This window comes from Hemicordylus capensis, chromosome 1, assembly GCF_027244095.1.
Source record: "Hemicordylus capensis ecotype Gifberg chromosome 1, rHemCap1.1.pri, whole genome shotgun sequence".
Lineage (NCBI taxonomy): Eukaryota > Metazoa > Chordata > Lepidosauria > Squamata > Cordylidae > Hemicordylus > Hemicordylus capensis.
The window spans coordinates 112,398,946-112,543,124 of record NC_069657.1 but is presented as its reverse complement, the minus strand read 5'-3'; the positions used below and the strand labels follow the sequence as shown (position 1 = coordinate 112,543,124).

The 144,179-nt window shown below is 44.8% G+C and overlaps 1 pseudogene; it reads right to left on the bottom strand.

Moving 5' to 3' along the window:
- Positions 1-141,061: 141,061 nt before the first annotated feature.
- Positions 141,062-141,406, bottom strand: LOC128335858 (60S ribosomal protein L30-like; annotated as a pseudogene).
- Between the last annotated feature and the right edge of the window lie 2,773 nt (positions 141,407-144,179).

Sequence of the window (144,179 nt, the reverse complement as noted above, 5' to 3'; positions counted from 1 at the left end):
AAGTTCCAGGATGCCCCAAGCAAGCACGCAGGGCATCCTGAAGAGACCCCTGAGCCCAGGAGACTGCTTGCAGCCTCTCAGCTGGGGGTCTCCTTGTGTGTTGCCACGCTGCGGAGCCATGCCACAGCAACACATGATCAGGAAACCCGGGTTAGCGGAGCACTCATTCTGCTAACCTGGGCTAAGGGGAGGACTACTTTGGCCAGGGAACCACCAGGGAACCAGGGAGGACTTTGGCCAGGGAACCAGCGGACTTGCCTGCGAGCCCACTGGTTCTCACGATGACTGGAAAGTGGCTAAGTTCCCTTAGCCTGCTTTCCAGTGATCATGAGAATATCCTCATTATTTCACTCATCAGTTGAATGCTCAGGCTTTGAGGTTTACCCATAATTATTTACTCTTCATTATGGCAGAAAAGCAACTTGGTTATGTAGTGCAATTTCTGCTATTTTGGGACAACAGCAACTTTCTGGAAAAAAATACAATAGCAAATAACCCTGAAATGTTTATGAAAAATTTCAGTTCAGGCACAAACACCCCTGCTCTTCAAATCAATGTGATAACTTGTATCTATTTCTCAGGTGCTTGTATGAACAAAATCTGATGTGTAAATGGTGAATAATTAATAGGTGTAAAGATGGCTGAACTTGGGAGCTATTCAGGATCGAATATTGTTTTCTAGCCATTTCCAGTTTGCTAATTGGTTTACAGAAAGATCAACACATTGAGCCCCTCACAAGCATATGTTGTTTTGTAGCATTCAGATTGTTAATTAAGCTACATATTCTGTTTTTGTTTGAAACCTTATGCAAAAGAGAGAAATAAAGTAAATGCTGCCAGGTTTTTGAATACTTTACACTTCAATCCCTAGCACTCATATAAGTCCCTTTTGCAAAACTATATTTAGCTAGGATGCTGTCTCTGTTTCTTAAGAGCCTGTAGCAGACAGCACTATAGATACAAGGGCAAGGTTCCTTAATAAGTGCAACATATCCCGCATCAGCTACAGAGCAGTATTAACAAAACAGCTACACAATAGTATTAACCAAGTCTTCTTGCAATATTGACTGGGAGTGGATGGGGGAGGGAAGTATTGAAGATATGACTTTGTTAGCACCCTATCTCATGACTCTGATCCCCCTACTCAATCTTCACTTACCTTGTGGGGATTATTTTATCCTTGGCACTCTTCTGTTCCCAGCATCCTTTTTTACCATTTCAGGAGGAAAGCAAAACCATTCATGATGGACTGTGGATTCAGAAGTGGCTCTTACCTGTGATTATCTATAGGTAACTCCTCAAACCAATCAAACAGCAAACAGAGGGAGAAAACAGAAAGACCTTCAATGGCTAGTCTCACAGAGCTATCTGCACAGGAAGAAACACATTCCCTGTGAGTGGGCCAATACTGATGAAAAGACAAACACCACATTTGCATGGTACAGAAAGGCAGAAGCCTATGAAGTGAACTTCCAAACAAACAGATGACTCCAAGTGATGATTCGTGGCTCATAAAAATTCTAAAGCAATTTCATTCACAAACATTGTTCTTATTAGCCTACTTTCCAGTAGGCTTAAGAGATAATCCAGCATTCTGTCTGTGTGTGTGCCCCCAACATCAACTTCGCAATGCCTGGACCAATATGAACCAAATTGTGTACAGTTGTAGGGGCACATAGGGCCACCTCAATGGCTTAGTTTTGATGATGTCATCCACCCCAATTCAAGATGGCGGCACACAAACCTGTGAAGTGCAAGTGGGCTAACTTGTGGACTGTCTAACCGATTTGAACCAAATTTGGTTCAGTTGCAGGGAGTGACACATAGGGATACCTCAGTGGTGTAGTCTGTGATTATGTCATCCACCCCAATTAGAGATGGCAGATGTGTAGACGTTTGAGGTACAAGTGGTCTATCTTGTGGACCATCTAACCAATTTGAACCAAATTTAGTCCAGTTATAGAGATAGTGAAAGGAAAATAGGCAGCTTAGTTCTTACTAAGACAACTTGTTTTTCAGATAACTGGATCTGAATTGGCTAGATTATTTTCAAGGAGAATTCAAGCACAGTTTGCAGACACAGTTAGAACAGTAGCCATCATGATCCACAGGGCAACGCTGGCATTTCCGATAGGCCAGTGCTCCTGTGTATGTGAAAGGCAGTCCTAGTGGTGCTGCAACTATTTAAATCAGTTACACTTGCACAGCATAACTTACATTGTTTCCAATGGAAGTTTTGCTGTGCAAGAGCACAACAGCTGTTTTAAGAAGTTGTGCAACTGTGCTCTTCTGCAGCACTGCCAAGTTGGCTTTCACATGTGCAGCAGTTCCAGCATTGCCTTGTACATCCTGTGGGCCACTGGAATTATTTTTTGAACACAGTTTAAAGATATACAGCACTTTTTAATACAAAAGAAAAAGTATGCAGCTGCATGTCAGTATATATTCCTAATCCTGTGCATTCTGTGCTTCCCTTATGTTTTCTACTACGCATCTTTGAATCCACAGCCTTATAGTTTATCTGAGCAGAAAAGGGATCATAGCCAGATTTGACATTATCTAAAAGCTTTCAGATATCTGTGGTCAGATACTTCCCAGGTACTAAATTGTATAAGCATTCAGTGCATGTCATATATAAGTGCACTTAAAATGCTACCGTAGCCAACTCATTCTAGTAGAGCTCTCACATGTACACTCAGCACACTAGCGGTATATCTGCCCAGGCCACTAACCACTAGCACACTAACTCTCCATGTGAATAGGCTGACACTCGTGATAACTGCATGTACTATATATGTGATGAGGAATACCTGGATTGCTTAGGTAGGCAAGTGCTTTACCCATAGTTTCCGTCATATCTGATTTATCCCCCCATCAGCTGCTCAGATGCAATATAGTAAGGTGCTTCACATGAGCAGTGTGAAGCACCATGAAGGCTTGTGCAGGGAGTTCACTCTGGGCGGCCAGATCAGCTGTCCACACGATTACTGGCTCCATCACAGAGCTGGTTGTGGTGGGGATCAGGGGCTGCCCAGTACGCGGAAGTCCCAGAATGCTCTGTGCAAGTGCACAGGGCATTCTGGGGAACTGCCCGATGCCGGGAGGCTTGTTGTAGCCTCCCATTCGGGGGTCTCCTTATGAGTCACCGTTGCAAGGAGCCTTGCTGTGGCAACTCACAATCACAAAAACATGGTTAGCGGAGTGCTCGCTCCACTAACCTCATTGGGGGGGGCATTTTAGATGGTTGGCCACTGGGAGCCACATGGCTCTGCACAAGTCCTCATGATGCTTCACACTGCCCATGTGAACCGCCTCACCATATTGCATCTGAGCAGCTTTTGGAGTTGATCACCAATGCGAGTAATGCTTCCTGCTAGGCTGTAAAACATGTCTCAAAGTCACTAGCTATCTGTTCAATAAGATGCTTTGCCCGTGGTAGTTTTCATTTATCAGAGATATGAATCTTATGGATGAATGAACTGTTTTTAATAAAGGTCTCTGAATCTGTGTGAAGCAGGTGATGGGGGGATAAATCAGATATGGCAGCAACTATGGGTAAAGCAGTTGCCTACCTAAGCAATCCAGGTATTCCTCATCACATATGCAGTACATGCACTTATCATGAATGTCCTCACATAGCAGAGTATGCTCTGGTGGTAAAGAGGTTTAGCCTAAGAGATTATCTGGAGTCAGTAGGTAGAGTTCAGAAAACAAAAAGATTTATTAAAAAACTGCAACACCATATACTGAGAGAGACATAGAACATACGCAAACAGGCTCTAGCCTTCAACAACTGACAGATTCTAATTGACTAACTGACCAAGAGACACCTATTATCATAACTCCTCATGCCTCTAGAAGTCAAAAGTAGTTACTGCAGTGCTAAGAGTCAATGCTGTAGAATTCTCACTTCTAATCAAAACCTCCCTCTCTTGTCCCCTGCCCAAATACACTACTGGCTTGCTAAGTAATAGTGTACACTTTAATAGTGTAAAGTCACTAAGCAGAATGATATATTGGGTTTGTGCTACTTCTTCAGATTCCTAGGAGACAGAGTATTTGGGCATAGGTCCTTATTGTAGTATCAGCACAAAATGGCTTCTATCTACAAGGAAAAAGAAGAGGGATCAGGAAACATATGGCAGAAGTAATTTTATGTCCACAGTAACAGAGATTTGTGATCTAAGCACCTGTACTCCTAAACATATTTGAAGATGTGTCACACTACTTGCAGTTCATAGATTTCTCTTTCTACCTCTCACAAGGGGAAAGACAATAACAGGGTCATTTATTTACTGAAGGTATACCTCACTTTACATGAGAATGCTCAAGGCAGCTTACAAAGTCGACATTGCATGGAACAGTTACACTAATTATCAATACAAAGACATAACAAAAATAAGAGTCTTTTGAGGACATGTCACAATAATCTAACAGAAAATTAAAGTCTGCCCCTCCATCTACTGCTGGCAATTGGTGACTTTACATGGTTATAGCAGTGACAGCAAATGGAGAATTGGCCTTGAATCCCCTCCTGTGCTGATGAAGCCCCACTCCTGCCAATGTGCACTAAAACCCTGCTTCTGCTCTCCATACATACAGAGCCCATGGGCTCTCCATAAATAAATTCTCCATAAATAGAACTCATGGGAAGAATCTCTCCATAAATAAAATATTGGTCTCTTCAGACAAACATTGTATATGCAGAGAATGAGAAGAGAGCTGGTCTTGTGGTAGCAAGCATGAATTGTCCTCTTTGCTAAGCAGGGCCCACCATGGTTTGCATTTGAATGGGAGATTGCATGTGTGAGCACTGTAAGATATTCCCCTTAGGGGATGGGGTCACTCTGCGAAGAGCACCTGCATGCTTGCATGCAGAATGTTCCAAGTTCCCTCCCTGGCATTTCCAAAATAGGGCTGAGAGAGACTCCTGCCAGTAATCTTGGAGAAACATCCAAGTCAGAACGGATACTTGCCTTTCATGGTGGGTGAAGGCTTCTAGCGAGGGACTGGGTCTAAGGGTGGCAGGGGTGGTGAATGCCTCTCTAAAGCAGCGGGTGTGCCCCCTTGCCTGAAGGAGGCAGGCATTAGGCCCCTCCTAAAAAAAGCTCTCATTGGACCCAAATGACTTAAATAACTTTCGACCAGTTTCAAACCTCTCCTTCTTGGGCAAGGTGTTGGAGCGTTGTGGTATCTCAGCTCTAGGCAGCCCTGGAAGAACCTGATTACTTAGATCCTTTCCAGTCCGGCTTCCAACCTGGGTATGGGACAGAAACTGCTTTGGTCGCCCTGGTGGATGACCTTTGCTGAGAGACAGACAAAGGGAGAATGACTCTCTTGATTCTCCTGGACCTCTCAGTAGCTTTCGATACTATCAACCATGATATCCTTCTGGGACATCTCTCCGGGTTGAGACTTGGATGCACGGTTGTATGGTGACTCCACTCCTACATGAAGGGTTGTACTCACAATATGGTGCTGGGGGGATGCCTGCTCCGCCCCTTGGCCTTTTGCCTATAGGGTGCCAAAGGGATCTCTTCTGTGCCCCATGCTGTTTAACGCCTACATGAAACCTCTGGGAGAGGTCATCTGTAGGCGTGGGCTGCGATGCCATCAATATGCTGATGACAACCAGCTCTATCTATCTTTTAAGTCAGCAGACACCAGGGAGGCAATGGATGCTCTGAACCAGGGCTTGGAGGCTGTTCAAGACTGGATGGGGGCAAACAAGCTGGAACCTAATCTAGCTAAGACAGAAGTGCTCTGGGTTGGTAGAAATGATCATCCAAGTAATAAGGTAAATCTGGTCTTGGACGGGGTCACCCTCTCACTGAAAGACAACATCCACAGTATGGGAGTGTTTCTGGACTCAACGCTGTCCTTGGAAGCACAGGTGGCAGTGGTATGCAGAAGTGCCTTTTACCAGCTACAGAGGGTACGCCAGCTTGATCCTACTTAGAGAAGTTGGATCTGACTTGTGGGGCTTCCCTAGAAGATGGTTTGGAACCTTCAGCTAGTCAAGAATGCTGCTGCAAGGATGCTCATGGGCACAAGTCGCTTCATTCACCCATCCTGCGGCAGCTTCATTGGTTACCTGTCTGCTTCCAGGATAGATTCAAGGTGCTGGTCTTGACTTTTAAAGCTCTACACAGCTTGGAACCGGGGTACCTGTCAGACCGCATGCACCCATATGAACCTGCCAAGGCCCTCTGCTCATCATCTCAGGCCCTGATCATGGCCCTGCTACTATCAGAGATCTGTTTGGTGGGAACTAGAGACAGGGCCTTTTTGGTTGTTGCTCCTCAGCTCTGGAACACCCTCCCTGAAGAGCTTCGCCATGCTCCCTCCCTCAGTGTTTTAAAAAAACAAGAAAAACACATCTTTTTAAAGAGGCTTTTAAATGTTTAATATTTGCTTATATCTGGTAGGTTCTTTAATTTTTAGTTTTTACAATTTGCAATTCTTAGCTTTTAAACTAACTTTTAATTTGAAACTTAATTCTGATTGTGGTTTTAGCCAGGACTTTAAACGTCTTTATTTAATTTGGTTAATTTTATCTATATTATTAATTCTCCAAGATGGACCATGCGTGGTGATGTGGTAGAAAGGAGGTGATTGGCTGACAGAGCAAGCAGAAGCACCTGATTGGGCAGTGGGGATTCCACATGCAGATAGGGAGAAGGAGCTTGTGATAACAGAAGCACCATAGTGATTGGGCAGTGGAGATTCCACATGCAGATCAGGAGGAGGAGCCTGTGATGGTTAAGGTCAGTTGGAATGCAACTGTTACTGGTTGGAAGATGTTCTTGATTGTAGAGGAGAGGAATCTCTCTATATATAAGGATAGCAGGCAGGCGTCTGCAGAAAGACAGGTCATGAGGGAGGGAGGAGCCCCTTCAGGAGAAGGAGGCTGCTGTTATGTGAATTAGATGAGGAAACAAGATGAACAAAATCTGTTGATTCAGGGAGGGAGGGAGGGAGAGAAAAAACATGAAAGGAGGGGAAAGAAAGAGTGGGGAAGAGCGAGTGGAGGAGAGAGAAAGAGAAAAAGAAGGTAGGGGAAGAGAGACAGAAGGAAGGGCAAGGGACGGGCCTGAGCCAGTCAGCAGCCTGAGGGGGATGAGTGGCTGTGGCAGCACTAGCAGCAAGGAAGGGCCCAGTCAATCACTGCTGCTGTTTGGGGCTACCGAGGCCATTGTCAGAGGGAGACAGGCAGGCACGGGATGGGGACGGGCCTGTCAGCGACCTGAGGGGAACAAGTGGCCATGTTGGTGGCAGCAGCGAGGAACGGCCCAGTCAACGACTGCTGTTTCTCCTGGCGGGAGTAGCAGGAGCGGGGTTCAGGTGAGGGTGGGGAGATCTCTGAAGATAGAGGGCTGCAGCTTGGCCAACAGGCGGCAGCAATGCTGCAGCCACGACCAAGAAGAGTGAGGGGGATGGAAGCAACGGGATGGAGGATGCACAGGAGTGCAGCTCAGGTGAGGGTGGGGAGATCTCTGAGGTGAGGGGAGCAATCAAGTACTAATGCACAGATGTCCTAGAGCGTGCAAGAGTTCCATCATTGAAGCAGAGAGAAATAATGGCAGTGGTCAGGATGCAGAGGTGGAGGGCTGGCAGGCGAAGCCCCTCCAGCCAGAAGAGGTGGGTGGATGGCGGGCGAAGCCCCACTGGCCAGGAAGAGGAGGTGGTGGGGCAAAATAATGGTGGCAGTGAGGAGGTGGGCAGACGGCAGGCAAAGCCCTACAAGCCGGGAGGGGGAGGTAGGAGGCGGTGGTGAGATGGCCTGGCCCTGGCCCACCTAATGAGGAGAGCTGCGGGGGGAGAGCACTTCGGGGGGGGGAATAGAGAGCGAGTGAGCTGCAGGGGGAGCGGGCGAGCCGTGGGGGGAGCAAGTGAGTGAGCTGCGGGGGGGAGAGAGTGAGCAAGCTGCGGGGGGATGCCACAGGCTCAGTGCACAACTGCACAGATGCTCTGTGCGGGGTCAGCTAGTTAGTTTTATTTTACATGGTATATATTTTATTGTTGTGAGCTGTCCTGAGCAGTAGAGTACTGGAGGGATGGAAGCAACGGGATGGAGGAGGTGCAGGAGTGCAGCTCAGGTGAGGGTGGGGAGATCTCTGAGGTGAGGGGAGAAATATCAAAGGAGGGGTATGAATATCAAATAAATACATACATACATACATACATACATACATACATACATACATACATACATAAGAGGCTGCTGCCAATCTGTGTAGATAATACTGAGCTAGATGGACCAATGTTCTGACTCTGCATAAGGCAGCTTCCTATGTTCCTAAATGGAGGCAGAGTTTAGTGCACATCAAGGTGGGTGTGTGACTTCCAAGTGTGCTCTTGGAGACACTATATGCTAGTACAATGTTCTCAGTTTATCTAATCCCTGAACAGAGCTACTGTGCTCCAGCCATTCTTGCTCCTGCTTGTGAAAAAAGCTGCCAGAACATGAAGGTTTCTTCTCTAGTCTGATGTAGGGGTGTGCACAGAACTAGCTCGTCCAGTTTGGTTTGAGTCCAAACGGGACCTGAACCAGACTGGGCCAGTTCGGTCTGGCAACTCCTGAACCCCCCCTCCCAGTTTGTTTCAGTCCATGGAGGGGGGGGACATGTTCATGAGCTTTTTTTCCCCTTTAATTTTTTTTTTAATGTTTAAACTCATCCCATCCTGGGGAGTGATCCAAGGCAGCAGGGGGTGGGTGTCCATGCAGGTTCCTCCGCGGACACCTCACCACCACCGCTACCTGGGACAACTCCCCTGGAGGGGATAAGTTTTTTTTAAAATTGTAAACCTCGCGAACCCCCAGTGCGGTTGGGTCTGGCATCAGACCGAACAGGGGGTTGTTCAGTTCCACCCCAAACAGTCAAACTAAATCAGTTTGACGACAAAGGCATTTGACGTCGAACCTGTTTGCACATCCCTATTCTGATGAAATTTGTGCATCAGTGAAATATGTGTTGTTGTTGTTGTTTTGTCACATGTTGCTACAGAAGCCAGAGTTACATTTTTGGAAAGCAACCATACAAGCAAAAGCCCAGACTGCACAATTCAATTCCCTCTTTAATCAGTCGGAAGGCTCCAGTTGATTCCAATGAGAGCTAGATCACTCCCTTGGTCTATTAAAGGAGGAAAAGAGAAGAGAATCTGTATCTCTGATGAGAACTGGTTATTCTAGTTACATCTCAAGCCCTGACTGTTCTCCTTAGCCTGATTGCCTTGGCTGCTTTCTCTGATTGAATATCATGAATCATTTATAATACATGCCGTTTTAGCAGAAGCTGTTTATGGCAAGTTTACAAGGGATAATGCAGTTCTCCCTTCATAGGCTGACATACAGATATATCTAGGCATATATTTAAACAATATTTATTACAAGTGGAAAATGTAGCAAATTTTAAATTTGTGATAGTGCATCTCCCTTCCAAATTTATAGTTAGGATTGATTTAAACTGGTTCAGCACTGACTTGTACACTTCATTTATTCATTCATGATAACATTCAGTTGCAGCTGGATAGGAAAGCAGAAACAACCTTATCTACTGAGGATATCAGCATGAGCATTACCCTTGAGTGACAGCGGTGAACTGTGCTTACTACCGGTCTCCCTAAAAAGAAGCAACTGGAATATTCAAAGCTTTCCAGAGATAAGAAGGTACCTAATGAAATAATATTGTTGTAGGTGATTGTGCTAACTGCGCCGTACCAGGAGAAAAAAAGATTCCCAAGAAAGATGGTAAGAAACGCATTCGTTTAGAGGAAAGGCACTTCTGAACAGAAACTTCTTCTGCTCTCATTCTGGTGAATTAGCCAGGAATGAAATTATTTCCTCTTCCTTTATTGTTCCTCTGGTTCACTCCAGCTGGCATTCCTCTCCACCTGAATTGTGTTTTAAGTAGAGGCTGGTTCAGACAGAGGTGCACTTTGCCACAGACCTTGGGGATCTGGTCCATGGCCTCCTGTCTCCCGGGGGACCTCCAAATGTTTGGTGGGGGGCTCCCAAGAGCCTCACTGCTGCCTGCAGGAGGGGGATCAGGGCAAGTTAAATCTTTTATACAATATATTTTCAACCACTGCTGCGTGGCAGAGATGATAGCAGAGACAGGGGGTGGCTGGTGTGGTGCACAACGAGGCAGGGGAGGCAGAGGAGGTGGCAAGCTCCTTCCCTGAGCCCACCTGCCACCAAAACGACAGGTCAGACCATTTTGGGGGCATTTAGGGGCTCTCTGCGCACATGCACAGAGGCCCAAAATGGCCCGACCTGTCATTTGGTTGGCAGGTGGGCTCAGGGAAGGAGATCTTGCCACCTCCTCTGCCTCCCCTGCCTCACTGTGCGCCCCACTAGCCACCCCCGGTTTCCACATCCCTGCCGCACAGTGGCAGCTGAAAAAAGTTTTTTAAAAAAGATTTAATTTGCTCCCGTCTCCCTCAAGCTGGTGGGGGATGGGGGGCTCCGAATCCCTTCAGGTCCAGGCTCAAAAATTACCTAGGTATGCCACTGGAATCAGATGATACATTCATTGGCCTATGCTAATTGTGCGGGGGAGAAGCATAGTCATGCATGCCTCCAAACCATCTAATTGTGTGGTCTACTTTAAAGTAGTATTTCATCCCTGCGTTGAACAGTGGTTCAGACAAATTACTCCCCCATGTGATGAGGTGGCAGTGGAATGGTACACCAGATGTGGGAAAGAAGTACCTGCCCATGCTCTTCCCACATGCTTTGCTCATGACTACATCACACTGGAAACAATAAGTCTTAAGTCCTCTGGTGTCAATGGGACTTGGGCCTGGTCTTTCCATGTAGAAGAATGTGGTAAGACAGCAGAATAGACTGGCCTAGTTCAGACTGCAAGCAAAAGATCAGCATGTTTGAATGCTTCCCTGTGTCAGTTAATAGAAACCTGAAAAACAGCAGAACACTCAGAGAGATGGACTACAATCTACCCGCTTGATGTGTTACTTTTCTGTTTTGGGTGTGTGTTTTTACATGGAGAACAGTAGTATAGAGACATACCTGCTGTCAAAAGCCATGTGCTTTTGTTTACAAACAAATGTACGTGGCTGGAGGATGACATCATAGTGACATCACAGGGGCGGGACGTGCAGCTGTCAAAATGCTCTGACATCACCGGAAATACGTCACCGGATATGCATCAGTGGAAATACGTCAGTGGAAATGGTCAGAGGAGACCCCCACGTGGCTGGAAAGGGTCATAAGTAGGGGTACGCCCTCACCCCGGAAGTTTGGCCCCCACCTCCCACTCCTACCACCAGAATATGTCCAGACATGTCCCGAAGGTGGGCATGTGACCCCTCTACGAACACGCCTAGCCACCCTGGACCAATGGGAACAGGTTTCAGACCCCGGAAAGGTCCGTGTGCGCAGGCGTGATAATGACCAGGCAGCCATTTTGTGTAACTTTATTGGCTGAAATGGGGTCAAGTGATCCCTCTACGAACAGGACTAGGGGGCAGTGTGTTTAGAGGGAAACTATTTTACAGCTGTACAGAGATTATGGCTGATGCTAGGACTCCACCGCACCCTACTGACCCATCATTGCCACAGGCACCCACGAAGATTAAGCCTATGCAACCGCGGAGTCTGTCCTTCCCTCCTACTGGTATGAAAACCCACCAGATGGATGCCCTTATTGCTGGTGAGGTTCCAGAAACTAACTTTGCAGCAGAGCCAATGGATGAGGATGGTAGACTAGAATGTGATTGCGGACGCTGTAACACCAGCCTTGTAACCCCCATGGAAACTGAAGATGGAGAGCCTCCAGCTACTACCTCCAAAGTGGGAAACGTGTGTTCATCAGATTCTGAAACAGAAGGGCCTGTGAAACAAAAGCGGCATAGGAAGAAGAAAAAATGGGTGAAGAGCAGACCGCAATTTGCATGGTGCGACGAGCGTTGTTGTGATAGCTCATGTGGAGAGTATACTTATTCAGATGAGTGTGGGTGCGAATCTTACTTGTCACCCAGGCCAAGGGTATCCTATTGTGAGCGTAAGTGCTGCAGGTGGAGCGAAGACTGGTCATCTTGTGTTTGCCCGGCCCCAAGCCCCACCAAACCATGGGCCGCTTACTGTAGGGCTGTATGCTTTACTTCATCATCTGAAAGCGGTGAGGAGGAGGAAACCATGGACGGCCTTGTGCTTACAAAGCCTGAAGAACCAGACCCCGTTGCGGAAACTGACAAGCTGGTGAGTTGGAGGGGATTTAATCTGCCTTGCTTTGTTTGCCTGTGTTTTTACCTGTTGGTATTAAAATATTCCCCTCTTTTGTGCAGGTACAGGGGATTGAGAACATGCACCTCAGGGATGTCAACGTGTCCTGCATTTCCTGTGTGTGTACTAATGGGGACCAATAAAAGAAATTTGTTTTAAATATGTGTGTTCATACCTGTGTTAAACAGAACCATGGCAGGGCCCAAAGAAATTCTAAAGAAAATATATTACACTCCTGGGAGAGTGGGGAGTTTTGGAGTTGTAAACCCGCTATTTCAAGAGGCCAGACAGCATAGTAAAAAGCTGCGTAAAAGGCATGTTGAGGCATGGCTCTCAGAGCAGGATGCTTACTCTCTACACAGACCTGCAAGGATTCATTTTAAAAGAAACAAGACTGTTGTTTCAGGGGTGGATGCACAATGGCAGGCCGATTTAGTGGACATGCAACAGTATTGTAAATACAACAATGGCGACAAGTACATTTTGACTGTAGTGGATATTCTATCTAGATATGCCTGGGCTGTACCTCTAAAAGATAAAACAGGGAGGGAAGTGGCCAGTGGTTTTAAAGCTATTTTCAGAGAAGGCCGAGAGCCTGGCAAGCTCCAGACAGATAGAGGGAGGGAATTTTTAAATAAGCCTGTAGGGGCCCTGCTAAAGGAGCAAGGTATTCACTACTTTGTCACCAACAATGATGTCAAAGCTGCTCTTGTAGAAAGACTGAACCGAACCTTGAAAATGTTCGAACCTTGAAAAAAAAGTATGTGGAGGTATTTTACTGCTCACAACACATGCCTATATTGATGTCCTGCCTCAGCTCCTAAAGAGCTATAACCACAGCTTTCACAGAACCATACAATGCAGACCGGTAGATGTCACAACCAGCAACGACCTGTCTGTTTGGAGAAGAGTCTATGGCCGCAGTAGCCATAAAAAAGCAAAGTCTCCAGTGTTAAGAAAAGGAGATAATGTCAGGATTTCTAAAATTAAAGGGGTTTTTGAGAAAGGTTATGAACAGAACTACACCACAGAATTGTTTATAGTGGACCAAGTCATCAGAAAAGCTGAACGGCTGGTCTATCTGCTAAAAGGCTACATGGGTGAGCCAGTTCTCGGGAGCTTCTATCATGAAGAATTACAGAAAGTTAAAGCAGGAGAGGACAAACTGTACAGGGTTTTTAAAATTCTAGCTACAAAAGGGCGTGGTAAAGTAAAACGACATTTAGTGAAGTGGGTAGGGTGGCCTGACAAGTTCAATAGTTGGGTGCCTGCTTCAGACCTCTGCAATGGGTGATAGGGGTTTTTACATTACGCTCCCTAGTAACACCAGCAAGAAGGCATTTCCACAGAACACTAGCTCAGACTTCACCATCCAACTATCCAGGCCGCTGGATCTTCCTGGGGAGTGGGAAGTGGGGCTCTCGGAGATGCAGTACCCGTGCACATGGGACACCATCACGACAGGCACCCTCTTTCAATATAGCAAGGGGTTAAAGAAATAGACCTTCTACTTACGAAAGGGGTATTTCTCCTGCATTGCCTATTTGCTGCACGATATGAATGAAATCACCAGCACCCAGAAGGCTCTGGAGGGGGCATCCCTGCTTTATGACTCTGTTACAAGAAATATTCAGTTTATGAGTCCTAACAATGCATTCACCTTTTCTGCTGGGGCAGAATTAGCACACGTATTAGGGATCCTTCCTGACACACACCCAAAAGCATTGTCTTACCCATCAAGCATAGCTGGTGGGGTCAAAACTCTGTTTGTTCATGATACACCCAGCAAAGGATTCCCTTTCCCTGCTGACATAACAGGGGGGGCTCAACACTCTGTTTGTTTATACAGACATTGTAGAGTATCAGATTGTGGGAGATCACCATGTCCCCCTTTTGTGAAGTATTACTGTGAAGGGGCTGAACGGTGAATGTGTTAACATTGTTTATGACAAGCCACATTACATCTCTGTGAGCAATCACCACATTGACACAATCACGGTCCAGATAAAGACGGACCAGGACAAATGTGTGCCATTCCGTTTTGGCAAGGTTATTGTGAAGCTACACTTCACAATCCACAAGTGTGTGGATCTTGTACTGATTTTCACAGAACAATAAAGTAAGCCTTGAGGCTTTTAAAAAGAGAGAGCGAGTGTGTGTGTGTGTGTGTGTGTGTGTGTGTGTGTGTGCTTGTGTCTTCCTTACCCGCAAAGCAGCTACTACCAGCCTGTAAAATATATTTCAGAGAAAATTTTTATTTGACACTTTTGTTTGTTTTTAATATATATATGTAACAGGTTACAACTGGAGCCAGTGAGTTCTCATGGGTATTTTAGAAGTCCTTGGTGTAGGAGTTAAGGGCAGAGGGCTAGCTATAGGGGTAGGATTCTTCACATGCTCCAAAAACTCCCTGCTGGTATGGTTTCCTGCAACAGAGGTAGGGACATTTAACTCTGCCAAACCTCTCATGAACAAATCTCAGCCTTTAGGGAAGCATTTGGAACGCAGTGCATGAACTTGGGTGAATGCTTCGATCAGTTCCACCATGTTGGAACCCTCAACAGCAGCCCCCCTATAGACGAAACGACCTCTCTCATCCCATGCTGTAACTGCAGCATTCTGCCTCAACTTGTTTAACAAAATCTTTGCCGAGTTCCTAGAGCGCACAGGCAAAGTGTCCAAGATCTCCTGAAAGGAGGGGTCAGAGCTATGTGGAACTTCAGCAGCAGGCATCTCGGGTTGTGGTAGGAACAGGTTTAGTTTTCCCTTTTCAGTATCACCCAGCCTCACATGTGTTAAATATTTTTGAAGTAGACCCTCATAAAGTTTAGCCTTTTCATATTCTGTTAAGTCAGACCTCTGAAGAACACCTTGCATTTCAGTGTCTAAAGCATAGATTGTAGCAGCTCTGATGTTTTCCTCCTTAGGAGGAGGGTTCCCTTTTAGCAGATCTAGCTGGTGTTTGGGGACCAAGTACATCTTTTCCGCATACTCCATTATTGTTTGGTTAAAAGGCTTGTTATCAAAGGAATTGCAGTGCTTAACAGCGGTGCAAGAAAACCTCCAGACTGCTTGACCAAAAGCTTCTTCTTTCTCAGAGATACGTGCTTGTTACTCAGCTTTTTAATTAATCCACATTTTTTTCTTAGCACACGCACTTGGTGTGGAGACAATGGAATATTTCCTTTTAAGGTGTTCAGGGCAATCTTGGATATGGCTGATATTAAATGATCAGAAGCTGCACATAGTATGGCCTTCCTCTGACATGGTGAGGCCTTAATAAGGAGTTTTAAGAGGGCGAGGTTTCTCTTCACGCAGGTAGACATGTCTCAGTGCAGTGGGTTAACAGGAATACCTGTGAAAGCATCAGTGTGTCCCCCTTTTGTATCCCTCTCTCTGTCCACCCTGCTAACATACTCTGCAGGGTAGCCAAAAGATTCCTGCTTCAGCCGGAGAAATGTTTTGACGTACTCTGAAAAGAGTCTGTCAGACCTCTTTTCAAAATGCCAAACCTCATAGATCTGTGCCACCCTGTACCCTTTAGCCACAGAAACTTCCAATTCTACTGTGCACCATGTACCCACCAGCGCCCTTTCCTCATCATTGTGGCTACATTGCTCCAGCTGTTGTGAGCCTGCACAGAGCCTGCACAGGGGAAACATGAGCTTCCCGTTCACCTTGACAGGTAGGATGGGGAAAAAGAGACTGCGTGGTGGGAAAACCTTCACCTTGGCAAGTCAGCGCAGATAGTAGTATAGAGACATACCTGCTGTCAAAAGCCATGTGCTTTTTTTTACAAGTGATCCCTCTACGAACACACCTGGCCATCCTGATTATGCGAACATGGGTTCCCCAGAGAGATCCTTGGAGACTATTGTACAAGAAACAGATGTAAAGCTTAGCCCGAGAAAGTGGTATATTAGCACAAGTTCTGATGATGAGAAACTTCCGCCTGCCAAGCATCCTGAAGAAGAAGAAGCCCAAGAAGTTTATGAAATCTGGCAGGGAATCTTGGAGGATGCAGCGGTAGAATCTTTTGGAACCCAGGTAAATAAGGAGTGTTGGTGTTATAGGACTGGGAGCATGAGAGAGTTCCTCAGGGGTGCAAATTAAAAAACTGTGTTCTTTTTTTTTTCCAGGAGGGTGAGGACCGATGTCTTGACACACACCCTCTAGCAATGTGGAACTATACAGAGCCTGGGAACATGCATATCAGGGTGCATATGGAGAATTTGGGGTAGGAATATATCTTTTAAAAAGAAAGATAGAAAGAAAAGGTAATAACAGCATACCTTCCCCTCCTACAGAACCCTCCTGCAAGAACGCATCAACCCAGTCATGTTACTATGCAGAATTTCCTAGGACTACAAGTGAATGAATCAGATTACATACCAGCAAGGAAAAGGAAGTCTGCTCTGAAGGGACTTGTCAGAGCGGGGGTATATGGAATTTTAAAATACTGTCTGAAGAATTACATGCACAATTCATGCTATGGGTGTATGGTTCAAGCAGGGGGGCAAGACTCACATGAACGTGTTACCTGGACTCAAAGAAATATTTCCAGATTTATTAGAATATTGTCTTCAACAATGTGTGTGAAACAGTGCTCCACATAATCATTATAATTGGTTATAGTCTGAAAATGCTAATACTGACTAGTGAAACACTGGATCAGACTCTAAATCTCATCACCAGAGTCAAGGATTCTGATGACCCGAAGGTGGTGTTAGAAGCTATCCCGCACCAGAAAGATTCCAGATGCTCTCTTTTGTAAACTGTGTCCTTGAAAAAAGAGAGTACAAACAATTTCTTGTTCCAGAGGTAGCTGTATAAATTCCCTTGCAAAAGTCTAAATGTAGTATTATACACTGCTGCATTCCTGTGGTGTGGTTTTGTTTGTTTTTTTGTCAGCACATCCTTAACATGATCTCTATCAACTGCATCTGTCTTTCTATTAAATGCTATTTTATTATGTATCATTTCATAAAAATAAAAACGGGGGTAACTCTAAATAAATGTCTGATTATACCTCTGGCACAGGCAGCCCAGTCATCAGAAAAATGACACCTTCAACAGTAGCCCGGTTCATGTAGCCTATCTGGGACTATGAACAAATGGATGAAGGAGGGAAGTCAGTTCTGAACAGAACCCACATGCATTCACCAATGTGCAATTCAGATCTCTACTCAGTCATGAAACTCACTGGGCAACCTTGGACCAGTCACTCTCTCTTAACCTGCTTCACATGGTTGTTGTGACGATAAAATGTGTGACGGACTTTGTATCCTACCATGGGCAGGGCCAACGGATGAAATCCTGCTTCGTTCAGTCCATGTGTTCAGTTATTCTCAGATATGCCACATGAACTGCTTTTGAGGGTCAGTGAGTAGTGATGAGTGCTCTTTCGTGTGCCAACAACTTGATGATATTATTATTATTATTATTATTATTAATAATAATAATAATTTGATTTCTATACCGCCCTTCCAAAAATGGCTCAGGGCGGTTTACACAGAGAAATAATAAATAAATAAGATGGCTCCCTGTCCCCAAAGGGCTCACATTCTAAAAACAAGATAGGCACCAGCAACAGTCACTGGAAGTACTGTGCTGGGGGTGGATAGGGCCAGTTACTCTCCCCCTGCTAAATAAAGATAATCACCACGGTAAAAGGTGCCTCTTTGCCCAGTTAGCAGGGGCACAGATATCTGTGTTTGTTGCAGGAACCCATGCTGATGCAAAGTCCCACATTGGGCAGGTGGCTGCGATTGTAATACAGGCAGGAGTAATAGAGAAGAAGCCATCAGTGTATTGGATCTTCTTGCCATTTTTCTTTTTCAAGAAAGCACAGTGCTTTGAATATACTTCAGCGCACTGAAAATCCAGAGAACACATAGGCTAGAGGATCCATCATATCTTCATCAGAACCTATGCAGTGCTTAGTGCAGGAAGACCTTTGTCACTAGAGAATACTGGGCTGTGACATACTGTCATCTAAGAAAGGAGTGAATATTTGCATTGGCCTTCTAACGTGATGAGCCCTGCATCCATGAATTCACACACACTCAGTTGCCAAAGATGTGAAGTTTTCATTCAGTATCCATGTTTATCATTCAAAGTCGATAGTAGCATTAAGTATTTTAGTACTTCTTCACTGATAAAGCAGTATTTCACATTCATGAGTTCAGGCTTACGGCTGTTTGACTGTGATGTCACATATTCTACAATTTTTGGCTGAAGTTCTTGATGCAAGTTACACATTGTTCAAGGATTTTAAAAGTCTGAATTAAAGTAGTCATGAAAGCAACAAATTCTGAGATCTGATTTTTAAAGAAATGTTTGCTCCAGCTGCATTTTTTAAACTCAGAACAGAAGCACCTTAAACACAACATATGCAAACATGCACATTTTCACCAGTAGACACAAAAAAGTGTTTGATCAGAAGCTCATAATATAATAATAGCATTTATGACAGCAATTCCAAAGATATTTTTTTAAGCTTTAACACACTAAGGATTAATATTTAGTTTTTAAATGTGCTTCATGTTGCTTCAACCCATCAGATATTTCTTTGAAATTTGTTGTTTTCTGACGTGGTCTCAGCAATGCAAGTGCAACTTTTGGCAACCAATCGTTATCATCTGCCTTTCAGCAAGGATCAGTCTGCTTCATAATATCTCAGATTATGTACGTTGCCTATGTAGCACCATATGTCAAAGTAGTGCAATAGCAGAAGGACTGTTTAACCTTCAAAGGATATAAATAGCTTGGCTGTCTGTTCATTCCTTTTATTTTCTTTCATTTACCTTGTTTATATTTTTCTCCCCCCAAAACACATTTTTGAGTATCACACAACTAACTATAAAAACTTCTCCTCTGGAACCAGAGACAGTAAGGAAGTGGCAAGAAGGCATTTTAACGAGGAAAATGGTGAACACAGCATAAATCTCAAGTGCCATTAACGAGCAACTATACATCAACCTATAATCAAAAAAGAAAAAGAAAAGGAGGGAAAGATGCATTTTAACAGCCTCCAGATCCTTTCCTGATCTCTGACTTGCATGGTATTGCATTTTAAAAAGTCAGTGCAGATCTGACGAACCACCAGCATCCTGATGTACTAACTAAGTAAATTCATTAGCTAAACTCCTATTCCAGCATGTTGACTGGTACAACTGCAAAGCGGAGGGTGGGTGGGTGTCAGAATGTACCAAGTCATATAAGTAAAGAACTTTGGTGGTTTTATTTTCGTTCCCCTTCTATAGGCAGCATAAACAATGTAAGTGTCCCCCAGTTAATGTGATGCCAAGTAATGTCTGCATTCGAACATCTTGGGATCATTCACATGACCAAATAGAGGGGACTCAGGGTGGGGAGGCATGGACCTTCCTATCTTCTCCCATACAACCAGAGGCTCATTTTGGCTCTGCAAATTGCACACCCAAACAACCAGCACGGTGGTGATTGGCAGAGCTGGGATCATGAGGAGGGAGACCTCCATTATCCCAGAATGCAATGCACAGGAAGCAGAAAGGTAGCCCGCACCAATGCGAGGCAAGGAGGAGGAGCCCTCACACAAGCCACAGCACTCTATGGTTCCCAGCCCTGGGAGCTGCAAAAAGCACTGTGGGCACTCACATAATTAAAAACAAAAAGGTGGATGTTTCTTTCCTACCTAAGTTAAGGGCAGGGTAGAAAAGCTGGGTAGCCCAGCTTGACAGACAATGGGGAGGAGAGGGTTCCAAGGCTTCAGACAAGTCTCTGTACCTGGTTAACCTTCTCCTACTTAGAAAAGGCTGGCCGTGTGCATGAACTCCCTGTCTGTTTCAAGAGACTGAGGGAAAGCATTAGATGCCATTTCATCCTATGCAAACTTCAGGAAAAACCTCAATCATGCCAATGGAATGTTAACATCTAAAACTCTTCACGCATGTACAGTATACCACAGATTCAGCACATCAGCATCACCATTACCAGGCAAACATTATATATAGCAGGCAGCAGGGAGAAGAGTTAGCAGGGTTTACACATATGGTAAGAAATTTAACTGTTACATTATCTTGTGCTACAAGGTGGGAATAATATCTAAACTGGCTTAAGATGTGCACACCAACAGATAAAATTAAATGTGGATACTTCCAAAAACAAATGCTCTCTTAAGACACAAAGCAAGAGCCAGGTGGCAGACCTTCTTGCCATGTAAAACATGAATTAGGCAGAGGGCCAAATCAGACAATAGAGCTCCATATTTCAAGTCCCTGCTCCCAAAAAGCAGCTATGAGGAGGGCCTGAATTTGGATGGCAGCTGTGGCATGGAGAAAATGGGATTTAATCTTCAACCTCCATGCCAGTTTACCCAACTTCAGTTGTTTCCCTCTGCAACACACACCATAGGCAATTTGACTTCACATTGAGTGTGACATGTGAAAAGGGCTAGACTCCTCTGCTACAGTGCCAATCCAGAGTAGGGCCCCTTGCAGTTTCTTTTTTGGGGAAGACCCAGGGTTCAATCCCTGGCATCTCCAGGTAGAAATGGGAAGGACTCCTGCCTGAAACCTTGGAGAGCTGCTGCCAGTCAGTGTAGACAATGCTGAGCTAGATGGAGCAATGGTCTGACTTGGAATAAGGAAGCTTCCTGTGTGCAGTTGAGGACTAAGTGAGTCCTGGATTGGTATCCACCCTGTTCACTAAGAGGGTGAAGCCTGAAGGCTGGCAGCAATTGCAATAAACTGGCACTGTATCATTCATTCATTCGATTTATATACCGCCCCTCCAAAATTGGCTCAGGGCAGTTTACATCAAAATTAAAAAAAAATAAAATAAAACTAAATCAATTAAACAATTCAAATTATGCCAGGTACGTTTTTCTTTTCCTGTAACGTTAACTTGCATTTTGAGATTTTAGGTCAGCCTTCCCTTTACATTCCTTTTCACACGTTAAAAAAAGAACAGCCTGGTTACTGTGTACCCCACCATTCCACTGTACCAGTAAGTAGGGCAGAGGAAGCTAATAGGTGGATACTGGTGACAAAATACAAGCAGCAGTGGGACATAACTTTGAAATGGGGAAGCTCAAAATGCAAACTCCCCCTCCACACTTGAACAGCCTAGCTCTGTAACAAGACTGGTTCTCCCAGGAACCACAGTACAACCAACCTGAGTCCCATTACTCTTTTCCACATTGCAACAGATTTGTAAATACAGTGGCTGACATGCAGATTAATGCTGCAGTGTTGCATGAAGGGCAAAGGGCTATTTTGATGGTCTCCCCTTCCCTCTGAAGCCCACTGTGCCTTCTGAAAACATGTCCCTGAGGGCTGCACAACCCTCAGGGACATATTTTCAGGAGTCACAGTGGAATTCAAGGGAAATTCTGCATGTCAGGCTCTATTGCACCAGCTATTGCCTGCTTAGCAATTGTAAATTATGATGAAGAAATCCAAAGGATAGTTAGGTGTGTGTGTGTGGGGGGGGGATGCACGCTTCCAAACCACAATTATGACAAGTTACCCAATTGCTTGACATGTCATTGTTTGTTTTTAGGGTGTAATCATGTCCTTAACATGCATCTGATGAGTGCTTAGCAAATCACATTGCATGGAATCAGTTTAAGTTGCAGCCAATAGTGATCTGTCAGGGATCTAGTTCATTTAAGAGCATTGTTTGTTGTTGCACACATTATTTTAGATTTGTTGGCGGATGGGTTGTTTCATTTTTGAAGCTATTGTTCCTTTTGACAAGAAAATGAAAAGAGAAAATTTATAACTGGCACAGTGTGGAAAGTAGAGTGATTCAACTTCTGCCCTGAAAGATAACAAGTTGCCAGATCATAAATTGAAAACCATCTCATGTTTCAAGTTCTTGATAAGTTAAGGAAGTGTGGTATGCAACTCCTTACGTAAGAGAACTTTGTCAGGCAAAACCCATCTATTCTTAACAAAATGTGCAAAAGTTGCCTGAATCAAGACCAACAATTTGCCGAAAGCCCAGATATCCAGGCCCAATTTAACTATTTCAGCAATGAAGTTTACTTGTTTGAATCAGAAGCTTGACCACACAGTACACAAAACCAGCTTTCTTGAGAAACGGGAATAAGGTTCTGGGAAGAGAGCTGGTCTTGTGGCAGCAAGCATGACTTGTCCCTTTAAGCTAAGCAGGATCTGCCCTGGTTGCATACAAAAGGGAGACTAGAAGTGTGAGCACTGTAAGATATTCCCCTTAGGGGGTGGAGCCGCTCTGGGAAGAGCATCTAGGCTCCAAGTTCCTTACCTGCCATCTCCAAGATAGGGCTGAGAGAAATTCCTGCCTGCAACCTTGGAGAAGCCGCTGCCAGTCTGTGTAGACAATATTGAGCGAGATGGACCTATGGTCTGACTCAGTATATGGGAGCTTCCTATGTTCCTATGTTCCTAAGGTTATGAACAAGTTAAAGATGAAAAGTTAAATATAAAGGGGAGTTACTAACCCTTTCATGCACTATGGAGTCAGACTTACAAATATAAATGTTCAAGGAAGGCATAGAAAAATCACTATGCTGATATTTAGGATGTAAAAATGCAGAAGAATAATGATGATGTCTCATTTCTGGGGTTGTGCATTTTGTTGTTTTTTTCTGTTTTGTTTTTGGTCCAAATCTGAAACGCCTTCATTTTGTTCTTTGAAATCAGCCAATCCGAAACACCCCAATTTTGTTCTTTGTTCGAAATTGCAAAATCTGAATCTGAAATGTTTTGGATTTTAAAAAATGGTCACAGGGCAAAACTAGTGGGTGAGGGTGGTAGTGCCCAATGGGTGGAAAGTACCACCCAAATTTCAGAGGAATTGGGCAAAGGGCTGATTTTTGGTGAATTTTTGAAGTTTAAGATTTTTCCCATAGGGAAGAATGAAGGTTTCAGCAAAGGTATAGCTTCATGTCGGAGGGAAAGGGGTGGCCCAGAGCAGAGTAGGGTGGGTGGTAGTGTCCAATTCGGGAAAGGAAGCTGCCAGAGGACTGATCAATCCCCAAAGCCCCCTTTCTGCCCCAAATCCACCGCAAATAAAATCAACATCACACATCAACAACAGCAGATCTTTGCAAAGAACCAGGCAGATTTCAAAAGGTCATGCACATCCACATCCCCACCCCCACCCCACAGATGTCAAAACTCAAAATGGAGATTGAAGGTGAGAGACTTTTCGCAATTGCAAAATGGAGTTCCAAAACAGCCGAAACAACAAAACGTTTTGTATCCGGAACAGGGACATTTTGATTCGACTACAACATTTTCTGTTTTGAGCATTGGGTGTTTTGTTTTGACTACAAAACAGCCGAAATGGCCTGTTTGGGCACAAAACATTTTGTATCTGAAATGAAATGCACATCCCTACTCATTTCCCCTCTGCCATCAATGTGCATGGCCAGGTAAAAAGGTAGGTTACTGCACTCAATAGGTATAGACTCAGGGTCAAAGATGTAGTTTGGCCTTGGGTGTTTGTTTTTAATATGGAAAATAGCTCAATGAGGATTGGGACCATGGGATGGAGGAAGGAGGTATCTTTACTACCCCACACACACTGTGGCACCAGTCCAAATTACTCCCCCCCCCCTCAGCTATTTCCTCTAAGGAAGAAGCTCTCAAGGGTTTAAGTTGCTCTCCTCCCCATCTGCTCTCAGTCCTGATAATCCCATACAGCTTACTTACCTTAGAAAGAGCAAACAAGTAGAGCCAAACTATGTTTGCTGTTTACTCTCAGTATGCAGTTAGATGGCAGCAGGGCCAATCCAAATCCTGCCAACTTCCTGTATAGGTAGAGGGAGGATATATTTGAGGGGAGCAGAAGGAGGTGTCATGGCAGAGCCAATCTCTCTTCTCACCCACTTATCTTCACCCAAAGCTTTGTTACTAGCTATTTCTAATTCTTCAGGGGGGAAATGCACTATTAGATGCTATCCTTAATCACAGGTATCTCACATCACTTCTGCCTTGATTCTAAGAAAACCAGCTTGCACTGGATTCTGAAGGAGAAGAAATGCCAGAGACAGAAGGATCCCACAACTTACATGTCAAAGAAGCACACACACAAAAAGGTATAACAGGTGAAGTCGAACATATCTCAGAGCATTGAGGTGAAACTCATATAGTCCCAGGGATCCTCAGCGTTGGGTCCCCAAATGTTATTGGCCTTCAACTCCCATAATCCCCAACCAAAGGCCACTGGGGCTGGGGATTATGGGAGTTGAAGTCTAATAACATCTGGGGACCCAACGTTGAGAATCCCTGGTCTAGACTGAAGCAGTCAAGGTAAGAGGTGATGGTGTTATCAGTAGAATTGGTTTTATCAGTAGAATTGTAAAGAAAGAGATGTTTGCAAAGTTCTAGAAATTTTTGAATAGTAAAACTTGACAGGAGAAAGAATCAAACAGAGAGGAAGTATTAAAGGTATATGGTGAAAATTCAGATTGCCACATGCATAAGGTGCAAAATAAAAGCAACAATAGCAACCTTCTGTCTATGTTTAGCTCCCATAAACGCAGCACACATGCGGGGGGGGGCGTTTGAAATTCACCGTCAATAAACCTAGAAGAGCTATTAGCTCTTCCTTAATTCCTCAGGCTTATTGCATTAAACAAACAATTTTGCTACACATGTATAACCACAGTTTGAATATGCGTGGTGCCTCTTCAGGGCCTCAAATATATAAAAATGGAGACTGTCATAACAAACACAATCATTCATGTATGTCAAGGTATCAGAGACTTTGTTTTATAGCTGGCTGAATAATTTAATGCTGAACCTTAATCCATGTGTGTGTAACAAACATTCACCAACCTAAGAATTGGTTTTAAACAGGAGTCTAAAATTCTAGCAATCTCTACATTTAACAAGGGATGTACACAAATCAAATTCTGCAATTCAATTAGAGGAAAAATCAAATCGTAGAACCATCTAATTAATCCATTGAACAGCCAGCTTGGCCAGCTGTCTCAATGAATCACCTTCTAATCTACCTCTACCCAGGCAGACCAGTCCTCCGAGGTTGGCATATGTGCTAAATCCAGAGCAGAGAGCTGGTCTACCCACTGATCCCAATTGGTAGACCAGCTCTCCCCAGAGAAAAGTACAATTGTATGACCTGTTCCAGCAAAACTGGTCTCAAAATGGCACTCAAATCACCCAAATCAATTTGGGATGAATTGGGGGCGAGTTGCTTCATCCCTGAATCAGGCCCTCTATTTTGAGGGCAATCCAAGGCAGTCAAGACACATTTGTTCACCCAGGCTTTTAATTAGATACTATTTTAATTGTTTGGTTTTTAATAGTTAACCTTTTAAATTTTAAATTGTAGTGTCTTAACCATTTTTATTTGTTGTTTTTATTGTTTTGTTGTAAACCACCCAGAGACTTGTGTTTTGGGCGGTAAATAAATATGTTGAATAAATAATAATATATTCAATTTGAGGGCAAGTCTGCAAATTCAGCCTGAATCTATTGCTCCTCTAATCAAATTGCACATCCCTATACTTAACTGAATGACAGAAGCACAAAGAACATGTGTTTTTAACATGGGGGAGGGGGGAGAACTGTGTGTGTCATATGAGGAAATTTGGATTTTGTCTTCAATAAGATCTTACTCTACAGGCAGTGCTCAGTTGAAATTGATTTAAGCATCAACTGACCTGAAGCCTTTATACTGAAAACATCTGGGAATCAGTGTCTGTGCCAACCAATGTTGTGTTCATAGGATTCAAGCTGTGCTGCTTTGTAAAGAGCAACTGTTCCTGCTAAAACCTAACAAGATTCAAGAATGTGCTGAGATTTTTCTTGAGTTAACTTTGAACTATATCAACCTGGTTGCCACATGATGTTTTGCTCTTCCTTGATTCTTCCTCTGCTACTGCTGTCCATTATGCTTGGCACAATCTATCAATCACATATTAGGCTATGCATACATAAATTTTGCCTGGGTTAAAAAAAATGCACTGCATTGTTCACTAAATAAAAGTTTGTGATTGTGACAAATGAACACCAGCAGCAATAGAAACAAAGAAGAGAAGTCCTACCAAGGGCATAGCTAGGGGAGAGGGGGCCCGTGTTCACCCCTCTCCCTGATGGCCCCTTAGAGTGAGGGAAATAATGAAGAAAATAGGAAGGGGTGGAGCTAGGGTCCCTAGGTTCTTTGAATCCATCCGCTCAATGATAGCTACACCCCTGAGTTCTACCACAGCCAGATTATTTCTTTGGCGTGGGACAGTCCTACATTCTCACTTTTTAAACCAGATGACAACCTAGCTAATAAAGCACTGGTGCAACACAAGAATGCTGTAAACAAGTTCCAGAATAACAAAGCACTGACTCTCACCTGGGGGCAGGATTTAAGAGACCTCCCCTCCCCATCAAATCCTTCTGTGTTACCTAAAAATATGTCCCCGAGGGTAACAGAGTCTCCAAGGGTATATTTTCAGAAGACACAGAGGACTTCCAGAGGAAGGGGGGAGTTTTGAAATCCAGCCCCCGATAAATGCCAGTGTTGCATTAACCTGGAACTTATCTGCAGCCCCATGCATGCATCTCATAGGAACCTATGAACCTAGGAAACTGCCATATACTGAGTCAGACCATAGGTCTATCTAGCTCAGTATTGTCTTCACAGACTGACAGTGGCTTCTCCAGGGTTGCAGGCAGGAATCTCTCTCAGCCCTATCTTGGAGAAGCCGGGGAGGGAACTTGAAACCTTCTGCTCTTCCAAGAGCAGCTTCATCCCCTGAGGGGAATATCTTGCAGTGCTCACACATCAAGTCTCCCATTCAGATGCAACCAGGGCAGACCCTGCTTAGCTAAGGGGACAAGTCATGCTTGCTACCACAAGACCAGCTCTCCTCTCCCAATGAAGAATCTGCCATACTGAGTCAGACCATTGGTCCGACTATCTCAGTACTGTCTACACTGATTGGCAGCAGCTCTCCAAGGTTTCAGGCAAGAGTCCTTCCCAGCCCTACCTGGAGATGCCAGGGATTGAACCTGGGACCTTCTGCATTCAAAGCAGATACTCTACTCCTGAGCTATGGCCCCATCTCATATTGTACCTGTGCTTCATTAGTTAGGATGTCCGGCATTGTCTCTCCTCTTGTGACTTTAACAGCAGTTTGACACACCAAAATGGAGCTGATGAAACTTCTATGTCAGGAAAAGCCTCACCTGCTCAGCATCTGTATTAAAAGCTGCATAGAAGCTGTTCCAGTCATGCAGTGTGGAATTAGTAAAAATCCCCTGCTAACTAGACAAAGAGGCACCTTTTGAAAGTGGCAGTTCTCTTTATTTAGAAGGGGGAGAGCAACAGGTCCTACTATTGTCATGCACCAAACCCAGCAACACTTACCCTTCTGTGGTTGGAGATTCCATTGGCACTGGGAGAGGCAACAGCCCCCCAGGAGCAAGAGGTTCAAGTCAAGTCTCATAGACAAAAAAAGACCCAATTCAGAGGTCACTGGAATGTGGTCTTAGAATAGGATCAGATGGTCAGGTTCTGGTAGAAACAAGGAATGCGGGCATTTGAGATACCAGCTGGCATAACTGCTCAACAGACTCAGACCTGCTTGAGCAGTTGTTACAGCAAGTGGCCCAGGCAAGGAGGTGGCCTAAATACACTTAGAAAAGAGCCATACTTTTTCCCTGGAGACTGAGACAAAACAAAGTTTACTCACGAGGAGTCTGGCTGTTGGTCCTTCTTTCAAGAAGCCCCCTTGGCTGCTCTTTGGCTGTGAGGCAGGCACTTCGGCGGCATTGTTTAAGTTCCTTGAGGGCATGACTATGCTGCTGCATCAGGGGAAACAGCCAGGGATCCAAGTGGGTCCAGGGGACTATGGCCACCCCCTTTGTCTGGGCTGAACTTGGGGAGGTAGGAGTGGCTGTAGAGTAAGGGGTTTCTTTTGAGGGGCTGTCTGGAGGAAGCAGCTACCCGGTGCCTTGGAGGACAGTTGGGGGATTCGGCATCTCTGTGATTGGGGAGTGGGCTGATGAGCCCTGGGGTGTCCCTAGAAGAGGGTCTTACCCTGGAGACTGTTCCAAGAGGGGTTCCTGACCCTCTGAAGGTGCAGGTGTCTCCCACCCTCAACCCCTGAGTCTGCTGCAGGTTCTTGGAACACCACCCCAGTCCAGTCATCCAGCTCGGAGAATGCCTTGAGGGGGCTCTGGCACCAACCCACCCTCAGCACAGTATTTCTTCAGTGTCTATCTTACGTTTCTTTTTAGATTGTGATCCCTTTAGGGACAGGGATCCATCTCATTTATTTATTATTTCTCTATGTAAACCACTTTGGAAACCTTTGTTGAAAAGTGGTATATAAATATTTGTTGTAGTAGTAGTAGTCCACCACTGCCTAAATATGGAGTTTAGATACAATAATAGGGCAAGCCCTACTTGTCTCAACCAACATAACCTCAGATTCTTTTGTAGACAAGCCTTTGATGGAAGATTCACATAATAAAGGAGTCACAGCATCTAGAGAGGATGCCACATAGTATCAAAACTGTTTTTAAATAAATAAATAAACAAACAAACAAACAAATAAAAGCCAGAAGAGCAAGCAAGTCCTTTCTAAGATGATCTGAGTCAGGAGGATAGGATTTTGCTAGGAAACAAAAACACAAAAAAATGTTTCCTCCAAAGCTTTGCCTGAACGTCAAAGCAAATGTTTACATTTTGCTTGGTTTCTTTCATGTGCTTTTTAAAATAAGGTTACGCTATTTTTTTCCAACCAGACATTTTCTGATCAGAAAGTATTTTCTGATCTCTCTGTACTTTGCACATTGAAATTCTAGCCATACAGAATTTATTTACATCTCATAGAATCAGAGATTGCCTTCTCCAGATCAGTAATGTAGAGCATGTTCCTCCCTATAATATCTCATATAATGAATTAACTGCTCTACATCATACCCATATAATTTAGACAGGGTAATAGTGTTCTAATACAAGCAAGGAACCAAAGCAAACAAGTTACTCAAGACTAGAGATACCCACCTCAGAGATAAGAAGAAGAAAGTATTTAGTTAAACAAGCCAGATGGGCCAAGTGAAGCAAGTCACACTTTATTTATTTGTTTATTTATTCATTCATCTAATTTATATACAGCCCTTCCAAAAATGGCTTTACAGGGGAAAGAAAAAAAGAGAAAGGCGAATATACAATTGGCTAATATAACCAATTTTCCGGGAGAAAATCCTTTCCCACTGTGTCTACAAGCTTGTACAAAAACCATCCACTAAGAGTATCTTTTTGGCTTGTAGCTGAAATGTTCCACCCACTTTGTCTCCAGTTGCAGCTATCCCTGGTGCCTCAAATACTTAAAAAAAAAAAATAAAGATCAGAGTAGGTGATTTGATCTTTTGACATTGACATGATTATGGTTTTGCTGCCACACTGTTTTTAGACTACCTCCATTAAAAAAAAACCCAAAGGAAACCAGTTCACAAAGCCCTACAAAAGGTAAAGGGGCTAAACCAGATTCTCTCTCTCTCTCTCTCTCTCTCTCTCTCTCTCTCAAAATTCATGTGCAAATTCCCCATTGCTCTCCAATGCATCCAACCGAGTAAGAGTAATGCCCTCTCTGTCTCTCACCCTCTTCCTCGCTCTGCTTCCCTGGCAGGAAAGTGGAATGTAACTGTCCCTCTTGGGATGGCCAAAACCAGAATACTTTTGTTCTACCAAGATTAACATCAGGTAAGTATCCCCTGTGCAAACAGCTGTAGCTGACAGCCTCCCTTGAGCACATTTGCTGGATGGATAGGCAGTTAGGGCAAGGTATTCAAAGATGTGGAAAGGACAAGGAGCAGTGTGACCTTGCTGGCAACAAATGCACCATTCTGACAGGCAGTTCAAAGGTTCCTTATTAGAGACAAAAAAGCTGCATGGAATGTACTGTTCTGGTTGTAATTACTTTCAAACTTTTTATTACTTGGGGCAGTTCATGCATGTAAACCACCAGGAATCCTTGGCCCAACATCAGGAACATGAAACTGCAGAAATAATATTTAAAGAGCCCCCGGGAAGCTCTATCCAGCCCTGATAGAACTGGACTGAGTGAATACCCACTGGAAAGTCTGCAGGGAAAACCATCTATGTGAATAGCAGATGCTATTGTGGCTCATATTTCTGCTCAAATTCTATATTTATAGTGAACATGACAGAAGAACAGCCCTGCTGGATCAGGCCCAAGGCCTATCTAGTCCAGCATCTTGTTTCACACAGAGGCCCACCAGATGCCTCTGAGAAGCCCACAGGCAAGAGAGAAGGGCATGCCCTCTCTCCTGCTGTTGCTCCCGGGCAACTGGCATTTAGAGCCATCTTCCCTCTGAGGCTGGAGGTGGCCTAAAGCCACCAGACTAGTAGCCATTGATCAGCCTGTCCTCCATGAATTTATCTAAGCCCCTTTTAAAGTCATCCAAACTAGTGCCATCACCACATCCCATGGCGGGCATCTATTACTGACTAAATTACTCAATTCTATTACTCAGGAGTTACTCTAAAGGACTAGTACAATTTAATAGGACTCCCTCTTATATGTTTCGTCAGGACATCAGCCAATATCTTTTAAAAACACACACACACACACACACCCCTATTATCTCTTTCTCTTTAATACTATAACAAGCCAATGCCATTTTCTTCCTAAGGCTGAATCCAGAATTATCCATAGTTTTTCGATTGAATACAGCAGATTTTGGATTTCATCCAAAATATATGGTCCATCTCCAGAAAAAGTCCACTATGTGCCCCTGAAAGCAAGACACTCGAATTAGTCGCTACTAAATTGTTCCATTAGTTTCAAACATGACTTACAACTTCAGAAATAACTTTAGCTTGATTGGGGCCTATAAATTTTTAATGACACAGGATTTATATAGCCATTGAATTTGGAGGGCATGGGTACAATCCAGCCAGTTCTGCTGCTGTACCAGTATCAATTCATTTCATCAGGGCTCTCACAATCCCTTAGCTTTAACTGCCTTATACACATTCTGATCATGATAAAAACATTTTGGATGTAATCCTGTAAATGTTATTTGCAATAACCATCTGGCTCCATCTTGTGCAATAAACTGGATCACTTCTTAGAGAATACTTCTGACATAATCATTATATACTATGATGTACAGTGCTACTGCTGTAGTATAAACTAAAATCAGGAACTGTGCAAGAAAAAGCATGCCTATCACCTTTCCATCTGGATACTTCATTTCGCCTTCCTGCCAATTTTACAGCAAAAAACAAACAAGCAAAACCATAATCCATCCAGTTGCTGAATACATAATTTTTAACAAGTATTCTTCTCACAAAAAGTAACATTTCTGTATAAAGCATAATGATAGGAAGAGATGATTTATTAAGCATTTCAAGAAAATGTATTTTTGCAAGCTGAATTGTGCTTCCAAAAGGCTTATTCAGCAGTGTAACAAAAATTTATATGGCACTTTATTGTATGTAAACATGTTGTGGTAATTAACTCATCCATATAAGAACAGGTCCACAATATCCTTCTTAAGATACGGTGACCAAAACTGTACGCAGTACTCCAGATATGGTTGCACTATAGATTTGTATAAGGGCATTGTAATATTAGCACTTTTTAATATTATATTAATATTTAATATAATATTAGTCCCCTTCCTAACGATCCCTAGCATGGAATTGGCATTTTTCACAGCTGCTGCACACTGAGTCGACACTTTCAATGAACTGTCCACCACGACCCCAAGATCTTTCTCCTGATCACTCATCGACAGTTCAGATCCCATCAGCGTATACGTGAAGTTGGGGATTTCTCCCCCAACATGCATCACTTTACACTTGCTTACATTGAACTACATTTGCAAATTGCCGCATCGCCATTTGCCACTGAATCACATTTGCCACTGAATCGCATTTGCCATTCCCACAGCAATGTTGTGAACAGGTAATTGATTTTCCAATTTTACAATGGGGAGCGGAGATGCTGAGAGCATGACATGTCCAAGGCCACCCAGAGAGTTTATGGTAAAAAAGAGATGTTGATCTAAATAACCCTGATCACTTTGATTTTTTCCATGTAAGCCATCAGATATTTATCTGATACTAGATGCATATACCACCCCCAAGAAAACACTCAAAAGTCCTGGCCCTGCCATGTTGCGTGCAAAAACCTCACTGTCCATGCCTACAGCATTTTTCTGCAGAGACAAATACTGTTCTCACTGAGAGATCCTCCACTTGATGCTGCGTGTCATGACTCCTACCAGAGCTAGAGGAGGAGGGGAAAGTTCACTGGCGTGAATCCTTGACTGCAAGCCATTCACTGTAGGCTGCCATCACCCACTCTATTGTAATGTGGGACAAACCACTCTTTCTACATAAGATTGCTGGGGGAGGTTAAAGTGGCAAACCCCTCCCTAGAAGGGCTGAGCAGTCCTAGGCCTCCAAAGGCATGTGACTAAGGCAGACCCAAAATGAAGAGTAGCACACTTCACCAACAAGGGTTTATTATTAGATTAAAACAACAGTATACAACAATTGTTTCTTCACAGGGTAGATTGTAAGAGAGAGTGTGGGGTTAATCCTACGATCAGGAGAAATCGGGCTAGGGGAGTTAGTGGTTAACCAGGCAGTTAACCCACCAAAGTAACCCTCCCCTTAAAGTAACCCTCCCCTTAAACTGGGTTTGCGGAACGAGCACTCCACAAACTCGGTTTTAAAAATTGTGAGTAGCCATGGCACAGCTCTGCGCCATGGCTACTCATGAGTAGACCCCCAGCAGGAGGCTGAAAAGCAGCCTCCTAGCACAGGGGTCTCCCCAGTATGCCCTGTGCCCTTGTGCAGGGCATACTGGAGCTTCTGGGGGCTGTGCAGTCCCCGAACTCCCCAGCCCCCACCGGCTCTGTCACAGAGCTGGCAGTCGTGTGGGCGGCCGATCCGGCTACCCAGGGCTCCCGCCCTGCTCGTCTGCGGGAGAGCGGGCTTAGTCCACTCTCCCCGCTTACCTTTCCAAACCGGGTCTCACTGATCGTGAGACCAGGCTCTGTGTGTGTGTTTCCATTAACCAGGCAACTCAGATTTTACACAATACAGTAAAGGAAAATAAGTTCCCTCATGCACCTAACTGAACTGGTCCTAACTTGTTACTCACAGACTGCGGCCTTCCCATTTCTCCAGCAGCCCTCAGCCAGCTGCTTCCTGAAGTTAGTTCCTGAAGTTAGCAGAACTAACCACAGAGCAAAGCTTTCTCCTCTCCAGGAAGTGGCTGTGTCTGTAGTTCTCTGGACCTCGTCCTCTGGATTGGTCCTTCTGTTTTGAATTTCCCAGGCTTTTCCCCTTATTAGGAAAGGCCCACCCTCCCAGCAGTTGCTCTACATGAGGCCTAGTCCTCCCAGAAATCCTTCCCATCACTACACTGGGGCACCCCATTCTTGGAGAGATCCTAACTGTGATGTGGACTGCTGGGGTGCTCCAACTCTCTGCAGATAAATGCTGTAAACATAGAGAATGGGGATGGGTTTTGCAAACATCGTGGCAAGCTCAGGGCTTTCGAGCATGTTCTGCAGGATGCTAAATTCGAGTACAACATCGCCAGTTTGCATAACTCCTGAACAGTGTTCTGCCATCATTAGTTTAACTACTTTGTTCATTTGATATATTATTGCTGGTCAAATATCATTTCATGTTTCTTGCCATTCCAAGAGCATAGAAAACTCTTCAAATGGCCATCACCAGGGTGTCAGATGAAACAGTCCCATGGACTTGCTCTGCTTTGGCTCCTTTCCTTCTACTCAAATTGCACTCTTTGCAACCTCTCCTAACCCCTTTACATCTTAGCATTTTCAGGGTGGATTCAGAAAGCCACATGTGCCATGGTAACTACATAGTAACTCATTAAGGTCACCTGCATGTGCTCAGCCACACAGCTTGGGAGGACGGGGGAGGGGGAGACAGGAGCTTGCCTGCTTTCCCCCCAGTCAAGCGACGGCCATCTCAGGCTCTGCTGTTAAGCACACCCACATGAGCAGCACCATTGTGGAGTCCCAAGCTGGGATCAGGAGGAAGAAGTCCTCCTGCATCCCAGTGTGCTCAGTGCAAGCAGTGGAGCAGCAGCTGCTCCACTCTGTGAGGCCAGACCTTCCCCCCAACTCACCGCCCAAAATGGCAGTGGGCTGGTGTGGGGCGAGGAGCCCAGCTACCCGGTGATGATCACACACACACACAATTGCCTGCCAAAGTTGAATGAGCCATAGGTTCGTTCTACCTTGGTAAAACACCAGGAAGAAAAGGCAGGCTACTTGCAACTGGAGTAGAAGGGAGTGGTAGGCTCCTGGGGCACCAGATGACATGAGCCGCCTGAGGTAACCAGGCAGACACGTGTTGTGAGAATTGCCTCATTGTGTGGTGTCTGCAACTGTATGGATATATAATCAAACAGCATTACATTGAGCCAAATACTGAGATACATCACACAACACGTGTGAGGCACCTGACGGGGTTCTGCATGCTCTCCCCATGGACGAGCCACCACTCATAGCTGGATCCATCACAGAGCCAGCAAAGGCTGCTGGGATCGGGGGCTGCGTGGCCCCCAAAAGTTTCAGGATGCCTCGCGCAAGTGCACGGGGCATCCTGGAGAGACCCCCAAGTCCAGGAGGTGCTGCAGCCTCCCAGCCAGAGGTCTACTTGTGTGTTGCCATGCACCGCAGCGACACACAAGCACAAAACCAAGGTTAACTGAGTGATTGCTCCATTAACCTCGTTTAAGGGGAGAGAGATTTAACATGGTTAGCTGACGAGAGCCTCACAGCTCCCCTTGCAGACAATCGCCCCGAAGTGGGCTGTGCTCCCTTAGTCCGCTTTTGGGAGATTGTGGGAATAGCCTTGTTGTCTGGCAATTCCACATTTGGAATCATTTACAGAGATGGGGTATAATTTGCCTCCACCATGTAATTGGATGATTGAATCTTCAAAGATCAGGAGCCACTATGTGGCAGATAGTTTAACTTTGGAATTGGGTGAATGTCCCCCTTCTTCATAGTACTCATCACTCCCTTACCACAGTTAATGTGGCAACAGATTAAGGCTATTTACAGGAGCTTAGCCCAGGGCAGTCCAGCATGGGCTAGGCTGCTCATGTGTAGCACCAGGGTCACTCCCAATCCTTTTGATCCCACCTCCCACCCATTTAACCCTGGCCTTTAGGCAGGTTCATGTGTATGCTCAGGCTGCACACAACCTGAGCAGACACAGAGCCAGGCACCTAGAGAGCCCGACTGCTGGGGAAATTCCCCAATGCAACACGTTTATCGTGCGGTGCATTGTGGGATTCTACTCAATTTGAGTAGAGGGAATCCTGGAGGCCATGACTCATTTTCCCAGCCTCCAGGCAGCCATGTGGCTCATGGCAGTGCCCATCATGTGGGTGTGTGAGTAGCATGGCTTGGAATGGCACTGGATCATCTAGATGGAAGAAAGGTGCTTTGCTGCCTCCCCATCCTCCCACCCTTCCAGCAGCCATTGAAGGTCATGTACACAACCTTGTTGCCTTCTCATGCTTAAAAGGGGATTGTGTACCCAGTAATATGAATACCGTGTTGCAGCTTGTTCCTGGCATTGCGGATGCAGGATTAAAACACAGAACCTTTTTTATTTCATCTTTCTAAATATAGCTGTTCTTTTCCCATCTCCATTTCCCCCCTTGCTTTTATGTTGCCCTTTCTCTGCCCAGTTATCAATTGAGAATTATCCTTTCTTGGTTCCCCCCAGTGAACTCTCATATGGGGTGAGCAGGGAGGGAAAAGTCCAACCTTAATTTCCTCCTGCACCCCTTCTCTTTCTCTCATAGCAGCACCATAAGCCAGTTTACTTCAAGAAAGTGCCTCAGAGGAGCACATTTCCTCTTCCATTCTGGCAGCAAACAACCTCCCCCAGTTATGTTGACTTGCCCTCACTCCTTAGTTTAAAGCAGTACATTATCTTATCTTCTCTGCTCTCTTTGGGGAAAACTGAGCCTTTTTCATTCCACTTTCATAGCAGTTCTACAGGACGGCAGCAGTCCATAATCCACCTAGAAAAGTTTGACACTCTATTTTTTTGACATATTTATATCTCACCCAAAACTTGCATCTCTGGGCGGCTCACAATAAAATATAAATTACAACAAAATAAAAAATTTAAAAGCACAATAATTTAAAATTTAAACAATTTTAAAAACTATCAAAACAGTATCTAATAAAAATAATATTAAAATCTGAATCTAAGACTCAATTGTTAGAGCTAGATTTCAATCTCTTTCTTCAAGACAGAGATGTTCCAGAAGTGAAGCCCTGCTCTTTGTTTTTTCTGCACACCTTTATTCAGAAGATGGGAGCACACTATGCTGATCAGAAGCTGATCTTACTAGTCAGTGCTCCTCCCCAGCATTACCTAACAGCCTATCTAGATGCTGAGTGATGTCTGCCACCTTCACACCAGGCAGGCAAGTCACCAGGCAGTCTACACCGAGGGTCACAGACCCATCTCTCTATACCTCTAATGACTGAATCGCCCACTACAAAGAGGCCCCCACCCCTTGGAGGAGTATCCCCTGAGTAAAAGGATATAGGCTCATCATCCACTGAAGGAGTCCTTTCTAAGGGAGCATTTCCCTCTTCCTCATACTGATGTCCTTCTCCAAGACCTTCATTCTCCCTGACAGCAGAGGAGCTATCAGCCTGGGAGTGGGATGCTTCTATCATTTCCCTGAAGGTCTTGTCCACACACCTCTCTGTCTCTCTGAGCTTCTACAGATCCGCCACTTTGATCTTGAGGGAATGAACTTGTTCCCTGAGAGCCAAATATGACCCATTTGGTTCATTTAAACTCCGTATTATTTCATAAAGAAAGGGAGAGTTATAACTTGTAGCACAGCAGAACATGGTTTAGTTTCTTTTTAAAGAACTTCTCCAACATCTTAATGCTGCACGTGTGTAGCCAAAAGACATATGCTTGGGTCCCAATTCTGAAGCACGGGTGTTTATGCATAGGTGGTTTTTTGTTTTGGTTTTTTGCTGCTTTCCCCTCCCCCAGGAAGCGTTCTGTGCAATGTGCAAACATGTCCTCAAGGGCTGTCCTCAGGAACATACAGTATCTATGCCTTGCACAGAGTGCTTATGGGGAAGGGGAGTGTTGTATTCTAACTAGTAATCTTTTATGTTTTGTTGTTGAGAAGTTTGTCCCAGTTGGAATCCTGTAGAGAGTGCAAGGTAGTGGAGTCAGAAAGGAAAAGGGAGGGGAAGGAGAAAGAGAAAATGGAATTGCATATGAATAAACTCTTAGTTAAATCTGCATAAGATTACTTTGTGTTTACGAGGGAAGCAGCTATAAAACAGGGAGATGGTAAAAATGCACGCACACCCGTGTGCATGCACACTTCAGAAGTCAGAGTGTATCATTGCATGTATCCTTCCTTTCACCGTATGTGCACAGCATTCATTAGGATGTTGCCCCCTGTTTTTAAGGCGTGTCAGAGTTCCTCTGACACTTGCCCTCCTAGCAGCTGCCATGTTTTCTCCCATAATAACCTGAACGTTTCCTTGAAAGGACAGAACATGCTGGCCATTTGGAGGCAACTACTATGAGCAACTTTTTTATATATTCAAAGTATTATAGAAAAGTGGGGGCAGGAAGCCCAACACTTTGGTGTGTTACAAGATAAAGCTTTCCCCCTTCTCTACAAATATGAACAAGGAATGAAAGGGAAGGTGAAATTCATCCAAAACAAATGGGATTTTTATGCATGGATGACAAAATAAGGAAACCAAATGGAATAACAAACAAAAGCAAATGGGAAAACAAACAAAAACCTTGCACAGTCCTACTAGGAACTACTACCATGCCCCCCAATCTGCTACTCCACCACACTAGTGGACAAAGTTAGGGCTGCACTGACCAAGTCTCTGAAGTCTTCTATATGGGTGTGCTGAAAACCAGTTTGTTCGGTTTGAGTCCAAACCAGACTCGAACTGAACCAGGCATTTTAGTTTTTTGCCCCCTGAACAACACCCCACCCCCAACCTGGCTTGAATTCAAGACGGTTGAGGGGGGGTTCTAAAGTTTTTAAAAAGATATTTTTTAAAAAAATATCTCTGCCAGGTCCAGTGGCCTTGGGGGGTTCTGCTGCAGCCATGGTGGGTTTGCACCATTTCCTCCTTCTCCCCACCCCCATGCCAGCCTCTCCCTGGTCTTCCAAGGGCATTTTGGCTCATTTTGGGGCCATTCTGGCCCTTTTTTCTGGTGGCGGCAGCCATTTTGGAGGCCGCTGTGCATGTGCCTTGGCCATTTGATCCAAGGACTGGTTTGATGGCGAATTGGCTCACCCTCGAGCCAGTTCGCACATCCCTAATATCTTATGTATGGAAGTGAGGGGGGGAAATATTGTAGCTTACATAGAGGGAACATGGTCTTTCTCTCCTGGGAATCATAAGGCTCAGCCTAAAAGCCCTAAAGGGACAAAATTCTAAGCAAAAACAAGGGCAGAGTTGCTCACAGGATTTGACCTCTAGGTAATAAACAAGAGAAAACCTGTTTCACCCCTTGAAACTGAATAAACTGAGGACTATTCTGCATGTCTTTATAATGGAAGCAAACATCTGCTTCAGAGAAGCAAACCAAGCTTTCTTCAAACTCAGTTTTACCCTACTTAACTTTGCAAATTGTATAAGAATTGGACAGACACCACAGCAATTTCCCCCTCAAATCACACAAGAGCTTTTATTTGGCACAGCAGCAAAATGCAAACAATAGAAAAATATAACTGGCATCCGTTTGATGTTTTGTTGCTTGTATCAAAGAGGGAAGATTTATTTTTCTGTCTGAAGACCAAAATATGAGGGGGGAAACACTGAGGATAATTGAAGAAAACAAGTTCCGATGGTATCTAGCTAGCAGAGTTGTCATCCTGGGAATTGACAAATCTTCTTCCATACCTGACAGCTTTCATCACATGAGGGAACAAAGCTTCTCAGCCAGCTTGCAACACTTGGACCAAGATTCTGATCTCTCACACACAGAAGGAAAGATGGAACTACTCCAGCAAAGCCTTTAAATCTGCCCGAATGCACTCATTGCCTGTAGTATTTCATTAATCTGCATGCATAAGGGCAGAAGCAATAAAGGCTAGGCTGTAACAATGGGAAGCTCTAAGTACTGAAACTGAATTTACAACACAACAACTACTACTAGCATGACGCCTCTCAATACCAGTTGCAGGGGAGCAACAACAGGACAGAGGGCATGCACATACCTCTTGCCTGTAGGCTTTTCAGAGGCATCTGGTGGGCCACTGTGTGAAACAGGATGCTGGTCTGGACTAGATGGGCCTTGTGCCTGATCCAGCAGGGCTGTTCTTACGTTCATATGTTATGTACTGTACTACTAGGGATGTGTGAACCAGCTTGCTTTGAGCTGGGCTCATCCTGGAGCTGGCCTTGTTCAGGCGGTCAGAGTTCGAACTGGACTGACCCCTAGTTCTAAGAACTGGCTTGCAGGCTAGCTCAGAGAATATACTTATACAGAGGAATCCAAAGAGGTTTCCTCTTTACAAGTAAAGGGGAATTTCCTAGATTAATGCGGGGGAAAGGGATAGTAGGGATGTGCAAACCAGCTCAACGTTGAATGGGTTCGACATCAAGCTGGGTTGGTTCAACAGTCCAGGGTCGAACCGAACCACCCTCTGTTTGGTCCGGCCCCGGACCGCCCCCAACTGCTTGGTTTTTACCTTCTCCCCTTCGGGGAAGGTCTCAAGGTGATGGGAGGGGGGCCACAGAGTTTTCCCCTCCTCCTCCAGCCTCCGTTGTCACCCCCTCCTGCCAGTTTGGCCAGTTCTTTGGCCCATTTGGGCCTCTATAGTTCGGCATGGTGCCATTTTGGATGCCGCTGTGCATGCGCAAATGGCCTCTGTGAGGCCCTGATGTCTCCGCCACTGCCTCCACTGTCCCCATTGCCCCCAGCACCTGAATTTAAATGTTTAAATGACCATTTCTCTCTTGCCCCTGCATTACTCTAGGGAAAACCCTTTACTTATAAAGGGGAATCCTCACTAGATTCCCCTTTACAAGTATATCCCCTGAGCCACTCCGCAAGTTGGTTTTCAATGGGTGAACCAGACTGGACCTGGTTGGGTTGGTTTGAATCCGGTCCATTTGCACATCCCTTACTACTACTACTACTACTACTATGGCTTTGCTGAATATTCAGCAATTTCATTTTCAGGTCAAAATTAGCAATTTTTGTGGGATGGAAATGTGTCTTCAAAAACACTGACAGTGCAATCCTATGAATGTTTACTCTGAAGTAAGTCCTATCAGGTCAATTGGGCTTACTCCCAAGTGTGTATAAGATTGTTTTAGCTGTTCACCTTTTTTCAGTCCTTCAGAAGGAAAACCTGAGGAGCAACTCCTCACAATTCCCCCCCCCCCCGTTTTGCTTTTTTTGAGGGGGGAAGACACCTTTGGGAAGGAGAAAAGAGAAAGATACAAGTTATTAGGTTTGGTGGAGGGAGTTCAGTAAAATGACGGGAGAACTCTTCAAATGGTTAGCAGGAGATCTTTCTGTACATCTATGTTATGCATCTTTGTTTCTGCTTCTTTGGCAACATTTTGCACTGTTCTGGGTTTAATCACATTGATGATCCCATCCAATCAGGAATCACATCATTAATAAGATACTATAATGGCAGCCAATAATGTTTGGCTGCATGGGTATATCGGTGAGGGCAAGTAAGAAATAAAGCAACTAAAAGCACTTAAATGAATAAGCGAATCTATTTGCAAAAGTGCTAAAATGTCTCCCGCAAAAAGAGACGCATTTTTTTCAGTGCTGCTGACAATGTTAACAAAAATAAGCATATAGTTTCAGCTTAGTCCTAACTAGTTTTACTACTGCTGTATTTTTTTTCATTTGGTTTGCATCAAGTATGTGTTGAGTGCTGCATAGAAGACAAAATTTATACCGGTCATTCCCAGGAATTTTTTAAAATCTGGATTTGCATATGGCTCAGGAAGAACTATATATATTTAGATGCTTACTGTTAAAAAGCGGGAGCGGGTGGCGATAGAGAAATATTTCTGTCCAAAGCCAGCACGCAGGGGCAGGGATCAGCTGTCTATGGTGGCAAATTTTGGCCACTATTAAGACTGGCAGAACTTCAGACAGGTTGAACCACATGGTTCAATCTACTTGGAAGTTCCACTTTACAAGCCCCACTGAAATAAATGAAAATGAACAAAATTTTGCTTCCAATTAGGTGTATGCAGGAAAATCTTCCACTGGATTGTGCCGTTTAATAGAAAGGGGTACCAAATTTAATGCAGTAAACACTGTGTGTAGTAAACAGTGACTTATATACCACACAGCCAGCCATGCAGCCAAGCTGAATGTGGGCTCACTGGTTGCCCCTTACTCACCCCACTCCATCCATGCTTGCTTCTAAGGAAGGTTTGAGAAGCTCCATGCCTACGACCATGCCTTGGCAATGATGCAGAGCATCATAGGCACAGAGCCCCTGCACCTGTTCTAGAAGCACAGGGAATAGTGAGTAACGTGTAGCCACCAGCGAACCTGCACCCCACTTGTATGTGCAGCTGGTTGCATGATATGTAAGCCACTGACTTATGTCTCAGGCACCACCAAACACCTTAGGTTAATCCTATGTCTGTCCCAGAGGATCATTTATGCTGTCAAAACCAAGAGCTCCTTCTTACATTTTAAAAAAGTTCTCTCTTTAATACAATTTAGTCGCATCTCAAGTATTTCGTGAGTGGGGATGAGAGGGAGAATGTAAAATAAATTGTAACAACAATGTATTTTGTTGGACTTTTTTTCTTTGCTTTGTAACAGTAGTTGTTTTATCCCCCATTTTGTCTACAAACACTGGAGAAAAAAGCCACTCTGACTGACCTTTGAACCACAGCAGCCACTTATTGATTACTTTGCTATGCATTCCTACATTTCAAAAGTGACATAGCATTAGTAAGAATGACAACACTGATTTGAATTGTGGACATGGTGGTATAAAAGTCATTCATTTTCTTTTTGTGTGTGTGAATAGTAAATAGTATTTTCTGTTCTTCATTTTTAAGGGGAAGGGATAGGAAGACAGGGCAAATGCAGGTTTCGTTAGCATAAAGTGTCATTAGCTGATTAGATCTTAGCTTTGGATTTATGGTTATCTGCTGAAACTTGTGTTGTGTATTTCATTTCATTTTTACAAGCCCCTTGTGTTCAATTTTTCTAACAATAGCCAGTGGCAATAACAGCTTTTGTTCAGATTTAATCTAAATCATCCATTAAGTTTTCCTCCCTTCCATTTTCTCCCTGAATAAACAACAGGAGCTCTAGGCTTCCATCACTTCTAAAATACCAAACATAATTCAGACTTGGTCCTTCTCAGTCTCTACCAGATGGAGTCTGAATAGTGTAGAGAGTTACCTCTGTTATATACAGTATGGTTGGCTGAGAGCATGACTGATTTTCAAATATAACCATCAAATGCTTTTCTTGATCAACATTTCACACCATTAATCAGAACAGTCCAGATCTCCTTTGGGGCTAATCCAAAGCATACTGCATAATAGTTCAGCCGTGCACTGGACAGATGGGAAAATGTTTTTCTTTAGGCCACAAGCTGCTAAAGGCATGATTTTATTTATCACATATATATCCCACCTTATTTCCAAGGAATTCTGGGTGGCAGAAATCGGATCATCCCATTTTATTGTAACAACAATCATATAAGATAAGCTACACTAAGACATTGTAACCTGTCAAAGGTCACCTGGTTCCCTTCATAGCTGAGCAGAAATTTGAATGCAGGTCACCCCATTCAAAATCCATCACATAAGCTCAGTCTACACTTCACAGGCTTTATTAACTAGGTAAATGTGCTCCATAACATCACATAATGGTCTATAGCCTGATTCAGACTTCATGCTGTACAAGTGTACGGATGCCTGTACACTTGTACACGTATTTGTGTGAATGACTGTACCAATGTTCATTTTAAAATGAGCCCGGGGATACAGGCCCTTCAAATGCATGGTACAAATAGGAGGTGTACTTCTGCAACATAGTTCAGCATAACATGTGAATGACTATACCTTTGTACAGATCTGTATCTGTGTACACTGCACACTTGTTGCACAAGTGTTGAACACAACATATGAATAGGCCTTATGAATCTCATTAACTTCCATGGAAGACAGTAAATAAGGACCATCATAATGTTTGGTTCTTGGCAAGACATATATGAAAGCTGAAGTTCCCTGTGGAGATAGACAATGAGGCCATTCACACAATGGAGAATCTAAGTGAGCCCAGCCCAGTTTTCCTCCATTGTGAGAACCACCGGGCTCGCGGACTGGCCTGGTGGTTCAATGCTGGCTAGCCCGCCAAAGTAGCCCGCTCCTTAAGTTGCCCTCCCCATTTCTTTGATAGTGAGTCACTGTGGCACAGCTCCGCGGTGTGGCGATTCACGAGGAGATCCCAACTGGGAGGCTACAACAAGATTCCTGGCATCTGGGGTCTCCCCAAAATGCCCTGCGTGGGGCATTCTGGAACTTCTGGGGGTCGGGTGGCCCCCGATCCCCATCGCCCCAACTGACTCCATGATGGAGATGGTAATCGTGTGAGCGGCTGATCAGGCTGCCCAGGGATGGCTTGGCAATCATCTGCAGGGAGGGGTAAGTTAACCTGCTCTCCCCGCACTGATTCTGAGAAGCGCTTCAATAAGTGGGAACCTACATATGATATAATGTGGTGTGGTAGAAGGAAGGAAAGCAAAATACAAACATAGTGAAAACCATTTGAGGTGGGTTGGGGGAATAAAGACCTCCTACCCTATTAGTCACAGATGAGCAAAACCTCTGTTTGGATCACCTGTTTGGGTCACCAAACGCAGCACACAGGGCAGTAGAGGATTCTATTGCTGAAATTGGGAGCTGGAAGAATAGAAGGTCCTCCAAGGATCAAGGCAGCCCTCCCAGCATGCCTTGTGCTGTCAGTACACTGTCAACCCTCATTATACCATCAGTTGTCCTCTGATTGGCCACAATGGGGCAGGAGGCAGGCCTACCCTTCTGAAGGTAAAGCAAGAATAGGATCATAGAGTGTGCTTTGCAGAGTGGCACATTCCTGGATGGCAGCCCTGTAGCTATAGCTCTCCATGGTTTACATGGCCACTAGTTCTCTGGAGCTGTTAGACAAGGTAAATGCACCCACAATATCCAAACACAAGATAGGAGAGCTCTCGTTTCCTCCTACCTGGGTAAAGAGCAGGATACCGAACTTGGGTTATCCTGTTTTGGACAACTCAGGTTGGAGGGATTCCTGTGAGTTCACATGACCATGAATTCCTGAGTATGTTGCCTCCTATGCACTTTTTGATAGTCCTGTGAAAGGGCTCAGTGTAAAGCCGTGTAGAAAGAAGAAATATTCAGAGAACCTATATTATGCAGAAACAAAACATATGACATTTGGATAGGCTTGCCAGCTGATCCCTATTTCAAGGGACTGTTCTTTATTTAGAATTAAAATATAGTGCTGCTTTTCAAGCTAAGAAGGAACTCAGTGAGGTCGTGCACATGAATTCATTTCTCAGGGCTGGAGGGGGCAGGCTAGGGGGAAGGCAGAATCGATCATACCTCCCCCCCCACATGACCTCCACTCCTGCCACCCTTGCCATGCATTGCTCACAGCTTAGTGTCGCTGTGGTGAGTAGCATGGCAACAGAGAGCCAGGGGAAGGACAACCAGCCTCCAGAAAGCTCACAGTGCACCATGCTGCTCATGCAGTGCAATGAAGTCATTCTAGAGCCCAGGGCACTCCTTCCCCTGGCCTCAGTGATAGCATAGGCTGCCGGCTACACAAATGGGGCTGCAGACAGTCTATTCTGCCGTGACCCAGTGGTGGGGCAGGAGAGCACGCTCATGCCCTCTTACCTCACTTTTAACCTGGGTAAGAAACCTGGGCTACCTGTCAGGGCAGCACCGGGATTGGGACCAATCCTGGTGTTCCACACAAGCAGCCCTACCCAGGAGGGCTGTAGAGCTGCTTGGGTGAACAGACTTAGTTTGCTCCTCTTTTTTTCTTTTTTCTTTTTGGCCTTGGAATGGGCCAGGACCACTGACTGCAGTGGACAGCACAATGGCAAGAAGGTGGCATCATATTGCAGGCCTCTAGAGATCAGCCCTTTTGGCCAGATAGTAGATTACATTGTGGTAGGAACTTCGGCTCCCATGAAGTTTTAGAGCCAAAACATTCTTCTTGCCCCTGTGGTCGGAGGGAGGTTAAACCTTCTGGAGCACAGTAGCCAGGCCTGTGAAGGTATGGTTCGTTTTAAGAATGTCTCTTGTTCTCTAAACTCAGCATGCTTTGGGCTGCATATTGTCATCATGACATCTTTCTCCACTCAGCCTCCAGTTGTTTTTTTTAAAAGGCCAATGCAGAAATAACAAAGAATGGAAAGAGGACTACTGTGGGTAGCATATTGCAGGGCATGTAACAGAGACTTCTCAATCTCACATGGTGGAGAGTGTGATGTGTGTGATTTTATTAAAGTCTTAAAATGTGTTCTATATTTTGGAGCTTTTCAGGTGGCCAGCCTATATTTGGATTACAGTTACACTGAGGATATGCAGTCTGGAAACACTCCATTCTGCTGGTTTAGTTTGCAAGCTGTGTGGTGGGCATCCAGAAATAATCCAGTGCATCTAGACAATTTCTGAATTCAGTTCTTCTTGCAAGGTGCTGGTTAAGGCCTAGTAGCCCAATACAAGGGAATGTATCAGTGCACCAGGCCTGAGTATTCACCACTAGGGATGTGCAAAAATCAGGTTTTTCTAATTTGACTTGTGCCCAAATCATATCACCCCTGATTTGTTTTGTGTCCAAATTTGTCCTCCTGAATCACCCCAGATTCGATTTGGATTTGATTTGATTCAATTTGGATTTGGATCAATTTGGAACACTTATAAAGGTCCTAGGGGCACCAAATTTGGGTGATGGGAAGGTCCCCATGGGTGACACGTACCACCCAAATTTCAAGGCAGTGGGGCACTTGGTTGATTTTTTTACTGATTTCATATATTTCTGTCATAAGAAATAATAGAGATTCAAAGTTGTCCTATCCTAACCCTAATATGGATCCCCAGCTTTCCTTAAAAAAAAAAAACACCTAAAAAAACACCCAACTAAGCTCTAGCCCTTGTAGAAGTGGAGTTATGGAGCAAAATGTCTGGTCACTATTTTTCAAGTGTTTGGATTCTTTAGTGTATAATAACTTTCCCTCAATGAATCCCTATGAGGATTCATTACACATTTTCATTTCTTCTATTCATTTTGACTGTCTTTGGACTGGGCCAACTGCCAACTGCCATGTGCCAACTACACACACCCCTCCTGCCAACAAGGAAGTGGAATACTACTCAGTTTATGTTCTAATATTTTTTTTAAGTGTTTAGACTCTTTGGTGTCTAATAACATTTCCTCATAATGAATGCCTATGTGGATTCATTATACCCCAAAGAGTCTAAACACCTCAAAAATTCCTAAAATATAAATTGAGTACCCAGTGGCTTGTGTTTTTTGGGGTAGTTGGCACATGGGATGCCATTAATTCCCCACCCCCACGCCCAACCAGTGGGGTCAAAATGAACAGAAGAAATGAAGGTGTGTAATGAAGACATCAAAGAATCTAAACTGTTCAAAAATGAGTACCCCAATGCATGTGTCAGGGGTGTGTGCATAGTTTGATTTGGACCCGAATATAGCCAATGGACCACAGGGGTGATTTTCTCTGTCTCCAAATCACCCAAGTCAGCTAGATTGAGATACAAAGTGATTTTTACCCAAATTGATTTCCACATCCCTGTTCACCACAGAAGAGCATGGTTGCAGCTTCACAAAGGAATGATAACAACAGAGCCTGATTAATGGTAGGAGACAAGAGTTGGAATGGAGCATGTACATTTCCAGGATGGAGGGCCTAAGGCTCCAAATTTTCTTACCTATGGGTTAATACAACCCTGGTGTTGCCAGCCAGCCATATTTGGGGGTAGCACAAAGACCACCCCTCTGCCCAAATGTCTCAGTCACACTGGATCATGGGCTCATGATCCTAGTACCCACTTTACTCAGCCTAGTCAACTTGACTCTTGGCTCAAAGCAGGTCGATGGCACCAATTATTCTGGTTATCAAGGGAGACCAAAACCAATACACACCTGCACCTCACTAATGAGGGACAACAGACTATTCAGACCCTACTTCAAAGGCAACTGACTGATGGGAGGGATTTCCTCATCTAGCAATAGCACTTACATTTATATACCGCTTTATAGCCGGAGCTCTCTAAGCGGTTTACAATGATTTAGCATATTGCCCCCAACATTCTGGGTACTCTAGAAGAGATAACAGTGAATAGGGAGTAATGCAGATAACGTTGGGAGTAACGCAGATAATGAGGCACATTTCCCAAAGTTGTCTTGAATTAACAAATTGGCTGGCAAGGATTCAGTGGAGGAGCTCATAAAAACTACAGATGTGTAATCTTTCCACACCTGGTCTTAAGATAGTCAATCAAGCACAGTCCTCTTCACCACATACATCACATTTATATAACTTCCTGCATCCTTTGTTGGGCAAGCTACCCACAGAGTCATTAAGTTCGAGGGACAATAGATTTCTTTGTCTTTCATGAAAGCTTCCACCCTCTGGGTAAGCAGAATGACTTGGAAACTGCCTCGGAGAATGTTTCGAGGTATATCTACCTCTAGCCAAAGCACATGGACTCAGAATCTGTTTGGATCACTATCCTATGGACTCTCATACATGTGAGTTGTAGCCCTTCACTCCTCGCTCCTCTTCTTCACTTTCTTGCCTATTCCCCAAGAGGAAGCCTCTCTGCCAACTTGCAACGAACGCACCAACTTACCTGGGAAGGATAGATTACTAACCTTTTGCCCTTTTGAGTCTCCTCACCACTTCTCTCCCTTCTCTGCATTCCTCCCCTCTCCCCAAGCACTTTTCATGGCAAGCCTTAAGCCGGACTCTGGTATAAGAGCCTTAGCCAACCTGATTTATTATTAATTAAGACTTTAGCTAAATTATTTCCAATATGACTCTGCCAAGATTGATTGCATTTCCTAAATAAATGTTCGCTTTCTGTACCCCCATTTTACCCTTAATAAACCCTTTGAATAATATTTCTGTCTCTTCATTCTTCCAGTACTCCAAAACTTGCTCAGATTGATACTGGAACTGAACTGTTCCCCAAGCCAAGCTAATTTCCTCAAGTCAAGCCAAAAATATAGTTGAGGTGTCTAGGAAGCACCTCGGGACAGTTCTGGTAACACTGGTAACAATAAAGGGCAATTTTGTCCCAATGCAATCAACATTTTCATTGACACACTAATAAACAAACTGAATACATTCACACAGTCAACAAATTCAGCAATAAGACCAAAGGATGAAAATCAAACCTCAATATACTCAATTGCAGCAGACTGGTTATGACAAAATCAGCAGATCCATGTGGACAATTGATGGAAATGCAGCACAAAAACATTGCAACGTACAGATGAACAGGTACAGAACTGCTACAGTCAGCATGGACTCTCAATATGCTTGCCACAGACAAGTAAGCATTACTGTAGAAATACCATAAGTTATGGGGTCCCAATGAAAATTTTGTCAGACATTTTCCAACTTATGTTAAGTTGTGCAGAAGGAAGAAATGGTCTAGGAGCTTCTAGCTTCAATGCTACAGAAATAGAAGTACTTGAGGGTATTTGAGGGCACTGTGGTAATAGTTTTACAAGACTAGGTGACAGTGTTTCCTTAGTGCCAGAAGATGTCATTTTGAATCATGCACACATTTGTAACTGTTTGGTTCATTTAAGTCTTCAGTAATATGAAGTAGAACAGCTTTCAAATGTGGCTAAAAGGAAAAAATGCAAATAACATCTTCAGTGGCTGACATCCAGATCAGCACTGTGCTGGCGCAATTGTGGTTGACACCCAAACTAACACTATGTGATTGTATGGTGAGGGAGAGGCAGTTTCCAACTATCTCCCTTTCCCTCTGAAGGCCCACTCTGTGTCCCCAAAAGATGTACCTGAAGGTTATGCGGCTTCAGAGGAAAGAGGAGATTGTCAAATATTGATGACAATGTGATAGCACAGCATTTGTATGAATGTCACCTACAGTTACACAAGTGCAGTGCTGCCGGCCTGTATTTTCTGGTCCTCAGTACTAATCTGTTCTACAGAGTATGTTAATATTTGGTATAGAGCAGGGTTTCTTAACTTTGGGCCCCAAGATGTTGTTGGACTACAACTCCCATCATCCCCTGATATGGCCTTTGTGGCTGAGGATGATGGGAGTTGTAGTACAATAACATCTGGGGGCCTAAAGTTAAGAAACCCTGGTACAGAGCCACTCCCCCCTCTTCCTTTAATAGGGGAACTGAGGAGGGCCTTTAACAGGCTTTTAGTGGGTTCTTTGCAGATACAATCTCCTGTATTGAGCCGACTTGGACTCCACTACTTTTGCAGGGTCTATGAAGGAGGTGTCCAGTGATCTTTTTTGCAGTATTAGAGTGGATCAGTTTCAATCTGTGACTCCTGATAACGTGGACAAGCTGCTTGGGGCAGTGCACTTGTTCTCTGGACCGCTGCCTGACCTGGCTGCTTCGATCTAGCAGGGAGATTGTTGGAGGTGTCCTGGTCAACATCATAAATGCATCGCTGAGAGAGGATGCCTCCATGTTTGAAGGGGGCAATAGTCAGACCTCTTCTTAAGAAGCCTTCCCTGGATCCCTCAGCAATGGATAGTTATAGGCCAATCTCCAATCTCCTTTGGTTGGGCAAAGTGATCGAGAGGCTGGTGGCCAACCAGCTCCTGGCGATTTTGGAGGAAACTGATTATCTCTACCCATTTCAAACTGGCTTTAGAACAGGCTTTGGGGTTGAGACAGCCTTGGTCGGCCTGATGGATGACCTTCACTGGGGAATCAACAGAGGGAGTGTTACTCTTTTGGTTCTCTTGGATCTCTCAGCGGCGTTCGATACCATCATCCATGGTATCCTTCTGGGTCACCTGGGGGAGTTGGGGATAGGAGGCACTGCTCTGCAGTAGTTCTGCTCCTATCTCTTGGGTAGATTCCAGATGGTGGAGCTTGGTGACAGTTGCTCCTCAATGCAGGAACTTTTATATGGAATCCCCCAGGGCTCCATTCTGTCACTAATGCTTGTTAATATCTATATGAAACCACTGGATGAGATCATCAGGAGATTTGGTGCTGGGTGTTATCAGTCTGCTGATGGCACCCAAATCTACTTCTCTTTCTCATCTGTATCATCAGGAAATGGTGTTCTGTCCCTAAATGCCTACGTACAGGCAGTAATGGGCTGGATGAGGGATAACAAATTGAAGCAGAATCCAAGCAAGATGGAGGTGCTCATTGTAGGAGCTCAGAATCTAAGGGATGAGTTAGATCTCCCTCTGCTGGATGGGGTACACTCCTCCAGAAGGAGCAAGTACACAGCTTGGGAGTACTTCTGGACCCAGGCCTCACCCTGGTATCTCAGGTGGAGGCTATGGCCAGGAGTGTGTTTTATCAGCTTTGGCTGATTTGACAGCTGCGTCCATTCCTTGAAGAGGACGATCTCAAAACAGTGGTGCACCAGCTGGTAACCTCCAGTGCTGGTTATTACCTTTAAAGCCCTGAACTGCTTAGGTCCGAGTTACCTTAGAGAACACCTTCTTTTGTATGATCCCCATTGCTCATTGAGGTCATCTGAGGAGGTCTGTCTCCAGTTACCATCGGTACGTCTGGTGGTGACTCAGAGGCGGGCCAGGCATCGCTCCTGGGCTGTGGAATGCGCTCCCTGCAGAAATCTGTAATTTGAACTCTTTATTGACCTTCAGGAGAGCCCTTAAGACTTATCTGTTTGGCCTGTCCTTCCAGGGTTTCTAAATTGTTGTAAGGGGTTTGTAATGTACTGGGGTTTTTTAGGGTTTTCAATTTTTTTAAAAAACTGATCTTTTTATGGTATTTTAAAATTTTTGTTTTTATTGTTGACTCATTTTAACTGTTTTTGTTTTGCTTGTAAACCAACCTGAGCCAAATTAGGAAGGGCGGTATAAAAATCAAATAAATAAATAAATAAATAAATAAATAAATAAATAAATAAAACACATAACTATTTAGCATTTTGTAACATAACACAAATGTTACAGATTATGGAACCACTTCGTAAACTAGCTAAAACTAGGGTATTATTCTGCCATCCTGCGACGAGGAAAATGTTACAACACTTGTATGTACCGGATCAGAAATCTGGGGCATCAGGGATGGGGAGTAGTCTCCTCACCACTTGGCAGGATGATGCAAATGACAGGCTTCCCTATGGGCACTGTGGTAGATTTCCACTTGGTAAATGATCATCTGTATTAGGGATATGCACAAGCTGATTCAGCGCATCCTCTGGGAAGTACTGAACCAGCTCCGGCGCTGGCAGTTGAACCAGCTCAATGGGGCAGAGAGCTGTCCCCTTAAGGAGCTGTTACCTCACCTGCACTTCCCTGCCCCACTACATTTCCACTGCCAGTGCTCACCCTAGCAACAGCTGTGCGGGACTGTGGTGCTGTTCTGCGTAGCATCAGCAAGCACCATGCTGGCCACACAAATGACCAGCAGGTGGGCATGAGGACGCCACAGGGAGGCTTCAGGGAACAGTGCCTCAGACCCGCATGGCTGTTGCTAGGGTGAGCGCTGCCAGTGGAAAAGCAGCAGGGCGGGGAAGAGCATGAAAGGAGCTCCCTAAGGGAACCGCTTCCTGCCCCACCAGCCCATGCACGAGCCATTGGTGCACATCTCTTATCTGTATTCCTCTCTGAAATCCTATGGAAACTTACTAAAGAGCAAGTCCCAATGAATTCAGTGTGACTTATTTCTAAGAAATGTACGTATGACCAGGCTGCAAGGGAGAAATAGATGGAATGTTATGCTGATAACAAAAGGGCCAGAATACAAATCTTGATGAGAAAAGGCTGCCTTCATGAAACAAAATCAAAATGAGGCAGAACTAAAAACCCAAACATAAATATCATTATTTCAGTGCTAATTCATCTATGCTGAGCTAAACTGAAGGGATTCTGAAGCAATAAGTGATCACCCTTACACATTTGTATATGAAGAATTGGCTCTCCTAATAAATCAAAATATCATACTAAGTTTTTTAAAAATGAAATGTATTAGACCTTCCCTTTCATTATATGTGAAGGTGACAATGGAAGGTGCTCCCCACCCCACAAAAAGAATTAGCAAATATATTTTGGTTTTACTCTTTTGCATTACAGTCTCTCTCCCCCCCCCCCCCGCCCAATTAGTTTGTGTTTGAAAAATATAGTATACCCCTTTGGCTACCAGGATACTGAACAAATTCTGCTGGGATGTAATTTAGTCCATGAAAAATATAACGAAGCATGGTTAAATCAACAAAACTGCTGGCTCCCAAATTCCATTATTATAAGGCAGACTCAGCAATATATGTGTGTGTGTGTGTGTGTATCTATATCTATATCTATCTATCTATATCTATCTATCTATATCTATCTATATCTATCTATCTATATCTATCTATCTATATCTATCTATCTATATCTATCTATCTATATATATCTGAAGCTCACAGGATTGAATCTCCAATTTGAAGTATGGGATAATTAACAGCTCCCACTGTACAACAGCAGGTCTCATAGGGAAAGAAGTGAGTTCTATGTTTGATACCAAGCAAGCTAAGAATTTTATTTTGCATTCAGTAGTATGAAACCACAGAAGTGGGCATTCAGACTACACAACGATTATTAAGCAATAGTGAATGTATACATTACTTTGAATAAAACTCACAAAGAATCCTCTCAACGTTATTTTCAAAATTGTGCAGCTCATTGTACTTACGAAGTACAGCCATTTTTAATTTTCTAAATGGTTACCTTATGCAAAGACATGAAAACATATATTAGGGATGTGCACAAATTGATTTTTTAATTCAATTTGTGCCCAAAACAAATCACCCCGATTTGTTTTGTATCCAAATCTACCCCCTCCAAATCACCCCAGATTCGATTTGTATTTGCTTTGATTTGATTTGGACCAATTTGGACCACTTAACAGGGTCCTAGGGGTACCAAATTTGGGTGGTGGGTAGGTCCCCATGGGTGCTACCTACCACCCATATTTCAAGGCAGTGGGGCACTTGATTGGGTTTTAATGAATTTTTTGTTTTTACTGATTTTGAACATTTCCACCATAGGAAACAATGGGGATTCGAAGTTGGCATATCCTAACCCTAAAACAGATCCCCAGCTTTCTTTTAAAAGAAAAATATGCTATATCTCTTGTAGAAGTGAAGTTATAGAGCAAAATGTGCAGTCATTTTTTGCAAGTGTTTAGATTCTTTGGTGTATAATAACTTTTCCTCATAATGAATTCCTAAGAGGATTCATTATACAACTTCATTTCTTCTGTTAATTTTGACTATCATTGGACAGTGCCAACTGTCAACTGCCTTGTATCAACTACACCCTACACACACACACACACACACACACACACACACACACACACTGGGGTACTCAGTTTATTTTTAGGTATTTTTGAAGTGTTTATATTCCTTGGTGTCTTCATTACACACCTTCATTTCTTCTGTTCATTTTGACCATTTTGACAATTAGTGGCATTCCATGTTCCAACTACCCCCCAACCCACAAACCACTGGGTACTCAGTTTATATTTTAGGAATTTTTGAGGTGTTTAGACTCTTTGGTGTGTAATGAATCCTCATAGGGATTCATTATGAGGAAAGGTTATTAGTCTGGAGGTTACCAATATATGTACTATTGTTCTGAGGACATTTTTCTCTAGAAATGGACGCAGCTAGTGTATCACCCGAAACTGATAGAAAGCACCTCTGTTGACCTCCCTGACATTTTTTTGTGGATTGTATTGGATCAGATTTGATCCAATATTTTTGGTGGTGCACAGGTCTAATTACTAGCACATATGTGGTGGCTACTCTGTCAGGGTCCCAGACAGAGAGTGCAGCCTAGCTTGGTCTAGACCAGGGGCTCCCAACCATGGTTCCTCCAGATGCTGATGAACTACAACTCCCATCATCCCTGCTACAATTTATTGTGGCTGGGGATAATGAGAGTTGTAGTTCAGCAACATCTGGAGGAACCCAGGTTGGGAACCAATGGTCTTGATCAGGCTTCCCCAACCTGCGGCCCTCCAGATGTTGCTGAACTACAACTCCCAGCATCAGATATTCTGGGAGTTGCAGTTCAGCAACATCTGGAGGGGCGCAGGTTGGGGAAGCCTGGTCTAGACCCTGAGAATCAGAGGTGTGAGTGAGCAGCCTCTCTAAATTCCAGGAAGCCTGAAGGAGCCCTTACTTAGCCCAGGTAATGCAGAACTAGAGTATGGTGTGTGTGTGAGAGAGAAATGTTTCTTCTCTAGTTTATTAAAGCAGTTGAAAAATATATAATCTTGACAAGTTAACAATCACAACGACAGCTCTGTGATTATTTATTTTACTTCATCCTCCTTTCTTTCCTCTTTAAATTGATTTGGTTGCTTCTTCACCTATTAAACATGTCTTGATTATACTATTAAAATTAAATGGAATAAATTAAATAAGCATGCATTTGTTAAGTAGTAACTTAGAATTTATTTTTTATTTCACACGCATGCTTCTTAGCATTTATTGCTGACACGCTACACTCTTTGAAATTAAAAAAAATTCTGGGAACATGCTGAGGCACTGAAAATTCCTAGTCCACTCCCACAGAACTACTGTTCTTGGAATCCTTTCAAGCTGGTTCAATTTCAAAAGAGAAACCACATTCAGACATAACTGTGGGTCGAACAGACCTGAAGTTTGCCTCCATTCCCCCAGTTTGCTCCCAGACAATTGGGATCTGCAGTCCGGGAGACTGCATGGAGATCGGAAATGCCCTCAACTCCTGCCTGTAGGCTTCCAGCAGCATCTGGTGGGCCACTGTGCGAAACAGGATGCTGGACTAGATGGGCCTTGGGCCTGATCCAACAGGGCTGTTCTTATGTTCTTATGAAATGGCTACACAGGATTCCTCTGATGTATGAAGGAAAGCTGCACCAGCCAATTGAGTAGAGGAGAGGGAGGAGCTTCCTACTCTTAACTCTTATTTGTGCAGTTTACAGTACACGGCAGCAGAATGGACAACATGATGCCGCCTTCAAACTTGAGGTTTTGGTGGCAGAACTCAATGCAAACCTAAGGGTCAAAATCAGCTTTGGGGTCAGAAACAAATCCCTGGTTCAGTGATGAAACCACGGTTTCACACATTCAGACTACCACAATCAAGAACCTCTGACACATTTGCCTCGTTTGCCACTAGGTCCAAAGGCAGCCATAGCGTGTAGTGTGGCTGCATCCTTGGTTATGACAATCTTAGACAAGTTTACACTTTACAAGGTTTGCAAAAGGTTTACACCCCGCTGTGCAAATGCTCATTATAAATAATGCACCTTGTTTAAATTTTCTTATTTGAACCAGAACTGCACCAGTTGTTTATTTGTGCCGAACTGGTCACTGAACCTTTATTTGCCTGAACTAAAACCAAACTGCAACTGCAGCTGCTACTACTACTACTACTACTACTACTACTACTACTATGGATATTTATATACCACTCTTCAACCAAAGTTCATAAAGTGGTTTATAGAGAAAAATAAATAATACATCAATAAGATAGCCTCCTGTCCCCAAAGGGTTCACCTCTGCTAATCTGGTAAAGAGGCAGCTTTAAATGTTGTGATTTTCTTTATTTAGCAGGGGAGAGTAACTGGCCCTATCCAACCCCAGCACAGTACCTCCAGTGACTGTTGCTGGTGTCTCTCTCATGTTTCTTTTTAGATTGTGAGCCCTTTGGGGACAGGGATCCATCTTATTTATTTATTATTTCTCTGTGTAAATTGTCCTGAGCCATTTTTGGAAGGGCAGTATTTTTATTTTTATTTATTTATTTCATTTCATTTCATTTCATTTCTAAATAGCCCCATCCAGAGTCTCTGGGCAGTGTACAACAACTTTTAAAAGACATAAAAACACACAATTGAAAACATAGTGTTAAAAAAAAAAACAATTCAAAAACAATTAAAACCATTTAAAACCTATTAAAATACTGTTAGAAAACAACAACACTCTACAAACCTTAGAAGGCCAGGCCAAACAAATAAGTTTTTAGGGCTCTCTTAAAGGCCAACAGCAAGTCTAAACTATGGATATCTGCCGGGAGTGCATTCCATAGTACAGGAATAGATACAGAAAATGTCCGGTTCTGAGTCGCCACCAGATGTACCGGTGGTAACTGGAGATGGACCTCTCCAGATGACCTCAATGAGCAATGGGGATCATACCGAAGAAGGTGCTCGCTAAGGTAACCTGGATCCAAGCCGTTCAGAGCTTTAAAGGTAATAACCACCACTTTGTATTTTGCCTGGAAACATATCGCCAGCCAGTGCAACTATTTCAGAACAGGGATAATATGGTCTCTCCGGACTACCCCTGAGACCAATCTGGCTGCCACATTTTGAACTAACTGAAGTTTCCAAACTACACACAAAGGCAGCCCCACGTAGAGAGCATTGCAGTAGTCGAGCCTGGAGGTTACCAACTGATGCATCACTGTTTTGAGATCGTTCTCTTCAAGGAATTGATGTAGCTGTCGAATCAGCTGAAGCTGATAGAAAGCGCTCCTGGCCATAGCCCCCACCTGAGATACCAGGGTGAGGCCTGGGTCTAGAAGTACTCCCACCTGAGATACCATGGTGAGGCCTGGATCCAAGAGCACTCCCAAGCTGCATACCTGTTCCTAAATTCTGATCCCCCACAATGTTATCCCTCATCCAGCCCATTACTGCCTGTATAGGTATAAACATTGAATAAATAGTAATAAATAAATAATAACAATCTAAAAAGAAACACAAGGCAAATTCCAGCAACAGCCACTGGAGGGATGCTGTGCTGGGATTGGATAGGGGCTGTTGCTCTCCCCTTGCTAAATATAAGAGAATTTAAAAGGTGTCTCTTTGTTCAGTTAGCAGGGGTAAGGGCTAACCTGAAGCAGAACTGAAAAGCTGAACCTGAACCAGAACTGAACTGCAGGGGTGGGTGCGGCAGGAGGACTGGTTTCCCACTTACTTCCTCTCAACTATGCATGGACCACTATAAGGTAGGAATGCTACCAAAATTTGTTATTCCCTGTTCCAGAAACAAATTCAGTAGCTTGTGATGCTCACCTGCATTATAGGCCAAAAGTCATGGCCTGTGGATTCTTCTCCTGCTCCGATCATAATCCAAACCAGAGAAGAACCTTACCCTTCCTCACTGGCTACTGGCTCACCACTTGTTCCCACTCATCTGACATTGTGGTGGCTGTACCAACTGTGGCAACAGCAGAAGGGAGAGAGCTCTGGAGGCCTGAGAGGTCTTCCTCACCCCTCTTTCTTCCATCCCCTGTAACATCTGAATCACATGTACCAAAGCTTTAGGAGATGTAGTTCTGCTAGGGTGCCTGAGTTCTACTCATGTTTGCACCGAGCGAATATCAGTGGAGTCCGTGAGCCAGACGTGCTGTTCTGGACTGTAGTCATTGCTGCAGACCACCCTGATCAGAAGGAAGAAAGAAGCTGGCCTGTTTGGTTGCACACGTTTGGGATGACCCTTGCACAGTTTTTGGATTACCCTCCTGTGCATAGTGTTTGGAATGTACACAATGCATTTACACACAATCTTTTTTTTTTTAGAAACTGAATCAATATATGGTGGAAGAAAAACTGGATAGCAGCAAGGAAAGTGATTTTCCATCCTCTGAATGTTTTCTAGCTCATTGGCAACCCTATATATATATAAAAGAGATAGGGTAGAGGTCTACTATTATCCTCTATGTGGCCAGTGACTCGGCTGTCTAATGAACCATCCTCTTCCACACAAATTAGCCACCAATTAAGAGATTCTGAGGTTGGGGTCTACCAGGGAGAGAGGGGCTTTTCTGTGGTAGTACTCAGCTTGTGGACCCCTCTCCCTAGACATATTCACCTAATGCCATCTTAGTTATGTTTTAGGCACCCGTCTATCCTATTTTCTCCATGCTTTTAATGGTAACAATAATCTGTTTAAAGGTTTTTAGTAGTATAGTATAAAAAATTAGTTTTAATATTTATTTTTAATGGTTTTATATGAAAAGTGAAAAGCAGTATATAAATTCCATTAACATATACACTTTTCCATCCATTTCATCTTTAATATCTGAATTCTAGTATATTATGGCAAATAACGTTTTTTAAAAAGCCTAACCAATATAGCTTGAGAGACTGTGCTTATCATGGAAATTAAGACATACTTTAATTGTCATTTACATTTTCTATCATTCAACATCTTCAAATTACTCAGTTTAATGCACATTCTTTTTCCCCTTCCCTGAATTTATGTTGATGATTAATTTTTAAAATTTGAAAAATTTAACATGAGCATTACTGCTCATGACATTGTATGGTTAGATGAAAATCTTTGTTCATTCTGTACCATAATTTAAAAATCTATCAGTTTTCAAGTGCTATACAATTATAAATAGTTGCAGAACTAGGCATTCACTGAACCATTTAATTTGTTATTTTTATCTCTTTCTTCAAGCAGGCATTGTCTTTGAATTTATTAAACTACCCTATTACATTACAGCTACTGTTATTAAAAGTGTAGGTATATCCAGATAAGTGAAGGACCAAATACTTAATTTTAATTTTAATTTTTAATAATCACCTACACCTCCGTGGTTTGCCAATGATTTGATTCTGAAACATTTTCCAGTGAGAGAAAATGAAATATTGATTGCTATTTAAAACATTAGTTTACACAATAATTATATTATTCTGAATCCTGTTAAGCAGTAGAATTAATACAATGGGCTGGATCTGAACTATTATTTCCACAAACTGAAGAAATTGCATTTATGCAAAATAGGAAAGATAATTTTTGCCCATTCTCTCTCCCTGTACACCCTGGAAATATGTCCCTGAGGGTTGGGGACTCTCAGCAGCAGATTTCAGGGTGTCAAGAGGGCAAGTGAGGAAAAGGAGGATCTGAAAAATCACCCCTCCCCCTTGTGTGAATGGAACCTCTGTTCATGGAAGTACTCAATGGCATGCAAGCTATTGGCTGGCATCCTGACTAACAAAATGCTTGCCTAACAAGCAAAGCAGTGCTGGAAGTGCTCGACCTCTTTGTAGTGGTTGGTTCCATCCAGTTGCCATTCTTTTCTGGAAACCAGATCTTTCCAGGGAGTGGGACATTTTGGGGATGAAGATGGTAACCAGATGTAGCCAGCCACCAGGACGAATGCTAATGCATTTAGTACTGTACTGTTTCTGCAACCACCTGCAAAGACTGTAAAATCAATGGAGAAGGGGGAGGAGGAGGAGGAGGAGAAGGAGACCCATTCCTGCTACCACCAAACTGCAGTAAGCTGTCCGAACTTTACAGGAATTTCTTGCCTACCTCTGAAATTTCTCCTGTTTTGTCCCCGCCCCAAGCCTAAAATGTTTGTTGAAACTGCTTTCAGGAAAATGTTCAGATTAACTCTACACCAAAATGAAGCATTTACCAAGAGCAAACAAAAATTCTCCAGTTTTCTTAAAGTGATTGAGGAAATATAAGGCAAACTTTCACTACACAGAGCTATGCAAATTAAGATGTACATTATGCATGACTTCCAACTTTGGTAATTTTACAGTTCAAGAGCCAAACCAATTGATCCATTCTGCTCTAAACAGATGTAGCACTCACTTTATTAGCACAGCTTTGAAACGATTGCAGTTTCTCTTCAAGCACCTGAAACAAGTGCTTCAGGACAAGATTGACGATGATTTACAAATGCAAAAAAAATCAGAGGAGTATTCAATAATCTGTCATGAGTAAAGCAGTTTAAAAAGCCATTTGCTTAATCATCAAGTCAGAATCATAGTGTGCACGGCCGAGTTTTTATATACTGTTACTTCTGAGAAGAAACAACAGTTTCAGCTGCAGTAAAACTTGAAGCAGCACTTTTCTTGCAAACCTAAACTATTGGCAAGACAACAGAAACTGTTAATTCACACAACTGCTTGCTGGGCTTAAATTTTAATCTTTACATTTTAATCTTAACCTTTTGACAGCCAAGTTTGAAGGAGCTCAGGTCAAATTTGGGTTCTAGGTCTGTGCGGTTCTTTGGCTCTGAATAGGCAAAGTTGAATAGTGGGCAGAGCCCTGTAGCCACTGCATGGAAGCAAGTATTCCCAACTCAGATCTCTGCACGGGACCTAGATTTTTAAGAGCCCTACAGGGAAAGTGTTACAAAGAGCTCCACTTCCCAGTGCTCCCTGCATGCCATCAAGACAGTGCTGGAATGCAGCAGGGCTCTGTGCTCTTTAATGGGACTTCAGAGCCAATAGGGAGTTGGTTAGAGAGGTGAGTCCCTCATGGAGGTGTGTGTTGGAAACACAGGAGCAGCAGGGGCACCACATTATTATTGGGTTTCAGCTAGTCAGAGCATGCACAGACCTAATGATTTCTGTTGCGTCATTTCACACAAGTTGACAAAATGCCATGCAGTAAATAGCTGCTTATGGTCTCACCATGTAGGGATGTGCAACTAGGTTCGACATCGAGCAGGGCCGGTTCAGCGGTTTGATACCAAACCACCCCCAAACCCAACTACCCCCTGTTCAGCCCAATTACAGACTGAACAACCCCCAGTTCAGGTTTGAGGGTTGGTTACTTTTTTAAAATTTTTTTTTACTTTAAACACACACACACACACACACACACACACACACACACACACACACACACATATATATATATATATATATATAACTCACTGCCACCACTCCAGAGGCTTGCCCATGGCTGCGTGGGGTGGAGGGGCCTCCAGAGATTCCTCCAACCCCTGCCGGCCTCCATTAAGTTCTGAAAAGCCCGGTTCGGGTGATCTTCAGCCCGTTCCAGGCCTCACCTCTGTGGCAGCAGCCATCCTGTGTAGCCTGATCCGGCCATGCAGAGGCCCATTGGGCATGTGCGGCAGCCTCCAAAATGGCCACCACCACAGAGATGAGGCCCGGAATGGGCCAGAGACCACCTGAACCCTGCTTTTCAGAACTTAATGGAGGCCGGCAGGTGGGGGACATCTGGACACACACACACACACATCCCACAGAAGTGGACAAGCCCCTGGAGTGGCAGCAGTGATTGATATTTCATTTTTAAAAGTATCTATATCTATATCTATATCTATATCTATATCTATATCTATACACACACACACAAATGGCAAACCCCCCAAACCGGACTGGGGGTATTCAGGGGGTATTTGGGGGTGCACAAGCATGCCTGGTCCAGTTCAAGTCCAGTCCAGACTCAAACCGAACCAGGCAGCCCAGTTTTCTGCACACCCCTATTGCCATGCAGTGGTGATGAGCTGGTTGGTAAAATGGGGAACATTTTACTCCCAGCTCATCACCACTGCATGGTAAGACCATAAGCAGCTACTTACTGTATGGCACTTTGTCAACGTGTCAACTTTCCTGCCACTATGAAAGTGTAGTGACAGCAGTTTCACCACATAGCTAGTCACCAGAACTACAGCATCAGGTCTTGAGAATACATTGGGTTCTAAAGAGAGGGCCTGGTGGTCAGGGATTCAGCCTCTGCACCACCACTGAGCTCTGGCCAAACAAAGGAGCTGCAAGTAAATCAAGAATAAATTCTTATATCAGCAATACATCAAAGTGAGTCAGGTGATACTCCCCAGGCATCTATAAAGACATCTTGTTCTGGCTTCTTCACTGTTCACAGCAACTTGGGGACTCTTCTCCTTTTGTGGGCTACAGGACTCCTGTTGTCTTTTTTGGCCTTTATTTCTGTGTCACTTCAACCCTGCTTGCCTTGGCGCCCACCACTTGACTGGTACTTAACTGAAGCTTTAACTGTTAACTGAAGCTTTCTTTAAGTGATGATCAGCCTCTAAAGATGGTTTCATGTGATCTACCAGCTAATTAATTATTATTAGTTACTCTGACAAACAGCTCTGCTTGGTACATGACTGGTTTCTTCCACTGGATTAATGTTTGCTTATTGCCATAATTCTTCGAAACTGAGGACACACATTATTTGCATGAATTTTAATGCATCATTGTGAACAGGTGGGTCATAAAGTTAGCCTATAATCTGTAAAACTGAAAAATTATATAAAATATTATGGTTTAATACTGTCACTAGAATCATTTCTGCTGAAGCCAAATAAAGTCTTCTCCAAAAGTTTGCTCCCCCACCTGGTTATCTTCATTTGCAATCAAACCTGGAAATATGTTGCCACTTGACAACTTAACACCTTCAAATGAGAGCAGATTTCCAATTAGTGTTCAGCAAACAGATCAGAATTGTGGCCTGCTCAGACCTTACCAGGAACAATGTCAGCAAAGTCCTTCCCCATCTGTCTATGTTAATACACACATTTCCTTCTGTTGATTAAGATCCTTGAATATTAAGATGAATCACTAGGTAGACTAGTTGATGTGCCCCATATCAGGTTGTAAATATGTATGCATTTTTATACTAGAATTATTTGGAGTTTAAAATTTCAGTTAAATTCCAAGCATGGATTAAGCATGGACACTCAATACACCAAAAGCTTCAGGCTGCCCACCTAATGTGCAGGTCCAGGTTCTAGGACCCTTTGGTCAATGCCTTTTCATCCCTGACCACAGGTCATCTTTGGCAGGGTGAAGACATTTCAGAGGAGAGGAGAGGACTGCTGGTCTTGTTGAAGCAAGCATGACTTGTCCCCTTAGCTAAGCAGGGTCTGCCCTGGTTGCATATGACTAGGAGACTTGGGGGCGCTTCTCACGATCAGCAAAAATCGGGCTAGCAGAAGCTAGCCCGATTTTTGGGGACCATAAGAACCACCGGGCTTGCAGCCGAGCCCGGTGGTTCTTGAGCGGGTAACCCGCTTGAGAACCCCTGCTAAAAAGCAGGTTTGCGGAGCAAGCGCTCCAGCAAACCTGCTTTTTACAATCATGAGTATCCCGCCGGCCGGGAGGCTTAAAAGCAGCCTCCCGGCTCGGGGGTCTCCCCAGTATGCCCTGCGCAGTCGCGCAGGGCATACTGGGGCTTTCGGGGGCCACGCGGCCCCTGCTCCCCCCACCCCCCGCCGGCTCCGTCTCAGGGCCGGCCATCGTGTGTGCGGCCAATCTGGCCGCCCAGGGCTCCCTGCCTGCTTGTGAGTGGGAAGAGCAGGCTTAGCTGCTGCTAAGGGAAGAGCAGAAGGTTCCAAGTTCCTTCCCTGGCATCTCCAAGATAGGGCTGAGAGAGATTCCTGCCTGCAACCTTGGAGAAGCTGCTGCCAGTCTGTGTAGATGATACTGAGCTAGATGAACCTATGGTCTGACTTAGTATATAGCAACTTCCTATGTTCCTATTTAACCTCTTCTTAAGTTCCTTGCTGGAACTTCGAAGACACACAGTCAGTGCAGCTCTTACCCCTGGACTTTGGGGCTGAAGTCCAGGGCCTCCACACCCTCTGGTGTAGGGATGTGCATAAAACCGGTTCTCCCGGTTCGGTTCGGATCCGAACCGGGTCCGAACCGGACCAGGGTGGTTCGGTTTTGGTTTTGCCGAACCACCCCCCCGGTTCGGTTCGGATCCAAACCGGTTCGGATCCGAACCGAACCGGTTCGGATCTCAAAAAATAGCTGGTTTGAAAGGGGACCTTGTGTTCTACCTGCCACCCAAATTTCAAGTCGATTGGACCTTCCTCTGATGTTTTACAATTTTTTTAAAAAATTTCAATTTTTGCCCATAACTCCCTATGTGGAGCACTTAGGGGCAAAAAGCTGGGGTGGGTGGTAGCCACCAATGGGTGTCCTCCACCCCAACAATCCCAAGGCAATTGGTTGCTCCTAGTATTATTGGTGAATTTTTGGAAAAAAAATTCCCATTGACTAGAATGGGGGTTTGGGGCTGCCCCAGACCCGGCTCTGTGGGGCAGCATCACCACCAAAGTGGGTCCGGGGCCATGGCAAAAATGGCCTCAGTCCTTCCCAGCAATCCCCGGAGAGATAGGAGTGATGGTTTTTTTAATTAAGATTTTCTAAGGCATTAAATAATATCTAATTGGAAAGAATAGAATGTGTGTCACTGGGTGAAAGGTGATAAAAAGCCACATAGAGAGACAGTTATTCATTTAATGCCTTAGGAAATCCTAATAAAAAAACCATCACTCCTATCTCTCCGGGGATTGCCGGGAGGGACTGAGGCCATTTTTGCCATGGCCCCAGAACCACTTTGGGGGTGCTGCCACCCCACAGAGGTGGGTCTGGGGCTGCCCCCCAAAAAACCCCCAATCTAGCCAATGGGATTTTTTCTCTTCTTTTCAAGAAATCCACCAACAATGCTAGGGGCACCCATCAATTGCCACCCCAGCCTTTTTGCCCCTCTCTCTGGGCGCCCTAACACTTAACACCTAGTACCTACCACCTACCCAAGCAAGATGACACTCAGAGAGACAACACACCAACTCTCTGATCTAACAAAAAGGCCACTGCTGCTGCTGCCTGCCAGCAGTGGAGCAGCACACTAAGCACACACACAGAGAAGAAGCAGGAGGCGGAGTGTGGATTCTATGATAGCATATTAGAGTGGATTGATGGTGTCTCATTGAAAATCTCATTTGCTATCATAGAATCCACACTCAATACTAGGGATGTGCAAAAAATTTCGGGCACAGAACGATCTGTGCTCGAAACGAACAATTTCGGGTGATTCGGGGCCGAACCGAATCACCCCCGATGTCCCCTGATATTTTTCAGGCACGAGCCGAATCACCCGAATTTCGGGCATGAAAAATTCGGGTGATTCGGTTCACGGTTGATTTTTGGTGAATTTTTAAAATTTTAGTGACTTTGGGGCAGTTCGGGGGAATAGCATGGGATCTGGGCAAAAGGAGTGGGGTGGGGTGGTAGTGCCTAATGGGTGCAGGCTACCACCCCAATTTCAGGGGGATTGGGCCAAGGGCTGATTTTTGGTAAATTTCTGAAAATTTCATGTCTTTGGGGCAGATTGGGGCATATTGGGGCAGAAAGTGGGGCCTGGGGCAGAATAGTGCAGTGGGGTGGTAGTGCCTAATGGGTGGAGGCTACCACCCCAATTTCAGGGGGTTTGGACAAAGGGCTGATTTTTTGAGAATTTTTGAAGTTTTAGTGACTTTGGGGCAGTTTGGGGGCAGAAAGTGGATCTGCCCCAAAATAGTGGGGTGGGTGGTAGTGCCTAATGGGTGGAGGCTACCACCCCAATTTCAGGGGGATTGGGCAGAGGGCTGATTTTTTGAGAATTTTTGAAGTTTGGGTGTCTTTGGGGCAGATTGGGGGCAGAAAGTGGATCTGCCCCAAAGGAGTGGGGTGGGCTGGTAGATAGTGCCTAATGGGTGGAGGCTACCACCCATCCCCAATTTAAGAGTGATTGGGCAGAGGGGTGAATTATGGTGAATTTATTTGTATGAGGTTTGTCTTCATAAGGTGAAGTGTGCTAAATTGATTACTTCCTCATATTATTCATAGTAAGTGTGAAAAAGTGAAAGTGGGGTCATGAGAGTTGTTTAATTGAAAAATATCTCATTTGCTATGATAGAATGAGAATTCACACCTCAGAAGTTTTTTCTGAGGTGTGAATTCTCATTCTATCATAGCAAATGAGATTTTTTTCAATTAAACAACTCTCATGACCCCACTTTCACTTTTTCACACTTTCCTTTACTATGAATAATATGAGGAAGTAATCAATTTAGCACACTTCACCTTATGAAGACAAACCTCATACAAATAAATTCACCATAATTCACCCCTCTGCCCAATCACTCTTAAATTGGGGATGGGTGGTAGCCTCCACCCATCAGGCACTATCTACCAGCCCACCCCACTCCTTTGGGGCAGATCCACTTTCTGCCCCCAATCTGCCCCAAAGACACCCAAACTTCAAAAATTTTCAAAAAATCAGCCCTCTGCCCAATCCCCCTGAAATGGGGGTGGTAGCCTCCACCCATGAGGCACTACCACCCCACCCCACTATTTTGGGGCAGATCCACTTTCTGCCCCCAAACTGCCCCAAAGTCACTAAAACTTCAAAAATTCTCAAAAAATCAGCCCTTTGTCCAAACCCCCTGAAATTGGGGTTGTAGCCTCCACCCATTAGGCACTACCACCCCACCCCACTATTCTGCCCCAGGCACCACTTTCTGCCCCAATCTGCCCCAAAGACATGAAATTTTCAGAAATTTACCAAAAATCAGCCCTTGGCCCAATCCCCCTGAAATTGGGGTGGTAGCCTGCACCCATTAGGCACTACCACCCCACCCCACTCCTTTTGCCCAGATCCCATGCTATTCCCCCGAACTGCCCCAAAGTCACTAAAACTTTAAAAATTCACCAAAAATCAGGATTTTGCCCAATCCCCCTGAAATTGGGGTGATAGACTCTACCCATTGGGCACTACCACCCCACCCCAAAATTTTGCCCCTGGACCCCTTTTTACCCCCCCAAATCGATTCAGATTCGGATTAAATCCGAATCCGAACCGAATCAAGGGTGATTCGGGTGACCCAGATTCGGGCACAAAACAGAACAGGGGTGATTCGGTTCGGGTCCGAGCCGAATCACCCGAAATCCCGAATTGCACACCCCTACTCAATACCTCAGAAACAAGAGAACCCTGTACCCATGGGGGTGCCCCTACCAGAGATCTCTGTACCCCATGGGTTAGAAACCCATGGGGGTGGTTGGCACCCTATGTGCACTACACCACCACTTGCTCTGGGCCACCCCAGCACCCCCATGTGCACTTATAGGGCTGCTGAAAGCTCCATTATAACTTATTATGAGGAAAAACCTTAAAGACGCGTAAACTTCAAAAATCACTTAAAAATCACCTCTTTGCCCAATTCCTTTCAAATAATTCTGATAGATTCCTTGCCCACCCTAGGAACTACCACCCACCACACTGCACTCTACGACACCCCTTTCCCCCCGACGTGAAGCTATACATTTGCTGCAATCCTAATTATTCTCTATGAGGAATTCAAAAATACTTAACAATTCACCAATAATCAGAGGAGTGTCCAATTGCCTTGAGATTTTTTTGGGTGGTAGGCACCCATGCCTGTCTACCACCCACCCTGCTTTTGTGCTCCTAAGTCCTCCACAACAGGGTATATGGACTGGTTCGGGTCCCATTATACTCAATGAGAAAAATAATTAAAAATATTTCAAATATTCATAAAAAAATCATAGGGGTGTCTGATTGCTTCAGGGTTTGCATGGTTGTTGGCACCCATGAGTGCTCCACAATAAGAAATAATGGCCTGGTTCAGGTCCCATTATATCCTATGAGAAAAAAATTAAAATATTTTTCAAAAATTCATAAAAAATCATACGAGTGTCCGATTGCTTTGGGGTTTGGGTGACAGGTACCCCTTGGTGCCAGCTACCATCTGACCAATTTTCAGCTTTCCTAACCGATCCGAACTGGTCCGAACCGGTTCGAAACGAACCACCCCCAGTTCGGTTCGGATTCGAACCGAACCGGGGGGTGGTTCGGTTCGATCCGAACCTCCGAACCGGAACCGGTTCGGACCCGAACTGGTTCGCACATCCCTACTCTGGTGGCCTCCAAATCCTCTTTGGTCTGTCCTGAGTGGTGTGGTCACCACTGGCCCTCACTGCACCAGATGGCTGAGTGTGATTGTGACCTGTGCCAGGTGCTTTAGAGACAGAGTGGGGAAAGAAATATGTTGGATAGGAATAGCCAGAAAAAATGTTATTGATTAATATTAGGAATCCTGCATTCCCCTTTGGTGGGCTCTTTTAAAATCTCCCTGGGGAAAGACAAATTATCTTCCCCAGCTGGGAAGGAAGGGATTTGCCCCACCCCCCACCCCAGAAGAGAGGATTAGGCGTCTCTCTTCCTACCTTTACTGTTCAAAGATAGACTGGATGCATGTTGCAGTCACATCCATGCCAGCTGGCACCTTTTCCACCCAACAAATAACCCATGGTGCTTAAGATTGACAAAGGAGACCTCTGCTGAGATCTGGATCTGGCTTCCTCCTTCATGCTGTGAAGCACCATCTCCATGGCACTGTACACAGCCATGCTGGGTGCTGTGCCCACCGCCACTGCAGAACTGTCCCTCAGTGCCTAGAAAGTAGCTGGGATTTGGCCACACACACTCTGGGGACTTTACAGTGCATGGGTCCTTGGATAGGCACCTCCCATTTAGTGGGGGTAGGCGGGAGTGTGTACTCCTAACCTACCACGAGCCTCATTTCCCCCAGGAATGAATCGGGAGGTTGCTTGCAATCACCAATGCTCTGATTCTTGATGACACCACCTTTTGAGTGCCCATCATCTCCAGCATCACCACTTTCCCCCTTTCCCTTAGGGCAACCCACTCTGGAGTGTACATGCAGACCCTTGCTTTTCACTGGGTCTTTTTCTGTGGGGATGTGCAGGTTGGGACTGAATGCATGGGTAGGCACATGCACACTCCTTTGGTCACAAGGCTGTGGGTTTGTGGTGGCATGCAGTGGAACACCCCTGCCCTTTGGGGGCACTTCTGCAGTGGCTGCACCAGGGTGGCCTCAGAGGACCCTTTTCCAGGCTGTCCCACAAGGGGTGCCTGCAGGGGCAGAGTTGCCTCCAAGGGCAGATGCAGATGCTCTACATGTGCACCCATGAAGGGTTGCTGGCTAGCAGCACTGACAGGGCTGGCTCTGGAAGGTCCTGACTGTATACCCATGAGTGGTCACCTCAGTGGTGGGTGTGGAGAGCCAACATCCACCATGGGTATGAAGGGTGGCTGTGGTGGTAGTGCTGGGGGCATAGTTGCTTGGGACAGCATAGCACCCATAAAGTGTGCCTGCAGGACTTGAGAGACTGGAGTGGCTTGGGAATGCCCTGGATGTACAGGCAGGTAGGCCACGAGCATCAACAACTATGGTTGGTACACTTGTGTCTTGAGGGTTCTCCCAGGGGGAAGAATGGTTGCCAGAAGCTTGGGCCCTGTGCTACTGTGGAGGAAGATAACCTGTTGCCTGGGTGGCAATTTCTAGAGATGGAATCAGCCATCCGCTCCAGGTAGGACCTGTAGTGCTCAAATCTCCTCTCAGCCACTGTATTTGAAAGCTCCGTGGCACCCATGACTTTCTGCACTGTGCATTCAGAGGACCTGACCACCTCCTGTACCATGTTCTTAAAGACTGCTTAGAAGACCCTCCTGTCTTCTGTGTGCCTTCCTGGAGCAGGGAGCAGGAGACATGGGAGTTCTCTGCATGCTATGAGACAAGGTCAACTTGCCTCCTGTTCCATAGCTACATGGTGCACTCCATATTGAATAGCAGCTTTCTGGGTGTGGGTTTGAGCTCCTCTTCCAGTGTTGCAGGGCAGGCTGATACTTCCCCCAGTGGACAGTGCTCCAGCTGTTCATGCACTGGCAGGTGAGCTAATGGGAAAGATTAGTATGGAAGACTGAACCACTGAAATGGAGTCATTGGCAAGTGGCAAAACACTTGTGTCTTGAGGGTTCTCCCAGGGGGAAGAATGGTTGCCAGAAGCTTGGGCCCTGAACTGGTAGGGCACAATTCCCATGCTCCAAAGTTTCACCTCTGCCCGGCTAGAGGTACAAAGGTGTGACAGTCTTTGTTGGCAGGTATATTTTTGTTGAGGTGTTGCTTTGGCAGGGATTTCCTGCCTTAAGAGCCATGGAACTCAGCCATGCAGGCCACTTGGATTATTTGTGGTGGGTGGGGGAAACAACCCAAAGTTTTCTCCATCAGCATGCCCTTGTCAGCTCAAGCAACCATGGGGATGTGGCCAAAGTGGTCCAGGCATTTGCTGATTGGGCAGGGAATGTGTCAACAGTGCCACACACAGCAGATGGGCAGGCAAGGGTTACATGGAGAGGAACACACTTTTAGTTCATGGTGTTGGAAGTTAAAGGACTTTGCGCTGTCTCTTGTCTCGGACAGTGGAGGACAGACTAGTAAGTCAGAGGGCTAGTGGGTCAAGACATTGGTCATCCCTTCTCTACTGCTCTGATACTATCCCTTTGAAATGTAGATTGCTAATCTCAGGGACTAACTTCCTCTCTCTCTCTCCCCTACCTGCCCTTCTACCTTGCAACATGGCAAGCCTCTCTCCCTGCACCATATGTGCAGAGAAGATGCAGAATCCATCTGCATCCAGCTAGATAGATAGATTAGAGATCCTAACTCCTCACTTTCCTATCTAGAATGGAGTTCCGTAATAAATGCCTTATATATTGATTTGAAACTATGAATTGGCTCCAAGTTACTTTACTCTCAGCATACACGCATGCCTAACTAAATCTGCTGCATCTGTGCACTCTGCTATAATGAGAAAGGGATTCTCTCACCACAGAGAATTTCCAACAGGTTATGGGAGCCCAGTATTTTGAGCTGCGCGTACTGCAACTAGAGAGTTAGGTTTGTTCCAGGAGATCCAGTAAGATCTAGTGTGGACACTTGGAATTGCTAATCTACAGCAACTGCCTTTTGGAGCCAGTGAGGATGGCTACTTACCTAGAGGGAAAACTCAGGCTGACTATCCTGAATACAGACAATTATTTGGAATGGAAAACCAGATTGAGGCTTGCACTGAAAGCAGAAGGACTCCAAAAAGTTACTGAGTAGGACCCCCCCCCCCGCAGATGGAACCACAGCTGCTGAGAAAACTTCCAAAGAAAAATGGTTGCACAGAGATGCTCAAGCTGGAGCCCTGATCGCAGCTTCTGTGAGTAAAAATTACCTTTACACCATATGTAATGTTGGAACCTCAAAGGAAATGCTAAGCAAGCTAGATTCCTTGCATATGAAAAAGGGGTGGGCATACACCTTTAACTTGAGAAAGAAAATGCAGGATCTTCAGAATAAAGATGGGGAATGTTTTGCTACATATGTGGGATTTCTGGAAGATTTCTTTTTTCAATTGAAAGAGGCAGGGGAACAATTTTCAGAGAGTCAGAAGCTGGAAGCTCTGTTCCTAAGCATGCCCGCTAGCTATAGCAGTATAATCAGCCAATTGGAAACCCACACCAATCTAAGCTTTGAGAAAGCAGTACAAACATTATCTTCTGAGGCAAATAGAAGAAAAGTTTTGAATTCTCGCTATGAAAGTGAATTGGCAAGTAACTTTGCTCTTAAAGCAACAATTGGTCATTCCAGAGGAAACCTGAGGTGGGGAGGGAATGCTGCAAGAGGAAATCACATGGGGCCCCCACATTTACATACAAAGAGATCTGGCTTCCTTGCTGCCAAAGAAACTCAGTCAAGAGAGAGAGGTCACATGACTGCCAGCAGAGAGACTGCTCCTGAAATGAGGCCAACTGGGACTAATGCCTTTAGATGTTTTCTGTGTAACCAATTTGGCCACAAAGTGGCGAACTGTCCCAAGAATCAGACAAAGGATTTTAAGCACACAGAAAAATATTCGAACAGGAACTTTAATATTAACTTGATGCAGAGCGATGAAAAGTTCATTTATTTGGATTCTGGTTCTTCTGTGCATATTTCAAATAATCTGGGTTTCTATACTGAATTGTTTGATATTCCTGAAGAGACTGTTTATTTGGGCAATAATACTACAATTAAAGCCAAGAAGAAAGGCGGAGGGATTTTGTATTGCAAATTGCTGGATGGATCTGTTAAACCATTTTTTCTTAAAGATGTTTTGTATATCCCTGACTTCTCAAGCTCCTTGATTTCAATAAACAATGCTGTGAACTGTATATTAAAAACGGACAATGTGTTGTTACCCAGAATGGAGAAGTTTGCCTTGTAGGCTCTAAATCCAAAGGTCTTTGGAGGAGCAATCTACAGACAGAGAAAGACCAACCCAGTCTAAACCTGAGGCATACCAGCCTAATGAAATGAACCTTGCTAAGTCATGCCTGCATGAAAACTGCTTGCAACTGTGGCATAGATGCCTAGGACACAGGAGCTATGAGTCAATCCAGAACATGAAGGAAAAGGGATTAGCTAATAGCATTGATTTTGTACCATGTGACATTGGAACTAACTGTGTTTGTTGTCTTGAGTCCAAAGCAGTTAACAAGCCATTTCCTAAGCAGAGTGAAAGGAAGACCGGAAGACCCCTAGAGCTGATCCACAGCGATATATCTGGACCACTACCAGCAACCATAGGTAATCAAAAATATTTTCTAACAATAACAGATGATTTCTCACGATACACGTGTGTATTTCTACTAAAGGAGAAATCACAGATGCTGGAGAAACTACAAGAATATGTGGTGATGGCAAGCAACAAATTTGGCTGGAAGCCAAAGATCCTATGCACAGACAATGGAGGAGAATATATGTCCAGCGCCACACAGCAGTTCCTGAGAGAACATGGAATCGTGCATCAAACCACAGTAGCTTACTGCCTGTCCCAAAAAGGAATCTCAGAAAGAAAGAACAGAACTCTACTGCATATGGTAAGATGCATGCTTGCTGACGCACACCTCTCACAGAAATTCTGGAGAGAAGGCATCATGACTGCTACATACATACAAACAGAATGCACACAAAGCCTATAGGAACAACACCATATGAACTTTGGCATGGTCATAAGCCGTCCATGATGCATCTGCGTGTCTTTGGAAGCACGGCTTACTCATACATCCCAAAGGAAAAAAGGACTAAGTTAGGGGCTAGGGCCACAAAAGGGATTTCTGTAGGCTACTCAGCACAGTCCAAAGGCTACAGAATTCTGGATCCTGACACCAACAAGATAACCATAAGCAGATCGGTGTATTTTGATGAGAATGAAAGAGCTACACCTTCAGAGGGGGCCTACACCGAAGCAAGCAACCAGACCAAGCACCCTGATGACTGGATTATGCTTCCTGATCTCAGAGGAATTGAGGAGGAGGAGACAGCAGATCCAGATCCAACCACACTCGACACAGAGACCCCCAGTGATCCACCAGACACACCTGAGATAATGGAAGAGACCACAGAGGGTGAGGTGAGGCGATCAACGCGCTCAAACAGAGGTGTTCCAGCCCCAAGACTGTCCTACCTCGCAAGAACAGCGGAACAACCAGAACCTTTATCATGGGAGGAAATATCCCAGCTAACACAACCAGAGGCCCAGAAGTGGAAACAACCTGCAATTGAAGAGCTTGAGGCTCTACAGAAAAACAAAACCTGGACTCTTACTAAGTTACCACAAGGAAGAAAAGTTATTGGCTGCAAATGGGTTTTCAAACTCAAACATGATGCTGATGGTGAGATTCAGCGCTACAAAGCCAGATTAGTAGCAAAAGGATATTTACAGAAATATGGAGAAGATTATGATGAAACCTTTGCACCAGTGGTTAAACACACCACAGTAAGGACTCTGTTAAGTATTGCTGCTAGCAAAGGAATGCATGTTGAGCACCTAGACGTGAAAACTGCATTCTTGCATGGTGAACTGGAAGAGGACATTTACATGCAACAACCACCAGGTTTCTTAGAGAAAGGCAAAGAGGACCTTGTATGCAAACTGCAAAAGAGCATTTATGGTTTAAAACAGGCTGCCAGAGCATGGAACATAAAACTAAATGATATGCTGCTTCAAGCAAACTTCAAAAGAAGCAACGCAGATCCCTGTCTATACACGAGGTGCATAGATGGCAAGTGGACCTACATTTTGGCGTATGTTGATGATTTGATTCTTGCCTATGAAAATCCAGATGACAGCAAGGAAATAATGCATCATCTGAACAGAGATGTGGAAGTCAAGCAACTTGGCAACATTGCACACTACTTGGGCATTCAAGTACAAAGAGAGAAAGATTGAAGTTTCCTCATCAACCAAGAACAGAAAATTAAAGACTTGACAAACCTGCTCAGACTGGAAAATGAGAATCCTACACCAACTCCAATGGAAGTGAACTACATAAAGCAAGAAGATCAAACTGAGCCACTATCTGACAACCATAGATATCGTGAAGCATTGGGTAAGCTTTTATACATTAGTACACTCACTAGGCCAGATATTAGCACAGCAGTTGGCTTACTTTGTAGAAAGACTGCATCACCAACAGTCAAGGACTGGAATTCAATGAAGAGACTTGTTAGGTACCTAAAGGGTACTGCACACTTTAAGCTCAAGCTGCCAGCTAACAGTCAACCAAAACTAGAAGCATACGTAGATGCAGACTGGGGTGGAGATCTAACAGAAAGGAAATCCACCAGTGGTCACATAATTTTCTATGGAGATGGAGCCATAAGCTGGTCAAGCACAAAGCAAGACATAGTAGCATCATCAACCACTGAAGCGGAATATGTATCAGCTGCACAGGGCTGTCACGAGATACAATGGCTGTGTCAACTACTGAAGGACCTAGGTACAGATGTACCACAGCCCATACAATTGTATGAGGACAATCAAAGCTGCATTCAACTCTCCAAACAAGAAGATGTAAAGGGGCGTACCAAACATATTGATGTAAGGCACCATGTAGTGAGAAGTCTGCAGAAGGATGGACTAATCAAGCTGATCTACTGCCCGACAAATGAAATGCTTGCAGACATACTCACTAAGCCCCTACCAAGACCCTGCTTTGAAAAGCTGAGAGAAAAAATGAATCTTGTGAACTGAGTCATGAGACATCGAGAGGGTGTGGGAAGTTAAAGGACTTTGTGCTGTCTCTTGTCTCAGATAGTGGAGGACAGACTAGTAAGTCAGAGGGCTAGAGGATCAAGACATTGGTCATCCCTTCTCCACTGCTCTGACACTGTCCCTTTGAAATGTAGATTGGTACTCTTAGGGATTAACTTCCTCTCTCTCTCTCTTCCCTACCTGCCCTTCTACCTTGCAACATGGCAAGCCTCTCTCCCTTCACCATGTGTGCAGAGAAGATGCAGAATCCATCTGCATCCAGCTAGATAGATAGATTAGAGATCCTAACTCCTCACTTTCCTATCTAGAATGGAGTTCCTTAATAAATGCCTTATATATTGATTTGAAGCTATGAATTGGCTCCAAGTTACTTTACTCTCAGCATACACACATGCCTAACTAAAATCCACTGTGTTGTGCCTCTGTGCACTCTGCTATAATAAGAAAGGGATTCTCTCACCACAGAGAATTTCCAACACATCGGCTATAACTGTGTGCCAGGAAGCAGCGAGAGGAGAAAGGAGATCCCATGAGGGCAGCCATGAGAGGCAGCCAGCGAGAAGTGTGGCAGGCATACAGCTGGTGCACTTTGAGCTTGTCTGAGTCACCCTCTCTATGGTTTTGGAAGCAGGCACAGCACAAAACCCAGGTTACAATGGTGGCAGAAATCGGACGACACCTTGCCGCCTCCAAACCTGTGGTTTGAGCAGTGAAACACACTACAAATCAAAGGTTCGGTTGTGGTTTGGGGAGGGAAACCTAGGGTCACTCACATGACAAAACTGCAGTTCCACACTAGGGATGTGTACAAAACCAGCTGGCCTGGTTTGGTTCCAGTTTGAACCAAACTTCAACTGAACCAGGCCAGTTCAGTTTTGGCCCCCTTCAACCCCCCCCCCACCTGGTTCAGTCTGGTCCAGGGGGTTCAATGAACAATTGAATTTTTTTCCCCCATTAAACTTACCCCCTCCAGGGGCTTCTCTAAGGTGGTGGTGGGGTCTGCAGAGGTACCCCTCCTGGGTAGTTAAAACTTGCCCAGTTTGGGTGACTTCAACCCTTTCTGGGCCTATTCCCTGGTGCGGTGGCCATTTTGGTCATGACCCGGCCATGCAGGGTCCCACTGTGCAGGTGCGGCGGTCTCCAAAATGGCCACTGTGCCAGGGAATAGGCCCCAAAAGTGCCAAAGATGCCTGAACTGGGCAAATTTTAACTAGCCAGGAGGCTGGCAGGGGTAGGGGAAACCTCTATGGACCCCCGCCCCCACCACCTTGGAGAAACCCCCAGAGGGGGTAAGTTTAATAAAACAAAATAAAAATATTTTAAAATTGCTTGTCGAACCCCCAAACAGGAGTGGGTAGGTTTTGGTTCAGGGTCAAGACAAACCAGGGGGGCAGGGTTCGGCTCGACTCCAAACCTTCAAACCGAACTGGTTCAACATTGAACTGTTTTGGTTTCGAACCTGTTTGCACACCCCTATTTCATGCATTCGGACAACCATGACAGTGAAACTCTGCCTTGTTCACCACTGGTTTGGCATTATGTGCAAAGGTGGCTTGTTTATTTCAGAATAAAAAGTAAGATCCCATGGCTGGTAAGTACTCAGAATACAGTAATGGCCCCTAGCAAATGTCTCTCCACTTCATAAACCCATCAATTTGCTTTTTGAAGAAAGTAGATGGAGAATTCAGTATGTCTCCCAGTTCTCCATTAACCAAGCATAGAGTAGTAGGGATTGGGAATATGGTGTAGGGAAAATAGCACCCCCTGTATCAGACCCAGGCTCTTATCAGGTGGATACAGTGGTGAAATTAACGCCAATGTACTGTTGTTACCAGCTCATATGCTTTTGCTTTTGCTTTCTTTCTTTATTAGTGAAAAGCAAACCATCCCAAAACACTGTTCAGCAAAAGGCAGCGGGTAATAACACCGACAGACAGCAATTACATCAGCCAGATTATTTGAGAAAATGTCATTGGATTTCATGGAAAAACAGACTGTTGGGCTATCTGTTATCTATTGGTGCCTGCCTGGACAGAGCTTTTTCCTCTTGCCCATTTACTAGTGCTTTGTCCAGCCTAATTAGAAATAAGCCAAGCAGCAGGGATTCCATCGCTTCTCTGGGGAGCTTGTTTGCTGATTAATAAATCTCATTAAATACAATAGATGTGAGCCACCTACTACTGCCAGAATAGCAATTTTAGTTTAGCCATTACTCATTTGGCAAGTTAAGTTGGGTGAGTCTTCCAGATCCAGCAGTCAAAGAACAAATAGTAGCTAAGAGGCAAGTTACTAACACAAAATTCAATGGCATCTGGTCTGAACCTTTAGGGCAATTTGAATCGGGTTTCCTTTTTCATTTCTGAATATATCTTTCTACTTCTCTTCCTCTGCATTTGCTGGGTTTGGGTTATAAGTGGGTGGCATCCAGGGAAGAAGGAACTGCAGTAGGGTGTTTATTTAATATTCCTATCTTAACAAAAATGTTTCAATACACTTTAAATTTTTTAAAAAGTTATGTGAATTATAAGGCCTGTTGATCTTGACAAAATTTAATGGTCACCCATTTTTATGCTTAACACATTCAGAAATTAAATATAAGCTCGTCAGTTTGGTTTACTATCTTTCTAATGCACATATATTAGTGTAAGTGTGGCACCTTTTTGATGAGAATGACATAAAGATCAATAATCCTGAGTGGGGGGGAACACAACACTTTTTGAGGTAGTATGTACAAAGCTGCTTAGAACATGTCAAATGTGTGATACAAACATTAAGGGGGAAATTCAGCCCTTGCCACATCTTTGTCTTCTCCTTATTCCAGTGATCTTCACTATTTTCTAAGTGGGAGAACTTTGGCAAGAAACCTTCACTCTGGGAGCCATTTCACACCACGCTGACCTCTGCATGACGCTGTGCTTTTCCCTGAGGCAGTGGGGTGGGAGGAGTGTCTCTAAGAGAAACAGAGCCCTATCAAGCTCCAGTGCCATATTGTAAGGCATGCATGGAGTCCTGAGAAATGTAGTCCTTCCTAGAACCTTTCCCAAAGTTATCTATGGGAAAGCACTGACTATGCTTCCTAGTGCTTCATGCTCTTTCCAAGATGACTCTGGGGCTTGAGAGGGCTGAAACTCCCTTAAAGGAGACCCACCAGTGATGGGCAAAGTGCAGCAGTGCACAATGGGAAGAGTCACTGCTGGGTGGGTGTGAGTGTGTGCAAATTATTTGGCTTTGGCTGAAACTTCACACAGGCCTAATAAGCAATTCATCAGGGAATTGCACTTAGGTTTAATGGGAGCCATGACTGACTTTTGCAGTAAAGAACACTGTCTTATTTGCTGTTCCATGAGCAGAAGTCTTCTGTCACCAATCCTTTCCCCTCTATTGGCATCTTTCCACCAGAGAACTGAACTTACAGGAGGGCTGCCTGCACTCTAGGCCGCAAATTCCCTGCTAACTTGGCAAAGAGGCACCTTTTAATGTGGTTACCCTCTTTATTTAGCAGGGGGAGAGTTACTGGCCCTATCCACCCCCTAGGGATCTGTGAACTGGTTCGGGGGTTCAATGGTTTGGGGATTCGATGGTTTGGGGTCAAACTGAAACACCTTACTGTTCTGTCCAGACTAGGACCGAACCCCACTGCCAGTTCGTGAATTTTTTTTTAATGGAATTTTTGTTTTTACCTCCTAGCCCCTTCAGGGGGCTTCCTAAAGGCCACGTGTGTGTGTGCGTGTGTGAAGGTTCCCCTCCCCCTGCCGGCCTCAGTAATCACTGCCGCGGCCCGTTCGCACTTTATGGCCCATTTGAGCCTCCATAGATCAGCACGGTGGCCATTTTGCCTGCCACCACGCATGTGCAAATGGCCTCTGAAACTCATAATCTAATGAGTTACACTCATAATGGGTACAATCATAAACATAGTTTAAAAGATCAGTTGATCCATTCAGACACCTTTCTGGGTTTTCTATGTTTTCAAAGTTTTTCTACCTGATTTTTTACTCACAATGAAGACACTTCATGCTTTTACAAGAAATAGTTTGGGACTTACACTTGGACACTTGATAAAGTTTTTCAAAACAGTTATTCACAGGGTTTCTGCTGTGTTATAACATTATGTGATATAACAATGTAATTATCATGAATTGTACCATATAGGGAGGTCATTCACACAACCGAAAACTGTGTTCTACCCAGGTTTGGGAGCTGTGTGTACTCCCAATTTTTGATTGTGTGGAAGCAAGGTTAGAGGAAAACCTGGGTAGCTTTTTCTCCTACCTTGATTCCACACAATCACTTCTACCCAGGTTTTCCTCTAACCTTGCTTCCACACAATCAAAAATTGGGAGTACACACAGCTCCCAAACCTGGGTAGAACACAGTTTTCGATTGTGTGAATGACCTCAGAAGCTATTCAGACGAGCAGAAAATAGGGTTACATTCTGAAAGCAGATAGAACCCTATTTTTACCTCATAGCAAACAGACGCGTACATGCTGCAAACCCAGCAGGGAGTGTGAGCAACACACGATTAACATTTTAAGGTTCTCTCCAGCCATTGCTAGCATTGTTGGTCCTCCAGCCCCGCCCATGGAAACAGCAGTCCATGAGTGGACAGAGCAAGCATGTGACCCAAGGAGACCATTCAGAGGGCTCCAAGCTGCAGTCCTTCTTTGCTGCTCCCTGATTGGTAGCCTCAGTTAACCCTTTCCTGGCAATTGCAGCACTGTGAAAGGAACTGAACTCTGTCCTGATGCCCAAAAGGAGAGAGAAGACTAGAGCAGCTGCAGCTGCCAACCAGCCCCAAAGGAAGAGTCACACACACCCTCAATGCACTCCTCAGATCCAGGAGGGACACAGCAGATGCCCCCTGGAGCAATTGCCAGATGCCGATGAAAGCAATTGCAAGATGCCCCCATAAGTAGCCCAGGCACAAGGCACACTCCATACACCGCAACATGGTTTGGGAAGGCAGAAGGGGGAACCTTCCCCTCACCCGCTCACCCTCTCCGAAGCTGTGGCTGTGGCCTCCGTGGCACCCCCCAACCCACTGTATAGTGTGTGTAGAAGGTAAAAGGGAGAAACCCACTCCCCCACTGCTGCCGTAGCCAAGTGGTGACTCTGCCTCCCCATCAATCTGCCACTGCCACCTCTTGCTAGCCTCTCTGGGTGTAAGAGGGTGGGCTTGTGGGGGAGGGTGTCCCCATCACCCACCTGCCCTGATGCTGCCACTTGCCACTCTTGCAGTGCCAGCAGGGTGGGAGAGTGAGTGGCAAAGTGTCACCCACACTTGCACACCCTCATTGGCACAGCTACCCTCTACATCTTGTTGACAGTGTCACACCGAGGCAAATTGGGCACCTGGACTGCCCCCGCCGTAAGGCCCTCCGCCACTGCTGTGAGCCGCCTGTTGCCACCGCGAGCCTCCCCCCACTGCCATTGCCGCCATGAGGCCGATGAGGCCATTGCCGCCATGAGGCCATTGCCGCCATGAGGCCAATGAGGCCATTGCCGCCAGTCATTCCAGCGGTCGCTCCCACTCCACCAGCAGATGGAACGAGGAACCAGTGGAGCCCAGAATGGTGTACTACATACTCAAGTTCCTCCTCACAACAACCCTGTGAAGTAGGCTAGGCTGAGAGAGAAGTGACTGGCCCAGAGTCACCCTGCAAGTCTCATGGCTGAATGGGGATTTGAACTCAGGTCTCCCCAGTCCTAGTCCAATACTTTAACTACTACACCATGCTTCAGGCAAGGGCAGCTGCAAGCAAGGGCAGGGACACTCCTGCTCTTGTCCAGTGACTTGCAGGGGACAGGAAGGAGCACAAAAATCCCCATTCAGCCATGAGACTTGCTGGGTGACTCTGGGCCAGTCACTTCACTCTCAGCCTGACCTACTTCACAGGGTTGTTGTGAGGAGGAACTTGAGTATGTAGTACACTGCTCTGGGCTCCTTGGAGGAAGAGTGGGATATTCTATATTATTAATTCTTCTAGATGGGCCATGCGCCCTGCGAGGCGGCTGGAAAGCAGTTTGACAGTTGGATCGGGGGTGCTGTAAATCAGCAGGGAGCTCGGGGGCTGGGGGCAGCTTTGGGAGCTGGACAGTTGGCTCTGAGGTCTGCGGGTGGCAGACGGTTGGCTGAGCTGCACCGTGAAGTGGCAGGGAGCTCGGAGGCTGTCAGGCGGGCAGGCAACAGTCCCTGGCAGTGGCAGGGGGAAGCAAGGACTGCAAGACAGAGATAGAAAGATGGAGGACAGAGAGCACAAGCACGAGACTTACGGGGGGGCAGACTTGTGGGGGGACGAGCGGGGGTGGCGAGAGTAAGCGAGAGCATTGTGGGAGTGGCAAGAGACTTGCGGAGGGAGAGCGGGGGTGGTGAGAGCGAGCGAGAGTGTTGCGGCAGTGGCGAGGGACTTGCGGGGGGAGAGTGGGGTGGGGAGAGTGAGCGAGAGTGTTGTGGGAATGGCGAGAGACTTGTGGGGGGAGAGTGGGGTGGCGAGAGCGACTGAGAGCATTGCGGGGGTGATGAGAGACTTGCAGGGGGAGAGCGGGGGTGGCGAGAGTGAGCGGGAGTGGTGAGACACTTGCGGGGGACAGCGGGGGTGGCGAGAGCAAGCAAGAACGTTGTGAGGGTGCAATGCCACAGGCTCAGTGCAAGACCACACAGATGCTCTGTGCAGGGTCAGCTAGTAAAGTGTAAAATAAATGAAGAGTATGACATGTGTCTGTGCAACTATTCCCCTTAGGGGATAGGGCTGCTTTAGGGAAAAGGATTTGAGCTACCTGCCTGGCATCTCCAAGTCGGGCTGAGCGAGAATCCTGCCTGAGAGCCTCGGGAAGCCACTGCTAGTCTGTGTCGACAGTACTAAGCTGGATGGATTAATGGTCTGACTCAGTGGAAGGCAGCTTCCTATGTTCATATTTTCCCTTGGGCTCATTTGCAAGGTGCCTGCCACTTTAAGGAAGCTCAGTGCTGTTTGCTGGACAGGATTTCCCCAAGCAAACTTCTGCTTGCTTTGCAGCCCACTCTGTTATCCAGTCTTTATGGTATCCCTGGGGAGGGAGCCTCAAGCAGGGTCCCACAGCGTTCCGTGGCTCCACATGGGAACTGGGAGGGGGTAGGCAACCTCCCCTGCTTGCTGAACCTGGTTTTAGAGGAGGGGCTGGGAACTGGGTGGTCCTCTTTTGACAGAGCCTTGTTTGAGAGCTTGCTGAGGTTCCACACGGTAGTGCTAACTCCGCCTTCAGACCTCAAGCCCTGTTTTTGCTGGTCATGAGAATAGCTTCATAGTGTTTTACTAAGTCAGATACTATTTATTATATTTTTGTTCTTTATTAGTGTTATCATATATGATTATCTATTATGATCATTTACATGATTCATTGATTCAAGTACAGATTTCTTATATTTTATTTTTCATGTTTGTTTTTGTTCTCATGATTGTCAGATCTTTTTTTGTGTGTGTGTGATTTAATTTGATAGGTAGCATCCATCATGCCCTACCACACAACCCACTTTGGTGTCCCTAGGACCTACCCATGGGGAGCAATGGGGTGTTTCCAGTTTCCCCATTGTTCCCTATGTCCAGAACAAACTGCACTCAAAGAGTGTACTGCACACACACATTTTGTATTGCCGTTTGCATGCATTTTGCAACCCTGCCTTGAAAAACACAGCAGAAGCATACAGTAACAGGGAATCTGTCCCTTCCAACACAGAACACACATTTCAAACACAGTCCAAACATGGCGAAAAAAGAATCACTGACCCAAAATCCACTGCCAGCCAGTGCCTGTGCTGCAGTAACATCACTGGCCCAAATTGCTCTCTCACACAATTATGACTTATTTTGTTGCCTCCTAGCATTGCAACAGCTGCCACAGCAGCACCCTTTAAAGCAAGAATAGCCATAAGCTCAACTAGAGCAACTTCAGCTACATTTTGACTTACAACACCTTGCAATGCAGATTGCAGAGCAGAGCAGATTAGTGAGTGAAACACAAGTTAGTCTCAAGGCCAGACATGGAGCTCATTACACACAGAGAGAGAAAGCTGCTGCTGCTGTCCATTTCCCACCACAACACTATCTTACAAACAAAACAAGCCACAACTCAAGGAAGACAGGCACCCAAGTTCTGCCTTTGTCAATCTGAGATCCAGCAAAACCAGGTAGTTACAGCAGCAATAGCACAACACATTATACTCATACCAGAGAAAAGAAAAGTTATAGCAGCAATGGCACAGGTAGTTATAGCAGCAATAGCACAGAGAAAATAAAACCACAAAATCAAACCTTCCTTGATTCCTTCCTCCTCTCCTGATGTATTCCCTTCAAGAGACTATAAGGGCTTTCCTTGCCTCCGAGTCCCTTTGAATACATTCTGAAATTTGCTCCTTTTGTGTTCCCCCCTTCCTTCTCCCCCCCCCCACCCACCCACCCACCCACCCACCCACCAACCAACCAAATAGGGGCACAGTTGCCCAGTGTCATGCCCCCACTTAAGAACATTGGAGACAAGTGGGGGGCAGTCGACTTACTAGAAAGTGAGGAGGAGCCTGAGGAGGAGCAGGCTGGTGATGTGAATGGGGAGGTAATTGAAACAGGCCAGGGTGAATGTTTGGAGTAGGAGGGACCAGCAGGGCCAGGTGATCTTTGGAGAGAAGGGTCAGGATCTGATCTAGAGTTTGAATGGCCACTATCTCCTCGAGCATGCAGACGGGGGAAACGTCAGCAGCAGGTGAGGGAATTATGGAGAAGTAGTCGGCTGGCAAGAAGACAGCAGAAGCTGGATTGAATCTATGGCAGCTGGTGGGGGTGGAGTGTTGATTAAGTGCACGTGGCTGCTGACTATAAATCGGGCAGCCTGTGCCTTGAACAAACTGCTGGAAACAAGAAGTCAAATCTGCTTGGAGCTTCCATCGAGTGAGCTCATGACACCCATGACAACACTTGATTTGTATAATAACAAGCCAACCAAGAAGCAAGGAGATTGCAAGCCAATTGGAAGCCAAAGCCAGAAAGCCAACCATCAAGGGGAAAACAGCCCTCCAAAATGGCCCTCAAAACATCAAAAATGTTTCAATTGAAACAGGGTTGTTCTGCTCTGAGCTCAAAACAGGCCCCTTTTAAAGAGAGGGTTCTGTTTTAAGCTCAAAACATTCGAAATGGCCCATTTCAAGTCAAAACATTTCACTGTCAAAACATTCTGCATATCCCTAGTAGGAGCTGCACATATGCACCACCTTCAAAGACTCTTGGCATATACGTGTGTGTGTGTGTGTGTGTGTGTTAAAATTGATGCAATTAATGAAACATATATATGATGCAATTTGAACTAAGACCAAGTCCATCCATCTGTCCTCTCAACTAAACCACCACTTTAACTGATTTATTGCAGAAGCATTGTCTGAAATATACAGCAATCTGTAAAAATGGATCCATCACAAGAGGCAAAAATTGTAATATACGTATAGCTTGCTATTTATCTATTTATTTTTACATTTTGAGTCTACATTGTGAAGTGAAGAAGCCTTATGAGACTACCATGTTTCTCTGTGTATCAGTGCATCTTTCTGTTTGACTGTCCCTCGAATAACTTTTGCATTTGTAAGATGTGTTCTCACGATCACAGCAATCCCGGTTAACCAGGATTGCTGAGCTGGTTGTGAGAATGCAGATTTCCTGAGCAATTCTGATCAAACGGCTGTGGTTAAACCACATTTAGCCAGGATAGATATCCAGGATAAGCTACATTAGTTCTAATTAGAACTACTTGAGGTGCTTCACATGACATGTGCGAAGTGTCTGACAGGGCTCTGTGGGGAGAGCGGGCTTAGCCCGCTCTCCCTGCAGATGAGCAGCTGCTCATAGCTGGGCAGCTGGATTGGCTGCCCACATGACTGCCGGCTCTGTCATGGAACCAGCAGAAGCTGCGGGGATTGGGGGCCGTGCGGCCCCTGGAAGTTCCAGGATGCCCCATGCAAGCACACAGGGCATCCTGGAGAGACCCCCAAGACTGGGAGGCTGCTTGTGGTAGCTAGCGGTCTACTCGTGTGTCGCCACACACCGCAGCGACACACAAGCGATGAAATGAGGTTAATGGAGCACTTGCTTTGTTAACCTCATTTAAGGGGAGGGTGTTTTAGGCAGGCTAGGAGCACCAGGCTCGCCCACAAGACTGGTGGTTCCCATGCTCCACGGAAAGCGGGCTAAGCTCCCTTTGCCTGCTTTCCGTTGATTGTGGGAATAGCTTCGTTTCATGATTGAATTTGGTAGTCAAATTATGGAGGAAAACAAAGCATATTAAAAAAACCCAGCAACATTTTATCCAAAATAAACTTTAGATTTGATCTTTTCTCACAATTTACATATATAAACCTTGGTACTATAAAACGTAAAGCCTTTTCACCATTTTTCCAAATGGTGTTATAATGTGACAGGTTATTGAAAAGGTCAATCTTGTTTTAATTCGAACAATATAAGAAACTCATATTTAAGAAATTAAAGGATTTTTGAATGTGTGGTGCCTGACTGTATGAATTCCAGAATTACTGTTGTGGTTTTCCATACAGGAACCTTTGAAATGAGCCTTTTCCCATACTCATATTTATGATGTTAATTACAGGGCATACACGAATTTAAAGGTCAGTAGAAAATATAATGGGAAATTCTGTGTGACATGTAGTTCTCTCAGAACTGTCACAAGCAACACTCGGATTAAATACTACATGGTTTCAGAAATTATCATGGCACCTTTGCACAATGGAGAACATCCAGGGCAGTAGAGTATTTAAAGCAATTATGAGCAGTTGTTTTGAAGGACTTGTCATTCTACTTATCTAGTCAGGGTTGTTCTATGTAAGACAATATTATATATGCAAAAATATGCAATTATTTCTCTTAGAAGCCTCTCTACACCATCATATTTAAATAAGCCAAGGTTAAGGTTTTTGTGAAGTTTAGCCTTTAATAATTGTTTCTAAGAATGAATTTCACGAGAAACATCTGTTCCCTTAGCAGTGATAATGCATTTAAATCTTCTTCTGCTTATGAAAAAATTGGGCTAAAACCTCTTCCTAAAGTGCTTATAGGGACCAATATTGTAATATTAGCTGCACTTTTTGATTCAGCTCAGGTTTAGTTACCAGATTTGTGCTCCAAAACAGTGAGCTGTGGGAACAGAAGATGACACAGTTCCTGTTATGAAGGCTTATAACTTGTTGTTGCCTAGGGATCCCTTAAATTATCACATTCCCGAAGGACACAAGATGGATTTCAAAGAGGTCCATGGGTACAGGCAAAATAGGGATGTGCGGTTCGGTTCGGATCCGAACCGGTTCATTCCGAACCGGTTCAGATTTGGAGGTTCGAATCCGGACCGAATCGGGCCCCTTCGGTCCGGATCCGAACCGAATCCGGGCCGGTTTGGATCCGAACCGGTTCGGATTTTCCGAACCGGTTCGGATGTCCCATAGGCTTCTATTTACTGGTTGGAGTGTTTATTTCAAGTTTAGAGTGTGTCCTCCATTTTGTGGCTCCTTTCTGAAACTTTTGCTCCTGGCATCCATTTTGTGAGGCTATTTTCAGGCATTGCATTGGCTGTGCTATTGATCCTTTGATTGGCCAGAATGAGTCCTTTGGTCTGGTAGGCTGCTTGGCTGTTGTACTGTTGAGAGCTGGCACCCTGTTGGCCATGGGGGGAGTGCAAAGGTGGGGGCTCCCAAAGGAGGGAATTTCAAACCTGCTATATAAACCCAAGCCTCTTGCCTAGAAACTTCTCTTTGGCTGCAGTTGTGGGATCATCATCTGAGACCCTTGCTTGCTCCTTTGCTGCTGGTGTCTGTGAGTCCCTGACTGTGTCATAGTGTCTCTCTCTCTCTCTCTCTCTCTCTCTGTTGTTGTACCACCTTCTTTTGTCCATCTGCCCTCTGTGTCCTCCTTTCTGTCTGTCTAAAGTTACTTACTTTACTTTTTTCTCAACTTTTCCCAACTTTTCCTGTTGTTTTTCTTCTGTTGTCCTCCTCACCCTCCATTTTTTCTCTCATTCCTCCTCCTCTGATTATTTGGCTTCCCCTCCCCCACCCCCACCCATCTGCATTGCTTTAATTTATTGCTGTTATTATTTTTGCCTTGCCTCCCCGCCCGCACCTTCTGATTTTCATTCCATTGGGTTATTTATTGCTTCTGCTGTGTTAATTTATATATTTGCTGCTTTGGTTGATTTAATTGTTAATTAATTTGTGTGCCACTGCCTGTGCTGTGATTGTAATTGGGTTTCTTTTCTTTGATTGCATTAACTGATTGTTCCCTCCCTTCTGTGCCCCTGCTCCTGCCCTCACCCCTCCCATCCAGATTCTTCCCCATTCCTCACTGCTGCTGCCTGCCCGAGTTCTGCTTCCTTTAGGATTCAGTTTATCATAGCCAATTTGTGTTGTGGATATCATTTGCATCTATTTTGGTTCTTTTTGGTGGTTGTTGTGTGGTCTTTCTTTGGTGTCCCTAACCCCCACTGAGATTTTCTGCACTTTGTTTGCTGGTTGCTGCTGCTGTTCTCATTGATTTAAATTGGGTGTCTTTTTCTTTGATTGCATTATTGTTCTCTTCTGTGTGCTCCTGCTCCTGCCCTCCCCCCTCCCATCCAGATTGTTCCCCCATCCTCGCTGGTGCTGCTGCCTGTTGAGTCCTGCCTTCCTTTGGATATTGTTGTGAAATTAGCTTCTTTTGGTTCTGGTTTTGCTGTGTGTGTCCCACTCCCTTCCTCCCTGCTGGCTGTTGTTGGTCCCCGTCCCCCCAAGACTTTCTGCCCAGTTTGTTCCAAGGTTTTCTTTTTTTGACTTTGCATATTGATTGCCATTGGTTTGATTCATTGATTGTTCCCCTCTGTGTAGCCCTGCTCCTAGCTTCCCCCCTCCCTCCCATCCAGAAACCCACTCCCCCCCCACTGCCACCTCCACTCCTGCCCTGCCCTCTCCCATCCAGATTGTTCCCTCCATCCTTGCTGGTGCTGCTGCCTGTTGAGTCCTGCCTTCCTTTGGATTTTGTTGTGAAATTAGCTTCTTTTGGTTCTGGTTTTGCTGTGTGTGTCCCACTCCCTTCCTCCCTGCTGGTTATTGTTGGTTCCTCCCCCGCCCCCGAGACTTTCTGCCCAGTTTGGTCCAAGGTTTTCTTTTTTTGACTTTGCATATTGATTGCCATTGGTTTGATTCATTGATTGTTCCCCTCTGTGTGGCCCTGCTCCTAGCTTCCCCCCTCCCTCCCATCCAGAAACCCACTCCCCGCACCACCACCTCCACTCCTGCCCTGCCCCCTCCCATCCAGATTCTGCCCCCTTGACACACTAACTCCCCTGAAACACACCCTCTGGACTTCCCCTCTTCTTTCCCCTGACTCCCTGTTACATACCCCAGACCCCTTGCAACACACTCCACCCCCCAAAACACCCTCTGGTCCCTCCTCTTGGGACCGCTGCTGCTGCTGTCCTCCCCCCACACCCGATTCCCCCCTCCCTGCTGCTACATTATAGCTCCCTCCCTCCGTGCTGCTCCTCCTCTCTCTTCTCTCTCTCTCTCTCTCTCTCCTCATCCCTTCACTTCTTCCTCCCACAGCTGCAGCCACACAGTAGCCTACCTCCAACCTCACCTGGAGGTCCCTGCCATCGGGTTTTTTTAAATTTTGAAAGTTGTTTGTTCATTTCATTTGTCTCTGCTTGGGGGTGAGTTGAGCGACACAAATAGTGTTGTCTGTCTCCTCACTTCTGCCCCTCCATCGTTGACCTACCCCGGCTGCCTGTGCCTCGTGCGGCCGCCCTGTTGTGTCCCAGCCCAGGGGTGGCTGGCTGGCGGCGGCGCATCCGTGACCAGCAGTGAGCGGTAGGAGAAGGACTGGAAGAAGAGGAGTTAGTGCGTGTGCAATTGTGCACCTTTTGTTGCCCCCTTTCTCTCCCTAGTTGGCAGTTTTAAATAGGGACACACCTATTTTGAAATGCATTTGGGTTGTGTGTGTGGGGGGGGAGGGACCATTGGAGATGTACTGTTGTGACTTGTGTCTTGCTTGATGAAGAAATTGCTGCTGTGTGTTGTCGCATTGCATGCAGGTGAGGTGGTTTTTTAACAGGTTAGCCAACACACCACCACACCGTCCCCAGCCACCAGGTCATTATGTTTGGAAGATAGATAATGATGTTCCTTCCATGCTGCCAAGTGTTTGATGCCCTGCTTGCTCTTGCCTTGGGCAGCAGACAGAGTGCGTGGGTGGGTTGGGTTCTCTCTCTCTGTGAAAGTGCAATTGGGTTTTGGGAAGTGCGATTTGGGTTCTATGTCAGTGAAAGTTCCAGATAGGCTGGCTCTGTTCATCAATCATCATCAGTTCGCCAAAGAAGGGTTTCCTAATTCCTTCCTGGGTGGGCCATTCTAGTAATCTTTGAAAGATATGATGATGATGTTCCATGCTGCCAGGTGTTTGATGCCCTGCTTGCTTGCCATGGCATTGGGCGGGCAGAGTCACAGTGGTGGGTGGGTTCTGTGAAAGTGCGACTGGGTTCTGGTTTGGGTGGGTCATGTGAAATTTAAAGTCACTAAATAGGCTGCATTGAGGTTCATGATGCTCCCCCACCTCCCCCCCCCACCCCCCAGAACCATACCACACTGTTTTTCAATTCACTAAATAAGGGTTTCCTCCTTTGATCTGCAGGTTCCTAAGCTTTGACTGCGTCCCTCCCCCCAGTAGGTGCTGTGCCCTCCCCCCATCCATTCTCCCCCAAAATAATAAAAAGACCTGCCACCCACACCACAACTACTCCACCCAACTGCCCCTGCCACCCACACCAGGGGTCCACCCTTTAATCCCCAATTTAAAAAAAAACTCCCAGCCCCATCTCCCCAATTGGCTTGACACCCAAATTCTAAAAGGTCACCCTCCCCCTCACTTCAATTGGCTTTCCCCCCATATCAAAAAGTCTTCCTTTCCCCCCTAATTGGCTTACTTTTTCAAAACAGACTCCCCCCCCCCGCCGGCTCCCAATCGATTGGGTTTTTTTGCCCCTTCCAACCCCCTCCAAATTATTTTTTTGCCCCTTTCTGGCCTTACTCTTAAAGTCTCCCTCCCTCCTCCTAGATAACAACTAGGATGCCTGGCAAAGGCGATCGCCGTGTTCTGGCCAGGCCTTCCGCTAGCTTGCCAGGCAGAGGACGTGGGAGAGGCCAGGTGCGGGGTGCGCCTGCGACATGGAGAGGGAGAGGACGCGGGGAGCCTGAGGACACCCCACTCCTCCCCATTGGGCAAATCTTCGCCCCGGCTCCGAGTTTTGTCCGCAGGATTAATTTCCCCACGCCCCCTGCTGCCGGCAATAGCAGCAGAGGCATTAGGGCTGTGGCGGGTCCCTCCTCAGCGGTGGCACCAGGTGCTGCTGAGGTACCGCCTGTTGTTGTGGTGGAGGAGACTGAGGGTGTGGAAGAGCAGGAAGAGGGCGGTGAGGACCGTGCAGCCAGGTTCTCCCTCCCTCTGGGGCCCCTTCCCCCAGCCCTTTCGCCGCTCAGTGGGGCCCCCCCCTCATGAAGCCCGACACTCTGGTGGGGAGCGGTCTGGCGAGGTGGTGGGGGAGAGGCCTGCCTCTCCGATGCCAGTTGAGCCGGGCCCTTCCTCTGGTGTGGAGGGCAGAAGGGGCGGGTTGGGTGGCAGCAGTGGGCAGGCAGTGGCGGCCGCCCCCCCCCCCAGGACTGCAGCTATCCTGCAAGAAATGGCCTAGGATGGCACCCAGGGCGCAGGAGGCCAAGGGCAGTGGTGTGTGGGCGCATTTTGAGGTCCCTCAAGATGCCCCATTCCACGCCCGCTGTGTCCACTGCAAGATGCAGGTCAGTCGTGGAACGAAGCCTGGGCACCTGGGTACAACGCCTATGTGGAGACACATAGAGCGTCACCACACAGGTCTCAGGGGACAGGCTGGCAGTGCTAGTGCGCCTTGTGCATCTGCCACTAGGGCGGGCAGCGGCAGTGTTCCAGCCAAAAGGCAGGGTACACTGCCAGTCCAGCGGTGGACGCAGTTGTCGGGCAGTCAGCGTATTGTTCACATGGACCATCATCACCTCACCCGCCTCATAGGGGAGATGATTTCCACCGATGACCAACCTTTTCAGGTGGTCGAGAACAACGGCTTCCGCCAGATTCTCCAATACCTGGTGTCCAAATATGTCATCCCCTCAAGGACCACGCTCAGCTGGAACGTGGTCCCCTCCCTGTACCGCAAGTGCAGGGAGCTCGTGTTGGCCGAGCTGTGTGCAGCTCCAGCCGGCACCAGCGTGCATTTCATGACTGACCTATGGACCAGTGTCAGTGGGATGCACGCTACTTTCCTGGCCCTCACTGCCCACTGGTGGGGACCAGAGAGTGAGGGGACCTCCTTGGGCGATGCTTCCGGGTCCTGCGCAGCTCCCGATGCACTACGGCACAGGTGGGCTGTCCTGCACGTGGAGACGCTGGACACGAGGCACACCAAGGAGGAGGTGACGGCCGTACTCGACCGCCAGATAGAGGAGTGGATTGGCGGGTTTCCACACCTCTCTAGGGGATTCATTGTCACCGACAATGGATCCAACATTACCGCCGCTGTCAAGTCGGTCATGGGCTGTGTGAACATATGGTGTATGGCACACACACTCCATCTGACCGTCAGGGATGCCCTCGGCCTTAAGGAGCTGAAGGTGTCCCAGGAGAAGGGCCGCCCCCTCCTAGGTGCTGCTGCCGCCACGGCCACGCTTGTCGAGAAGTCTCGCAAGCTGGCCGCCCACTTCCACCGCAGCGAGAAGTCCAGGAGACTGCTTCGCCACAAGCAGGATGACCTTGGGCTTCCTCGCCATCTCATCCCTACAGATGTTGAGATGCAGTGGAACTCCACCTTCCTCCAGTTCCAGCGCCTGTTGGAGCAGGAGAGAGCCTTTGTCGCCCTGGCGAGGGACGAGTCCTTGGACGTCTGTGACCTCTCGAACGCAGAGTGGAAGCAGATGTCCGAGGCGGTGTCGGCACTCGAGCCCTTCCAGCTTGCCATGAAGGGCTTGTGTGGCGACACCACTCCCTTGAGCCTGGCGCTGCCCACAGCTATGGGTCTGGAGAAGCTGATGGGCGAACTCCAGATTTCTCTGACCATGCCAGAGGGTTGTGCTCTGGCTGGGAAGCTAAGTCTGGGGTTGACAGGTGGCTCGTTGGTGCGCTGGGAGACAGGGAGGAGTATGTCCTCGCTTGTCTCTGTAACCCAGCCATCAAGGGCAATGCCGTGAGTGCCGGCGACTTGCCCGGGTGGAGGGACATCCTGGTCAAGAAGGTTAGGGAGGAGCAGGCCGCTAGGGCCCGCAGAGACCAGGATGTTGGTAGTGGTGCGGGGGCGGCCCCCGCGGCCCAACCCGCACCCAGCAGCAGCATGGGCGGCCAGCCGGCGTCAGCTTCCCCTTCCCCTCCCTCTTCCCAGTCCAGCAGCACGGCATCCCAGGCAGCATCATCGCAGCAGCCATTTGCTCCCGACTCGAAATCCGCCCAGTGGTTTCAGCGGTTCTGCTATGGTGCCATGCCTGGTATGCGGGAGGCTCGACCTGCCAGGCCCCCCTCCAGTGCTGAGCAATGCGTTGCACAGTACTTGGAGGAGCCTGTGGAGGAAGACGGCGTGGACTGCGCACAGTTCTGGGCGAGCCGCCGCCAAGTCTGGCTGGACCTGGCGGTGGTGGCTGTGCGCCTCCTCTCCTGCCCCCCAACCAGTGTCCAGAGCGAGCGGGTGTTTTCACGTGCCGGGGATGTGGTGACACCCTCACGCTCCCGCTTGGACCCTGGTCTGGTGGAGCAGCTGGTCTTCCTTAAGGTGAATCTCCCCCTGCTGGGCTACCCCAAGCTGGATTTTGAGCCAGGTGAGTGATTACCATGGGTTGCCCAATGCCCCATGGTTGGTCACCTGCCTGGCTCGACCTCTGTGCTTCTCCCTCCCCTCCCCCCTTCCACCTCTAGCTGAGCTGACGTGCCAGATGCTGAGCCGTGCCAGCCAGTCGCAGCGTGTAGTGTGCCCCCACACAGATGCAGTGGTTGGTAGTAGTAGTTGTAGTGCTGCGACTGGCCAAAGTTTTACAACGCCCACGCCCACCTAAAAAGAAACCCAATGCTGGCCAGAAGCACAGGCCCTTATCTCTCCACCTGTCAGCATTTGGGGACCTGGCGTGGGCACGGCACACACACCCAAAGTAGCACAGCCCAAATAGTACTAGACTTAGCGGCAGCGGCGGGCATACGTTCTAAAATGCAGTGTAAATATGTAAATACTTGTATGTAAATAAACATGTAAATAATTTTTTCTTTAAAACCCCATGTTAAAATCAACCCTCAAAATTATGCAAAAGGGGAAAAAAGGTAACAAAGGGAGAACAAAATGATGAATGCTAAATGAATTGATTCTATTGAAAATGGTACCAGAAATCATGTGTGGGGGGCTTGGTTTACATGGAGAAAATAATTTGATGATTTTTTATAATGAAACGAATGAATTATTATCATCTTATGTTCATCTTGATTGTGGTCACTGTTGATGTTGGCTGATGGCAAAAAAACAAAAACCATCAGAATAGCAATGAACTGGCTGCCAACACAACATATTGATTGATAACTATGCAGGGGGGGAATTGGGTTTGTGTGTGTGTGTGTGTGTGTGTGTGTGTGTGTGTTGCAGGCTCAGTCTGTCTCTTCCTGTTGTGTGTCTGTCTGTCTGTGTGAATGGATGCCTAGCACTGTCCGTGTGTGTGGATGCTTTCTGTGTTGTGTGCTGTCTTCTGTGTCTGTCTGTGCACTGTGTGTCTGTGTCTACATGTTTTTTTTCCTCCCCCCCCTCCGCTTCCTTCCCCCCCCATGCCTCCCTCCATCCCTCCCCTCATCCTCCCCCCTTCCTCTTCACCACCCTCCATCCTCCCTTCCAGCCCACCACCACCTCACCTGCCCCCAAACCCCAGTCTGGCAGATGATGAGAATCTGGTCTCTCCCACCAAAGCACACACGTGATCACGTGTGTGCATAATATGTGGCTGACCAACTCTGAGCCGGACCCTCCTCCCCCTTCAATCCCCTCTGCCACATCCTTCTCCCCCTTCCCTTTCCTCCCCCCCTTCCCTCCCTCCCTCTCTCCCTCCCTCCCCTCTCCTAGCTAGCAGCGCACACATACACACACAAAACACCTGTGGTGGCAAACACCACCAGCACACATGCACTCACACTGGTGCCACCACCTGCCTTGGGCCTCTCTGTGTCCTAGAGCAAATATGTGGTGGTGGACCAGAGAAGCATTTCTTTCAAGTAAGGCAAAAGGCATGCACTCACTACACACACACACGAAGAAGAGGTGAAAAGACGAGAAGACTAGGCAACTTCTAACCAGCAGGAGCAGGTGAGTGTTGTGTTGTGTTGCTTCCCAATGCCATTGCCCATGCTCAATGCTCAGTCTGCTGAAACTGAACTAAATACTATCATCCTCACACGCAGCTCAGCTCAGCTCAGCTCAGCTGCACAGCACTCACTAACTAGACACTACAGCTAGTGGTAGAAAGAAGATGATGTCCTGGTGGATTTTAAACTTTCAAATCTGTGCTAGGATTGCCTCGCCTCCTCCTGCTGCCTGTAATTGTGCCCTCTCCCCTTGCAGTTGCGTCGTGATGGGTTGGTGTGCGTGCGCCGTCTACTTAGCTCTCTCCTCATGTTGGCTTGGCTTGCTAGGCACTGGCTGGCAGCAGCTGTTGGCTGTGTGCTAGGCTCAGGCTGTGGCGCGCGTGACTGGACTGGGAATGTTAGTGTAGCAGCAACACTGGTTGTGGTGGTAGCAGTAGTAGTAGTTGTTGTTGCTGGGCTGGTGGCTGCTGCCCTGTGCTGACTCTGCGCACTTGGTCTGGTTTGGATGCGGATGTAGGGTGTGTGTGCATCATCCATGGGGAGCAGCAGAGCAGAGCAGAGCAGGTTGGCTGGCTTCTGTCTGTCGGGCCTAGTCAGTGGCAGGCACTGAGTGAGGCGGTGGTTTCTTTGGGCATCACATCACCCATCATGCAGAGCAGCAGGTCTGCTGCTCTGCTGCTCTGCTGCTCCACCTCCTGCTTCTTCTCTGTGTGTGTGCTCTTGTGCTTAGTGTGCTGCTCCACTGCTGCTGCTGTGCTGGCAGGCAGCACAGCAGTGGCCTTTTTGTTAGATCAGAGAGTTGGTGTTGTCACTCTGAGTGTCCTCTTAGTTGCTTGGATAGGTGTGGTGGTCGTAGGTAGGCATTAAGGTGGACTGACTGGGTATTACATGTTAGGGCGCCCAGGGAGAGGGCCAAAAAAGCTGGGGTGGCAATTGTTGGGTTGCCCCTAGCACTGTTGGTGGATTTCTTGAAAAGAAGAGGAAAACTCCCATTGGCTAGATTGGGATTTTTTGGGGGGCAGCCCCGGACCTGCCTCCGTGGGGTGGCAGCACCCCCAAAGTGGGTCTGGGGGGCTATGGCAGAAATGGCCTCAGTCCCTCCCGGCAATCCCCGGAGAGATAGGAGTGATGGTTTTTTTATTAGGATTTCCTAGGCATTAAATAACTGTCTCTCTATGTGGCTTTACCTTTCACCCGACACACATTCTATTCTTACAATTAGATATTATTTAATGCCTTAGAAAATCTTAATAAAGAAAACCATCACTCCTATCTCTCCGGGGATTGATGGGAGGGACTGAGGCCATTTTTGCCATGGCCCCAGACCCACTTTGGGGGTGCTGCTGCCCCACAGAGGCGGGCCTGGGGCAGCCCAAAACCCCCATTCTAGCCAATGGGGATTTTTTTTTCAAAAATTCACCAATAATACTAGGAGCAACCAATTGCCTTGGGATTGTTGGGGTGGAGGACACCCATGGGTGGCTACCATCCACCCCAGCTTTTTGCCCCTAAGTGCTCCACATAGGGAGTTATGGGCAAAAATTGAAATTTTTTTTTTAAATTGTAAAAAATCAGAGGAAGGTCCAAACGACTTGAAATTTGAGTGGCAGTTAGAACACAAGGTCCCCTTTAAAACTAGCTATTTTTTGAGATCCGAACCAGTTCAGTTCAGATCCGAACCGGACCGGGGGTGGTTCGGACAAAACCAAAACCGAACCACCCCAGTCCAGTTCAGACCCGGTTCGGATCCGAACTGAACCGGGTGAACTGGTTTTGTGCACATCCCTAAGGCAAAATCCTTCTGTATATACGCAGCTGTGTGCAGAGGCAGATCTGCAATTGAGTGCGTGCAATGAACACAAACCACCACCAGGGTGAGCCACTCCTGAATTTCCTACTTAAATTATGATTTCCCCATAGTGATCAATAGTTGGGCTAGTCAGAAATTTCACATGGTGTTGCTACATGATTATAGCATTAAATTTATAGATGTTCAAAGAGATTACTCCACTGCTTATTTTTAATGAATTTCTAAAATATTAAAAATATATATATTTAAAATCAATTATAAATCAAGCGGACTGTAGGGATGTGCACGGATCTGGCTCGCCTGGTTCGGTTTGTGGCTGGACTGGCCTCGAAACCAACTGGGCCAGTTCGGTCCGGCACCCCCTTGAACACCCATGGTTCAGTTTAAATTCATACACACACACACACACACACACACACACACACACACACACACACACCTTTTACTCCCCTTGGAGGAGTTTCTGGAGGTGGCGGGTGGGAATGTTCCCCTCTCCCCCCACCAGCCTTCAAAATTACCCCCTCGCCCTGTTTGGGCAGTCTTCAGCTGGTTTTCGGCCATCACCCAGTGGCCCAGTGGCCATTATGCCCCTCCCCCTGCCGGCCTTCAAAATTACCCCCTCGTGGATGCTTATTTTTAATGAATTTTTAAAATATTACAAATATATTTTTAAATCAATTATAAATCAAGCGGACTTATCTCCTTGAACAGCCCCACATTTAATGCAACAATCATCTGCTACTTTCTGCCTAGCTATTCTGGAATTATAACATGGGGTGTAAAAATGGGGGTACTACTTTTATATGAAGGCAAGGGACAGTTTCCTCCAAACTAAGTTCAAATGATGGACAGCGTGGGGAATACCATTCCAGAACTTTTTGTCACTTTCTGCAATGAAACAAAGCAGCTATTCATTCGTTCAGTTTATATACTGCCCTTCCTAAAGTGGCTCAGGACACTTTATATTAAAATAAAACACACATAATAAAACAATTAAAATCAAATAACATTTAAACCAGTTTAAAATCAAAACTAGATATCATTACAAGCCGGGCTAAAAAGATGGGTCTTTAAGGCTCTCCTAAAGACCTCCAAAGCCTCTCATATCCATGCGGATGGTGTTCTACAACCCAGGGGTGACAACTGAGAAGGCCCGATCCCAGGTTGCCACTAGATGAACTGGGAAGTAGGAACACACACAGAATGCTGGGTGATCTCATAAGCCTACTGGAAAGTAAGCTAAAAAAACATTAAAAATCAATGAGCGAACCAATATCCTTGCAATTCCACACACTTAATGCTGTCAGCAGTGATAGCATTAAGTATTTAATTTAATTTAATTTAATTTAATACCACATGAAATTTCAGAGCTTTCTGCTTACCCATTTGGGAGCTCTTAGTCTTTTTGAGCTTCCCATTGATCCCTATGGGGAAATTAGCTGATGAGGACCATGTTCAGTTCTTGCACACAGGCCCCTTCAAAGCTTGTTATGCCACTGGCTGTATGCACCATTTCATGGTTTAAGAACAGGATTCCTGAAGAATCACCTTCTCCCACAAGAATCTGTCCATTCTATAAGATCAGACAGAGGGGATCTCCTGCACATTCCATTTCCATTGGAGGTTAATTTGGCATCCAAACAACATAGGGCTTTCGCTGTGGTGGCCCCCTCCTTCCGGGATGCCTTTCCATCCAAGGGAAGTTCATTTGGCTCCCTCCCTCTATTTTAGACAGCTGTTGAAGGCAGCTTTATTTAGGCAGTTTAAAATCAGTAGCTTGGCTTGTTATGGTTTTTAATCTTCCTCTATGTCTATGCTTTTGATGATCAGCATTTCAGATTTCTGATTGATTGTGTATTGCCCTTCGTGTTCATTCCTTTCTGATAGATTAAGTATTGCCGCTTGCCCTTCATGGTTGGTGAAGGCTGCTAGGGAGGAACTGGGTCCATGGATAGTGTGGGTGGTGAATACATCTCTTGTATGCCCCCTCAGCTGAAAGAGGCAGTCATTAGGACCCTCCTCAAAAAGCAGTCATTTGACTCAACTTTCAACCAGTTTCTAACCTCACCTTCTTCAGGAAGGAGTTGGAAAGCATGGTGCCATCTCAGATCTAGGCAACCCAGGATGAATCTGATTACTTACGAATACGAATATGAATACGGCCAATATTTATGTACCGCTTTTATATATTTTAATAATGGCTCCCTGGCCACAAAAGGCTCACAATCTAGAAAAGAAACATGATAGACACCAGCAGTAGCCACTGGAGAGATGCTGTGCTGGAGATGAATAGGGCCAGTTGCTCTCCCCCTGCTAAATAAAGAGAATCACCACTTTAAAAAGGTGCCTCGTGGCTCAGTTAGCAGGGGATCCTTTCCAGCCTGGCTTCCAAACTGGATAAGTGATGGAAACTGCCTTGGTCACCATGGTGGATGAGCTACACTGGGAGATAGACAGAGGGAGTGTGACTCTGTTGATTCTCCTGGACCTCTCAGTGGCTTTTGATACCTTCAACCATGGTATCCTTGGTTGTCTCTCTGGGTTGGGACTTGGGGGCATGGTCATACAGTGGCTCCACTACTATTTGGAGGGTTGTACTCAGAAGGTGGTGCTGGGGAATGCCTGCTCCACCCCTTGGCCTTTGGCCTATGGGGTGCCAGAGGGATCTGTTCTGTCCCCAACACTGTTTAATATCTACATGAAACCTCTGGAAGAGGTCATCCATGGGTGTGGACTGTGGTGCCATCAATAAGCAGATAACACCCAGTTCCACCTATCATTTAAGCCAGAAGACACCAGGGAGGCAGTGGGTGCTCTGAACTGGGGCTTGGAGGCTGTTCTGGGCTGTATCGGGGAAGACAAGCTGAAACTTAATCCAGATATGATGGAAGTGCTCTGGGTTGGTAAAACTGATCATCTGAGTAGTGAGGTAAATCTGGTTTGGGACACGGTTACAATCCCCCTGAAATACAAAGTCCATAGTTTGGGGGTGCTTCTGGACCTGATGCTGTCCTGGAAGGCACAGGTGATGGTGGTGTGCAGAGGTGCTTTTTTTACCAGCTACAGCTGGTATCACAGCTGCAACCTTACTTAGAGAAGTTGGACTTTACCTCAGTCAGTCATGCTTTGGTGACATCCAGTTTGGAGTACTGCAATGTGTTCTATGTGGAGCTGCCCTTGAAGATGGTTCAGAAGCTTCAGCTGGTCCAGAATGCTGCTGCAAGGATGCTCATAGTAGAAGTCACTTCATGAGTGTCACACCCATCCTGAGGCAGCTTCATTGGTTACCACCCCACTTCCAGGCTAGATCAAGGTGCTGGTCTTGCCCTTTAAAGCCCTACATGGCTTGGGGCTCAGGTACCCATCAGACTGCATTCACCAATATGAACCTGCCAGGGACTTCCATTTGGCATATCAGGCCCTGCTTATGTCCCTGCAGCTAACAGCGATCCAGTTGATGGAGACTACAGGGCCTTTTCAGTTGTGGCCCCTTGGTTTTGGAAAGCCCTCCTGGAAGAGCTTCGCCATGCTCCCTCCCTCAGTGTTTTAAAAAAACAATTAAAGACAGCTTCTTAGAAAGTCTTTTAAATGTTTTATATGCTGTTTATATCTGGTAGGTTCTTTAGTTCTTAGTTTTCAGCTTTTTACTAATAACTTTTAATTTTAAACTTTTAAAATATGTTATTTTAATTGTGGTTTTAGCTTGGACTTTTAACTGTATTGTATCTATTTTATTTATGGTGTGAGCCACCCCAAACAATAGTGTATTGGAGGGGTAGGGCAGAAAGAGAAAGAGAGAGAGAGAGAGAGACAGAGAAATAAATAAATAAATAAATAAATAAATAAATAAATAAATAAATTGTTACTTTATTGTTAATCTGGATTTTTTAAGCCAGCTGGGACTTTCCGGAAGCTATGGGAAAGGAGTCATTTAGGTAAGTAGGAAGGTAGGTAGGTAGAAATGAATAAATGAATACATACATACAAACAATAAATTTCCCTTTTCTCTCAGTAGCTCCCTGGGAATGCCATTGAATTCCCCAGTCTTCAAAGAGGGCTTTGTGGGAGGGTTGGGGTCTCAAGGAGTTTGAAAAAACCCCATTCAAATGCACAAGAGACTGCACATGCTTATTTGCAACTTTGCTGTGATCGATTGTTCCTTGTGCACAGCTAAAAAAACCCCAGACATGCACAACAAAAGAGAGCCAACATAACGTAGTGGTTAGAGTGCTGTACTAGGACCAGGAAGACTCAAGTTAAAATCCCCATTCAACCATGAAACTCACTGGGTGACTCTGGGCCAGTCATGTATCTCTCATCTTAAGCTACCTCACAGGGTTGTTCTGAGAATAAAAATAACCATGTACACCACTGTGAGTTCCTTGGAGGAAGACCAGGATATAAATGTAAATAATTAAAATTAAAATTAATAATAAATAAAAATATAGATTGCAGTCACTGGACTGGGCCTTGAGGGTGGAATCCAGAAAATGTTTGGTACACTTATTTAATCCCATTACTCAAAGGGAATCTATAGCTTATCCTCCCATAGAATAGCCAGACACATCTTACCATATTTGTCCAGTTTGAACAGTTAGACATATCTTACCTTATTCATGACACAAATTATTTTCTATGGAGGCATATATATTTCAAGATACTATAAAAAACATCATGCAACTAAATTGATTAATGCTTCATTTCATCAAATAATAAATTGGAGATAATCAACTTATATCTTCTATAAATCACTGGTCGCATTTCAATAACTATAATACTGAAGTAAAATAAATCATTTACATTATATTCAAGAGGATCATTCTCTACTCTATATTTCATGCAATAGGATGCAGAATTTTCCCTCAATGCCTATACTATTGCAAGTTGCATAGGAAAATGTATTGTATCATATTTCGTGAAATAAACTAATAAACTAAGTTTATTAGTGAAATAATCTAATTGTTAGGCACAGCCAAACAAGAACTGATTATACTTTGTCAAACAGATGTACAGTGCATCAGATGTAGGATATGTAAACATTTCATGTATTTTCACAGGCTTCATCACTCAATTTTCCACCATCCTGATTCAGAGCCTTGCTTGTGCACTATGATACACAGATAGAGTCTTCCTGAATATGGGTGCTACCCTATTCATTTCAAGGGAAGGAGAAGCTTCACACATACAACATGAAGGATAGCTCTTACTTATGTAAGAGCTATCTTTAATCTTCTGCATGTATTCCAAATAAAGTTTATTGATATTATTTGGTTTTGGGGTGTTTATTTTGGTGTGTTGTTATTTCATGTGTTATATTTTTTACTTGATGCTTTAATGCTGTGTTGTGAGCTGCCCAGAGAACAATGGTTATCGGGTGGCTTACAAATACAGTTTATTATTTTTATTATTTTTATTATCATCCTTGTTCAGTAGGATGAATGACCAGGACCAGGAATGCTCTGGAAAGAGCATCCCCATCCTTGCATGCAGTAGGTTCCAAGTTCCTGCCCTGGGATCTCCAGGAGCTTTTACGCCCAGCAGGTTTTACTGTGAGTTTACGGGGAGGCTTTACAGCAAACTTGACGTTGTCCCAAAAAACCACCACATATAGTGGATTTTTTTTACCCTGGATATAAATTGGGCTATACCCTAATGTGCAGTGAAAAACCCGAATTGTGTGTGAACTGCTCCCTGATAACTCGCAGGGACTTCAGCGTATATATAGCTGATATGTGAATGTACCCACTCCATTTTGGAGGAGATGAGAGTCAAAGGGCTTCAACAGCCCCATGTGAAAAGCTTGCAGAAAGACTCCTGCCTGCAACTTTGGAGGAGCCATTGCCAGTCAGAAATACTGAGCAGCAGAAGGCAGCTTCCTATGTTCCTATGACAGCACTGATGGGTGAGAAAACTCTCTGTTTACTTCAGCAATGCACTAAGCTGCCCTTAAAACCATGCCCTTTAGCATGGTTGTTTAGTTTGTGGTGTAGTATGGAAGGTAAAGTATCCTATCCATTTAGTTAAACTTATAAATATATCTTAAGCATCAATTCCCTGGAATAACAGGGAGATCAGAGGCAGTTTTGGCCTCTTATCTTTTGGGAGCCATTATTTTGGGGAGAGTAAAGGTGGAAGCATGATTGGGCTAAAACTGGAGGGAGTAAGGAAATGTTATTTGTGGAATTCATAAAGGCCCTGGGCATCCCTACCTTTCTCTAATAATCTAAGCACTACAACTAAGATGCTTATGTTTGCATACTTACATATCTGTTCCTGAATCATAAAATCTTTCTGAGCATTTCATTCAAGCCTGCCACTAGTCCAGTAGCCTTGGCTAAAATTACGGCTTGGTGCCACAAGTCATATCTGAAATATTCCTATGCTATAGACTGGAGAGAGCTGACCCGATACACTGATCACCAATATTTATGACAGAGAAATCACAAGTTTACTCATTCACAAACCAAAAAAAACTTAGCACATAACTCAGCCATGAACTCTGATGACATGTAACTGAAGGCCTGAGTTTCAGTTTGAGGTGAGGAAGGAAGGCAGGCTACACACAATAAGCAGATAAAACACACTGAGACTGTTCACACGAGCACCCTACCCAGCCTTGCACAGTGTTACCGGGGTAGGGCTATGTTTATGAAGCATTGGGATTGTGGCTGTCCTGCCGGGTAGCCCAGGAATTTCCCCTGGGCTATTACCCAGCTAGAAGGGTGCGAGCGTGCCCTTCTGCTGGGGACCTTGGTCATGTGGCTGTTTGAGCTGTGTGCAGCCTAAGCAGACACAGAGTTGGCGTCTAGAGCACCCGGCTGGAGGGGGATCCCCCAATGCATCATGCTCCTTGGACAGTGCATTGTGGGGATTTCTGGAGGCCGGGCAGCATTTTTCTGGCTTCCAGAACACTGAGTGGTTTGCCACAGTGGAGATCATGTGCACGGCACAGCACGGCAGAAGATTACAGGAGATAATGTGGGAGAAGGTAGGTATATGCCTACTTTCCCCACCCCCAGCCCTTCCTAGCCAGGGATTTTGGTCATGTGAATGACCTTATTATCTAGCTACAAGTGATCTAACTGACTAGAATCGACAGACATCATAAAGAAATACTGCAATAATAGGACCAGTTTTGACAATGTGTGATCAAACTGTCAGAAGCAGCTTGGGAAGATGTAGACAGAGTGATACTTAAAACAGAGACATTTATGTTTGCTTCACGGTGACGGCACTTATTGCACATAATGAATTGTGGATGGGAACAAAATGTTTTGCGATTTTGTGCTTCTATTTTGTTTTGGTCCTTGTTGAAGTTATTTAATCACAAGAAGTTTAGAAGTATCCCATTATCCACACACTAATAAGGCAACCCATTTTCTGTCTCATACCAAAAGAAAACAAGTTGTTCTAGTAAGAACTAATCAGCCTACTTTCCTTTTACTATCTCTACATCAGTGTTCCCTCTAAGGCATGAACGTGTGCACGCTTTAAAAAAAATGTCTGCTCAGTTAATTTTAGATTCTGCTCAGGTTGAATCAGGAAGGCCCCATTCTGAATGCATGTGAGCACACACTACCTTGGTACTACCGCTCAGAACAAAACTCATTCTGCACACAGATGAAAAAAATTAGAGAGAACACTGCTCTGCATCTGGACTAAATTGGGTGCATATCAAGGTCTACAAGTTAGATCTCTTGCACCTCAAATGTTCATGTGCCCACCATCTTGGATTGGGGTGGATATCATCATTACGAACTGAACCATTGAGGTGTCCCTGTGTGTCACTCACTACAGCTGTTCCAAATTTGGTTCAAATCGGTTAGATAGCCCTCAAGTTAGTGCACTTGTGCATCAAAAATTTATGCATCCACCATCTTGGATTGGGGTGGGTGACATCATCACAAATTACACCATTAGGGAACCCCTATGTGTCCACTTAGCTGTAGCAAATTTGGTTCAAATGGTTTAGACTGTCCACAAGTTAGTGCACTTGCACCTCAAAAGTTTACATGTCAGCCATCTTGATTTGGGGGGGATGACATCATCGCAATCTTCGCTGTTGAGGTGTCCCTATGTGTCCCTAAAGCTGTAGCGAATTTGGTTCAAATCAGTTAAGCGTTTCACAGGTTACTCACTTGTGCCTCAAAAGTTTATGGTTCCACCATCTTGAATCAGGGTGGATGACATCATCACAAACTACACCACTGAAGTGTCCCTGTGTGTCACTCACTACAACTATACTTAATTCAGTTCAAATCAGTTAGTCCACAAGTTAGCCCACTTGCGCCTCAAACATTCACGCATCTACCATCTTGGATTTGGGTAGATGACATCACAAACTACACCACTGAAGTGTCCCTACATGTCCCTACAGCTGCAAAAAATTGTTTAAAATTGGTTAAATGGTTCACAAGCTAGCCCACTTGAACCTCAAAAGTTTACGCATCCGCCATCTTGAATTGGGGTAGATGACATAATCACAAACTGTGCCATTGAGGTTTCCCTGTGTTTCATTCACCAGAACTGTACCTAATTTGGTTCAAATTGGTTACAGTCCACAAATTAGTCCACTTGTGCCTCAGATGTTCACGTGGCTGCCATCATGAATTGGAGTGGATGACATTATCACACACCATGCCATTTGGGCATCCCTATGTGTCCCTACAGCTGTAGCAAATTTGGTTCAAATCGGTTAGGTGGTTCACAAGTTTAAACATCCGGAATCTTGGATTGGGGTGGATGACATCATCACAAACTACGCCTTTGAGTTGTCGCTGTGTGTCCCTACAACTGTACCCAATTTGGTTCATATTGGTCCAGGCATTGAGAAGTTGATGGGGTGTGGGGGGGGGGGCACACATACATGGACACACACACATACAGAATGCTGGGTGATCTCATAAGCCTACTGGAAAGCAGGCTAAAAAGTCAATCTCTACAGTTATTCCATTTAAGGGCAGCTTTAATATTAGATGCTAAAAAACTGACGTTCTCTATTATGCCCTCCTTGAGCTCTCTATTGTTTTTAATAGCATACCATCCCCTCCACCTTCAGTCCCTCCATGCTTTAGATCTCTGAGTCCCTTCAGCATGTTCTCTTCTTACCTCTGAAGTTGCTTCTTCAATGTTTCCAGTGGAGGGGATATCTTCCTTTACTTTCCCCCTCTTCATTTTTTTTTAAATTCTCTTTATATTTTTTGTCCTTGGATTACCTCATAAAATTCCATGGCTTTCAGTTCCACCTGTGTGCTACATCACACAGCTATCCTTCACTTCTCAAAGCCTTCCCCCTCCATCCAGTACCATATCTTCCACTGCTTTTTTGATGCTAAATATCTCGTCAACTTGTATGTCTGAAAATCAATATGGCAAAGACTGGACTATTTTGTTTTTTCCTCCTAAGCCTATCACTCCTAAATTATATTCCAAATCACATCCACAGTCAACAATCGCTATCGGGTCAACTAGAGTCTTTGCCTCTCAATTTGTATGCCACTTTTGCATAAGAGAGACTGTACTGAAAAGAATTTATAATATATACAACAGCAACATTTACAATAAAAATATAGAAACTGATTAATTACACATTACTGCAGAGGGTGCTCCACAACTATTACTGCATCCAGTATTACTGCATGGAATACTAGTATCCATATAGTATATTATGGTTAGTAGCCATGCTACAACTCAGTACTGCTGCTTGAAAGGGTTCCCTGCCCAGGATGTCTCCAAATGAGATATTTTTTTAAAAGTATCCTCAATTCTTGTACTTGTAATTAAAGCTTTTAAATTGTAATTAAAGCTTAATTACTCTTGAAAGAGGATCACTTTTTAAGTGTGTGTGTGTCTGTGTGTGTCTGTGTAGATGCATTTGTGCCAACTGGTAATGCTGAATCAATATTTAACTTCCTGTAGGAAAAAATAAATTGGAGAATCACTTCAAAAGTTTTTCAGTTGCTGAAAGAAATCTAAGAGAATTTAAAAGTAGTTGCTGATTGAAACATGTTTGAGAGGCTGAAGTATGCCACAGGTTTAAAGTAATTAAGGTAACAGATTAATTTATACATCATATATAATAGATGGAGGCCTAATCTTTGCAGTTCACTGAAGCCTGTCGATGATCAACATTTTTCTTTGAGACAAGTCCTTGTTCTTACTAAGCAGCGAATGAGAAAAGCACCACACAGCCTAGACAGCAGTCTTAGGGCCTGTTAAGGTTATGTCTTCTTTTGCAGCACAATATCTCTTTAAATTTTAGTTATTTATTTAACATATTTTTCTGCTGCCCACAACCTGTGTCTCTGGACCATTTACAGCTAAGCATTTACATGTAACTTCACTATAATGAGAGAAAGAGCCTTGTTTCCTAGCAGCAAATGTTCTATATGTAATTTGTCATCTTTTACTGTGTTTCAGCATTGACCTTATATTAAGGATCTGTTACTATGTATTTTTCAACTCATTACCTCTTCACCAACCTTGCAGCAATCAGGATTAGCACTCTTCAAAAGGATCAGTTAGGTTAGAGTGTTTTGTTTTGTTTTTTAAAAAAGGATGCATCACAAAAATCTCACACACAAATATAAAATTGTATTTTGCAATGGACCACATTATTTTACCAGCTATATTAATTGTTTGGAGAAAGATGAGTGATGAATCCTTTCTCAGTTCAGGGGAATGAAGTAAGCTAATTTTGTGAGCGGGCCGGTTCCAATCCTATATTTCTGTGAAAGTCTAGTTTCATTGGATTGTTCCCCCCCACACACACACACACTGTGTTTTTATCATGTTGGCTGTAATTCTAACAAATCACAGGTGCTGTAGATGGGATCAACTTAGCAACAGCAATCATGTGGGGAAGGGGGATTTCAACAACCTTCCTTTTTTCTGGAAGCACTCTGTGTCACTCAGAACAATGTCTCTGATGGTAACAAAGCCCTTGGGGACATATTTTTGAGTGGCATGTGGGTCAAAATTGGCCTCCCCCACTGTGAGCACCAGTGTTGCATTAATCAGGAACTAATTCACAGCATCAATACATTGCACAGAGCACTGGCACTTTGTTTGTTAGCATGTCAGCCAGCATATACCATATGAGAGAGAGGTGCCTTATGCAGAGATTCAATAACATTTTTTAGATTCCCCACAGCTGTCAGTGCTGTATGTGGGCTATTAAATATCAATGGAGATTTAATAGCCCTAGAAATTAGATCTAAAGTCTTCTGTCTCAAGTCAAGCAATATTCACCCTAAGTTATCCAGCTCATATGCTGAGACACACCAGTGTTTTTAACCCATGGCAAATAGCCTTCCTAAACTTTACCCCACCCCAAATGGCTTCCTGAGTACCTAAAGGGCCATGCTGGTGATGTAAATCATAAATGGAAAACTAGGCTAGATATCATGATTGCCTCCCTGCTTGGTGAGAAGTGTCTTTGATAACATTTAGAATGATCTTCATGCTAAACTCCATGGTCCTTTTAGAACAGGGCATAGGAGTATAGCTCAAAGTTACCATCCAACAAAGACCATGATGCACACCCATCACTAAATATTAAGAAGACTTTGATGCCAAAGTGCCATGTTTGTGTTACATAATCTATCCCTGAGGATGTTGTAAAGGGGGAAATTATGCATGGTGTACAATGCCATGGTTGCTGCATGGGTTCTCAAACTTGGGTCCCCAAGTATAGGTGAACTGTGACATTGATCATCCTCAGCCATAATGGTCTATGGTGGCCATTGTGGCTGGGGATCATGGGAGTTGTAGTCCAATAACATCTGGGGACCCAAGTTTGAAAACCGCTGGTCTAACCAATAACTTATACAATAATGTTTGTTCCAGTACAGCTTATTCATCTCCTTCTTTTTGGTTATGGGGCCTGGCAGATGTCTAATCATGCCAGCCACTGGCACCAGGTCTGATTACACTAGCATGTTTACTTTTTCTGAAATCAAACAGCTTATCAAGTCCAGCCAACACCAATGTGAGGAGCTATTGGAAGTAGCACCAGTATTTCTGTTAATTGCTAAATAGTGTCATAAGAAAGGAATCGGCAATCGGCAGGGGGTGGGGATAGGTGCCAAGAGATTTTCACACCACATGTACCATTCAGCTGTTCGTAAAGTGAATAAATGAGGACAGTCACAGCAACGGCATTGCTATGCAGCAGAGATTGTTGCATAAGTCCCTGCTTTCACCTCTGGCAACTGCCATGTTAACACAACAAATTCAGTGTAACAAGCTGGTGCTGTTTCTCCATTTTGCTAATTGCATGATAATCCTGTCAGTGCATTGTCAAATTAGTGCAATTTCTTTCTTGTCATCTCTTTATTATACCGCTCCACAGGTAGCTTTACTTCTGTTGCCCTTGTTCAGATTACCAGAAATCTTTGACGAAACCAATCCTGCAATCATCAAGCCACTAGCTGTGCAGCTGCTCTGCGAATACAGTGGGCCGTAACACCAGAAGCAGCTGGTTCAGGAATAGCAACATTGCAAGAGAAAACAATACCGTGACTAGCGCTGGACAGCATGGGCTCCTGCCCAGGGTGCAGCCATGTAAACTTAAATGGGCATGCTGTCGGAAATAATATCACCCTAGGGGGAAAAAATCAGCATTGTTGAAAAGAGAGACTAGAGGTTTTTCAATATAATCCCATTTCATTTCAATCCATATGAAAGGATTCCTTGCTTCATTCCATAGGAAGACTTTGCAACCTGTAATATCTTGTGTCAGAGCTGGAGGGTGCAAAAAACCCCTCCTAGCTATAGCTGTAAGAGAAAGGTTTTGTGCTTTGCACTTTGGCTACAGCTCCTTTCCTCTAATATATAGGCTATTCAGATGCTCCCCGATGGGGCAAGAAGCATGGCGGGGTGGGGGGGGGAGGCAGGTTTTCACCAACTGCTTCCCCACACACCCCTGGATGTTCTCCTGCTGGATCTTTGGCATGTTGTTGTGCACCCAGACAATCAGCACTGCTCCATGCAGTGCAGAGCAGTGAAGACTGGGTCTCATTCTCCCAGCCTCCACATATCCCACAATGCACTGCGCAACTAGCATGGTGTGTGTTGGGGAATACCCCCATGTGACAGCCACTCTAGGCGCCCATCCCTGTTTGCGTTGAAAGCAGCCTGAGCACACACACAATCCCGGTGCCAGGGTTAGGGGCATCCTCCCAAACTTAACCTTGGCTGAAGGCTGGGGCAAAAAGCTGGGTCAGGCAGGTGGGCAGCACCAGGATCCATGTGGATCCTGGCACTTCACATGTGCAGCCTAGCCCAAGCTAGGCTGCCCCAGCCTGGGCTAGGCTGCACATGTGAACAGCCTCACTGTCTCCCATGTATTGTTTCCCCCAGCCCAAACCATACAAAAGATGTCTTTCAAATGCAGCAACTTTTCACAGTCAGTCATGATAACATACCCTTTACAACTATTTTGACAGCAAGAAACTAACTTGTCAGACTTCCTGTAAAAAGTGGTATAGCAGCCTATCAAAACAGGAAGGTAAGAGAAGTGGGTACCAACACCATTATTTTCTGTCTTTTATCCCTAGACTATTTCATTGCCCACCAGCACAATGAGGGGTCAGGCTACGTGTGATTTGGGAGTTTCATTATGATAACTGTTGGATGTGAGTATTTTTGCCTTTTTGCAAGTTTGCCTAACCTCAATTATAAAATCGCCAGCATGAAAAGTAAAGGTTGAACCCATAAAAGAATAGCTTGAGACAGTTATTTGATATCTAAAAGAAAGTAAGTTTTCATGGGGGAAGATGTTCTTGGATAGAAAGCCTGTTCGCTGGAGCTTTAATGTGGTGGGGGGGGGAGGGAGAGAGAGAGACAGACAGACAGACAGACAGACTGCATGGCTAATGGAGTCTCCAGCAAGAGAGGGTCAAGAAACAGTCTGGGAGCAATAAAGGCAGAGCAATAGACGATGAGAATATCAGTCTACCAATCAGAGAAATCCAGATCAGAGAGAGAGGCAACAAGAGTGAAATAAAGTGGAAGCCCCATCCTCACTAGCACTACTCCTAATGTCTGTAGTGGTCATTAGGATAAAAGGTGCCAAGTCAATGCTCCTAGGAAACATAGGAAACTGCCATATACTGAGTCAGACCATTGGTCTATCTAGCTCAGTATTGTCTTCATAGACTGGCACTGGCTTCTCCAAGGTTGCAGGCAGGAATCTCTCTCAGCCCTATCTTGGAGAAACCAGAGAGGGAACTTGAAACCTTCTGCTCTTCCCAGAGTGGCTTCATCCCCTGAGGGGAATATCTTGCAGTGCTCACACATCAAGTCTCCCATTCATATGCAACCAGGGCAGACCCTGCTTAGCTAAGGGGACAAGTCATGCTTACTACCACAAGACCAGCTCTCCTCTCCTGGAGTCCCATCTTCAACAAGAACTTCCAAAGCCATTTTTCCCCAAAAAATAGCCAAAGGGATGCAATGTGAATCTGAGCTGTGGCCTGTTTGAAGGAGGTCCACTCTTTGCCCCAAGCCAGTTCCCCAACTTATATCACTTCCCTGAAGCTGTTACTAGATAGGAAATCGATGGAGGTGAGGAAACTAAACTTATGGGCACCATTTTTGTACACAAAAGGTTCCTACTCCATGTCTAATAGCAGCTTCATGGGTTAAGTTTGCATTGGAGCTTTTCTTGCTTGCTTACTATCATTATTTATAAACTGATTTTCAACAAAAATGTTCTCAAAGCAGTTTACATAGAAAAAGAAGACTTTGAAGAGTCACAGTCTAAAAAGAAACACAAGGTAGATACCAACAACAGCCCCTGGAGAGATGCTTTGCTGGTACTGAACAGGGCCAGTTGCTTTCCTCCCACTAATATAAGAGAATCACCACTTTGAAAGGTGTCTCTTTACCTAGTTAGCAGCGGACTCCATTGCAAAGGATTGGACTCCCCACCCCAACACCATGGCCTCAGTTCAAATTCCACCCCCCACCACAAGTGATTATTTTGGAGAAATAAAAAGATGTCAGCAGTTCCAGCCATGGAGTTCCTATGCCATATCTAGCTTAGCCCAGGCTTCTTCATCATTGGAGGTGACAGCATGATCTACTTATGCACCACTGTGAAGAAATGCCTTATTCATCTGGATTCACAAAACATTCACTGGCAGTGGAAAACCCTGAGCAGCCTTCATTCCAAAGAACCGGCTGCATTTTTACAAAAAGTAATAATGCCAAAGGTAAAGGGAAAGCTAAATAACTCAGGATAATATCCCCATTTGCATTTCAAGATGACAACCATGAAAAACCTTTGAGCCATTTGTAGCTTTCCATTGCCCTGGGTCCTAAAATTTCAGAACAATAACAAAAATCAACACGAGAAGTGTCTAATAGTGATTTTTCTTTGTTCAGAGATCTCACACAAGATGACTTAGTGGGTTTGGCAATACTGCATTTTTGAAGCTGGAGGCATTAATCAGTATGTATCCACTAGATTGTGTCAGTTCAACAACAGAGGATTGTTTAAACATACCCCCATTATATACACTTATTTCCCGAGTGTGATGCACTTTCTTTTTAAAAAAGTACAGTTGCATAATGGGAAGATTTTCTTACATGGGCTCACTGCTTCACTCAAGTAACTGCTAAATGCTCCTGTGCTCTACATTTTCAACAAGGCAGTTTTTAGGGATGTGCGAACCAGCTCACATCAAGCCAGGCATACCATCAAGCTGTCCCACTTCGGGCAGTCCCCCAAATCATGGAACCGTGTCGTGGGCCAGCTGAGGAAGGGATATATGTGTAAAGGGGAATCTGGCTAGTACAGGGGATTTCCTAGACTAGAAAGGCTTTTCTTTAACTTTAAAGCAGCCGGCCCGGACTATCATTTGGGAGGCCAATGGGGTAGTTGGAGGAGCCCCCACTGCCACCTCCCAGGTCTCCTCTGCTGCAGCAGCCACCCCCACTGCTGGCAGGGCTTCATTTTGAAGATAAAATTTGTCCACGCCGGGCCAGTCTGATGAGCCCCCGTTGCCACCTCCTGAGTCTCTGCCACCACAGTGGCTGCCACTGCCACCACTGCTGCTGCTGGTGGGATTTCATTTTACAGGTAAAAATTAAGCATTACACACACACACACACACACACACACACCATTGCTTTGAAGTTAAAGGAAAGCTTTTTTTTTAAGCTAAGAAATCTCCTGTACTTGTAAAGGGGAATCCTAGCCGGACCAGAACCTTGGTAGGTTTGATAGAGCAAGGCTTGATAGAGCCAGAGCCACCTGGAGCGGCTTGAATCTGGTCCAGATTTGAGCCAAACCAGACTAACATCCAGCTTGCACATCCCTAGCAGTTTTCATTCCCAATTATATGAGCAGAATTCTCAGGCCTACCCAAGAATCCATACCCTGTTCAAGCATGCTTCAAACCTGAGTATAGTATCCATGCAAGAACACCTTTAATCCATGCCAAAGTGCACTGAAAATTTGCCTCCATGCTGCACCTGTGTCGGGTAATCACAGGGAGAGGTTCCCCTTGTGGTTGCAATTATTGGGGCACCAGCATTTGCAAGTATGGGAAGAATCTCTCCCCAAGTACAGTGTTTGCCTCTTCAGACAAGCACTATTAAGGATGGTAACCAGGGGGCATGGCTTCAGTGCATGTCTGTGTGGGGGCACAGTGCTTGCATAGATGCTATACCTGGTACAGTTCTGTACTACAATTTGAAGTACTCTTGGTCATGGCAAAACTCAACACAACACAGAATAAATGGAAGGGAAAAAATAAAAATCTAAGCTACAATTACATTTCCAGTTTCCTGATTCATTCGTTGACAGAACTGATTTGAAGAACAGTTCCCTAAATATTAGTTTATTTATCATCATGTAAAAATAAATTAGGTGCTGCAAAGACTAACATTTTTAGCAGGCCCTGCCCACAGGCTTACAGTCTATAAGGACACACAACACAATGGAAGATAAGAAAGGAGAGGAGAAATCAGTCAGGATAAAGTCAAAGTCAACAGATCTTTTTTAGCAGATCTTTGAAGTGAACATTAGTCAGATAGCACAGGGAATTCCAAAGTATAGGTGCGGTCACTGAAAAGGCCATCTTGGGTTACACCAATTGACTGGTGATGGGTGGACGGTCCTACCTATACTATGGCACAAAACATACAGTTCTATCCAAGAAAAGGCTTAATGGATTTTCACCTAAGTATCCAGGGCCAGTGTCAGGAGTTTGTTTGTATAACTGGACAGCTGTCAAGGGTCCAGGGCCATCCAAAGGACAGGATGCACCAGTAATCCTGAGAACATTTCTGTGCAGTTGCCATTATATGGTGATAGCATAACAACTATCTCAGAACCTATGCGGGTGGACGGAGGCCAATGGAGGGCTGTTTGTCAAAGGCCCCCTGAAACCTGGTTCTGGCCCCAGGAGTGTCCACCAAACTTCTACTTCCTGGTTCTCTATGAAACAGAGTAAGCTTAGTTATGGAAGCTCCACAGCCTTCTGAAATGCATCAGGCCTTATTACATATGAACAAAAGCCAGTTGCATCACAGAAGAGTCTAGAACTCTGCTGGAAATAGACAGACGGGACGGCACCGCACCAGAAATACCAAGGGGGGCGGGGGAAGAATGATATAATTATTTATTTCCAAAAGGCCCCAACATGTTTCAAGGTGAAAACACTTTCTTCAAGGAAAGGTATACAAAGTTCAAAATAAAAACTTCTCTCCAGCAGGTATTTTGGATGTACGTTGTTCATTCCAGCATGGATCTCCATTGGGTATAGCTGCAGATTTACTATCAAATTCCATCTGTGGAATGCATTGGCATCTATGTTCCTGCCCTGTGGCATAGAGCTGATGACTTTATGGTTCATTCCAACATTCTGATTCTGTTTCTAATCCATGAAATGTATTCCAAATCAATCTAGAGTATTCACATAAAACCAAAGTGAATTATAATTACCACATCTCCTTTTAATGTTCACTTGATGATTGGAGAAAAGACAACCCTGTACCACTCGTTAACCACTGTGTAAACAAAATGGTAACATATCTGTATGCAGCAGTAATCGATCTGTATAAAATGATCTTGTGAATGTTTCCGCAACTTGGAAGATGAAGTAAGCCCCGACACTTGGTCTGTAAAAGTACAAAAGCACTTCAGGTGTGATGCAGGTATATGTTGCCAGCTGAAATTACTCCCAGCAAATTGCCTGGTAAACTGCCTAATTCAAAAGTGTTGAAAATATATTAAAAATGAATGGACTCTGGAAAAGTAAAAAATAAATGTTTGCTGACTTGCATTGAAGAAGGGAATCTATAATCACAGCTGCTATTTTCCCATTCAAATTTATCTGTAGTCTATACCCATGCCTTACAGCAGGCATTCAAATGAAACATTTTTATTACTGGCTTCATTCTGCCTTCAGCCATTTCAGTTAAATGAGAGGCTACCACAATATTCAGCTTAAAGGAAAATCTCCCCACTGCATAGTTTTGATGAAACAAAACATTATTATTATTAATTTGTTAAAAATCAAGTCTTGTGGTACTATACATTTAATATGAACAGTGCATCCTACCTTGACTGTAATTTGTTTATTTTAAAATGGATATTCCATGGAGCAGCAAGTAGCATTCTCTCAGGTTGGCTTGTATTTACCAATATATACCATGCACAAATGTGGAGCGCTCCCCACAGAGCAATACAGAGTCATGTTTCGTGCCTGCAGTGCATGGCCATATACACAGTCAGCATGCCAAGTCATCACAGCCCCGTCCAGTCCTCCTTTCTCTACTCAATGAACGCCTGGAACTAATCCCAGTAAAACACAATAGAACAATAACAGTATTGCAGAAATCTGAGATCCCATAAATTATACCATTAGTCACTGCCCAAAGCCTTCCAAAATAACAAGGTCTTTACCACATTTTGGAAGCTCCCAAGGCACCAGCCCTATAAGCGTCTCTGGGTAGGAAGTCCAAAAGGCAGGAGCCACCATAAAGAAAGCCCTGCGCTTCATCGCCTCTCATCTCACCTCAAACAGTCGGGCAACACAGAGCAAAAGATCTCATAGCCAAGGGGAAATCATATGGGATCTGGTGCGCCTTTATTTTAGCTCATGTATGGATGTATTAGGCATGTGCACAGAACTGGTTGGAAGGCGGGGGCATATCTTTAAGGGTGGGGGAGGCCTTACCCCTCCTGCCACATTTTCCCCACCAGCGCTCCATTTTAAAAGTGTCCATCGGGGCAACAGCGTAGCTCCCTGCAGTCCCAGTGTCCTCCTTGGCAAGAAGTACCCGGAAGTACCTGGCAGGCGTGTGCACCCCCACATTGTTCAAACTGCTCGTTCGAACAAGTTCCCCGCACATACCTAGTATGTATGTATGTATGTATGTATGTATTTACTGTATATTATAGTTTAATTTCTATACTACCTTTCATAAAACTCATTCCAAAGCAGTTTATATAGGTTAAAATAAGGTAAAATATAAAAATCAAGATAAACATTAAAATAAATTAAAAACAATAAGACCCAGAACCATATATCCTTCTAAAATATATACCCTATCATTTTGGTGTGTGTGTGGGGGGGTGTTCATGTAGGAAGGAAGGTGGTTAACCCACCTAAGTACCCCTCCCCTTAAACCGGGTTTGCAGAGCGAGCGTTCCGCAAACCCGGTTTTTCTGATCGTGAGTAGCTGCAGCATGGCTACTCATGAGTAGACCCCCGGAGGTGAGGCGAAAAGCCGCCTCCCGGCTCTGGGGGTCTCTCCAGGATGCCCTGTGCGCGTGCGCAGGGCATACTGGAGCTTCCGGGGGCCGCACAGTCCCCGAACTCCCCAGCCCCCACGGGCTCCATCACAGAGCTGGAAATCGTGTGGGCAGCCAATCTGGCCACCCAGGGCTTCCGCCCTGCTTTTGTTCAGGGAGAGCAGGCTTAGCCCGCTCTCCCCACTTCCCGTCCCAAACTGGGTCTCACTGATTGTGAAACCCGGCTCACACAGTTTTTGGAGTGCACACAGCTCTGAATCTTAGCTGGCTGCTCCTCAGACTAACTTTCTTGAACCTGAGAACATGGGTAATGAATACACACAGAGACACCATTGGGATGGAGGCTAAACCTGCTCTCTGCCTCTTAACTCCTTCCTTCACCCCATTTAGCTGCATAGCCATACCATGAATTCTGTTTTGCTGGGGGGAGGGGCTGTCACTCCAGAGTGTGACAGAATGTTGGGAGAGAGGGATGAAGTGTTGGGAGTTTATTTTTATAGATAGATATTGCAATAATTGTCTTGAAGAACTCCTTCATATAAAAATACTGTATGCTAAGAGCGACACTGTACATATTTTATAGGCAAGATTCAGCAGCTTGAAGAATGAAGTATGTATAAATTATTATCAAGGTGTGATGTGTTGACAGCCATCAAGAAAGCAGGCTAATAGTTGTGAACAACGCATGCATGATTTGAAGGCTTATCAGCTGCTCTAATATAAGGCATGCAACTTTTGTTTGAAGGCCATGAGGCAGTTTTGGAGAGTTGCCACCAAATCTCACCTAAAATAAAATTTTAGTGAGAATTTGGAGTTCTTGTCCAGAAGGAACATCTGAGGAATTTTAGGAAAGCAAAAAGTGGTTTGAGCAGACAGCAAAATATCTAAGGGTCTTGCACATTCCTATTTTTTAAATTTATGTTATTTTATTGCACCAAGAAGTCACCAAGAAGTCACTAAAAAGGAGGACAACATTATTTTGACAATTCAATACTGATTTTATGTTTGCTAAGGACTGGTTTTAATCCTCATCCAGACACACAAAAATATTACACAAATGGTTTGGTGGGGTGTATTTTCCGCCTCCAAATCAAATTCCAATGCACACTGAGATAAGGTGTCTCAAAATGAGTGGGTGCAGAAGAAAGTGTGTTTGCAATACACAAACACCCTCGCCCTATGCAAACGTTCTACGTGGAGGCTATACTCACGTACAGCCTCCAAAAGCATTCTGGAAGTCTCTCCCGTGGCATGGCACTCACTGGTCACGAATACTGTAATCATGATGGTGGGTGCTTCCATGACTGGCATGCAGCACAGCCTCCACAAATAATGTATTAAAAGTGCTCCTGTTTCAAAACATCCAGAACTTGAAAATACAATTTCACATGGAGGTGGAATGATTAATTTTTGCATATAGAGAAACCAGCATCAGTACTATTCCTTTAAAAATCAATTGGTTTTATATTCAACTTGAAACAACAAGAACTATATACTGAACTCAAGATAGTGGACTCAAGGCAAGCAACATGAACTCTCCTCAACTTGCACTCCCCCCTGTTGCTCTTGAAAATGCAGGGTGGAGAGGAGGATGAGGACGAGGAGAGCAGTAGCAGCTGGTGAGCTATCACCAGATATGGTTTGGGAGACAGGTCAGCAGTAGGACCAAGCCAGTTTGGTTTTGCCCCACATCAACCCCTACCCCCAGGATTGGTTGGGGGGGGTTGCAAGTAATTGAAAAATATTTTTAAGCACCTACCCCTTCCATGGAACTTCTCTGAGGCCGCGGGGGATCTGTGGAGGTTCCCCCTCCCCCTGCCAGCCTTCCTTGTGCCCAAAATTGCCCAGTTTGGGCGTTCTTTGGCCCTTTCTGGGCCTTATCCCCCCATGCGGTGGCCACTTTGGAGGCTGCTGTGCATGAGCAAAGGACCCCTGGGTGGCTGGAGAAGCCCTCCAGAGGGGGTAAGTACTAAAAAAAATTTAAAATTACTCGCAAGCCCCCCCGAACGGGTTCAGTCTGGGGTTGGACCAAACGGGGTGGTTCAGTTCAACCCCGAACTGTTGAACTGATCCCGTTCAAAGTAGAACCCATTCAAAGTAGAACCGGTTCAAAGCAGAACCTGTTTGCATATCCCTAGTCAGCAGAGGCAGCCGACGGGCAACCTTCTGCCTCCATTAATTCACCTCCTGAGGTGGCTGCCTTACCAAGTCTTGTTAGAGGGCCAGCTATGATAGCCATGGAGAGTGGAGTATTCAGAATTACCTATGTAGAATCCAAAGAAAGCGTTACGGTATGCAAGGACAAGTGGAGTGGAATCAGGAATATTAATAGTTTAATGAAATAGATATTATGTACAGAGAGGCAAGGGCAGGCTGCTTTTCAGTGCTCTTGCTGCTGGCTGTTGCTTAGCCCTGCCTCTACTCCAGGTCTGGAATACAAGTAACTCAAGCCCCATTCAAAAGCTGGCCTGGATCAAGGAATGGGTTAACCAAAAACACCACAACATATAATGAGTGGTTTTAGAGCCAAACTAAATCTTCATCCAGACATTAGTAACCAGAGGTTGCACTCGAGTACCGCCTCTAGGAAAAACTCAGAAATCCTGCTTGGTGCATCAATCACTTTTTCTCCAGATGCACCGCTCAAGCTTATAGCCTTTGTCTAAGAGGTGAAGGCTGTGCATGTGATGGCTGGCACTTCTGTGATCAGGAGTCTCAGGCATCCATGTGTCCTGATCATAGAAGCACCTGCCATTATGCTTACACCCTTTCCTGTTCAGACCAAGGCTTATGATTGAGCAGCACGTCGAGAGAAAGAAGTGATGGATGTGCCAAGCAGGGCTTCCACGGCTGTTCCAAAGGTTGGACTCAAGCACTGCCTCCAGTTACTAATGTCTGAATAAGGGTTAGATGTAACATTAAATACACCATTGTTACATCACCAGGGCTTTTTCTTTTTAAAATAACAGCTCCTGTGCCATTTTCCAGCCGAAAAGAACCAGCCTTCAAAGTGGCTATTTGCTCCAATGGCATCTAAGGGGAAATAGTCACTTCAGGGGCCATTTTTTTGGCAGCGAAACAGTGCAAGAGCAAAGGGTGAGTTCCCCTCTGTGATGCATGTATACATGTGTTGCATATAGCTTTAAGTGAGCTTACAAAGAAGCCTGTTGAAAAAGCTCATGGAATCACCTTTGTTCCAACTGGAGAGCAGTGCTGTGGAGTGCACTGCCTTTTGAGCAGGTAACTTTCCCTCCTGTACCAATAAAAACCAAGTGATATTACACCTTCTACCTGTCCACACTGGCCCCCATGGTCTCAGTCTAAGTCTCCACAGTTGCCATTTTAAAGAAAGTGGAGTGGGGTGTACCTAGGAGCTTAATGACATGTTTAACACCATGGCCACATTCTCATGTAACATGAAACAGGAGTTAAATGGGGCAGATGTTGGAATTTGTAGACGTCCAAATGCGTGAAACCATTGTTTTGTGGGGAAAGCGATGTGTGGTTTCCCTCAGAAAACTGCAATTTGAACCTTCAGTTTATAGTGAGTTTCACTGTCCTAACCTGAGGTTTTGTGGCAGCAGAGAAATCCAAATGCAAACAGCACCATAATCATGGTTTCATGCTGTTTCTGGAACCATAATCATAGAGTGGGAATCCCATACCCACCTGGGATTGTGCCTTCTCCATGCCTGTGGTGCTTCTCGCTGGCGACCACTGTGAACACTAGCCCTGCACCCATCTTTGATCTAATAAAGCAGTTGCCTGGCAACAGGGATGCTGCCACAACCAATCTCAAGCTTGTAAGCCTGTCAAATGGGAAAGTCACATGGGGGCATGCCCTCTTCCCACTCTGTCCCTTGTTCCCCACTCTGGGAAATCAGGAGAGAAAGGGGACGGGATAGCAAGATAGGCACTATGTGCTTTGCTCTCTGAAAATGAAGTGATAAAGACGTATATTCACAAGCACATGCAGTCACAGCAGCAATATAAACAGGGCAGCCCCATTAGATACCTGGGACAGTAACACATGGAAGTGTGGCGATATCCGAGTTGGGTTTAAAAGGCAGCCCCACCCAGAAATTCTTGAATGTGTGAGGTCTATTTTATGTACAATGATGTTGAGGAAGGGGGCCCCAGCCCTTTCCGCTTAGGATAATGTGTGCAGTCCCTGGGCTTACCCATGAGAAGAGCCGGGCTGCAGGATCAGCATTGCCTCCAGTGAAAGGAGCGATTCTACATGTGTGATGACAATGAATGTTGCTCCTGAGTGGACAACTCTCTCATGAAAGTGGAAGGCCATGGGGATACCCCTTCACAATTCATGCGAAGAACCATTGGGGGGGGGAATGGGCAGAATCACTAATAATGTATGATGAAAGCCCTTCTCCCATGGACTGCTCTCTCATAAGAGTGTTAGGTCATAGAAACATGCATGCAGGCTAGACAGCAGATGCTGCTCAGCCTGATTGCTCCACACAAGCAAGCTGTGGGCATGGGTACCCCAGCAACACCTCTCCCTGTCTTGGTGACTGCTGTGAAGAAGCTGTCAAAGTGGGTCCTCTGCGAGCTCGTCCCCCGATTTGAACATATACATCTTTATTTTTGCCCAGAACAGTGACCCCAATCTCCAAGGGTTGCAGACAACCATGGCTCCCCTCTCCTGTAATCCCCCATGGTGGCAGATCCGCATACACTGCAATGCTGGTCCCAACCTAGGAAATTTGAATGAGAATTAAGATCTGTCCCCAGTTCTGGCATCCCCCTAGTCTGCCCAACTGCCAGCACCCAGACACATGGAGCATCAAATTCTCCTTTGGGTTCCTCTCCAGGCTTCCATGGAGAGAAAAGGTTCACTGTGCAAATGTTATATCATTAACCAGAGAGAACGGGGGGCCCACACATGTGGGGCTCACTTTTTGGGGATGGCTCAACTCAAACATGTGAAGTCCAATGGAAGACCAAAGGTTGGCGAGCCTAAGGTCCTCACCAATAGATTGGCCCTCTCATAAGAGTGTTAGTCCCCTGGTGGCAAGCTTCCATGGGGGCAGAAGTGTGGTTTGGTCTTCATGGAGTGCTTTGCCTGGATGAGCCATCTCAAGAGCATCCTTGGTCACAGCAGGCCAGACCTCAAGATCCTTTGCTTTCCCTCATATACATATCCTCTCCTAGGAAGTCATCATGATCCCTTCCCTTTCCTGAGTAACAGAAATATTGCCCCTCAGCATCCCCATACTGGCAGAAATTGTGCTTGTGCAAGACTATTTTGTTGTGGGGCTCTTACGAGGGCAGTGGTGCAATCACTGTCAGATGAAGGGCTTGCCAAGGGTGGGTAGACCATTCTGGAAAGGCACGATTGTTCTTGGCATCATTCAGGATTGTGGCCAATGGCTGCCGGCCTGCCAGCCAGCAGATGTTCTAACACCTTGCCCCAGTTTGGTGACACGAGCTCTATAGAGCTTGCTGGGATGGGCTCCCCTACTCAGTAAACAGAGGTTGTTGGACTGTTGTTGGACGAATGTCTGTGATACAATTCACAGTTAGAAAAATTTACAACAGGTTAGGCAACCTCTGGTTTCATATTATGTGTGAATGCGGCCCACATCTGGTTTGACTCTGAGTGTTGCTATTAGTGTGACATGAGGGTATGCTTGTATTTTTATGTGGCACTTAAATGCACAGAACTAAGGAGCCTTTGGTTATGGTCTTGCTACTTCAGTGGAACAATGAGTTAAGAACAGCCATGAGTTAGGATCAACTGGAACATTATTTTAAATCTACATATACTAAACTGAAAACAACTACCATTCATTTAGTTCCCTTGTAGAGGAAGTTAACTTATGTTATGATGTTAGTGGTCCATGCTTCTCTGACTCCACACCATATTGCTGCTGACAGAAGGCAGGAAAAGATGGCATGCCATGACTGCACACACAAGCTAAGTAAGTTCTATTAGATGGTATGAAGGGAGACAAGAGAACTAGAAGTACAACTTCCATTTCCCCCCCGTTCAGTTTGCCTAGTTTGTCCATTCAATCAAGCAAGATGTGGCGTACAAGAGTACTATGACAGATCTCCCTTCATCACGAGGAAAAATTAACTTCTTATTATAAAAGAAAAAATACAAAAGGAACTGGCCTTAATAGAACCAATACAAAATGTTCAGAGGTTAAAAAGATGAGGAACAGAAGATGATGAAATAGAATGAAACAGCTTTTGAACAAAGCTGAACCATATCTTAAAGGTCTTAGGATTCATCTAGACTCCGAGTTTTTCTATGCAATTTCCTATAGAAACTCCTTTGAAAAGGTAGCATGCTCTCTATAAACTGTTGTTGGGATCTACTGCTTTCTTTTCACACAACAGCTTATCTCTCATTAAAGGTCAAGCTTTCACATGATTAGTCCAGGCGGAAATCACATGCAACCCTCTTGCTTGGCACTTAACTGCCTCTCATCCTTCACTATGGGAGCCTCTCTTTATTATTACTTGTAAGTGTTCTATATGTACCATTTATGCCTCTGCCACAAAAAAGTGTTAATGTTTCTCTGACTTCTGAGATTTCTACAGGTGTTATCCAAACATTTAGCAGCAAAGAACCAGAAACAGGCCTTCTTAAAAATGTACAATGAGACACGCCCCCTAAACTGAATTCTGTATAACACGTATTGGCCCACAACAAAATGTTGTAGTATATTCCTGGAGTGCATGTGCTATTTCAGCCTGTGGATGAGCAGAGTAAGTTAGCAACAAAGATGATCAGGCCATGCAAATGGCCAGTGTACATGTGTGGTGGCCTCCAAAATGGTTGCCAAGCACTCTCAAAGGGCCGAATTAAATGGCCTTGCAATGGGCCAAAACAGGGGAAGCCAGCAGAGGGAGCGGATGGCTGCCGGAGGATACCCCTCCCCCCGCAGCCACAGCAGCACCCCTCCCAGGGCCGCCAAACGCAGTGGTGGCAGTGAATCTGTCTTTTTTTTAAAAAAAAAATTATAACATGTTTGCCACGCCCGGACCAGACCTGAACCAGCCTGGGGAGTTCAGCTTCACCTCAAGCTGAACTGGACCTGGTTCAGTTCGTGGTCAAGCCGGCTCACACATCCCTAACACAAATAAACAATTAAAATATTATTCCTCCTTAACATTTACTTAGGGCTAAGAAGGTATTTTTTTTAGTAAACTACAATTACCTGTAAAATGCTTGAAACACTATCAACCATATTTAGACTTTGTAAGCTTCATCCCATCAGTGGCATTGGTCTCTCTTTTGAATATAACATTTAAATTCCATTCTCCAGCAACAGCCCCATCTGTTCTCATTTTAAGTTGACAAAGAGGAGTCACACAGCAGAGATTCAACAGATCTCACACATTGCAGCTCTTATGGTAACCATAGTCCTTCAATAATTAATTAATTAATTAAAGAAATCATATGAAATGCAATGCAGCTGGCTAGCCACTGCTCAGAATTAACCTTGGTTTAAAAGTGAATGTGTCATCTCTGCCAGCAAAAGAGGAGAAAATGTGTGTGAGATAAATCTCAAGTGCTGTTGAAGCCATCCAGTGTGTGCAGAATCCATCTGCATAATATCTATTAGCATGTGGCTAGCAGAGCCCATTTATGCAATAAGAATAGCTCTTTGCACAGAATATAAACTGAGAGTTTGCTCAGCATTTGATTAGTATAGAGTGACTTCTTTCGTTTCTCAAGCTACAACCCATGAAGTGTAAAGACACACTAGGTCTCAAGTGCCCCCATTTCCATCCTTGCCACCATATGTACCCTTAGTTTGCATAAGTTTTAGGGTCAATTGCTAAAACAGTGGGTTTAAAATGTGGGTTAAGTTGATCTATACAGATTTCAGCATGGGGTGAAACAATTGTGCAATTCAGTCATTATGCACCCAGCTTTCAACATAATCCATATTTACTGCTCTACAATAAAAATGCTAAACTTTGGTGGAGCAGTAAACAGGATGCAAACTGTTTAATTCTATTTGTCATAGGCCCTAGCATGAGTAGTATCAAGTATTGCCTGCATTTCCCTGTACATGAATGTTCTGCATCCCAGGACTGCAACAGGAAGTGAATCCATCTATGTGCAGTCCGAGATCTAACACCACAGACTGAGCTGTCATATTACTTTACAACACCTCAAGCACAATACCTGCAACAGAGACAGTTCATGGAGTGATGAGTTATTTGCCGCCGAATGTGCATCAGCCTTCCCTACGTTGCATGGGACATGTGGTGAAGTAATCACAAGACTTTTTCACCATGTTCCAAACTCTACACAGCTGCACATTCTGAACATAAAAACATACCAGTTTGGCTGTTACATCTTGCCATAAAAGTCACCTGAGCTGTGTAACATAAGTGCCATTTTATGTTGAAAGTGGCTGTGCGCACAACAAGCTCAAAGGCCCTGTGGATGGTGCTACTGTATTTACCCGAATAGCAGATGACTCTGAATTTAAGATGATCTCTATTAAAAATACAGGTTATACTGTATTTACCTGAAAGGAAGAGGACTCTGAATTTAAGACAACTCCCTGAAGCTATTCCCTAAGGGAGCCTAGCCCAATTTCTCCTGGTCATCTGCTGCCACAGGAGTTGCGTGGCTCCTGGCAGCAAACCTCCAAAAATATTTTTATTTATTTATTATTTATTTAGCATATTTTTATACTGCTCAAAACTTATGTCTCACTTTACAACAAAATAAAAACAGAAAGTAAAACATTAGTTAAAACAAAAACAAAAAGTTTAAAACATTACAACAATTCCTCGGTGAACAAATGCATTTTTAAAGACTTTTTAAAAGCTGTCAGAGATGGGGAGGCTCTTATTTCATTAGGGAGCACATTCCAAGTCTCAGGGCAGCAGCAGAGAAGGCCCGTCCCTGAGAGGCCACCAGATGAGCCGGTGGCAAATGCAGACTGACTTCTCCAGATGATCTCAGTGGGTGGTGGGGTTAATGATGAAGATGTTCTCTTAAATACCCAGGGCCCAAGCCGTTTAGGGATTTATAGGTTATAACCAACACCTTGTATTTTGCCCAGAAACATATTGGCAGCCAGTGTAGCTCCTTCAATACAGGAGTTATATGGTCTCTCCGAGATGACCCAGAGACCAGCCTGGCTGCCACATTTTGAACCAACTGTAGTTTCTGGACTACGTACAAGGGCAGCCCCACATAGAGCACATTACAGTAATCCAATCTGCAGGTTACCAGCAGATGTACCACTGTTTTTAGGTCATCTATCTCAAGAAATGGACATAGCTGGCATATCAGTCGAAGCTGATAGAAGGCACTTCTGGCCACTGCATCAACCTGGGAGACCAGGGAGAGGCTTAGGTCCAGAAGCACCCCTAGACTGTGTACCTGTTCCTTCTGGGAAAGTGTGACCCCATCCAGAACAGGCAGATCAAAATCGTCTCTCAAGTTCCGACCCCACACAATGAGTACCTCCATCTTATCTGGATTCAGTCTCAGTTTGTTATCCTTTATCAAGCCCATCACTGACTCCAGGCAGGCATTTAGGGAGGTGATGCCCTCTCCTGATGATGCTGACATGGAGAAATAGATTTGGGTGTCATCAGCATACTGCCATCCCTCCCCTTAAATGAGGCTAGTGGAGCGAGCACTCCACTAACCCTGTTTAGTTGATCATGTGCTGACATGGTGCAGCTCCGCACAGCAGCAACACATGAGGAGACTAGGGGTGTGCACGGAACCGCGGAGCTGCGGTCCGGCACTGGGTGGGGGGTTCCAAAAGAGTGTGTGTGTGGGCTTTACTCACCCCTTCAAGAATTCTGAAGTATATATTCGAGTAAGCGGGCGGCATACCTCCCTGCCGCCCGCTTCACTCCCCCTCCTCCGGCGGCGCGCGTTTCTCCTTAAATTTCTGGCTTCAATTGCAATCGGGCGGCAGGGTAGCTCCCAGTCCCTGCCGCCCGGCTCTTCCATACCCCCGTGTCTCGGCTGGCGGCCGCCCCCTGCTTAGTCACAGGACCCCTGCCACCCCTTCCCTTCCAATACACAGGCGGCCGGCAGGAGAGCTCTCCTGCCGACCCCGTCCCCTTCCCCGGCTCGGCTGCAAATGGCTTCCTAGAAGCCATTTGCAGCCGAGCCGGGGAAGCGAGCGGATGGCAGGGAGTTCTCCCGCCGCCCGCTCGCTGAAGTTTAAGTTTAACTTCAGCGAGCGGGCGGCGGGAGAACTCCCTGCCGTCCGCTCGCTTCCCCGGCTCGGCTGCAAATGGCTTCTAGGAAGCCATTTGCAGCCGAGCCGGGGAAGGGGACGGGGTCGGCAGGAGAGCTCTCCTGCCGGCCGCCTGTGTATTGGAAGGGAAGGGGTGGCAGGGGTCCTATGACTAAGCAGGGGGCAGCCGCCAGCCGAGACACGGGGGTATGGAAGAGCCGGGCGGCAGGGACTGGGAGCTACCCTGCCGCCCGATTGCAATTGAAGCCAGAAATTTAAGGAGAAACGCGCGCCGCCGGAGGAGGGGGAGTGAAGCGGGCGGCAGGGAGGTATGCCACCCGCTTACTCGAATATATACTTCAGAATTCTTGAAGGGGTGAGTAAAGCCCCCCCTATTCTTTTTAGAACCACCCACCCGAACCAAAACCACCCCGTGTCCGGACCGGTCTGGAGGCCTTTAGAATGGCCTCCGAACCGGTCCGTGCACATGCCTAGAGGAGACCCCTGCAGAGAGGCTAAAACAAGCCTCCCGGCCCTGGGGGTCTCTCCAGAATGCACCGCGCACTCACGCGGGGCATCCTGGAACTTGCTGGAACCGCTGCTCCTGCCAGGGCATCCTGGAACCGCTGCTCCTGCCGGCTCTGTGACGGAGTCAGTAATCATGTGGGCAGCCGATCCCGCTCTCCCTGCACTAACCCTAGCGGTGCTTCACAACGGTGCTTCACAACATTCCAACAGCAATGAACTTGGAAAAAAACCTAGTCTTGGATTTAGGTAAATAGAGTATTTGGCATACATCTCAGTAAGACAAGTAATCTCAGGGGAGTTTGAACTGAAATTTAGATTTTAATTCTGTCATGCCCAGTGTAATTCTAGTTGTAGCATCTCAGATTGCCAGGAACTTAGAGGGCCACAGGGCTGACCCAATCATTTCTCTTCACAAGGCCCCTAAATATAAGCCATCCTCATCTGCCAAATGGTTATACAATAGTCTCCTGCCCCTCACCTTCAGCAAGAGTAAGTGTAATTTAAATGTGTTAAGAAACTCAAAATGTAAATGCACTCCCCAACTATAACTCTATCTGGGCTGAAGTACCAACAAAAATAGAGTTGTGTGCAAAGCACCATTAAGGGTAGGATTTTCCTATTGTGTTTATTTATTATTGTATATAATACTGTCCTGCACCTCTGAGAGTCCATCTAATATTTTTGCCTGAATCACCTTGCAAAAATGGGCAGGAGATCTTGTCTGAAGCTTTTAGAGAGGAGGAGGTAATTCACTGAGTTTGAGAAACCTGAAATGTTTACCTGGTAGGTAATTCCCCATCAAAAAAAGCACCTTTCCTGAGGAACTGTATAGGGGAATAACAGTACCTTCCCCTGTTTTAGGGTAGGGATGTGCCCAGACAGTGGTTCAAAGAGCAGTTCACTTTAAAATTTAAAAAGGGACTTTAAGAAAATGGAGAGCCGCCCCTTCCTGCTTCCTGCTGGGGCAGCGTGTCCCAAAAGGCCCTGCGTGCCATCAGCGCATCCATGGTGTCTGGTGCACGGGGCTTTTTGGGACATGCACTGCCCAAGCAGGAAGCTGGAAGGGGTGGTTAAGACCAGGTAAGCATTTTTAAGTCTCCTTATTCATTTCCCTCCAAGTGCTTGAAGTGCACTTTGAATTGTGCTTTGGGCACATTCCTACTTCAGGGAGGCTTCAGGGCCTTTATGATATCAGCAGCCATTGCTCCACTCTCTGCCCACATCTCAGATCTACTGGTATGCCTAGCAATTACATATCTTCCAATAAGGAACGTCTGCCATTCTTGACAGGCCAAGAAATAAAAGATAGGGAATGACATTGGGACTGCAGAACTGAGCAACAACCAGCACAGCTTCTGTCTGGAAACACAACTGGGTGTCATTGCAGGACTTAGAGAAGAAAGAAACAGGTGTCTGGCTACCACTGAGCATGGGGGGACGAGTGTCCTCAGGACGCAGCTGCCCCAAGCATTTCCAGGGGTCAACATAGGCTTCCCCCTCTATGCTTTCCCCACATCTCCAGGGGGCCACCAGATGCTCATCCACTCTTGCTCTGTCCGTGCCCATAGCCAAGATGGGCGTGCTGCCCTTTTGCTCTTTTATTTGGAGCTTCATTCATGCACTGTTGGTGTGGGGTTGGGATGAATTCTTTCTCTGCATGGAGCAGAGAACCCACACTGACCCCAATGGTGCATGAGCAAAGTGCTGAGTGAAAGGGTAGTGCACTCATCTTGTAAAAGGGTAGTGCACCTATCTAGTGACTGGTGGCCATGCCCCTGTTTTATAGCTGCTTCCCTCCTAACAACCAAGTAATCTTAAAAAGATTTAACTAAGAGTTTATTCAGAAACAACTCCATTTTCTCCTTCTCCTTTCCCTCCCGTTTCCTTTCTGACCCCACACCTCCTCTACAGGATCCCTACTGGGACAAACGTCTAAAGTACAAAACATAAAAGATACTGGATAGAATACAGCAGTCCGCTTCTGTATGACATCATACATAGGAGCACATGCTCAGCAACACAGAGAGGTCTGTTGGTGAAAGCTGGTCCTGCGGCCAGCAGTGAGCTCCCTCTACCCCTAGAAAGGAGTGTTGTGGATCTCAAGAGTCACAGAGAGGGAGAAAGCAGCACCATGGGACTGAATAGTGTGGCAAAGCCAGCTGACAAGGGAAGTGGAGGTTGGCATTTGCCCACCTCTACATACACTCGTAGCACCTGTGGGAATTTAAGAATAGAAAACACATTGAGAATGAGGCTGTTCATTAGGCCATCTTGAATGATGGCTATTGATGGCTGAGTGCACCATGAATTTGTTTAATCTCTTGACCTCTCTCCTTCCCTTTACTCATTCAAACCTTTACTCATTCCGCTCCTTTCCCAAAGGAACAGGAGAAATGTGTGCTTTGCTTCATTTCTGCTGAAACAATAAACATGAAAAATGTACTTATTTTCTTTGCTAGGCATTGCATTTATTCTCCCGAGGAAGCTCTTAGAAATATCTGTGCATGCTACCATCTCCCCTTATTTTGTTAAACCAACCCCATTTTTGTTAAAGCCAAGTAGTCCATAAAGATTACAGTGAATAGTATGGCGGTATCATTCTCATCTGAAAATACAATTAGATACTTTTATGGATTTTGCTTCAGGACTTATCATCAGAACTTCATTGCAGGATGAGAAAAGAGAACTATGACAATGTGAAAAGCTTCAGGGCACCATCCAATGAGAAGCTCTCCTGCACAAGCCCCATTGAAATGAATGGGAGCTGCACAAGAGCACAATAAAGCTCATTTTCCAGTATACGTTGTGTAGGGCATGTTCCCATTAGATTATGCCAAGAAAGCAATAAATCTTGCTCAATAGCTTTGAATTCTGTTCTCCTTTTGGCAAACAGCTGTGCTTTAGTTCTAGGCATCTACTTTAGGGGATATCTGAATGGATGAGGCAGTCTGTTGCGAGGCAAAGAGACAAAACACCCATAGGATCCTCAAATATAATTTGTGTTGGGAGAATGCAGTAAAGCCAGAAGTCTTGGAGGGAGCCACAGCCTGTGTCAGTGGTGGTAAGAGAAAATGGTGGAGAAAAACAAACTTGATTAGAAAACTTCAGGGTGGTTGTTTTTTTTAACCGTACTAAACAAAGAGTAACAGCTATGCAAATATAAGGCCTGTAGGTGAGTCATATCATTGAGTTAGGTTTGTTCATTGACTTCAACTTCTGCTTCCTTTTTGGAAGAAACTATGCCTTACAAAAAACTATGGGAATTCTTTTGAAGACAATTCTGTTTTGAATTGGAATGCCAACCTACAACAATTTGTGGTTAGGGAATAAAATGGTAAATGTATTGAGTTTGGTTTGGGCACATTTTCATAAAAGATGTTAACAACAGGATGCATACAACCATAGAGTTGCAAGGCTCCAAGACTATTGGTCCAATGTGGGCCCACCTCAAACTTAATCATCTTTATGATGGGCCAAGACCAGCATAAGACAGAACAGTAGAGCATGATTCATATTAATAAAAGCAATTTTTGGAACCATACAACTATACTACTTTAAAGTTACTACTCTAAAACTCTAAAACTATATTATAATAGTTGCTGCTACCCTTAGAAAAGAGGGTAGCTGTTTTCCAAGCCCTGCAGAGAATGTCAGTTACTGAGCTTTCCAAAAAGAAGCTGACAGAGAAAAATAGGAAAGTAGGGAATGCACTCAGGATGCCATTATTTTTATACACACAGAGGTCGTACACATACAACCCAATTTGCCACCAGGCAGAGAGGGCTGCTGAGGAGGCAGGCAGGAACCTGTCTCCCCACACATGATCTCCCTCCCCGTTCACTCTCCCACTTGCTGTGACACAAGAGTGGCACCACAGCGAGTATCAGAGCAGGGAGCCAGAGGAGAAAGTCCTCCAACATGCCTCAATGCACCACACCAGGAGTGCAGTGCATTGAGGGATCCTCCCCCAGCTGGATGCTCTTGCCACCCGGCTCTGTGTGTGTACAGGCTGCGTGCAGGCCTCGCATGCACACAACCCCCAAACCTGGGTTTAAGGTCATGCCCTTAAACCCAGGTTAAAGCCTGGGGTAAATTCCTGGGCTTGGGGTCCAGGCAGCACCGTGATCAGGATCAATCCCAGCAGTTCACACAGGCAGCCAAGGCCAGTCTGAGCTTGGCTGCTCGTGTGAACAGCTCACAGTCTTCTCAAGTGGAGGCTATTGCCTGCATCACAAAGAGGTTAATTTGCCTTTTATTCTGAATCCTAAACATCAGAACCAAGCTATCAACTTGGTACAGTACAGAATATTATTGCAGGGGCAGCACAGTCATTGTGTTTTTTAAGTGGACTGCTAGAGATTTAGGTCTACATTCAGGAAAACAAATTCCTATTTTCTCATAGCATGAACACAATTGTTGGTTGGTGCTTCTTTGCATTCAAATGCCATGTGAATCCACAAGATACTAGGCATCAAAAGATGAGCCCCTCTACCTTTTGACAGCATGATGCTCCAGTGTTGTCATTTAAGAAATAATCTGTATAATTTTATTTTTGAAGACAGGTAATGAAACCTCACAAAGCAACACACTTTGAGTGAAGATAGAAGTATACTCAAAGTATAATGGAAGTTATTTGAAAATACATTCTCTGCCTTGAAAGCAGGTGTGAATATATTGCAATGAATGTGTGTGTTAAAAAATTCATTCATTCATTCAACACATGTGCATACTGCCCAAAATGCAAGTCTCTGGGCGGTTTGCAACAAAACAATTTAAAAACCACAAATAAAAAGGTTAACACATTAAAATTTAAAACTTCAAACATTAAAACTATTTAAAACACAATTAAAATAATCTCTCTATATAATTCTCCTAAACATACCCGTCGCTAATCCCATGAATGGCAGCTCTTGAGAGTTTGTGAGCAGCTGCCTGGAGGACAGCGACAGGGACGGGGAGAAAATGGCAGCAGCGGCCGGCCGGCAGGGAGGGAAATTGCTGCTGGGGGGCAGGGAGGGAAAGCTCCCGCAGCTCAGCCCGGCCGGTGGGGGACGAAAGCACCAGCCATGCTGGCCAGTGTGGGAAACCACCACCAGAGGGCAGAGAGGGAAAGCCAAGCCAAGTGCAGAATGGACTGGGGCTGAAGGTGGGGGAGACAGAGAACGGACTGGATTTGAAGGGAGGGGGGAAAGGACGGAGAATAGACTGGGGAGGGGGGAAATGGGCCGGATCAGCTAGTATCTAATTAAAAGCCTGGGAGAACAAATGTGTCTTGACTGACTTTTAAAAAGTTTTAAGAGCTGGGGAGGCTCTTATTTCAGCAGGAAGTGTGTTCCAAAGCCTCAGGGCAGCCACGGAGAAGGCCTGTCCCTGAGTAGCCACCAGATGATCCAGTGGCAACTGCAGACGAACCTCTCCAGATGATCTCAATGGGTTGTGTGGTTCATAGCGAAGAAAAAATGCAGTGAATGTGTGCTAAAAGCACTTTCACTAGACTTAAAATGTTATATCTGCCTTCACCCTTAATCGCCACAATCCAACACAGGCTTAAATGTTCCTAAACACATTGAAATCAGTGGGCTGAAATGCAATTAATTTTTTATTGTATCACAGCTATTATCTTATTCTTTTATCATAAGCTATTAAGATCATTTCACATATTTCTATTGTATAGAACAGTATTCAAGTATAATAGACTTTTACTCACTCCAGTCCACAAGCTATATAGTCAAGTTACATTTCCAAACTCCAGCAACTGCTTCCCTGCTTTACTTTCTTGAAATGGAAAAGTTTACTGGATTCTCACAGGTCTGTAGGGCTTAAGCTATTTCAGGCTTTATAGGTCAAAATCATCTTGAATCATTTCTGAAAGAATATAGGATGATATAGGAAATGTGTTAAGGAAAACCCAGTGATCCACATAAAATGGACGGATATTGTTAATGAGCCATTGCTATACACTAGCTAAAAATGAGGTTCCTCTGTAGGGGAACAATTCCTATATTGAAAAACTTCTGGAGGCCTACAAGTGTGTGCAGAGGGAGGGAGGAATTAGCAAGATGATAAATTAAATCCATGTTTGGCCTTTTCATCAGTTATTTCACAGTCAGAAGAGCTCAAGCTTTCAAATGTTAGCTGTAATGGTGTCACATAATTTCTGCTCAGGCATCTTCTAAACAGCACAGTAGCCATGCATCTTTAAGCTGACATTACACTCTATTCATCAATCAGAGACAGAAGTCAGATCAACTTCTCTAACAGCTGAAACTTCTTCTAGATAGAAAGTCCTCACATTTCCACTCAAAACTGTCAGTCACTTCCCGCTGTCAGTGTTCAGATCAGCCAGGATGGATGCTGACAACATTCCAAGAGATCAGGTCCTCAGAGCCTTTTCTGAATAAAGACCAGGAAGGAGGAAAGGTGAACATACTTGACAGCAATTCATTATGGAACACTTTGTTTTAGAAATGAATATATCCAAGATCTTCCGCTTTGCATGTTCTCTTGATTTGTAGAAACTTGTGATGTTATAGTAAGCACATAAATACCTAACTAGATATTTTGAACAAATGAATGGCTGCTAATGGGTGCATGAAATGGTTTTCGTGTTCTGTTTCAAGCTAAAAATGAAGCTCCGATGGCCAAAATATTTTGTAGAAACAGCAGTCAACCCCAGCTGTTTCAATGGAATAAATTCAAAACGTTTCAAGTGTTTTGGCCATAGGGAACAATGGAGAAACTCGAAACACCCAATTGTTCCCCATGGGTAGCTCCTAGGTACACCAAATTGAGTTGGGTGGTAGGACATGCTGAGTGCTACCTAACACCCTAACACCCAACCTACAAAAGAAATGGGCAAGTGGGCAATTTTTAACCTTTCCCCCAAACCCCCATAGTATCGGACCCCATAGGATCCAAAATACTTGAAACATTTTGAGTTGGTGTTTGTATCAGAGCTATTTATCGTAAGCTATTAAAGTCATCTCACATATTTCTATTGTATAGAACAGTATTTGTATATCTTTTACTCAGTCTAGTCCACAAGATATACAGTCAAGTCACATTTCCAAACTAAGGATCCTATGGGGGTGTTGGAGAAAGGTTAAAAATGTGTTTTAAAATTGCCCACTTCTGTTGTGGGTTGGGTGATAGGTGGAACCCATCATGCCCTACCACCCAACCACTGTGGTGTCCCTAGGAGCTACCCATGGGGAACAATGGGGTATTTCCAGTTTCCCCATTGTTCCTTATGGCAAGAACAAGGTGCACTCACAAACTGCACAATTATGCAACCCTTGAAAAACACTGCAGAAGCACACAGTAAAAGGGCAACTGTCCCTTCCAACACAGAACAGACATTTCAAACACCATCCAAAAATGGCCAAAAAAGAATAACTGACTCAGAATCCACTGCCAGCCACATTGCCTGCGCTGCAGTAACATCACTGGCAAAAGTTGCTCTCTTTCACACAATTATGACTCTTTATGTTGCTAGCATTACAACTGTGACAGCAGCACCTTTAGCAGCAAACATAGCCATAAGCTCAACTACAGCAACTTCAGCCACATTTTGAGCAGGGATGTGTACAAAACCGGTTTGCCCGGTTCGGTTCGAATTTGAACGAGGTTCAAACCAGGAGGGGGTGGTTAGGTTTTGGTTTTGCTCGAACCTCCCCATGGTTCAGTTAAAATTCAAACCAGTTCAGACACCCAAAAATTGGTACGATGGTAGCTGGCACCCAGGGGTACCTGCCACCCAAACCCCAAAGCAATCAGACACTCGTATGATTTTTTATGAATTTTTGAAAATTATTTCTATTTTTTATCATAGGATATAATGGGACTCCAGCCAGCCCATTAGTCCATATTGTGGAGCACCCATGGGTGCCAACAACCATGCAAACCCCGAAGCAATCAGACACCCCTATGTTTCTTTATGAATATTTGAAATATTTTTAATTATTTTTCTCATAGGGTATAATGGGACCTGAACCAGACCATATCCCCTATTGTGGAGCACCGAGGGGCACAAAAATGAGGTAGGTGGTAGACAACCAGGGGTGCCTACTATCCACAAAGTTCCAAGGCAATCGGACACTCCTCTGATTATTGGTGAATTTTAAAATTATTTTGGAATTCCTCATAGAGAATAATGAAGATTGCAGAAAATGTATAGCTTCACGTTGGGGAGAAAGGGGTGTCCTAGAGTGGAGTGTGGTGGGTGGTAGTTCCCAAGGTGGGCAAGGAAGCTATCAGAATTATTTGAAAGGATGGGCAAAAGGCTGATTTTTAAGTGATTTTTGAAGTTTACGCGACTTTAAGGTTTTTCTCCATAAAGAAGCTTGGAGGTGTCAGCAAATGTATAGCTTCACGTCGTGGGGAAAGTGGTGTCCAAGAGCAGAGTGTGGTGGGTGGTAGTGCCCAAGGGGGGCCAGGTAGCTATCAGAATTATTTGAAAGGAATTGGGCAAAGGGCTGATTTTTAAGTGATTTTTGAAGTTTATGTGTCTTTAAGGTTAGCAATAAGAGTGGATTCATAGTTTGTCATTGAAAATCATATATGCTACCAAAGAATCTACACTCAGAACACTTCAGAAACAACAAAACCCAGTACCCCATGGGTTAGCAACCCATGGAGGTGGTTGGCACCCTCGCTCTGGGCCACCCCAGCACCCCCCAAGTGCAGTTATGGGGCTGCTGAAACCTCCATTCTTCCCTATGGAGAAAAACCTTAAAGCCACTTGTAGGGTGCTGGGGTGGCCCAGAGTGAGTGGTGGTCTAGTGCAACGAGGGTGCCAACCACCCCCATGGGTTGCTAACCCATGGGGTACTGGGTTTTGTTGTTTCTGAAATGTTTGGAGTGTAGATTCTTTGGTAGCATATAAGATTTTCAATGACAAACCATGAATCCACTCTCATCTGCTAACCTTAAAGACACATAAACTTCAAAAATCACTTAAAAACCAGCCCTTTGCCCAATTCCTTTCAAATAATTCTGATAGTTTCCTGGCCCCCCTTGGGCACTACCACCCACCACACTCTGCTCTAGGCCACCCCTTTGCCCCCAACGTGAAGCTATACATTTGCTGACACCTCCATGCTTCTTTATGGAGAAAAACCTTAAAGTCGCGTAAACTTCAAAAATCACTTAAAAACCAGCCCTTTGCCCAATTCCTTTCAAATAATTCTAATAGCTTCCTGGCCCCCCTTGGGCACTACCACCCACCACACTCTGCTCTAGGCCACCCCTTTGCCCCCAACGTGAAGCTATACATTTGCTGACACCTCCATGCTTCTTTATGGAGAAAAACCTTAAAGTCGCGTAAACTTCAAAAATCACTTAAAAATCAGCCCTTTGCCCAATTCCTTTCAAATAATTCTGATAGCTTCCTTGCCCACCCTAGGAACTACCACCCACCACACTCTTCTCGAGGGCACCCCTTTCCCCCTGATGTGAAGCTATACATTTGCTGCAATCCTAATTATTCCCTATGAGGAATTCAAAAATACTTTAACAATTCACCAATAATCAGAAGAGTGTGCAATTGCATTGGGGTTTTGTGGGTGTTAGGCACACCTGTATGTCTACCAACTACCCCACTTTTGTGCCCCTAGGTGCTCCACAATAGGGGATATGGACTGGTTCTGGTCCCATTGTACTCTATGAGAAATATAATTGAAAATATTTCAAATATTCATAAAAAATCGTAGTACTGTCTGATTGCTTCAGGGTTTGGGTGGTTGCTGGCACCTATGGGTGCTCCACAATAAGGAATAATGGCCTGGTTCGAGTCCCATTATACCCTATTTCAAAAATTCATAAAAAATCATACGAGTGTCCGATTGCTTTGGGGTTTGTGTGGCAGGTACCCCTGGGTGCCACCTACCATCCTACCAATTTTCGGATGTCTGAACCGGTTCTAACTGGTTCAAACTGGTTCAAATTGAACCACCCCTGGTTCAGTTCAAATTCAAACCTGCAGCTCGAACCTGATGGCTGGTTTGGTTCAAATTCGAACCTTCAAACCACCCTGGTTCTAATTTGAACCGGTTCGAATTCGAACTGGTTCGCACATCCCTAATTTTGAGTGAGTACAACTTGCAAAGCAGATTGCAGAGCAGAGCAGAGCAGTGAATGCAGCACAAGTTAGTCTCAAGGCACGAGACTTGGAGCTCATCACAACAGTCACCAAGAAATATACACAGAGAGTGAGAGAGCTACCACTGTCCATTCCTTGCCACAACACAGTGGTCACTTTCAGACATAATGCGGACCCATTGGACCCATTGGACCTGCAGTTCCACACCCCCTCCCCCCACCCTGCTCTTCCATCCTCATCTGGATGAAATATAGAGCTCCTTCTCTGCAGTCTCACTGACTGCAGAGAGGAGGGGGAACTGTCTGCTGGGGCTTCCATCTTTAATGACGGACAGCCCTGGCAGCCAATAGCAACCAGAGCGAGGGAGGAGATCAACTGTAGTTGCATGAGGGGAAAACAGCAATGCCAGCATTTGTACATAACACTGGCAATGCCATACCAAAGCTACAGGCAGTGAAACATGAGTCAAATTTAAGGTGCAAATTAGAGTCTGAGGAGGGAAACCGTGGGTCCGTTTTTTTTCCTAAGCTCTGGTTGCCTGTATTCGGATGTACAGTTCCTGAAACCAGAGGTTTCATGGTATGTGCAAATGCGGTCTATATCACAAACCAGTCCACAACTCAAGGAAAGCAGGCACCCAAGTAAAACCTTTGTCAAACTGAGATCCAGCAAAACCAGATATTTATAGCAGCAATAGCACAGCATATTATACTCAGTGCTGAGAAAAGAAAACCACAAAATCAAAACTTCCTTGATTCCTTCCTCCTCTCTTGATGTATCACCTTCAAGAGTCTATAAGAGTCTCTGCCTCCTAGTCCCTTTTAATACATCTTGAAATTCTGGGTTGTTCTGCTCCAAGCTTGAAACTGGCCCCTTTCTAAAAAGGTGTTCTGTTTTGAGCTGGTAATACTCAAAACAGCCCATTTAGAGTCAAAACATTTCACCATCGGAACATTCTACATATTCCTAATGGTTGCTGCTGACCCATATTTCCCCAGTGGATCTCCTCAGTAATGTTCTGTAAAAGAAACATGTAGCTTGATGTCATCATGTTCAGGGTTTCCTTGCCCCCACAATCAGTAGGGTGTAAATTAGAGCAGAGGCAGGCAAACACTGAACATAGTGTCATGTGCACATTACTGAAATATTACTTGATATTGCTGGGAGATATGTATTCTTGAGTATCCTGTAGTGCCTTTGAGTTCCAATTCAAGTGTGTGTGTGTGTGTGTGTGTGTGTGTGTGTGTGTGTGTGTGTGTGTCAAGCAGAGCACTACACAGTGCATCCTCATACCTCTGCACTGTCCTCCCAACTACTATATAGCCAGCAATATAAAAAGCAGAAATGGAGCTAAAGGTTTTAGGGAATTCACACCTCCTAGAACAACACCTAGGCCTACAGAAGGAATATCATTCCACCGGTCTTGAACCTAGCTATGCTTCCACCGTCTTTGATATGAGATCCAATGTCATGTCAAAACACAGAAAAAGAGAGAAGGAAGGAGGATATCGCTCACTGAAGGATGATTGACCATCATCCCTGACCATTCTCCTGCCACCACCTCACCACCATTATCCTGGACAGAATAAATGCCTGAAAAGTTATGAGTGGCAAGTGGTGTGGGGACCTCAAGCATGAACACTTGATTACAATATGACTCTGCCTCAGGTTCAAAGAAGATGTGTATTGAAATCCAAGAATTATATTTCTGCAATTATTAATAGCTGCTTTAAAGAGCGGGTTTTTTCTGTTGGAGCAGGACAACCCTTTTTCTGTTGCTGGATTCAAAATTAGAAATGTTCCTTTGAGACCTTTCTCAGTCATGTTTCTATCTATCTATCTATCTATCTATCTATCTATCTATCTATCTATCTATCTATCTATCTATCTATCGGATAAAAATCACAATAATTTAAAATTAAAAAAATGTTTAAAAATATCAAAACAGTATCTAATTAAAAGCTTGGTGAACAAATGTGTCTTGACTAACTTTTTAAAAGTTGTCAGGGATGGGGAGAGTCTTATTTTGGCAGGAAGCACATTCCAGAGCCTCGGGGCAGCAAGAGAGAAGGCCCGTTGCTGAGTAGCCACCAGACAGTTACTCTTTGCTATTGCCCCCTTCTAGTTAGACTGATAGACCAGGCCAGTCTCAGTTGAATTTCTGTCATCTATATTTAATTCCGTTGATGACGTCTACAAATACAGAAAATAATCTTTTTAAAAACCCTCAGATAATTATAATATGCCATCTTATTAGCCATGTAACATTTTCCTGTTTGTTTGGAAAAGCCCTTAGATAGCACCCTTGACACACAGATGGAATTTCCATGTCTACCATTAGCCATTTTTGTTCAGGTTTACTTCATAGTGCTAGCCTAGGTGCTGGTTTCATAAACCCATTGAGAGAGGCATTTGCTATCACACAGTTGCATAGGTAGAAACTGGAAGTATACAGGAGTCTTGAAAAGACCTTTTGTCATTTGGAAAACTCTCAGGAGCATGGTGGTGGTCAGAACGGGAACCAAAACTCAGCATCTTCACAGAAAAAAAGTGATCTGAATCTCTTCAAAATGTTAAAGTTCAGTTTGGTTTGAATCATGTACTGACATTTAAGACCATTCTCATTTTGAAAGATGAATTGGTTCCCCATCTGGGCTCTGTCAAGAACAGGTGTTTTATTTTTAATCAAGTAGCTTGTGGGGGGGGGGGGATAAGATAAAAAGGTTCTCTTTGACCTTGAAACTCTTCTACTGTGAACAGCAGAATCAGCAGCTCCATGATCAGATAAATATATGGCAGCAAGGTGCTTGACAACAGTTCTGAGAGTATAATATATTCATGCCAAGCTGCTCTTATGCATCTATTATAATGTCGTTTTGTTTTCGGTAGACAGCATTGCTACATCAAGTACTTACAATCTGGCATTCTTTTTCCTGCCTATATCTTTGCATGAGATGCTTTAACACTTTGATGCTATCATTGTATTTAGCGCAGGAAGTCCACAGAGACCCAACTCTTTAAGATGAAAAAGTACCTGACCTTTCCTGAAAATTGCCACCAGCTAGTATGTGTTGTAATCAGCTGGCACATATGCAAAGAGATATCCAACTTTTCACCCACAAACTCAGTCTCTTCATATCAACTCCTATGGATTTCATACGACTCTCAAAGACCTAACATCAAAGGATGCCATTCAACTAGCTGAACTTCATAAAAAGCATTAATAAGGGGAAACCCACAATCTTTAGCAGCTGGGATTTTCTTGAATAAATTTTATACATAGTGATGCATTTAAATAAGACAATATACATCTTTTCTTGAGAAGCTTTTAAAGAAAATTAATAAATTCATTGTCTTGCTTCATTATAGTAAAAAATGACATATTTGTTTACAAAGACATAAAAGGTAGCCTGACATTAGCATATTCATTATCAGAAAGGAGGAAAATATTAAATACAAATGTGCATATTAGAGCAAGGGTAATGTTCTATTCATTCAGCATCTAAATGAGAATATAGATCAGCCTATACAAGTATAGATTGTATAGATCAGTCTATACAAGTTCTCAGACATCAACCTAGTGAGTCTCTCTGGGCATGTACTTTTAAAAAAAAAGCTCTTCAAGTTTTCTCAAGTTCACAGCTGTCAAGTTAAGAACAACAAAAACAGTTGTGGATCTGGGTCATTCAATGTGATATCAAATGTGCCTTGAGGCCTGTGAAAAATGAATACAAAGCAGTAAATGCTTTGTTTACCGAAAATAGGATAGTTGTACCTTTGGCCAATGGTTACATACACAGTGCACAGCAACATATGTCTCTCGGCCCAGTTAGTGCCCACATAAAAACTGGAACAGATATTAGTGAAGACTGAGTTCAAACTTCAGCTAGCCATGCTTTATGCTCCAATACACTAGGGAGGCCCTCCTCGTGTTTTTAACAACATGGACTTCTATTGACAAGACACTTGTATTTGTTGTATATTTTTGATGAGCATCACACAAAATATGCCTTTTATGTTTTTTAGGAACTATATTTGAGATGGAGAACTAGATCTTGACTTCATGTTGAATTCATATCCAGGTCAAGGACCTTCACTTCTGTGAAGATCCCTTTTTCCCCTGGCCCTTAAAAAATTACTAACACAAAATTGAAAATTCTGCAGAATTTACTTCTCAGTGGTTTGCTCTGGATGCTTCTAACCATGTCGGAATCACCTGAATCTATGATGACCATTGTATATTCACTGTAGTTGTTTCTGCAATCTGTACCCATTTCAGTGTTGTTGCTGCTGTAGCGGTGCACACTAATTTTGGCCAAAAATAGAATTCTACCTACTTTCTGATTTCCTCAGAAATCCAGTTATTGGCTAGGATTATCAACTTGGCTTTACCATGTTGGATCATTTTCAGAGTTTGTTTGTATCCCTATACATATTTCATATTTACCTCTTTTCCTAACCAGATAAGTTTATGGATTCTAGAAACTTTTTCATCTTCTTGGTGACCACCATCCTTACAGATCATGTCTGGTCTGCCGTTACCAGAGAGGCACCTCCAAGATGACCAGGCAATGAGGAAAAGAAGGGCTTCCCACCATATAATGCACCTAACCATGTGCTGGGACCTTTTTCTGGTCATACTGACAACACACAATGCCCTACTGCCCTGGAGTCTTAAAAGAAAGGTGATCTTTAAATGTAAATAAATACATTAAATTAAATTTAAGAATTTTGATTGCATCATTAGCAGGCATTTAATCAGAATTTGTCTTTGTTTTCTGCTGGTGCTAGTTTTGCCTAGTTGTTTCATTGTGAAATGGTTACCTTTGGCCAATATGCTGTGATACATGGACACTAGAGAGTAGTCTTGAAAGAAGTTATTGCTTTCCATAACAAAGAGAGAGCAGCACGCATAGCTCATGAGTGTCGCATTTGGTTGATTAAATTGGATGGAACATTTGCTAGATTAACCATTGGATCCTCCAAGCTGGTTGGCATAGGATCACTCAGTATCACATGAGGAGGGGCTGGTCACGTGGCAATACAGCTGTTTTACCAATTAGGTATGAACAAGAGTCTAAGAGAGGAGCGGAAGGATTGTATATTAAGCCCCTGAGATCTCACTCCCCGTCCTTTGTTTTCAGTGTATTGGCCAGAACAGCAAGGGGATTGGATGCATTTCTGGTACATTCTGGCTCCTCGAACTTGCCCCCTCTGCCTACAGCACTGGATTAATTTCCATATCTACTTGAGTTGCAATTGTGCAGTATGACTCACTGCATCCATCAGCTAAAAGGCATGTACAAAACTATCTGGGGCCTTGAATGGAAAAAAAATAAAAAATTGATAAGGTATTGAAGGAATTGAAGTGTGACCAAAACCAACCCAAACTAAAACCAGTCAAGCAGTTTTCTCCAGAAATTTGTCATTTGGAGCTAGAAAATAAAAATGGAAATGGAAATCCCCTGAAAGGTTTGTATATGGCTAGCTACAGATTCCTCACAGCACTTTAAAAAAAATTCTGCACTGGTGCAAGCCAAAGTATACACCTATGTCTATTGCTTGCACATAACTCATTATTAAACATTGATCTGTTCATCGGCTTTCTACCCAGCTACCCAGACCTCAGCACATGAACTGTGGAACAGTTGTAGATTTGGTATTAATTCAGTACCAGCTTTCAAAAACACACAATGGAACCAACAAAGATCAAGTTTTAACAAGTCACTCACCACCATTCATTCATAATCTGGTTGCCCATTATTACCCACGATGTAGTCTAGGTACAGACAAACAAGTTCAGGTGAAAATTGTAACTATATTTTAAGTATATTGCTGTTAACCAGCACACTATTTTAGAGCCAGGGTATTCACCATTTTTGAAAATGCAATTTAAAATGTGCTTTTGAAATGGGACACAATGGTTCCAACAAAGATCAAGCTTTAACAAGTTTTGAACAAGTCACCACCATTCATTCACAATCTTGCTGTGACTATGTAGTCTAGATACAGGCAAAGTGCAGGTGAAAATTATAACTATATTGCTGTAAGCCAGCACAATTTTTTTAGGGTCAGTGTATTCATCATTTTTGAAAATGCAATTTAAAGTGTGCTTTTGAAAACAGTAGATCTATATCATTAGCAGCATTCTCATATCCAGTTGTTTCACATGGGATCCAGGAGCTGAAACCATGCTAATGTTTGTGTTCAGCCACTGAAACATAATCCAAGGGGACAAAAAAAAAGCATAAAATCAAGTTGCAGGTTGCATTCAAAATGTCATCTCTACCCAATAGACAGCATAGTTTGTATAGCTCCAAGTTATTATAAGATACACACAGAAGGCTCTTCTCCTATTTCTATATGATTCAGCAATCCATTCCTGTCAGGGCTTAAGATGACTTTCCCTTCACTAAATTTATTGCCAAGTTACACTGTTCTCAGAAAGGCCCTATTTGCTGAATGTTGATGTTATTTCATGTCCCACAACCTCTGCAAGGTTCTGCTCTGATAGCAGTAAAACTCAGATACTGTAGAAAATGTAGAAATAAATCAGGTTCCACTCTATAAAATTGTTTACTCTTCAGAATGATACTCATCTCACTAGTACGAGAACTAAATAATTGTTTAAATCCTCACAATGACAATAGTCAGCAAAATGATTGGAGATGGGACCCTCAGACATACAACATGGGAGACATATATGGAGCATAGTATTTCTCATAGGCTGACGATAGTCTTGGGTCAGTCCCATATGGGAACTCCTTCAATTGTTTTGTGATATGTCAAAATCAGAAAATATGGAGCAAGATGGCAGCCAGGTGACATGAGGAGGAGGGAGTTCCTTGATTCACTCCAGAAAAATAAGGAGTCAGCATCTTCTCTGTGTGGTATACATCTCAACATATGATGTGCTCATTTTGCCCTTCACAACATCAGTTCCAAAAACTGTGTATGTTTTAACTTGTTTTATGTTATTGTTAACATCCCAGAAATGAAGGTTTGGGGCAGTGTACAAATTTGACAAACAAACAAACAAACAAATATAGGGGCCAATATGGTGCCTCTTTCATCCCTTAACTAGTTCAAAACATTCTTCAAGACACCCTTAAACATCATTTAGGTCTTGCTGGTTCAGTTCTCCTGTCTATAGTTCACACACGGGAAGTTCTCACTTGGCTGACATAGGAGCATTCCCATAAGGGCTCCTATGGAAACACCTATTTCCCTGTGTCAGGAAAGAGTTGTTTAAATGTTGTCTAAATGACAAGTCTGGAAAGAAGAC